A 144,179-nucleotide genomic window follows, 5' to 3' on the forward strand; every position below is an offset into this window, starting at 1 on the left:
TCTCAGTCCAGGTGATCCCAGCCCATGTTTGATCCCAGTCTGTGTGGTTCTGCACACACTGCCAGGGTCTGAAATTCCAGTCACCAGCCAGGAAAACATGTTCCTGCCCTTGAATGTCCTTGCTGTCCTCTCAAGGAGTTATAATAAAACTAAAAATCAATAAATTTGAATTTAAATAAAATAGAATAAAAATGAAATTTAAAAATTTCAACTCTTACAACCCTCCTAGGGCTCCGCTGCCGGAATCAGCAGGAGTGGTGTTGGCCTCTTCAGGGGAGTTAGAGTGGGACCCGACCAGAGCGGGGGCCCTTAAACCCCAAAAATCCACCCTGGGGGGCAAAACATCCCCTACAGCGGCTTGGAATGAGTCCCCCAGAAAAATGTCACTTAAAGCTGTCATGATCACCCCTGAAAAGGGGCTTGTGGGGCTGTGGCCCCACAAACACCTGAAAATGGGGAGGAAAAAACACCCTTGGAGGGGTGAGGTCCCCCCAAACATCCCTAAAAAGAGAAAAACTCCTCTTCAGAGGGGCCTGAAGACCCTTCAGGGCACTCGAGGAGGGACAAGATCCCCTCCTCTGCTGGGGCCTCTCCGAGCCGGGAGCTCTCCCGTTGGCGGCTGCCCTCGGGGGAGCCCCGAACGACGGCGGCTCCTGGGCTGAGCCCCCCTCAGCCGGGGCTGTGGAGGGAACTGGGGGGGCTGGGACGGGGCCTGGGGGTCCTGGGGTGACCTGGGGGAGCCTCAGTGGGTCCCACCTCCCCCTGTGCCCCCTCTCCCACCCCCTTCCCAATATTGCCCCCAAACAAAAGCTTGTGGCTGTGCCAGCGCCCCCACCGACCTCCAGCCCTGGGAACCTGGAGCAAGCGGAAACCACAACTTTGCAAATGCTACCTGTGCCTGAAGCAAATGGAAAGAGAACTGGGGTGTGAAAAATAAAGCTTGTTTATTTTCAGAAAAACAGCAAAGAAAACACAGAACACATTTACATTGTAAGAATATTTGTAACAACAACTATCTATGGAACGTATATACCTAAGAACATATCTAACAAAAGTCTATGAAACGTATTTACAGAAGACAAAAAGAAGCCCTGAAACCTATAGCCTAAAGACAACAACAAACTCTACAACGTATGTACAAAAGGGTGGCATCTCTGTCCGGGATCTCCATCGGTCCTTGAGGAAAAGCAAGAGGCACGGTCACTCCAATCAGGCAGAGAGGGCTCTTCCATGTGCCCCCAGGCTGGCCCAGCAAGCGCAGCACAGGCTGGGGATGGCCACCAGAACCCAATGCACCGGGTCCCACATCCCTGAGCAGGGACCACCCAGCCCAGTCCCAGCCTGGCAGCAGGGGACCCGCTCTGCCTGTGGGGACCACATGCCTGTCCTGCTGCTGGTATTGCTCTTCATCCCAAGATCATGGCCTCTTCCTCATCTTTCTCATCAATGTCCATGTCCTCAAGGTACTCTTCCATTTCCACGTCCATCTCCTCTTCCCCATCTACCTCCATCTCTTCTTCACCAGTCTCTTCTCCATCCACTTCCATCTCCTCCTCTGGATCCATCTGCATGTCCACCTCCATCTCTTCCTCTCCAGTCTCTTCTCCATCCACTTCCATCTTCTCCTCTGTATCAATCTCCATGTCCACCTCCATCTCTTCCTCTCCACTCTCTTCTCCATCCACTTCCATCTCCTCCTCTGTATCCATCTGCATGTCCACCTCCATCTCTTCCTCTCCACTCTCTTCTCCATCCACTTCCATCTCCTCCTCTGTATCAATCTCCATGTCCACCTCCATCGCATTGTCTCCACTCTCTTCTCCATCCACTTCCATGTCCTCCTCTCTATCAGCCTGCATGTCCACCTCCATCTCGTCCTCTCTCTCGGTGACAGCCTGCAGAGGTAGCAACACCTCAGAGTGGGGTCCCTGTCCCACCCCATCCCCACAGAACTCCAGCCCAGCCGGGCAGCTGGGGGGTGTCCACCTCCATGGAATGGCACTGTACCTTCCTCAGGACAAATGTGAGCATCCTGCAGGGACGGATGACAAAATCCAGGCAACAGAGAGCTTTCAGGACTGATGGGAGTATCAGGGCGCAGGTGACGAGAAGAGTGACAGGGAACATGGTGAAGGGTGAGCTGGCACGAGGGCTGGCACAGGGTGGGCTGACACAAGGGCCAGTGGTTGTGTTGTGCTCTTTGCTGGACGCTGGAAGTTCCTGCTGGAACATCGCATCTGTGACATCACAGTGGATCTAAAGAGCATCTTGTTCCGAGCTGAGCAATCTTCCCCAGCCCATGCTGCTCACAGCCCTGTTGCCAAGGATGGGGCATCCACAGCCTGGGCCAGTGCCTCAGCAGCCTCCGTGTAAAAGAGCAGCTCCCTCAGATCCAACTTCAATCAGCCTCCTGCAGTTGAAAGCCATCCCCCCTTGTCCTGTTGCCACGGGCCCGGCTGAACACTGTCCCCTCTTTCCTGTGGGACCCTTCCAGTCCTGCAGAGCTGCAGTGAGGCCTCCCCAGTGTCTCCTGTTTCCAGGCTGAGCATCCCCAGCCCCACTTGGACGGCAGTCAGGTAGATCAGGGGGAGTCAAGGCTGAAGTCAAACAGCATCAGGAACTGAGAGGTGGAAGCTTTAGGCCCAGGTTTGCCTCTGTAATAACAGTGGAGGGGAAGATGGTGGGACACTGGCTCTGTTCTAACCGGTGAATATTTTCTTTTTTTTTTTTTTTTCCCTTCTTTTCTGTCATGCTGATGCAGGTGTTGCTGTTTGCAAGGAAGCTTGGCACATTATCCATTGTCTTCTCCATTTGTGAAACACCGAGCAGAGTCTGGGCAGGCTGATGATGCAGAGCAAAACCTGCAAATACACCGGTGATCCTGAGCCTGGAGGATGCAGCTAAACCCGGCCAAAAATAATTTCTGGAAAGTCAAGCCTGGTTTACATTTTCTTGAGTTTGGCTATTCCTGAACCGGGGGAGAGGGCATTCGGGGGAGGGGGTACCACAGGGGTTCCCCCCCCCCATTTTTGGGAGGTTTCCCATGGTGCCCCCTCCCCAAAAAGCACCGCGGGCCCCCTGAGGCGGCTCCTGTTCCACCGGCCGGTGCCCCCTGATCCAGGACTGCCCCCGGTGAGTCTGGGGCGCTCTGGGGGGATTTTGGGGAGATTTTGGCGGCATGTATGGGCTTTGGGGGATTTTGTTGGGAGATTAGGGGGAATTATTGGATTTTGGAGAGAATTACAGGGTTTGTGGGGTTATGGGGGTTTTGTGGGTTTTGAGGATTTTGGATTTTAGGGTTTTTTTAGGGTTTTGGGGTGGTTATTTTTTGGGGGGTTTATTGAAATTTTTGGGCGTTTTTTTGTTTTTTTTTTTTTTCTTTTTTTTTTTTTAAATTTTGGTGGGTTCCATTGGGATTTTGTGGGATTCTTTGGTGTTTAGGAGTTTTTAATTGGGATTTTTGGGGGATTTTGGGGGGTTTCAGTGGAATTTTGGGGGGCTTTGGAGTTGTCCCAGGGTGTGGGGAAGGGCTGAGAGGCACCAAAGTCTCCTTTAAACCCCTGAAAGTCCCAATAAACCCCATGAAATCGCAATTAAATTTCACAAATTCCCATTAGAACACCCTCGAATCCCAATAAAAGCCCACAAAATCCCAATTAAACCCCACAAATCCTCCCGAAAATGTCTCCAAAACCACAACAAGCCCCACAAAATACTCACGAGTCCAAAGAAATCTTGACAACAACCTAGAAAAAACCTACAAAACCCCCCCTAATCCCCACTAAAATTCCTAACAAACCCAAATCCCCAAAGAATCCCACTAAATGCCCCCACAATTCCAATAAATTGCCTCCAAATCCCCTAAAAATCCCAATAAAACCCAGAAATAATTCCAGAGGATCCCACAAAATCCCCACAAAATCCCAGTAAAACCTTCCAAAATTCTAAAGAAAACACAAAAAATTTCAATTAACCCCCAAATACCCCCAGGAAAACAACTTCCCCCTCAAAGCACCAAGAAAACCCCTCAAAACCAAACTCCCCAAAATCCCCCAACTGCCTCCAAACCCAATAATTCTCCCCAAAAACCCCAACAATTCCCCATAAACTCCCAACACAATTCCCCAAAGCCCAAAAAAGCCCCAAATGCCCAAACCCCTCCCGAGCCCTCCCTGGTCCCTCCCGGTCCCGCCCAGGCCCGTCCGGGGCCGCGGCCAAAACTGCCCGGAGCGAACGCGGAGGTCCCGGAGCCACCCCGGAGCCGATCCCGGGCTCGGCCTCGGGCTCGGCCCCTTTGGGGGATTTTGGGCCACACTGGGCAGGTTTAGGGTGGGCTTCAGATCCCTTGCGGGGATCCCGAGCCTTTTCGGGTGGATTTTCAGCCCCTGTGGCTGATTTGAGGCCGAATCTGGTGGGGTTTAGGGGGGATTTCAGACCCCTTTGGATGATTTTAGGCCCATGTGGGTGGGGCTGGGGCCCATTTGGGTGAGTTTAGGAAAAACTGGGCCCATATGGGTGAATCCTAATCCTGTGTGGGTGATTTTAGGTCCCTTTTTTGTGTATTTTGGGTGCATTTAAGTAGGGTTTTTTGCTGCTTTGGGCAATTTTAGGTTGAACCGAGCCTTTTTAGGGTGATTTTAGGTCTTCTTGTGTTGGTGTCAGGGACATTTTGGTGATTTTAGATACCTTTGGATGATTTTAGGCTGGACCAGATACTTTCAGGGTGGATTTTAGTCACATTTGAAAGATTTACGGGTGATCTTAAGCCATTTCTTGAGGGCTATAAAACACTTGGGGCAGTTTTAAGCCCCTTTGGTTGGATTTTAGAGCCCTCTGGATACTTTTAATCCCATTTGGTTGGTGTCAGGCCGAACCATGTGGATGTAGGCTGCATTTGATGCCCTTTTGGGTGATTTTGGGTCAAACCGGGCTTTTTTAGGACAGCGCGTCCCCCTTGGCCCCGCTCCTTTCCCCTCACGGTTCTGCCCTTTCCTCGCTCCTTTCCCCTCACGGTTCTGCCCTTTCCTCGCTCCTTTCCCCTCACGGTTCAGGATCCCGGAGCGGGGCAGGAGGAGGAGGGAGGGAGGAAGAGGCGCAGCGGCAGCAGGGAGCAGCCGGAGGAGAGGAGAGAAGGAATCGCGTGGCCCTGGCGCTGCCTGAGCTCGCAGCACCCCGGGAGCATCGCCCCCATCCCGCAGGTGCCCAGGGAGGGGGAGCTCGGCCCAAATATCCTGGGGGGTGCCTGGGTTCGGGTTCTTTGGGAGGGATGTTTGGAGCTGGCAGGGCTCCAAAGCCGAGCCGCAGCTGGCCCTCGGGGGGACATCGGGGGGTCCCCGAGAGGTGTTTTTGGGGGATCCCAGTGTGGGTGGCGGCAGAGCCCCGTCGGGGGGACACCGGTTTTGGGGAGCCCCGGGAGAGCCGCGGCTGCCCTGAGCGGGAGCCCCGAGAGAGGAGAGCCCCAGAAGCCCCAGCGGGGAACCCGAGAGGGGGGGACCCCTGGCAGTGCCGGCACCCCGGCAATGGGGGGTGCTGGGGCTGGAGGGGCGGCATGGCCGGGAAAGGGGTGCGGGGCTCCCGGGGCCGCCAGGGGCTGCTCCCAGCAGGAGCCCAGTTGCTGACAGTCATTCCCCGTTATGATACAATTTGCCCCCAGCACTGTTCCCGTTGTTCCCAGTGCCATCCAGTGTTTTCCCAGTTCTCCCACTTGCCCCCAGAATAGTCCCAGTCACTCCCAGTAAGATCCCAGTATGAGTCCAGTATGATCCCAGTCTCTCCCAGCAGGGCCCCAGTCACTCACCCTTGTCCCCAGTTGCCCCCAGCGTGGTCCCAGTTGCCCCCAGCACATTCCCAGTGGCTCCATATGTGTCCCAGTCCTAGTGCAATGATGGGGAATACCAAATGCACTTGAGGCATCACGTACGGTTAACACCAAAGCTGTGGCTATGTTTGTGATGGGGTCATAGGTAAAGTTCACTAGGTTCCACCGGGATTGGAATTCCTTTTCAAAATCAGCGGCACTGTCCCAAACTATTTTCCCAATCTCAGTAGGAAAAGTGCCTTCTTCACCTTCTCTTATAATCGAGGCAGCAACCGACTGCATCCCTAATTGAGCCTGGATACAGCTGAGAGCTAAAGAAACGTTCTTTTGTGTGGCACCGAGTGCATCAATTACCAATTTGTGATCATTTACGCTTGCTTCCTCCCAACTTGGTAATATGTTTGATAGCAAGCGCTGATGTCTTCCCAAGGCCAAGAAGGACGACTGCAGTGGTTGTTGGAATTTGGTCAAATCTAGTGGTGGCAGCCAATGTGTTCATTAATACTTCTGAATCAATGCTATTTAGAATTCCCAATCCTGTTCCCACAGCACCGGTTATGTCTCTTAGCATCCGTCTTTTAGAAGGGTTCCGCTGTCGCAACCAGGTCGTCCAACCCTGAAAAGAAGTTTTTTTTCCATCAGCAAAATCAGGGGTATTTAACCCCATCGTTTGGGAATTGGGGAGTGTTTGACACCCCAGGATCTGGGATTTGGAGGGTTTGATCCTAATATTTGGGGTTCGGGGCTGGGGGGGGGGGGTAGGGCTTGACATCCCAGAGTTTGGGTTTGAGGGTGTTTGACCCCCCCAGTGTTTGAACCCCCAGGATTTGGGGTCGGGGGGAGTTGACCCCAGGATCTGGGGTGTTTGACCCGCTGGGTTTGGGGTCGGGGTTGAGAGCAGAGCCATTTCCTGGAAACAGGGGCGGGACCGGGACTGGGAACAGGATCGGGATTGGGAATGGGAGTGGGATCGGGGTCGGGAATGAGATCGGGAACGGGAACAGAAATGGGAATGGGATTGGGATCGGGAACAGGATCAGGAACGGGATTGGGCTCGGGAAGGGGAGAGGCCCTGGCCCAATAATGGACCCCTCCCCCAGGGAGCGACCCTGCCCCAATCCCGAGATGGAGCAATCCCCTCAATCCCAGACCCCTCCCCAATTCCCAAACCCTCCCCAATGCCAGCCCCTGACCCAGTCCCAGACCCCTGCCCAGTCGCTGAACGGACCCTCCCTCAATCCCAGCCCGCCCCGATCCGGATTGGAGCCATCCCCGGAGCCTCCCCCATTCCCGGACCGGACCCTTCAATCCCTTTTTGGGGCGGCTCCTGCCGCTTCCAGCCCATTTTTGGGGGATCCAAAGGGCTCCGGGGACCCTCCCCACTTTGGGGGTGTTGGGGTGGCCCCAGGGCCGCCCCGAGGGCCGAGGGGGGATGGAAACCCCCAAAGCCGGGGGGCTCCTGGGGGTCCCCAGTTCCCCCCGTCCCCACCCCAAAACAGCTCCTGGCCAATCAGAGCGCGCGGCGCTGCTGACAACTCAGTTGCCGGGCCGGCGATTTTCAGGCAATCAGCGCCTGCGATAGCGCTGCTCATCGGTTGCCAGGCAGATCAAAACGCTTCTCAATGCGCTAGCCAATCAGAGACTGCGCGGGGCCATTTCTAGCCAATCAGAGCGCTTGTTCTCGATGACTCCTCAGTCGCCAGGCGGACCCGCAGCGCCCAGCGCTCCCCGGGAGCGGAATTTGGGGAGGGGGGAGGTGACCCTGGGGATGGGGATGGGGCGTGCGGGGGCAGCTGGGGCCGGACTGGTGGCACTGGTGGTGCTGAGAGCCCCCCCGGCCGCGGGGGTCGCGGTGAGAAGGGGTTGGGGGCCCCAAATTAAACCAAAGAGGGATCGGGACCCCCCCACGGAGCAGGAGGGGCCTGGAACCCCCAAAACCAAACACGGGGGAGGGGAGCGGGGATTGGGGGAACGATGGGGAAGGCGGGGGAAAGAGGGGGATGGGACACCCAAAAAGGATCAAGACAACTTGAGGTGGCCACCTTTCTATGTGGATGGTAGCCAATGGTAGCCAATGCTTTTTCCCAGTCCATGGGATCCCAGTCTGTGCAATCCCAGTCCATGTGGTCCCAGTCCATATAATCTCAACCCAGTTTAACCCAGTGTGTACCGTCCTGATCCCTATGGTCCCATTCCATATGGTCCCAGTCCATAGGATCTCAGTCCAGGTGATCCCAGCCCATGTTTGATCCCAGTCTGTGTGGTTCTGCACACACTGCCAGGGTCTGAAATTCCAGTCACCAGCCAGGAAAAAATGTTCCTGCCCTTGAATGTCCTTGCTGTCCTCTCAAGGAGTTATAATAAAACTAAAAATCAATAAATTTGAATTTAAATAAAATAGAATAAAAATGAAATTTAAAAATTTCAACTCTTACAACCCTCCTAGGGCTCCGCTGCCGGAATCAGCAGGAGTGGTGTTGGCCTCTTCAGGGGAGTTAGAGTGGGACCCGACCAGAGCGGGGGCCCTTAAACCCCAAAAATCCAGCCTGGGGGGCAAAACATCCCCTACAGCGGCTTGGAGTGAGTCCCCCAGAAAAATGTCACTTAAAGCTGTCATGATCACCCCTGAAAAGGGGCTTGTGGGGCTGTGGCCCCACAAACACCTGAAAATGGGGAGGAAAAAACACCCTTGGAGGGGTGAGGTCCCCCCAAACATCCCTAAAAAGAGAAAAACTCCTCTTCAGAGGGGCCTGAAGACCCTTCAGGGCACTCGAGGAGGGACAAGATCCCCTCCTCTGCTGGGGCCTCTCCGAGCCGGGAGCTCTCCCGTTGGCGGCTGCCCTCGGGGGAGCCCCGAACGACGGCGGCTCCTGGGCTGAGCCCCCCTCAGCCGGGGCTGTGGAGGGAACTGGGGGGGCTGGGACGGGGCCTGGGGGTCCTGGGGTGACCTGGGGGAGCCTCAGTGGGTCCCACCTCCCCCTGTGCCCCCTCTCCCACCCCCTTCCCAATATTGCCCCCAAACAAAAGCTTGTGGCTGTGCCAGCGCCCCCACCGACCTCCAGCCCTGGGAACCTGGAGCAAGCGGAAACCACAACTTTGCAAATGCTACCTGTGCCTGAAGCAAATGGAAAGAGAACTGGGGTGTGAAAAATAAAGCTTGTTTATTTTCAGAAAAACAGCAAAGAAAACACAGAACACATTTACATTGTAAGAATATTTGTAACAACAACTATCTATGGAACGTATATACCTAAGAACATATCTAACAAAAGTCTATGAAACGTATTTACAGAAGACAAAAAGAAGCCCTGAAACCTATAGCCTAAAGACAACAACAAACTCTACAACGTATGTACAAAAGGGTGGCATCTCTGTCCGGGATCTCCATCGGTCCTTGAGGAAAAGCAAGAGGCACGGTCACTCCAATCAGGCAGAGAGGGCTCTTCCATGTGCCCCCAGGCTGGCCCAGCAAGCGCAGCACAGGCTGGGGATGGCCACCAGAACCCAATGCACCGGGTCCCACATCCCTGAGCAGGGACCACCCAGCCCAGTCCCAGCCTGGCAGCAGGGGACCCGCTCTGCCTGTGGGGACCACATGCCTGTCCTGCTGCTGGTATTGCTCTTCATCCCAAGATCATGGCCTCTTCCTCATCTTTCTCATCAATGTCCATGTCCTCAAGGTACTCTTCCATTTCCACGTCCATCTCCTCTTCCCCATCTACCTCCATCTCTTCTTCACCAGTCTCTTCTCCATCCACTTCCATCTCCTCCTCTGGATCCATCTGCATGTCCACCTCCATCTCTTCCTCTCCAGTCTCTTCTCCATCCACTTCCATCTCCTCCTCTGTATCCATCTGCATGTCCACCTCCATCTCTTCCTCTCCAGTCTCTTCTCCATCCACTTCCATCTCCTCCTCTGTATCCATCTGCATGTCCACCTCCATCTCTTCCTCTCCACTCTCTTCTCCATCCACTTCCATCTCCTCCTCTGTATCAATCTCCATGTCCACCTCCATCGCATTGTCTCCACTCTCTTCGCCATCCACTTCCATGTCCTCCTCTCTATCAGCCTGCATGTCCACCTCCATCTCGTCCTCTCTCTCGGTGACAGCCTGCAGAGGTAGCAACACCTCAGAGTGGGGTCCCTGTCCCACCCCATCCCCACAGAACTCCAGCCCAGCCGGGCAGCTGGGGGGTGTCCTCCTCCATGGAATGGCACTGTACCTTCCTCAGGACAAATGTGAGCATCCTGCAGGGACGGATGACAAAATCCAGGCAACAGAGAACTTTCAGGACTGATGGGAGTATCAGGGCGTAGGTGACGAGAAGAGTGACAGGGAGCATAGTGAAGGGTGAGCTGGCACGAGGGCTGGCACAGGGTGGGCTGACACAAGGGCCAGTGGTTGTGTTGTGCTCTTTGCTGGACGCTGGAAGTTCCTGCTGGAACATAACATCTGTGACATCACAGTGGATCTAAAGAGCATCTTGTTCTGAGCTGAGCAATCTTCCCCAGCCCATGCTGCTCACAGCCCTGTTGCCAAGGATGGGGCATCCACAGCCTGGGCCAGTGCCTCAGCAGCCTCCGTGTAAAAGAGCAGCTCCCTCAGATCCAACTTCAATCAGCCTCCTGCAGTTGAAGGCCACCCCCCCTTGTCCTGTTGCCACGGGCCCGGCTGAACACTGTCCCCTCTTTCCTGTGGGACCCTTCCAGTCCTGCAGAGCTGCACTGAGGCCTCCCCAGTGTCTCCTGTTTCCAGGCTGAGCATCCCCAGCCCCACTTGGACGGCAGTCAGGTAGATCAGGGGGAGTCAAGGCTGAAGTCAAACAGCATCAGGAACTGAGAGGTGGAAGCTTTAGGCCCAGGTTTGCCTCTATAATAACAGTGGAGGGGAAGATGGTGGGACACTGGCTCTGTTCTAACCGCTGATTATTTTCTTTTTTTTTTTTTTTTCCTTCTTTTCTGTCATGCTGATGCAGGTGTTGCTGTTTGCAAGGAAGCTTGGCACATTATCCATTGTCTTCTCCATTTGTGAAACACCGAGCAGAGTCTGGGCAGGCTGATGATGCAGAGCAAAACCTGCAAATACACCGGTGATCCTGAGCCTGGAGGGTGCAGCTAAACCCGGCCAAAAAATAATTTCTGGAAAGTCAAGCCTGGTTTACATTTTCTTGAGTTTGGCTATTCCTGAACTGGGGGAGAGGGCATTCGGGGGAGGGGGTACCACAGGGGTTCCCCTCCCCCGTTTTTGGGGGGTCTCCCATGGTGCCCCCTCCCCAAAAATCTCCGCGGGCCCCCTGAAGCGGCTTCTGTTCCACCGGCCGGTGCCCCCTGATCCAGGACTGCCCCCGGTGAGTCTGGGGCGCTCTGGGGGGATTTTGGGGGGATTTTGGCGGCATTTATGGGCTTTGGGGGATTTTGTTGGGGGATTAGGGGGAATTATTAGATTTTGGAGAGAATTACTGGGTTTGTGGGGTTATTGGGTCTTTGTGGGATTTGAGGATTTTGGATTTTGGGGATTTTTTAGGGTTTTGGGGTGGTTATTTTTTGGGGGGTTTATTGAAATTTTTGGGCTTTTTTTTTTGTTTGTTTATTTTTTTTTAATTTTGGTGGGTTCCACTGGGATTTTGTGGGATTCTTTGGTGTTTAGGAGTTTTTAATTGGGATTTTTGGGGGATTTTGGGGGGTTTCAGTGGAATTTTGGGGGGCTTTGGAGTTGTCCCAGGGTGTGGGGAAGGGCTGAGAGGCACCAACATCTGGTTTAAACCCCTGAAAGTCCCAATAAACCCCATGAAATCGCCATTAAATTTCACAAATTCCCATTAGAATACCCTCGAATCCCAAAAAAAGCTCACAAAATCCCAATTAAACCCCACAAATCCCCCCAAAAATGTCTCCAAAACCACAACAAGCCCCACGAAATCCTCACGAGACCCAAAGAAATCTTGGCAACACCCAAAAAAACCCACAAGCCCCCCCAAATCCCCACTAAAATAACTAAAAAACCCAAATCCCCAAAGAATCCCACTAAATGTCCCAACAATTCCAATAAAATGCCTCCAAATCCCCTAAAAATCCCAATAAAACCCAGAAATAATTCCAGAGGATCCCACAAAATCCCCACAAAATCCCAGTAAAACCTTCCAAAATTCAAAAGAAAACACAAAAAAAAAATCAAATAACCCCCAAATACCCCCAGGAAAAAAACTTCCCACTCAAAGCACCAAGAAAACCCCTCAAAATCCAAACTCCCAAAATTCCCAAACACCCCCACACCCAATAATTCTCCCCAAAAACCCCAACAAATCCCTGTAAACTCCCAACACAATTCCCCAAAGCCCAAAAAAGCCCCAGATGCCCAAACCCCTCCCGAGCCCTCCCTGGTCCCTCCCGGTCCCGCCCAGGCCCGTCCGGGGCCGCGGCCAAAACTGCCCGGAGCGAACGCGGAGGTCCCGGAGCGACCCCGGAGCCGATCCCGGGCTCGGCCTCGGGCTCGGCCCCTTTGGGGGATTTTGGGCCGAACCGGGCAGGTTTAGGGTGGGCTTCAGATCCCTTGCGGGGATCCCGAGCCTTTTTGGGTGGATTTTCAGCCCCTGTGGCTGATTTGAGGCCGAATCTGGTGGGGTTTAGGGGGGATTTCAGACCCCTTTGGATGATTTTAGGCCCATGTGGGTGGGGCTGGGGCCCATTTGGGTGAGTTTAGGAAAAACTGGGCCCATATGGGTGAATCCTAATCCTGTGTGGGTGATTTTAGGTCCCTTTTTTGTGTATTTTGGGTGCATTTAAGTAGGGTTTTTTGCTGCTTTGGGCAATTTTAGGTTGAACCAAGCCTTTTTAGGGTGATTTTAGGTCTTCTTGTGTTGGTGTCAGGGACATTTTGGTGATTTTAGATACCTTTGGATGATTTTAGGCTGGACCAGATACTTTCAGGCTGGATTTTAGTCACATTTGAAAGATTTACGGGTGATCTTAAGCCATTTCTTGAGGGCTATAAAACACTTGGGGCAGTTTTAAGCCCCTTGGGTTGGATTTTAGAGCCCTCTGGATACTTTTAATCCCATTTGGTTGGTGTCAGGCCGAACCATGTGGATGTAGGCTGCATTTGATGCCCTTTTGGGTGATTTTGGGTCAAACCGGGCTTTTTTAGGACAGCGCGTCCCCTTGGCCCCGCTCCTTTCCCCTCACGGTTCTGCCCTTTCCTCGCTCCTTTCCCCTCACGGTTCTGCCCTTTCCTCGCTCCTTTCCCCTCATGGTTCAGGATCCCGGAGCGGGGCAGGAGGAGGAGGGAGGGAGGAAGAGGCGCAGCGGCAGCAGGGAGCAGCCGGAGGAGAGGAGAGAAGGAATCGCGTGGCCCTGGCGCTGCCTGAGCTCGCAGCACCCCGGGAGCATCGCCCCCATCCCGCAGGTGCCCAGGGAGGGGGAGCTCGGCCCAAATATCCTGGGGGGTGCCTGGGTTCGGGTTCTTTGGGAGGGATGTTTGGAGCTGGCAGGGCTCCAAAGCCGAGCCGCAGCTGGCCCTCGGGGGGACATCGGGGGGTCCCCAAGAGGTGTTTTTGGGGGATCCCAGTGTGGGTGGCGGCAGAGCCCCGTCGGGGGGACACCGGTTTTGGGGAGCCCCGGGAGAGCCGCGGCTGCCCTGAGCGGGAGTCCCGAGAAAGGAGAATCCCCAGGAGAATCCCCCCTGGCGGCTCCCCAGAAGCCCCAGCGGGGAACCCGAGAGGGGGGGACCCCTGGCAGTGCCGGCACCCCGGCAATGGGGGGTGCTGGGGCTGGAGGGGCGGCATGGCCGGGAAAGGGGTGCGGGGCTCCCGGGGCCGCCAGGGGCTGCTCCCAGCAGTAGCCCAGTTGCTGCCAGTCACTCCCCATTATGATACAATTTGCCCCCAGCACTGTTCCCGTTGTTCCCAGTGCCATCCAGTGTTTTCCCAGTTCTCCCACTTGCCCCCAGAATAGTCCCAGTCACTCCCAGTAAGATCCCAGTATGAGTCCAGTATGATCCCAGTCTCTGCCAGCAGGGCCCCAGTCACTCACCCTTGTCCCCAGTTGCCCCCAGCGTGGTCCCAGTTGCCCCCAGCACATTCCCAGTGGCTCCATATGTGTCCCAGTCCTAGTGCAATGATGGGGAATACCAAATGCACTTGAGGCATCACGTACGGTTAACACCAAAGCTGTGGCTATGTTTGTGATGGGGTCATAGGTAAAGTTCACTAGGTTCCACCGGGATTGGAATTCCTTTTCAAAATCAGCGGCACTGTCCCAAACTATTTTCCCAATCTCAGTAGGAAAAGTGCCTTCTTCACCTTCTCTTATAATCGAGGCAGCAACCGACTGCATCCCTAATTGAGCCTGGATACAGCTGAGAGCTAAAGAAACGTTCTTTTGTGTGGCACCGAGTGCATCAATTACCAATTTGTGATCATTTACGCTTGCTTCCTCCCAACTTGGTAATATGTTTGATAGCAAGCGCTGATGTCTTCCCAAGGCCAAGAAGGACGACTGCAGTGGTTGTTGGAATTTGGTCAAATCTAGTGGTGGCAGCCAATGTGTTCATTAATACTTCTGAATCAATGCTATTTAGCATTAGCTGTTCCCACAGCACCGGTTATGTCTCTTAGCATCCGTCTTTTAGAAGGGTTCCGCTGTCGCAACCAGGTCGTCCAACCCTGAAAAGAAGTTTACAAAAAAGGTGAACAAGCTGGCTGAATTTCTGAGACATTTTTTTGCATCAGCAAAATCAGGGGTATTTAACCCCATCGTTTGGGAATTGGGGAATGTTTGACACCCCAGGATCTGGGATTTGGAGGGTTTGATCCTAAAATTTGGGGTTCGGGGCTGGGGGGGGGGGTAGGGCTTGACATCCCAGAGTTTGGGTTTGAGGGTGTTTGACCCCCCCAGTGTTTGAACCCCCAGGATTTGGGGTCGGGGGGAGTTGACCCCAGGATCTGGGGTGTTTGACCCGCTGGGTTTGGGGTTGTGGTTGAGAGCAGAGCCATTTCCTGGAAACAGCGGCGGGACCGGGACTGGGAACAGGATTGGGATCGGGAATGGGAGTGGGATCGGGGTCGGGAATGAGATCGGGAACGGGAACAGAAATGGGAATGGGATTGGGATTGGGAACAGGATCAGGAACGGGATTGGGATCGGGAACAGGGTCAGGAACGGGATTGGGCTCGGGAAGGGGAGAGGCCCTGGCCCAATAATGGACCCCTCCCCCAGGGAGCGACCCTGCCCCAATCCCGGGATGGAGCAATCCCCTCAATCCCAGACCCTTCCCCAATTCCCAAACCCTCCCCAATGCCAGCCCCTGACCCAGTCCCAGACCCCTCCCCAGTCGCTGAACGGACCCTCCCTCAATCCCAGCCCGCCCCGATCCGGATTGGAGCCATCCCCGAAGCCTCCCCCATTCCCGGACCGGAGCCTTCAATCCCTTTTTGGGGCGGCTCCTGCCGCTTCCAGCCCATTTTTGGGGGATCCAAACGGCTCCGGGGACCCTCCCCACTTTGGGGGTGTTGGGGTGGCCCCAGGGCCGCCCCGAGGGCCGAGGGGGGATGGAAACCCCCAAAGCCGGGGGGCTCCTGGGGGTCCCCAGTTCCCCCCGTCCCCACCCCAAAACAGCTCCTGGCCAATCAGAGCGCGCGGCGCTGCTGACAACTCAGTTGCCGGGCCGGCGATTTTCAGGCAATCAGCGCCTGCGATAGCGCTGCTCCTCGGTTGCCAGGCAGATCAAAACGCTTCTCAATGCGCTAGCCAATCAGAGACTGCGCGGGGCCATTTCTAGCCAATCAGATCGCTTGTTCTCGATGACTCCTCAGTCGCCAGGCGGACCCGCAGCGCCCAGCGCTCCCCGGGAGCGGAATTTGGGGAGGGGGGAGGTGACCCTGGGGATGGGGATGGGGCGTGCGGGGGCAGCTGGGGCCGGACTGGTGGCACTGGTGGTGCTGAGAGCCCCCCCGGCCGCGGGGGTCGCGGTGAGAAGGGGTTGGGGGCCCCAAATTAAACCAAAGAGGGATCGGGACCCCCCCACGGAGCAGGAGGGGCCTGGAACCCCCAAAACCAAACACGGGGGAGGGGAGCGGGGATTGGGGGAACGATGGGGAAGGCGGGGGAAAGAGGGGGATGGGACACCCAAAAAGGATCAAGACAACTTGAGGTGGCCACCTTTCTATGTGGATGGTAGCCAATGGTAGCCAATGCTTTTTCCCAGTCCATGGGATCCCAGTCTGTGCAATCCCAGTCCATGTGGTCCCAGTCCATATAATCTCAACCCATTTTATCCCAGTGTGTACCGTCCTGATCCCTATGGTCCCATTCCATATGGTCCCAGTCCATAGGATCTCAGTCCAGGTGATCCCAGCCCATGTTTGATCCCAGTCTGTGTGGTTCTGCACACACTGCCAGGGTCTGAAATTCCAGTCACCAGCCAGGAAAAAATGCTCCTGCCCTTGAATGTCCTTGCTGTCCTCTCAACGAGTTATAATAAAACTAAAAATCAATAAATTTGAATTTAAATAAAATAGAATAAAAATGAAATTAAAAAATTTCAACTCTTACTTACAGTACTCCAATAATGATTTAAACCAAAACCACCTTTTGCTGGGAATGGAGACACTGGGGACCCTTGGAGTCCCCTTTCCTGACGATAGTGACACAATTAAGCTCGCCCAAACTCCTCCTGGATCTCCCCTAAGCCCCCAGTGGGCATTCCTGGGAGTTCCCCTGTGTTCCCCCTTTCCCAGGACTTTGGGGGTCCCCCCGACCTGTCCGTGCACCCCTAGATTTCTTCCACAGCCCCCTGTGATGGTGAGGGGTGGGGGCCGAGTGCTGGTGCCCCCCTGCCTGCAGTAGATCCAGCGGTGAGGGGAGTTTGGGGGGGTCCCTTAGCATTTGGGGTCCCCTGGGTTTTGGGGTGACCCCCGGGCCCCCCAGGATCTCCCTAAACACGCTGACACTGCCCGTGCATAGTGAGAAGGTTCATACCCGGCACGGGGTCCCAGCTCTGTCACCAGCATCGCCCAGGAACCCCCAAACTCTCCCGGGAACCCCCAAACCCCAATACCCCGACCTCCCCGGGACCCCAAAACCATTTCTGGGCCCTCCAGAAACTCCCCTAGACTGCAAAAACCCCACACAGATACCCCCCAAACCCTCCCAGGACATCAAAATTCCCACAAGAGCTCCCAGCACCCCCCAGACCCCCCTGAGAAGGTTCATACCACTCAGGGGGTCCCCATCTCTGTCACTGGCAGGTACCCCAAACCAGCCTTGGGTTCGCCCTGGGATTGCCCAATCCCCCCCTTTGGGAATCCTGAAAACCCCCCTGGGATCCCCCGAAAAATCCACCGGGACCCCAAAAACTATGGATATAGACAAAACCCCCCCAGGAATTCATCATGAAATTTATACCCAACACGGGGTCCCCATCACCATCATCGGCATCACCTGGGTACCCCCAGATCCTCTCGGGACTCCCAAACCCTCCTGGGACCCCCAAACCCTCCCAGGTATCCCTACATCTTCCCAGGACTCCCAACCCTCCCCGGGCTCCGCTGCCAGAATCAGCAGGAGTGGTGTTGGCCTCTTCAGGGGAGTTAGAGTGGGACCCGACCAGAGCGGGGGACCTTAAACCCCAAAAATCCACCCTGGGGGGCAAAACATCCCCTACAGCGGCTTGGAGTGAGTCCCCCAGAAAAATGTCACTTAAAGCCGTCATGATCACCCCTGAAAAGGGGCTTGTGGGGCTGTGGCCCCACAAACACCTGAAAATGGGGAGGAAAAAACACCCTTGGAGGGGTGAGGTCCCCCCAAACATCCCTAAAAAGAGAAAAACTCCTCTTCAGAGGGGCCTGAAGACCCTTCAGGGCACTCGAGGAGGGACAAGATCCCCTCCTCTGCTGGGGCCTCTCCGAGCCGGGAGCTCTCCCGTTGGCGGCTGCCCTCGGGGGAGCCCCGAACGACGGCGGCTCCTGGGCTGAGCCCCCCTCAGCCGGGGCTGTGGAGGGAACTGGGGGGACTGGGACGGGGCCTGGGGGTCCTGGGGTGACCTGGGGGAGCCTCAGTGGGTCCCACCTCCCCCTGTGCCCCCTCTCCCACCCCCTTCCCAATATTGCCCCCAAACAAAAGCTTGTGGCTGTGCCAGCGCCCCCACTGACCTCCAGCCCTGGGAACCTGGAGCAAGCGGAAACCACAACTTTGCAAATGCTACCTGTGCCTGAAGCAAATGGAAAGAGAACTGGGGTGTGAAAAATAAAGCTTGTTTATTTTCAGAAAAACAGCAAAGAAAACACAGAACACATTTACATTGTAAGAATATTTGTAACAACAACTATCTATGGAACGTATATACCCAAGAACATATCTAACAAAAGTCTATGAAACGTATTTACAGAAGACAAAAAGAAGCCCTAAAACCTATAGCCTAAAGACAACAACAAACTCTACAACGTATGTACAAAAGGGTGGCATCTCTGTCCGGGATCTCCATCGGTCCTTGAGGAAAAGCAAGAGGCACAGTCACTCCAATCAGGCAGAGAGGGCTCTTCCATGTGCCCCCAGGCTGGCCCAGCAAGCGCAGCACAGGCTGGGGATGGCCACCAGAACCCAATGCACCGGGTCCCACATCCCTGAGCAGGGACCACCCAGCCCAGTCCCAGCCTGGCAGCAGGGGACCCGCTCTGCCTGTGGGGACCACATGCCTGTCCTGCTGCTGGTATTGGTCTTCATCCCAAGATCATGGCCTCTTCCTCATCTTTCTCATCAATGTCCATGTCCTCAAGGTACTCTTCCATTTCCACGTCCATCTCCTCTTCCCCATCTACCTCCATCTCTTCTTCACCAGTCTCTTCTCCATCCACTTCCATCTCCTCCTCTGTACCCATCTGCATGTCCACCTCCATCTCTTCCTCTCTAGTCTCTTCTCCATCCACTTCCATCTCCTCCTCTGTATCCATCTGCATGTCCACCTCCATCTCTTCCTCTCCATTCTCTTCTCCATCCACTTCCATCTCCTCCTCTGTATCCATCTGCATGTCCACCTCCATCTCTTCCTCTCCACTCTCTTCTCCATCCACTTCCATCTTCTCCTCTGTATCAATCTCCATGTCCACCTCCATCGCATTGTCTCCACTCTCTTCTCCATCCACTTCCATGTCCTCCTCTCTATCAGCCTGCATGTCCACCTCCATCTCGTCCTCTCTCTCGGTGACAGCCTGCAGAGGTAGCAACACCTCAGAGTGGGGTCCCTGTCCCACCCCATCCCCACAGAACTCCAGCCCAGCCGGGCAGCTGGGGGGTGTCCACCTCCATGGAATGGCACCGTACCTTCCTCAGGACAAATGTGAGCATCCTGCAGGGACGGATGACAAAATCCAGGCAACAGAGAGCTTTCAGGACTGATGGGAGTATCAGGGCGCAGGTGACGAGAAGAGTGACAGGGAGCATGGTGAAGGGTGAGCTGGCACGAGGGCTGGCACAGGGTGGGCTGACACAAGGGCCAGTGGTTGTGTTGTGCTCTTTGCTGGACGCTGGAAGTTCCTGCTGGAACATCACATCTGTGACATCACAGTGGATCTAAAGAGCATCTTGTTCCGAGCTGAGCAATCTTCCCCAGCCCATGCTGCTCACAGCCCTGTTGCCAAGGATGGGGCATCCACAGCCTGGGCCAGTGCCTCAGCAGCCTCCGTGTAAAAGAGCAGCTCCCTCAGATCCAACTTCAATCAGCCTCCTGCAGTTGAAAGCCATCCCCCCTTGTCCTGTTGCCACGGGCCCGGCTGAACACTGTCCCCGTCTTTCCTGTGGGACCCTTCCAGTCCTGCAGAGCTGCAGGGAGGCCTCCCCAGTGTCTCCTCTTTCCAGGCTGAGCATCCCCAGCCCCACTTGGACGGCAGTCAGGTAGATCAGGGGGAGTCAAGGCTGAAGTCAAACAGCATCAGGAACTGAGAGGTGGAAGCTTTAGGCCCAGGTTTGCCTCTGTAATAACAGTGGAGGGGAAGATGGTGGGACACTGGCTCTGTTCTAACCGGTGAATATTTTCTTTTTTTTTTTTTTTCCCTTCTTTTCTGTCATGCTGATGCAGGTGTTGCTGTTTGCAAGGAAGCTTGGCACAATATCCATTGTCTTCTCCATTTGTGAAACACCGACCAGAGTCTGGGCAGGCTGATGATGCAGAGCAAAACCTGCAAATACACCGGTGATCCTGAGCCTGGAGGATGCAGCTAAACCCGGCCAAAAAAAATTTCTGGAAAGTCAAGCCTGGTTTACATTTTCTTGAGTTTGGCTATTCCTGAACCGGGGGAGAGGGCATTCGGGGAGGGGGTACCACAGGGGTTCCCCTCCCCCGTTTTTGGGGGGTCTCCCATGGTGCCCCCTCCCCAAAAATCTCCGCGGGCCCCCTGAAGCGGCTTCTGTTCCACCGGCCGGTGCCCCCTGATCCAGGACTGCCCCCGGTGAGTCTGGGGCGCTCTGGGGGGATTTTGGGGGGATTTTGGCGGCATGTATGGGCTTTGGGGGATTTTGTTGGGAGATTAGGGGGAATTATTGGATTTTGGAGAGAATTACTGGGTTTGTGGGGTTATGGGGGTTTTGTGGGATTTGAGGATTTTGGATTTTGGGGATCTTTTAGGGTTTTGGGGTGGTTATTTTTTGGGGGGTTTATTGAAATTTTTGGGAGTTTTTTTTTTTTTTTTTAATTTTGGTGGGTTCCACTGGGATTTTGTGGGATTCTTTGGTGTTTAGGAGTTTTTAATTGGGATTTTTGGGGGATTTTGGGGGGTTTTAGTGGAATTTTGGGGGGCTTTGGAGTTGTCCCAGGGTGTGGGGAAGGGCTGAGAGGCACCAAAGTCTCCTTTAAACCCCTGAAAGTCCCAATAAACCCCATGAAATTGCAATTAAATTTCACAAATTCCCATTAGAATACCCTCGAATCCCAAAAATAGCTCACAAAATCCCAATTAAACCCCACAAATCCCCCCAGAAATGTCTCCAAAACCACAACAAGCTCCACAAAATCCTCACGAGTCCAAAGAAATCTTGACAACAACCTAGAAAAAACCTACAAAACCCCCCCTAATCCCCACTAAAATTCCTAACAAACCCAAATCCCCAAAGAATCCCACTAAATGCCCCCACAATTCCAATAAATTGCCTCCAAATCCCCTAAAAATCCCAATAAAACCCAGAAATAATTCCAGAGGATCCCACAAAATCCCCACAAAATCCCAGTAAAACCTTCCAAAATTCTAAAGAAAACACAAAAAATTTCAATTAACCCCCAAATACCCCCAGGAAAACAACTTCCCCCTCAAAGCACCAATAAAACCCCTCAAAACCAAACTCCCCAAAATCCCCCAACTGCCTCCAAACCCAATAATTCTCCCCAAAAACCCCAACAATTCCCCATAAACTCCCAACACAATTCCCCAAAGCCCAAAAAAGCCCCAGATGCCCAAACCCCTCCCGAGCCCTCCCTGGTCCCTCACGGTCCCGCCCAGGCCCGTCCGGGGCCGCGGCCAAAACTGCCCGGAGCGGACGCGGAGGTCCCGGAGTGACCCCGGAGCCGATCCCGGGCTCGGCCTCGGGCTCGGCCCCTTTGGGGGATTTTGGGCCGAACCGGGCAGGTTTAGGGTGGGCTTCAGATCCCTTGCGGGGATCCCGAGCCTTTTTGGGTGGATTTTCAGCCCCTGTGGCTGATTTGAGGCCGAATCTGGTGGGGTTTAGGGGGGATTTCAGACCCCTTTGGATGATTTTAGGCCCATGTGGGTGGGGCTGGGGCCCATTTGGGTAAGTTTAGGAAAAACTGGGCCCATATGGGTGAATCCTAATCCTGTGTGGGTGATTTTAGGTCCCTTTTTTGTGTATTTTGGGTGCATTTAAGTAGGGTTTTTTGCTGCTTTGGGCAATTTTAGGTTGAACCAAGCCTTTTTAGGGTGATTTTAGGTCTTCTTGTGTTGGTGTCAGGGACATTTTGGTGATTTTAGATACCTTTGGATGATTTTAGGCTGGACCAGATACTTTCAGGGTGGATTTTAGTCACATTTGAAAGATTTACGGGTGATCTTAAGCCATTTCTTGAGGGCTATAAAACACTTGGGGCAGTTTTAAGCCCCTTTGGTTGGATTTTAGAGCCCTCTGGATACTTTTAATCCCATTTGGTTGGTGTCAGGCCGAACCATGTGGATGTAGGCTGCATTTGATGCCCTTTTGGGTGATTTTGGGTCAAACCGGGCTTTTTTAGGACAGCGCGTCCCCTTGGACCTGCTCCTTTCCCCTCACGGTTCCGCCCTTTCCTCGCTCCTTTCCCCTCACGGTTCTGCCCTTTCCTCGCTCCTTTCCCCTCATGGTTCAGGATCCCGGAGCGGGGGAGGAGGAGGAGGGAGGGAGGAAGAGGCGCAGCGGCAGCAGGGAGCAGCCGGAGGAGAGGAGAGAAGGAATCGCGTGGCCCTGGCGCTGCCTGAGCTCGCAGCACCCCGGGAGCATCGCCCCCATCCCGCAGGTGCCCGGGGAGGGGGAGCTCGGCCCAAATATCCTGGGGGGTGCCTGGGTTCGGGTTCTTTGGGAGGGATGTTTGGAGCTGGCAGGGCTCCAAAGCCGAGCCGCAGCTGGCCCTCGGGGGGACATCGGGGGGTCCCCGAGAGGTGTTTTTGGGGGATCCCAGTGTGGGTGGCGGCAGAGCCCCGTCGGGGGGACACCGGTTTTGGGGAGCCCCGGGAGAGCCGCGGCTGCCCTGAGCGGGAGCCCCGAGAGAGGAGAGCCCCAGAAGCCCCAGCGGGGAACCCGAGAGGGGGGGACCCCTGGCAGTGCCGGCACCCCGGCAATGGGGGGTGCTGGGGCTGGAGGGGCGGCATGGCCGGGAAAGGGGTGCGGGGCTCCCGGGGCCGCCAGGGGCTGCTCCCAGCAGGAGCCCAGTTGCTGACAGTCATTCCCCGTTATGATACAATTTGCCCCCAGCACTGTTCCCGTTGTTCCCAGTGCCATCCAGTGTTTTCCCAGTTCTCCCACTTGCCCCCAGAATAGTCCCAGTCACTCCCAGTAAGATCCCAGTATGAGTCCAGTATGATCCCAGTCTCTGCCAGCAGGGCCCCAGTCACTCACCCTTGTCCCCAGTTGCCCCCAGCGTGGTCCCAGTTGCCCCCAGCACATTCCCAGTGGCTCCATATGTGTCCCAGTCCTAGTGCAATGATGGGGAATACCAAATGCACTTGAGGCATCACGTACGGTTAACACCAAAGCTGTGGCTATGTTTGTGATGGGGTCATAGGTAAAGTTCACTAGGTTCCACCGGGATTGGAATTCCTTTTCAAAATCAGCGGCACTGTCCCAAACTATTTTCCCAATCTCAGTAGGAAAAGTGCCTTCTTCACCTTCTCTTATAATCGAGGCAGCAACCGACTGCATCCCTAATTGAGCCTGGATACAGCTGAGAGCTAAAGAAACGTTCTTTTGTGTGGCACCGAGTGCATCAATTACCAATTTGTGATCATTTACGCTTGCTTTCTCCCAACTTGGTAATATGTTTGATAGCAAGCGCTGATGTCTTCCCAAGGCCAATAAGGACGGCTGCAGTGGTTGTTGGAATTTGGTCAAATCTAGTGGTGGCAGCCAATGTGTTCATTAATACTTCTGAATCAATGCTATTTAGAATTCCCAATCCTGTTCCCACAGCACCGGTTATGTCTCTTAGCATCCGTCTTTTAGAAGGGTTCCGCTGTCGCAACCAGGTCGTCCAACCCTGAAAAGAAGTTGACAAAAAAGGTGAACAAGCTGGCTGAATTTCTGAGACATTTTTTTGCATCAGCAAAATCAGGGGTATTTAACCCCATCGTTTGGGAATTGGGGAGTGTTTGACACCCCAGGATCTGGGATTTGGAGGGTTTGATCCTAAAATTTGGGGTTCGGGGCTGGGGGGGGGGGTAGGGCTTGACATCCCAGAGTTTGGGTTTGAGGGTGTTTGACCCCCCCAGTGTTTGAACCCCCAGGATTTGGGGTCGGGGGGAGTTGACCCCAGGATCTGGGGTGTTTGACCCGCTGGGTTTGGGGTCGGGGTTGAGAGCAGAGCCATTTCCTGGAAACAGCGGCGGGACCGGGACTGGGAACAGGATCGGGATCGGGAATGGGAGTTGGATCGGGGTCGGGAATGAGATCGGGAACGGGAACAGAAATGGGAATGGGATTGGGATCGGGAACAGGATCAGGAACGGGATTGGGCTCGGGAAGGGGAGAGGCCCTGGCCCAATAATGGACCCCTCCCCCAGGGAGCGACCCTGCCCCAATCCCGGGATGGAGCAATCCCCTCAATCCCAGACCCCTCCCCAATTCCCAAACCCTCCCCAATGCCAGCCCCTGACCCAGTGCCAGACCCCTGCCCAGTCGCTGAACGGACCCTCCCTCAATCCCAGCCCGCCCCGATCCGGATCGGAGCCATCCCCGGAGCCTCCCCCATTCCCGGACCGGACCCTTCAATCCCTTTTTGGGGTGGCTCCTGCCGCTTCCAGCCCATTTTTGGGGGATCCAAAGGGCTCCGGGGACCCTCCCCACTTTGGGGGTGTTGGGGTGGCCCCAGGGCCGCCCCGAGGGCCGAGGGGGGATGGAAACCCCCAAAGCCGGGGGGCTCCTGGGGGTCCCCAGTTCCCCCCGTCCCCACCCCAAAACAGCTCCTGGCCAATCAGAGCGCGCGGCGCTGCTGACAACTCAGTTGCCGGGCCGGCGATTTTCAGGCAATCAGCGCCTGCGATAGCGCTGCTCATCGGTTGCCAGGCAGATCACAGCGCTTCTCAATGCGCTAGCCAATCAGAGACTGCGCGGGGCCATTTCTAGACAATCAGAGCGCTTGTTCTCGATGACTCCTCAGTCGCCAGGCGGAGCCGCAGCGCCCAGCGCTCCCCGGGAGCGGAATTTGGGGAGGGGGGAGGTGACCCTGGGGATGGGGATGGGGCGTGCGGGGGCAGCTGGGGCCGGACTGGTGGCACTGGTGGTGCTGAGAGCCCCCCCGGCCGCGGGGGGTCGCGGTGAGAAGGGGTTGGGGGCCCCAAATTAAACCAAAGAGGGATCGGGACCCCCCCACGGAGCAGGAGGGGCCTGGAACCCCCAAAACCAAACACGGGGGAGGGGAGCGGGGATTGGGGGAACGATGGGGAAGGCGGGGGAAAGAGGGGGATGGGACACCCAAAAAGGATCAAGACAACTTGAGGTGGCCACCTTTCTATGTGGATGGTAGCCAATGGTAGCCAATGCTTTTTCCCAGTCCATGGGATCCCAGTCTGTGCAATCCCAGTCGATGTGGTCCCAGTCCATAGAATCTCAACCCAGTTTATCCCAGTGTGTACCGTCCTGATCCCTATGGTCCCATTCCATATGGTCCCAGTCCATAGGATCTCAGTCCAGGTGATCCCAGCCCATGTTTGATCCCAGTCTGTGTGGTTCTGCACACACTGCCAGGGTCTGAAATTCCAGTCACCAGCCAGGAAAAAATGTTCCTGCCCTTGAATGTCCTTGCTGTCCTCTCAACGAGTTAGAATAAAACTAAAAATCAATAAATTTGAATTTAAATAAAATAGAATAAAAATGAAATTTAAAAATTTCAACTCTTACAACCCTCCTAGGGCTCCGCTGCCGGAATCAGCAGGAGTGGTGTTGGCCTCTTCAGGGGAGTTAGAGTGGGACCCGACCAGAGCGGGGGCCCTTAAACCCCAAAAATCCACCCTGGGGGGCAAAACATCCCCTACAGCGGCTTGGAGTGAGTCCCCCAGAAAAATGTCACTTAAAGCCGTCATGATCACCCCTGAAAAGGGGCTTGTGGGGCTGTGGCCCCACAAACACCTGAAAATGGGGAGGAAAAAAACACCCTTGGAGGGGTGAGGTCCCCCCAAACATCCCTAAAAAGAGAAAAACTCCTCTTCAGAGGGGCCTGAAGACCCTTCAGGGCCCTCGAGGAGGGACAAGATCCCCTCCTCTGCTGGGGCCTCTCCGAGCCGGGAGCTCTCCCGTTGGCGGCTGCCCTCGGGGGAGCCCCGAACGACGGCGGCTCCTGGGCTGAGCTCACCTCAGCCGGGGCTGTGGAGGGAACTGGGGGGGCTGGGACGGGGCCTGGGGGTCCTGGGGTGACCTGGGGGAGCCTCAGTGGGTCCCACCTCCCCCTGTGCCCCCTCTCCCACCCCCTTCCCATTGTTCCTCCCAAACCTCTGCTCCCCGCCGCTGGGTTTGGGGATGCTGCTACAAACACTCTGACCCACAGGGTGTCAGGTCGTGTTCTGACTCTGTCAGCAGTTTGGTTTTTTTGTTTGTTTGTATTATTGCAGTTATCTTTTGAATTTTCCTAGTAAAGAACTGTTATCCCTATTCCCATATCTTTGCCTGAGAGCCTTTTGATTTCAAAATTATAATAATTTGGAGGGAGGGGGTTTACATTTTCCATTTCCAGGAAGGCTCCTGCCTTCCTTAGCAGACACCTGTCTTTTCAAACCAAGACAGATTTTGGTGCCCAACCTGCAGCACGAGGGCATCGAGAGGAAAAGGGAATAACAGTTCTTGAGTAATCTAATTTTTGTGTGCTGCTCTGGAAACCTCGTTAAGCGACACCATGTGGTCCAGCTTACCCTGGTTTGGGTAGCAGCACATGGTTGTGGCTGTGCCAGCTCCCCCACTGACCTCCAGCCCTGGGAACTTGGAGCAAGCGGAAACCACAACTTTGCAAATGCTACCTGTGCCTGAAGCAAATGGAAAGAGAACTGGGGTGTGAAAAATAAAGCTTGTTTATTTTCAGAAAAACAGCAATGAAAACACAGAACACATTTACATTGTAAGAATATTTGTAACAACAACTATCTATGGAACGTATATACCTAAGAACATATCCAACAAAAGTCTATGAAACGTATTTACAGAAGACAAAAAGAAGCCCTAAAACCTATAGCCTAAAGACAACAACAAACTCTACAACGTATGTACAAAAGGGTGGCATCTCTGTCTGGGATCTCCATCATCCCTGAGGGAAAGCAAGAGGCACGGTCACTCCAATCAGGCAGAGAGGGCTCTTCCATGTGCCCCCAGGCTGGCCCAGCAAGCGCAGCACAGGCTGGGGATGGCCACCAGAACCCAATGCACCGGGTCCCACATCCCTGAGCAGGGACCACCCAGCCCAGTCCCAGCCTGGCAGCAGGGGACCCGCTCTGCCTGTGGGGATCACATGCCTGTCCTGCTGCTGGTATTGCTCTTCATCCCAAGATCATGGCCTCTTCCTCATCTTTCTCATCAGTGTCCATGTCCTCAAGGTACTCTTCCATTTCCACGTCCATCTCCTCTTCCACATCTACCTCCATCTCTTCTTCACCAGTCTCTTCTCCATCCACTTCCATCTCCTCCTCTGGATCCATCTGCATGTCCACCTCCATCTCTTCCTCTCCAGTCTCTTCTCCATCCACTTCCATCTCCTCCTCTGTATCCATCTGCATGTCCACCTCCATCTCTTCCTCTCCACTCTCTTCTCCATCCACTTCCATCTCCTCCTCTGTATCCATCTGCATGTCCACCTCCATCTCTTCCTCTCCACTCTCTTCTCCATCCACTTCCATCGCCTCCTCTGTATCAATCTCCATGTCCACCTCCATCGCATTGTCTCCACTCTCTTCTCCATCCACTTCCATGTCCTCCTCTCTATCAGCCTGCATGTCCACCTCCATCTCGTCCTCTCTCTCGGTGACAGCCTGCAGAGGTAGCAACACCTCAGAGTGGGGTCCCTGTCCCACCCCATCCCCACAGAACTCCAGCCCAGCCGGGCAGCTGGGGGGTGTCCACCTCCATGGAATGGCACTGTACCTTCCTCAGGACAAATGTGAGCATCCTGCAGGGACGGATGACAAAATCCAGGCAACAGAGAGCTTTCAGGACTGATGGGAGTATCAGGGCGCAGGTGACGAGAAGAGTGACAGGGAACATGGTGAAGGGTGAGCTGGCACGAGGGCTGGCACAGGGTGGGCTGACACAAGGGCCAGTGGTTGTGTTGTGCTCTTTGCTGGACGCTGGAAGTTCCTGCTGGAACATCACATCTGTGACATCACAGTGGATCTAAAGAGCATCTTGTTCCGAGCTGAGCAATCTTCCCCAGCCCATGCTGCTCACAGCCCTGTTGCCAAGGATGGGGCATCCACAGCCTGGGCCAGTGCCTCAGCAGCCTCCGTGTAAAAGAGCAGCTCCCTCAGATCCAACTTCAATCAGCCTCCTGCAGTTGAAAGCCATCCCCCCTTGTCCTGTTGCCACGGGCCCGGCTGAACACTGTCCCCGTCTTTCCTGTGGGACCCTTCCAGTCCTGCAGAGCTGCAGGGAGGCCTCCCCAGTGTCTCCTGTTTCCAGGCTGAGCATCCCCAGCCCCACTTGGACGGCAGTCAGGTAGATCAGGGGGAGTCAAGGCTGAAGTCAAACAGCATCAGGAACTGAGAGGTGGAAGCTTTAGGCCCAGGTTTGCCTCTGTAATAACAGTGGAGGGGAAGATGGTGGGACACTGGCTCTGTTCTAACCGGTGAATATTTTCTTTTTTTTTTTTTTTCCCTTCTTTTCTGTCATGCTGATGCAGGTGTTGCTGTTTGCAAGGAAGCTTGGCACAATATCCATTGTCTTCTCCATTTGTGAAACACCGAGCAGAGTCTGGGCAGGCTGATGATGCAGAGCAAAACCTGCAAATACACCGGTGATCCTGAGCCTGGAGGGTGCAGCTAAACCCGGCCAAAAATAATTTCTGGAAAGTCAAGCCTGGTTTACATTTTCTTGAGTTTGGCTATTCCTGAACCGGGGGAGAGGGCATTCGGGGGAGGGCGTACCACAGGGGTTCCCCTCCCCCGTTTTTGGGGGGTCTCCCATGGTGCCCCCTCCCCAAAAAGCTCCGCGGGCCCCCTGAAGCGGCTTCTGTTCCACCGGCCGGTGCCCCCTGATCCAGGACTGCCTCCGGTGAGTCTGGGGCGCTCTGGGGGGATTTTGGGGGGATTTTGGCGGCATGTATGGGCTTTGGGGGATTTTGTTGGGAGATTAGGGGGAATTATTGGATTTTGGAGAGAATTACTGGGTTTGTGGGGTTATGGGGGTTTTGTGGGATTTGAGGATTTTGGATTTTGGGGATTTTTTAGGGTTTTGGGGTGGTTATTTTTTGGGGGGTTTATTGAAATTTTTGGGAGGTTTTTTTTTTTTAATTTTGGTGTGTTCCACTGGGATTTTGTGGGATTCTTTGGTGTTTAGGAGTTTTTAATTGGGATTTTTGGGGGATTTTGGGGGGTTTCAGTGGAATTTTGGGGGGCTTTGGAGTTGTCCCAGGGTGTGGGGAAGGGCTGAGAGGCACCAACATCTGGTTTAAACCCCTGAAAGTCCCAATAAACCCCATGAAATCGCAATTAAATTTCACAAATTCTCATTAGAATACCCTCGAATCCCAAAAAAAGCTCACAAAATCCCAATTAAACCCCACAAATCCCCCCAAAAATGTCTCCAAATCCACAACAAGCCCCACAAAATCCTCACGAGACCCAAAGAAATCTTGGCAACACCCAAAAACACCCACAAGCCCCCCCAAATCCCCACTAAAATAACTAACAAACCCAAATCCCCAAAGAATCCCACTAAATGCCCCAACAATTCCAATAAATTGCCTCCAAATCCCCTAAAAATCCCAATAAAACCCAGAAATAATTCCAGAGGATCCCACAAAATCCCCACAAAATCCCAGTAAAACCTTCCAAAATTCAAAAGAAAACACAAAAAAAAAATCAATTAACCCCCAAATACCCCCAGGAAAAAAACTTCCCACTCAAAGCACCAAGAAAACCCCTCAAAATCCAAACTCCCAAAATTCCCAAACACCCCCACACCCAGTAATTCTCCCCAAAAACCCCAACAATTCCCTGTAAACTCCCAACACAATTCCCAAAAGCCCAAAAAAGCCCCAGATGCCCAAACCCCTCCCGAGCCCTCCCTGGTCCCTCCCGGTCCCGCCCAGGCCCGTCCGGGGCCGCGGCCAAAACTGCCCGGAGCGGACGCGGAGGTCCCGGAGCGACCCCGGAGCCGACCCCGGGCTCGGCCTCGGGCTCGGCCCCTTTGGGGGATTTTGGGCCAAACCGGGCAGGTTTAGGGTGGGCTTCAGATCCCTTGCGGGGATCCCGAGCCTTTTCGGGTGGATTTTCAGCCCCTGTGGCTGATTTGAGGCCGAATCTGGTGGGGTTTAGGGGGGATTTCAGACCCCTTTGGATGATTTTAGGCCCATGTGGGTGGGGCTGGGGCCCATTTGGGTGAGTTTAGGAAAAACTGGGCCCATATGGGTGAATCCTAATCCTGTGTGGGTGATTTTAGGTCCCTTTTTTGTGTATTTTGGGTGCATTTAAGTAGGGTTTTTTGCTGCTTTGGGCAATTTTAGGTTGAACCAAGCCTTTTTAGGGTGATTTTAGGTCTTCTTGTGTTGGTGTCAGGGACATTTTGGTGATTTTAGATACCTTTGGATGATTTTAGGCTGGACCAGATACTTTCAGGGTGGATTTTAGTCACATTTGAAAGATTTACGGGTGATCTTAAGCCATTTCTTGAGGGCTATAAAACACTTGGGGCAGTTTTAAGCCCCTTTGGTTGGATTTTAGAGCCCTCTGGATACTTTTAATCCCATTTGGTTGGTGTCAGGCCGAACCATGTGGATGTAGGCTGCATTTGATGCCCTTTTGGGTGATTTTGGGTCAAACCGGGCTTATTTAGGACAGCGCGTCCCCCTGGCCCCGCTCCTTTCCCCTCACGGTTCCGCCCTTTCCTCGCTCCTTTCCCCTCATGGTTCTGCCCTTTCCTCGCTCCTTTCCCCTCATGGTTCAGGATCCCGGAGCGGGGGAGGAGGAGGAGGGAGGGAGGAAGAGGCGCAGCGGCAGCAGGGAGCAGCCAGAGGAGAGGAGAGAAGGAATCGCGTGGCCCTGGCGCTGCCTGAGCTCGCAGCACCCCGGGAGCATCGCCCCCATCCCGCAGGTGCCCAGGGAGGGGGAGCTCGGCCCAAATATCCTGGGGGGTGCCTGGGTTCGGGTTCTTTGGGAGGGATGTTTGGAGCTGGCAGGGCTCCAAAGCCGAGCCGCAGCTGGCCCTCGGGGGGACATCGGGGGGTCCCCGAGAGGTGTTTTTGGGGGATCCCAGTGTGGGTGGCGGCAGAGCCCCGTCGGGGGGACACCGGTTTTGGGGAGCCCCGGGAGAGCCGCGGCTGCCCTGAGCGGGAGCCCCGAGAGAGGAGAGCCCCAGAAGCCCCAGCGGGGAACCCGAGAGGGGGGGACCCCTGGCAGTGCCGGCACCCCGGCAATGGGGGGTGCTGGGGCTGGAGGGGCGGCATGGCCGGGAAAGGGGTGCGGGGCTCCCGGGGCCGCCAGGGGCTGCTCCCAGCAGGAGCCCAGTTGCTGACAGTCATTCCCCGTTATGATACAATTTGCCCCCAGCACTGTTCCCGTTGTTCCCAGTGCCATCCAGTGTTTTCCCAGTTCTCCCACTTGCCCCCAGAATAGTCCCAGTCACTCCCAGTAAGATCCCAGTATGAGTCCAGTATGATCCCAGTCTCTGCCAGCAGGGCCCCAGTCACTCACCCTTGTCCCCAGTTGCCCCCAGCGTGGTCCCAGTTGCCCCCAGCACATTCCCAGTGGCTCCATATGTGTCCCAGTCCTAGTGCAATGATGGGGAATACCAAACGCACTTGAGGCATCACGTACGGTTAACACCAAAGCTGTGGCTATGTTTGTGATGGGGTCATAGGTAAAGTTCACTAGGTTCCACCGGGATTGGAATTCCTTTTCAAAATCAGCGGCACTGTCCCAAACTATTTTCCGAATCTCAGTAGGAAAAGTGCCTTCTTCACCTTCTCTTATAATCGAGGCAGCAACCGACTGCATCCCTAATTGAGCCTGGATACAGCTGAGAGCTAAAGAAACGTTCTTTTGTGTGGCACCGAGTGCATCAATTACCAATTTGTGATCATTTACGCTTGCTTCCTCCCAACTTGGTAATATGTTTGATAGCAAGCACTGATGTCTTCCCAAGGCCAATAAGGACGACTGCAGTGGTTGTTGGAATTTGGTCAAATCTAGTGGTGGCAGCCAATGTGTTCATTAATACTTCTGAATCAATGCTATTTAGAATTCCCAATCCTGTTCCCACAGCACCGGTTATGTCTCTTAGCATCCGTCTTTTAGAAGGGTTCCGCTGTCGCAACCAGGTCGTCCAACCCTGAAAAGAAGTTGACAAAAAAGGTGAACAAGCTGGCTGAATTTCGGAGACATTTTTTTGCATCAGCAAAATCAGGGGTATTTAACCCCATCGTTTGGGAATTGGGGAGTGTTTGACACCCCAGGATCTGGGATTTGGAGGGTTTGATCCTAAAATTTGGGGTTCGGGGCTGGGGGGGGGGGGGTAGGGCTTGACATCCCAGAGTTTGGGTTTGATGGTGTTTGACCCCCCCAGTGTTTGAACCCCCAGGATTTGGGGTCGGGGGGAGTTGACCCCAGGATCTGGGGTGTTTGACCCGCTGGGTTTGGGGTCGGGGTTGAGAGCAGAGCCATTTCCTGGAAACAGCGGCGGGACCGGGACTGGGAACAGGATCGGGATCGGGAATGGGAGTGGGATCGGGGTCGGGAATGAGATCGGGAACGGGAACAGAAATAGGAATGGGATTGGGATCGGGAACAGGATCAGGAACGGGATTGGGCTCGGGAAGGGGAGGGGCCCTGGCCCAATAATGGACCCCTCCCCCAGGGAGCGACCCTGCCCCAATCCCGAGATGGAGCAATCCCCTCAATCCCAGACCCCTCCCCAATTCCCAAACCCTCCCCAATGCCAGCCCCTGACCCAGTCCCAGACCCCTGCCCAGTCGCTGAACGGACCCTCCCTCAATCCCAGCCCGCCCCGATCCGGATCGGAGCCATCCCCGGAGCCTCCCCCATTCCCGGACCGGACCCTTCAATCCCTTTTTGGGGCGGCTCCTGCCGCTTCCAGCCCATTTTTGGGGGATCCAAACGGCTCCGGGGACCCTCCCCACTTTGGGGGTGTTGGGGTGGCCCCAGGGCCGCCCCGAGGGCCGAGGGGGGATGGAAACCCCCAAAGCCGGGGGGCTCCTGGGGGTCCCCAGTTCCCCCCGTCCCCACCCCAAAACAGCTCCTGGCCAATCAGAGCGCGCGGCGCTGCTGACAACTCAGTTGCCGGGCCGGCGATTTTCAGGCAATCAGCGCCTGCGATAGCGCTGCTCATCGGTTGCCAAGCAGATCAAAACGCTTCTCAATGCGCTAGCCAATCAGAGACTGCGCGGGGCCATTTCTAGCCAATCAGAGCGCTTGTTCTCGATGACTCCTCAGTCGCCAGGCGGACCCGCAGCGCCCAGCGCTCCCCGGGAGCGGAATTTGGGGAGGGGGGAGGTGACCCTGGGGATGGGGATGGGGCGTGCGGGGGCAGCTGGGGCCGGACTGGTGGCACTGGTGGTGCTGAGAGCCCCCCCGGCCGCGGGGGTCGCGGTGAGAAGGGGTTGGGGGCCCCAAATTAAACCAAAGAGGGATCGGGACCCCCCCACGGAGCAGGAGGGGCCTGGAACCCCCAAAACCAAAGACGGGGGAGGGGAGCGGGGACTGGGGGAACGATGGGGAAGGCGGGGGAAAGAGGGGGATGGGACACCCAAAAAGGATCAAGACAACTTGAGGTGGCCACCTTTATATGTGGATGGTAGCCAATGGTAGCCAATGCTTTTTCCCAGTCCATGGGATCCCAGTCTGTGCAATCCCAGTCGATGTGGTCCCAGTCCATATAATCTCAACCCAGTTTATCCCAGTGTGTACCGTCCTGATCCCTATGGTCCCATTCCATATGGTCCCAGTCCATAGGATCTCAGTCCAGGTGATCCCAGCCCATGTTTGATCCCAGTCTGTGTGGTTCTGCACACACTGCCAGGGTCTGAAATTCCAGTCACCAGCCAGGAAAAAATGTTCCTGCCCTTGAATGTCCTTGCTGTCCTCTCAACGAGTTAGAATAAAACTAAAAATCAATAAATTTGAATTTAAATAAAATAGAATAAAAATGAAATTTAAAAATTTCAACTCTTACAACCCTCCTAGGGCTCCGCTGCCGGAATCAGCAGGAGTGGTGTTGGCCTCTTCAGGGGAGTTAGAGTGGGACCCGACCAGAGCGGGGGCCCTTAAACCCCAAAAATCCAGCCTGGGGGGCAAAACATCCCCTACAGCGGCTTGGAGTGAGTCCCCCAGAAAAATGTCACTTAAAGCTGTCATGATCACCCCTGAAAAGGGGCTTGTGGGGCTGTGGCCCCACAAACACCTGAAAATGGGGAGGAAAAAACACCCTTGGAGGGGTGAGGTCCCCCCAAACATCCCTAAAAAGAGAAAAACTCCTCTTCAGAGGGGCCTGAAGACCCTTCAGGGCACTCGAGGAGGGACAAGATCCCCTCCTCTGCTGGGGCCTCTCCGAGCCGGGAGCTCTCCTGTTGGCGGCTGCCCTCGGGGGAGCCCCGAACGACGGCGGCTCCTGGGCTGAGCCCCCCTCAGCCGGGGCTGTGGAGGGAACTGGGGGGGCTGGGACGGGGCCTGGGGGTCCTGGGGTGACCTGGGGGAGCCTCAGTGGGTCCCACCTCCCCCTGTGCCCCCTCTCCCACCCCCTTCTCAATATTGCCCCCAAACAAAAGCTTGTGGCTGTGCCAGCGCCCCCACTGACCTCCAGCCCTGGGAACCTGGAGCAAGCGGAAACCACAACTTTGCAAATGCTACCTGTGCCTGAAGCAAATGGAAAGAGAACTGGGGTGTGAAAAATAAAGCTTGTTTATTTTCAGAAAAACAGCAAAGAAAACACAGAACACATTTACATTGTAAGAATATTTGTAACAACAACTATCTATGGAACGTATATACCTAAGAACATATCTAACAAAAGTCTATGAAACGTATTTACAGAAGACAAAAAGAAGCCCTAAAACCTATAGCCTAAAGACAACAACAAACTCTACAACGTATGTACAAAAGGGTGGCATCTCTATCCGGGATCTCCATCGGTCCTTGAGGAAAAGCAAGAGGCACGGTCACTCCAATCAGGCAGAGAGGGCTCTTCCATGTGCCCCCAGGCTGGCCCAGCAAGCGCAGCACAGGCTGGGGATGGCCACCAGAACCCAATGCACCGGGTCCCACATCCCTGAGCAGGGACCACCCAGCCCAGTCCCAGCCTGGCAGCAGGGGACCCGCTCTGCCTGTGGGGACCACATGCCTGTCCTGCTGCTGGTATTGCTCTTCATCCCAAGATCATGGCCTCTTCCTCATCTTTCTCATCAATGTCCATGTCCTCAAGGTACTCTTCCATTTCCACGTCCATCTCCTCTTCCACATCTACCTCCATCTCTTCCTCTCCAGTCTCTTCTCCATCCACTTCCATCTCCTCCTCTGGATCCATCTGCATGTCCACCTCCATCTCTTCCTCTCCAGTCTCTTCTCCATCCACTTCCATCTTCTCCTCTGTATCAATCTCCATGTCCACCTCCATCTCTTCCTCTCCACTCTCTTCTCCATCCACTTCCATCTCCTCCTCTGTATCCATCTGCATGTCCACCTCCATCTCTTCCTCTCCACTCTCTTCTCCATCCACTTCCATCTCCTCCTCTGTATCAATCTCCATGTCCACCTCCATCGCATTGTCTCCACTCTCTTCTCCATCCACTTCCATGTCCTCCTCTCTATCAGCCTGCATGTCCACCTCCATCTCGTCCTCTCTCTCGGTGACAGCCTGCAGAGGTAGCAACACCTCAGAGTGGGGTCCCTGTCCCACCCCATCCCCACAGAACTCCAGCCCAGCCGGGCAGCTGGGGGGTGTCCACCTCCATGGAATGGCACTGTACCTTCCTCAGGACAAATGTGAGCATCCTGCAGGGACGGATGACAAAATCCAGGCAACAGAGAGCTTTCAGGACTGATGGGAGTATCAGGGCGCAGGTGACGAGAAGAGTGACAGGGAACATGGTGAAGGGTGAGCTGGCACGAGGGCTGGCACAGGGTGGGCTGACACAAGGGCCAGTGGTTGTGTTGTGCTCTTTGCTGGACGCTGGAAGTTCCTGCTGGAACATCACATCTGTGACATCACAGTGGATCTAAAGAGCATCTTGTTCCGAGCTGAGCAATCTTCCCCAGCCCATGCTGCTCACAGCCCTGTTGCCAAGGATGGGGCATCCACAGCCTGGGCCAGTGCCTCAGCAGCCTCCGTGTAAAAGAGCAGCTCCCTCAGATCCAACTTCAATCAGCCTCCTGCAGTTGAAAGCCATCCCCCCTTGTCCTGTTGCCACGGGCCCGGCTGAACACTGTCCCCGTCTTTCCTGTGGGACCCTTCCAGTCCTGCAGAGCTGCAGGGAGGCCTCCCCAGTGTCTCCTGTTTCCAGGCTGAGCATCCCCAGCCCCACTTGGACGGCAGTCAGGTCGATCAGGGGGAGTCAAGGCTGAAGTCAAACAGCATCAGGAACTGAGAGGTGGAAGCTTTAGGCCCAGGTTTGCCTCTATAATAACAGTGGAGGGGAAGATGGTGGGACACTGGCTCTGTTCTAACCGCTGATTATTTTCTTTTTTTTTTTTTTTCCCTTCTTTTCTGTCATGCTGATGCAGGTGTTGCTGTTTGCAAGGAAGCTTGGCACAATATCCATTGTCTTCTCCATTTGTGAAACACCGAGCAGATTCTGGGCAGGCTGATGATGCAGAGCAAAACCTGCAAATACACCGGTGATCCTGAGCCTGGAGGGTGCAGCTAAACCCGGCCAAAAATAATTTCTGGAAAGTCAAGCCTGGTTTAAATTTTCTTGAATTTGGCTATTCCTGAACCGGGGGAGAGGGCTTTCTGGGGAGGGGGTGCCACAGGGTTCCCCCCCCCCCCCCATTTTTGGGAGGTTTCCCATGGTGCCCCCTCCCCAAAAAGCACCGCGGGCCCCCTGAGGTGGCTCCTGTTCCACCGGCCGGTGCCCCCTGATCCAGGACTGCCCCCGGTGAGTCTGGGGCGCTCTGGGGGGATTTTGGGGAGATTTTGGCGGCATGTATGGGCTTTGGGGGATTTTGTTGGGAGATTAGGGGGAATTATTGGATTTTGGAGAGAATTACTGGGTTTGTGGGGTTATGGGGGTTTTGTGGGTTTTGAGGATTTTGGATTTTGGGGATTTTTTAGGGTTTTGGGGTGGTTATTTTTTGGGGGGTTTATTGAAATTTTTGGGCGGTTTTTTTTGTTTGTTTTTGTTTTTTTTTTTTTTTTTTTTAATTTTGGTGGTTTACATTGGGATTTTGTGGGATTCTTTGGTTATTAGGAGTTTTTAATTGGGATTTTTGGGGAATTTTGGGGGGTTTTAGTGGAATTTTGGGGGGCTTTGGAGTTGTCCCAGGGTGTGGGGAAGGGCTGAGAGGCACCAACATCTGGTTTAAACCCCTGAAAGTCCCAATAAACCCCATGAAATCGCAATTAAATTTCACAAATTCCCATTAGAACACCCTCGAATCCCAATAAAAGCTCACAAAATCCCAATTAAACCCCACAAATCCCCGCCAAAAATGTCTCCAAAACCACAAGAAGCCCCACAAAATACTCACGAGACCCAAAGAAATCTTGGCAACACCCAAAAACACCCACAAGCCCCCCCAAATCCCCACTAAAATAACTAACAAACCCAAATCCCCAAAGAATCCCACTAAATGCCCCAACAATTCCAATAAAATGCCTCCAAATCCCCTAAAAATCCCAATAAAACCCAGAAATAATTCCAGAGGATCCCACAAAATCCCCACAAAATCCCAGTAAAACCTTCCAAAAGTCAAAAGAAAACACAAAAAAAAAATCAATTAACCCCCAAATACCCCCAGGAAAACAACTTCCTCCTCAAAGCACCAATAAAACCCCTCAAAATCCAAACTCCCCAAAATCCCCCAACTGCCTCCAAACCCAATAACTCTCCCCAAAAACCCCAACAATTCCCCATAAACTCCCAACACAATTCCCCAAAGCCCAAAAAAGCCCCAAATGCCCAAACCCCTCCCGAGCCCTCCCTGGTCCCTCCCGGTCCCGCCCAGGCCCGTCCGGGGCCGCGGCCAAAACTGCCCGGAGCGGACGCGGAGGTCCCGGAGCGACCCCGGAGCCGATCCCGGGCTCGGCCTCGGGCTCGGCCCCTTTGGGGAATTTTGGGCCGAACCGGGCAGGTTTAGGGTGGGCTTCAGATCCCTTGCGGGGATCCCGAGCCTTTTCGGGTGGATTTTCAGCCCCTGTGGCTGATTTGAGGCCGAATCTGGTGGGGTTTAGGGGGGATTTCAGACCCCTTTGGATGATTTTAGGCCCATGTGGGTGGGGCTGGGGCCATTTGGGTGAGTTTAGGAAAAACTGGGCCCATATGGGTGAATCCTAATCCTGTGTGGGTGATTTTAGGTCCCTTTTTTGTGTATTTTGGGTGCATTTAAGTAGGGTTTTTTGCTGCTTTGGGCAATTTTAGGTTGAACCAAGCCTTTTTAGGGTGATTTTAGGTCTTCTTGTGTTGGTGTCAGGGACATTTTGGTGATTTTAGATACCTTTGGATGATTTTAGGCTGGACCAGATACTTTCAGGCTGGATTTTAGTCACATTTGAAAGATTTACGGGTGATCTTAAGCCATTTCTTGAGGGCTATAAAACACTTGGGGCAGTTTTAGGCCCCTTTGGTTGGATTTTAGAGTCCATTGGATACTTTTAATCCCATTTGGTTGATGTCAGGCTGAACCATGTGGATGTAGGCTGCATTTGATGCCCTTTTGGGTGATTTTGGGTCAAACCGGGCTTTTTTAGGACAGCGCGTCCCCCTGGCCCTGCTCCTTTCCCCTCACGGTTCCGCCCTTTCCTCGCCCCCTTTCCCCTCACGGTTCAGGATCCCGGAGCGGGGGAGGAGGAGGAGGGAGGGAGGAAGAGGCGCAGCGGCAGCAGGGAGCAGCCGGAGGAGAGGAGAGAAGGAATCGCGTGGCCCTGGCGCTGCCTGAGCTCGCAGCACCCCGGGAGCATCGCCCCCATCCCGCAGGTGCCCGGGGAGGGGGACCTCGGCCCAAATATCCCGGGGCTCCCTCGGTTTGGGGTTTTTTTTGGGTGGGATGTTTGGAGCTGGCAGGGCTCCAAAGCCGAGCCGCAGCTGGCCCTCGGGGGGACATCGGTGGATCCCCGGGAGGTGTTTTCCGGGGGTCCCGGTGGGCGGTGAGGGCAGCAGAGCCCCGGCGGGGGGACACCGGTTTTGGAGAGCCCTGGGAGAGCCGCGGCTGCCCTGAGCGGGAGCCCCGAGAGAGGAGAGCCCCAGAAGCCCCAGCGGGGAACCCGAGAGGGGGGGACCCCTGGCAGTGCCGGCACCCCGGCAATGGGGGGTGCTGGGGCTGGAGGGGCGGCATGGCCGGGAAAGGGGTGCGGGGCTCCCGGGGCCGCCAGGTGCTGCTCCCAGCAGGAGCCCAGTTGCTGCCAGTCACTCCCCGTTATGATACAATTTGCCCCCAGCACTGTTCCCTGTTGCTCCCACTTTCATCCAGTGTGTTCCCAGTTGCTCCCAGTCACACCCAGTATGGGGGATGATGTGCCTGGTGTGTTCCCAGTCACTCTCAGACACTCCCAGTATTAGTCCAGTCCTTCCCAGTATGGTCCAGAGATGAGCCCAGTGTGCTCCCAGTCACTGCCAGTATGAACCAGTTGTGCCCCACATGGTTCCAGTTGCTCCCTTTCACCCTCACTTTTGTTCCAGTCACTCCCAGTCTCTCCCAGTGTACCCCAGTTCCTTCCAGCATACTCCCAGTCACTCCCAGTTCCTTCCAGCATGATCCCATTTGTTCACAACCACTCCCAGTCAGCCTCAGTGTAGTTGCACTCACTGCCAATATGATCCCTGTCACCTCCAGCATGATCCCAGTTGATCCCAGTAGAAGCCCAGTTGTTTCCAGTCACCCCCAGCATGCACCCAGTGACTCCCAGTTCCTCCCACTTGCTCATAGCATGATCCCAGTTGCTCACAGTTGCTCCCAGTCAAACTCAGAATGATCCCAGTCATTCCCAGTGTATCCTATTTGCGCCAGCATGGTCTCAATTGCCCGCTGCAGGCTCCTACTCTGTCCCAGTGTGATCCCAGTATGATCCCAATATGATCCCAGTCTCCCTCGGTGTGACCGCAGTCTGCCCCAGCATGGGCCCAGCTGCTCCCAGTATGATCCCAGTACGATCCCAGTGTAACAAAGTGACTCCCAGTGCTGCCATTCCTGGGATCCCCCAGCCCTCTCTGCGTTCCCCCCTCCCGGATCTCCCGAGAGGAGCCCCAAGGGCTGGCAGTCCCCTGGCAGGGTCCCCAGCAAGGCCCAGTTTGGATGTGCAGCCCCCAGTTTTCCCAGTTTGCCTCTCCTTTTGCCTGGGCCGGGTTCCCCCCGCCCCCAGCGGGTGGGAGCAGCCGAGAGCCCCGCGCTGCCCATCCCGACCTGTCCCGGCTCCATCCCCGCTCCTGCCGCGGGCTGCCAGGGCTACGGGAACGGGGCACCAAGGGTGTCGCTTCTCCTGGGGAAGGAGGAGGAGGGAGGGAAGAGGAGGCATGGGACGAAGAGGAAGAGGAGGGACAAAGGAGGATCAGGAAAAGAAAAAGGAACCATGAGCTGGAGCCCTCCCTGAATTCGCAGCCCCTCTGGGACCATCACCCCCTCATCCCATGGGTGACCGGGGATGGGGAGCTCAGCCCAGATATCCTGGGGGGGTCCCTGGGTTGGGTTTTTGGGGGGATGTTTGGAGAATGAAGAATTGCAAAGCTGAGTGGAAAAGGCCCCTTGGGGGGACACTGCGGGGTCCCGGTGGCAGCTGACAGCAGAGGCAGCCTGGAGGAGCAGAGCCCTGTGTCCCCCAGGAGCCCAAAGTGGGGAGCCCAGAGAGGGGGGAGCGCCGTCATTGGCGGGACCCTCAACAGCCTGGAGAGGGGCAGGGGGGACTCCTTGGAGCCCCTGCAGCCCAAAGCAGAGAAGGAGGGGAGAAGGGACCCCGGGAGCCCAAAAAGCCCTGGCATCCTGTGCCAGGAAGGTGGACAGAGCTTCAGCCAGAGCTCGGAGCTGGTGGGCCATGAGCAGGTTCACCATGGGGAGAAGCCCTACAAGTGCTTGGAGTGTGGGAAGAGCTTCAGGCAGAGCTCCTACCTGATCCAGCACCAGATGATCCACACCGGGGAATGGCCCTAGGAGTGTGGGGAGTGTGGGAAGGGCTTCAGCTGCAGCTCCCACCTCGTCACACACCAAGGCATGCACACTGGGGAGAGGCCCTACAAGTGTCCCGAGTGTCAGAAGAGGTTTCAGACCAGCTGCAGCCTCCTCAGGCACCAGTGGATTCACACGGAGGAGAGGCCTTTCCGCTGCCCTAACTGTGGGAAGGGCTTCAAAGAAAAGTCCCACCTTGTCACCCACCAGCGCGTCCACACTGGGGAGAGGCCCTACGAGTGTCCCCAGTGTGGGAAGAGCTTCTCCAGGAGCTCTACCTTGACCCAACACCAACAGAGGCACCGGTAAGGGAAATCCTGCAAATGTCTCAGCTGTGGGAAGAGCTTCGTGCCCTGCTCCAACTCCATCCCCCATGGGAGGACCCATATTGGTCAGAGCCCTGGTGACCCACATTCCCAGTGATCCCTGCTGAGAAGACACCTGGAAGGTGGTCTCCACGTCCTCCTGGATCCCCATAGGCACCTGGATGAACACAGGGGCAGGAACATCCATCAGGACTCTGATCTAAACTGGAAATTCACTGGCAGAAAGTGATTTGTTGACTTTACACCCCAAAGAAATTTCACCCGCTCCTTACAGTTATTTCTTCTGGTGGCATCAAGCAGTGCTGCATGATCTTGGAGGTCTTTTCCATTTCAATAATTTCTTTCCTCACCCTGTCTAGACAACCAAAACTGGGGTGAAAATAAAGAAATTGAGCAAAGAGATCTAAAGCTGCACCATTTACCTGGATTTGGGGGTGAATTCGGGGTTGGTTCAATAGAACATTTGGGAGGATTTGGGTGTTCTGAAGCTATCAAAGGCAGGGGACATGTCCACAATCTCATAGGTGTGCCGGCAAAAGGTGTCCACCTGAGCCCGCCTGTTCTCCAAGAATTCTAATTGTCTGTCCCAGTCCCTGGCCTGGGTCTCCCTATCCGGGATGTTCCCCCAAAGTGCCCAAATCACTGCTGAAGCGCCCGAGCTGATCCTGGCTGTAAATGTTCCTGTCCACCAACCTCTCCTGGTCAGTGCCATGGGAGGTGGGAGTTTAGGGGCCCCTGGGGGGATTGGGAAGGGCTTCTGTCAATCCTGTGGGCATTTGTGGTGCTGGGAGGGGGCCTGACAGGGTCTATGAGGGAGATTTGGGTCCCTGACAGGGCTGTGTGGCTTGCCGAGAATTTGGGTGGGTCCTGGGGGAGATGGAAACGGGTTTTGGTGGTTCTTGGGGTCATTTATCTTGCAGGGAGTAGTTGGGGGGGGGGGTCCTGGCTGGGAGCTGTGGGGTGGTTGGAGGAGTCTGGGAGTGGCTGTGGGGCTGGGAGGGCGTTTTTGGGTGGTTGTGACTCCCCCAGACTCCCAAAGCTGCCACCAGACCCCACCCCCCACGATACTGCCAGAGGTCAGTGGCTCCATGTTGGGGTTCATCGTCCTGGCTCTGCAGAAGATATGGGGGGGTCCCCGGGGCCGTGTGTGTCCCCCCAGAGCGTGTGTGACACCCCCCATCCCATTGTCACCCCCTTGTCCCTCCCCACAGGGCTCCAGCCCCAGCTCCTGCTCCCCCAGAGGGAATTTGGGGAGGGGGCAGGGGGGTGTGCAGCCCCCGCCGGGGGATGGCCCCGGCCCAGCCCCTTTGTTCAGCACCAAGCTGGGCTCGGGGCCGCAGGAGGAAGAGGCCGGTGGGAAGCAGATCCTGCAGCTGGGACAGTGCTGGGGGTCAGGGCAAGGGCCTGCCCTGCACACCTGGCTCAGGTGTGACCCTGCCCCGGCAAGGGAGCGGGACATTCCCATCCCCAGGGATCAGGGCTGGGAGCAGCACTTGGGGCACGGACATGGAAATACTGGGAGCGACTGGGAGCACACTGAGGGCGTGAATTATTCCCCTGCCTCCACCTTCTCCGGCCGCCCTGCCAGCTGAGAAATGCTCGCTGGGCCTCGGCCTTGGCCAACAGCCCCTGGGCTCAGCTCCTTGGAGCTCATCACAAACACTGTCTGCTCCAGGCACTGCTGCTGCCCTGCCAGCTCCTGGCTGCTTTAGGAGCAGCCCCGGGAAGTGTTTTTGTTCCCTCGGTGGCACAACAGCCCTGTTCTCACCCTGCCAAAGAAAGCTGTGGATGCCAAGTGCGGCCAGGATGAAACATTGCTGGCACTGAAGCCCCTCTCTTGGGGCCCTACAGACAGCGCTCCAAAAGGAGCCCCTTGGAGCTCTCCTGGGCCAGCGACTCCCTCGGAGTGGGGCCTCTCCGAGCCGGGAACTCTCCCGTTTGCTGCACTCGGGGATCCCCAACAACGAGGGAGCCTGGGCCGATCCCCCCACTCCTCCAGGCTCAACCCTTCCCCCGCTGGGGAGATGCCAAAGCATGGGCAGGGAGCATTTCCCTGCCCTCAGGGGAATTTCTCACAGGTGCCTTGCACTGACTCTTTGTGTCTGTGTGCACACAGGAGTGCCTGTGCTCGGGAAATGTGGCAGAAATGCTGCTCTCTGAGGGGTCTGAGTGCCTTGGATAGCTGAGCCAGTCAGGCCTGTCAGTAGGGTTAAATCACAAGGTCTAAGCTAAGTTAATTTGTGCTAAGAGTTGTTCTTTGCTAAGTTGTTAGGTTTAAAATATAAGCCAAGTTGAATATTGTTACATGTTATTTCTCAGTTAAATTGCAAAGTCATAGGTTATAAGTTCGGTTAAATACTGTAAAGTGCTGCTCTTTTGCTAAATTGTGAAGTTGAAGGTGGAAGTTAAGGTTAAGGTATAAGTTAAGCCCTGTTAAGTTTGAGCTCTGTAAGCTCTTGGGCCTGTATCCCTTTTATCCTTGCCCTCATTTCCTTGTGTCTCACACTCACACAGGGACAGTTCTTGGTTCATTTCTGGTTTGATTGCCTGGATTCTGTTTGGTTTTGTTGTTGCTTTGTTTCCTTGGTGTGCCTGAAGTGTCCAGTCAGGAGCAGAGTGACTCTTGCCAAGGAACTTTGTGGTGCTGTTGCTCAATATTAAATCTGGTTTTTGCTGCTCCCTTGCTGGGGATTTTTTCAGCGCTCTCAAGCCCTCGTTGGCAACAGGGTGAAGGAGCCCTGGGCCAGGCTCTGGCCCTGGGGAATACGAGCACGCTGCCGGGGGTCCCTGTCCCCTGTCCCGCCCCCCATGGCCCTGTGTCAGGCTCTGGGCTTGATCTCGTGGAACATCCTCTGGGGGAGGCTGCGGCGCCTGGGGCGGGGGGACCCGGGGGGACAGGGGACCCCGCTGTGCACGAGCAGCGTTGGACTTCTCTGGGGGAACTGGGAGGGGGGGCTGGGGCAGAGTCACCTCCCCAGTGACCTCACACAGCCCCTGTGATGTCACACAGCCCCTGCGATGTCATACAACCTCCTGTGATGTCACACAGCCCCTGTGATGTCACAGAGACGACTCTGAGATGTCACCCTGTGATGTCAGACAGCTGCTCTGTGCTGTCACAGAAGACTCTGAGATGTCACCCTGCAATCTCACTGTTTGTTCTTTGATGTGTTGGTGCAAAGGCAAAGAGAATAAATACTTCCAAACTACCATGAATCTCTACTATGTATGGCAAGAAGTAAATCATATTTTGTTTAGCTGCATCTGACCATGGATAAAGCTGTGCATGGAAAGTGGCTCTCACTGCTAGACAATATAATATAGGCCTGGTGGAAAAGGTTATATTAATAGACCAGCAGGGCCTCTCCGAAAGGACACAGATAACCAGGAATAGAGAAAAACAGAAAAATGACTTTCTACTGTCACAATTTTGTGCCAAAACCTTGGTTATGAGAAGACAAAAAAAAGATGTATAAACCACATGTTTTGCAGTTAGGGACTTCTCTGACTTCAACTCTTAGGACTGAATTGTTCCCCAGGAGCGTATAAAAGTGACTGTGTGAAGAAAACTTTTCCAAATATTCCTAAAAATTCAGGAGTACTCTGCTGCAAAATTTCAGGCACTTCAGGGCATTTTCACTTCAAGCTTCAAGCGTTTCTATGGAAATGCTTGAGAGACAGCATACTTCATATATCCAACATCTCTGTTTGCAACAAGTTTTTATTTCAGATAGGGGTATAGGAAGGACATTCTCTAAATACAGAGGGTTAAATTCAAAGAATGACCCATTTCAGGCAATTTGAGAAACTTATTTTCTTTTATTAATTTCTCAAACATAGATATTCAAGTATTATTTAAAAGCAGACAAGCAACTACAGTAGGGTATTTCTCTACACTAAGGGTAACTTTGCAGAATAGTTATACACTGACAAGACTAAAGGGCATCTGGAGGGAATGCTAAGAAACAAGTCTAATTAAAGCTACAGCTCATTAAATGAATACATTAAGTCCCTAACAGACTAGGTTGCTGTCTTCGAGATATTTCAAGCAACCTCCATCAACTTCACTGTTCTTCTGTGAGGATGTGCAGGTGGAGCCAGTTTCTGCCTCATAGACTTAGGCAACAGCACCGTCGTAACGGGAAGGTGAAGGGCAAGGCCACTCAGAGATGTGTCTGCACAATGAATCCATGTGCTGCAGCATCTTCCTTCCACAGGAGCAGGAAAGCAGCTTCAGGATTGCCAGTGACAAATGCAACAATTATGCAGCGTTCACGTGGCTGCCATCGGGTGTGACCCCCCCAGCACAGCTCTGTGCAGGGAACTCCTCTCAGTGGCTGGAGAGCAGCGTCCGGAGGCGAAGTCGCAGCCGACCATAAGCTTTCAGCGCCTCTAGGTGGGCAGCAGGATCTCGGGCCAGATGCTCAAAGATATTCCTTCACCTTCACATCATCATTGCCTTCAATGGCATCATCATTGTCTCCTTCACCTACAGCCACAGGACTGCCTTCTCTGTCATTTTCAGTGCTGCTCTCATCTGCCTCCACAGTCACATCAGTGTTTTCTCCACCTTCCTCTGGATCAGTGCTGTCTTCTTTCTGCTCTGTTCCTCTCATCTCCCAAAGTCTTGCAGGAGCTCTGGTCCTTGCTGCTGCTGCTGGTGTCACAGCTCCTTCTCCTGCAGCTAAACCACAGGCCCAAGAAGAGCAGGACGCCAGCAAGAACCCAGAACGGCCACTGCTGCAGGGCACCAAAGAGCACGGCTCCCCAGCCCTCGTCCTGCTGCTCCAGGGGCCCCCGCTCCAGCTCCTGCAGCAGCTGAGCCATCTCACGGTCCAGCAGCTCCTGACGCTCCTTCATTCGCTGGTGCGTGGCCTCATCCAGCCCATCCCCAGCCGGCTGGGGGTACTGGATCAGGCTTTGCACGAGCATGAAGAGCAGTGACAGTAAAGCCATGGTCTGCAGGAGGACACACAGAAGGGGTACAGTGGGGCCGGAATGGAGACGGACAATGAGGGGCAGGAGCAGCAGGGATGTGGCGGCAGGAAGGAGAGGGCCCCCGGCAGCTGGCAAGGCCTGCACCGCTGCCCCAGCAAGCAGCGCGCCCTCAGCGAGGCGCTCCCGCCGGGGCTGGGCCCTGGATGCGGGGGCAGCCCCAGGTACCGGCGCTTCTCCCCCAGCCCTCCTCCAGCCCCCAGCCCCGTCTCCTCACTGCTGTGCACTCACCGCTTGCCCAGGCTCTACTGGGGCAGCGGCACCCGCTGGGGCCTTTTCTAGCTGCCCCCATTGTGACACGGCGCCTGCGATGTCCCAGAACCCAGAGCGCGGCACAGGCCAGCCCCGCCCGCCGTCCCCAGCCCGGTCAGGGAACTCATCGTGGCCCTGGGCACCCCGAGCCCCAACAGACACCAAGTGCAGATCCATCACTCGGGAACCTGGGAACACCAGAGCTTCCCTTGACAGAGCAGGCACAAGCACCCTCACACACAACCCTTGTCAAATTCAAATCTGGGTGACATGACCCAGGGATGTTCTCAGTGTACAAGTGCAGGCTTTTATTTAATACTGGTGGGGGACATTTTTTATTAGTAGTATTTATACTTATTACTTTGGGGTAGGATGTCATGTAAGCTAATGCTCTGTTACAGATTTAGTGAGATTTCTTTCTTTCTGAAAGAAATCCAGGTTGCTTGGATGATGCACAGGAAGAGTTAATACCATCCTAAAAAGGCCAAATATTTTAATTACAAAATTTTGATGCCTTCAATAACCTCTTAGCTCTCAAACTCTGTGGTTCAACACCGTGCAAAATTCTGGTATAGCCAGGATTTTGTTCAGAAAGTAGAATGCCTGTCTTTTCAAATTTGTGCCAAGATGTACCTCTGTCACTCCCACCATCTTCAAAATCGTCTCCCTTAAACAATGTTAGCCAATCTCTTTGACTGATAAAGGAACTTCTGTCTCTTTCTGCCATCTCTTTGTGTATTTATCTCCAAAGGACTGTGAGTACAGGAGAGATTATACTCCTCGACCTTTCTTTGGGGAACTCATCTCTAAATGGAACTGCAGAAATGGGGAGGGAGGAAAGGGAAGCAGGATGTGACTTGAGTACCTGCATCGTGACCACAGATGGCCACTGCTAGACAGACACTGACGTCAGGCTGATCACGCTCGCCCATTGGTGTGTAGCAGAATAATGTTGGGATTGCTAAAACTGCTCTGAATTGGATTTGCTTAACAGATGTCATTAGCAAAAGTATTCCAATAAAGAGTTTTAAACTCTCTTCCGAGCTGATGCCACTTATCATGTATCTTCCCCGCATTCTTCTAGGGAAGCTGTTTTTGATGTTGTCCCTTCCTTCTTTTTACAAGGGAGCAAAAATTATTTGCCAAGTATCACTCTTCCAGATTTGTTTCCTCTCATTTTCCAAGATTTAATAAAGTGAACACTCAGCAGAATAGTTCTGTGTTTTTTGAATACAATTCTTCCTTTACCCAATTGAGGCCCTTCTGTGACCATGAAAACACAAAAACTGTTGTGAGCTACAGTTTACACTTAAGAGGTTGATATGGGTCAGTTCTCCCAGGTTACTCTTAGTTCATCTGCTATGTAAACTGTTGATGTCAGTGACTGAAAGCTGCTCTCCGGGACATTATATATATATGATAATTATATGACAGAAAATGCAACATATAGTTGGATCTAACCTTCAAGTTCACTAGCTTAAAAAAAGAAAAAAAAAGTCTGTAAGAAATTCGCTGTTTTTTCTATTTATAAATGCCTTCACATTTATATTTAGTTTATGCACATACAAGAGCCTTTCCTTGCATGGACAGCAGTGCCCATCCATCATCAATCTCGGGTATATTATAAGTCTCAATGATTACTGCCTCCAGAAAGCATTTTTGAGACAAAACAGGCAAATTCTTTTGCATAACTATACGATCTTCCAGTAGTAGGATCTTCACTCTCACATAAACACTTCATGCTTTTCCGCAAAGGAATCTGCGATAGATTTTTCTGAGAAATAACAAACCACCAAAAATTAATTAAATAACAAACAAGAGGAAAACACCATTTCTTCACTCAACACACTTTCCTTGTTTTTCATAAGCATTCAGATTTACAGCTGCTGATACTACCACAGGAGCAGGGCTTTGTCTGGTTTTGCTTCCTCTTCCAGCAGAGCAAGCACAGCTGCAAAATGCAAACTCATTTCTAGGCTCTCTTCTACATCACCAGTTTAGCACATTCCAACCAGTCATAGTTGTGCAACACCCTGTCAGGGAACTGGGATTACTGCAGTGTCACAGACAGTTTAAGTGAGGCTCAAGGAGCTGTACATAATTTTAACTATGTTTCGTATGGATAATTAAATGATGCGTGACATGGAGATAAGCCAGCTGTACTGAAACTGAACAAACTAACTGCTCTGATGCAACAGTCAAGCATCTCATCAGTTATAAAATGAAACAGGTTTAAAGCAAAAACAATAGAGAACAGAATGCATGACATTGTAAAGTAGCACGTTCAAAGGACCATTTCTGAACCTTAGGCAAGTACTCATCCAGTCAAATTTTCAAAAGAATTCCCGGCACCAAAATGTTCTCTGTTTGCTTTTTCACCATGGTAAAAGAATGGATCACTCTTAGGGGAAAGAAAAATCCTGTGTGCAAAACACTGCATGAAACTAAACAATGCTTTAAACGTGGCTAATTTCCATGTGGAGCTGATGATTTAGCACTGTCATCCTTTAGCAGTGGAGAAAGAACTGCCTATCTTCAGTTTACTTATGCAAGATGAAGAAAGAAAGTGAGGAGTGTGAATTTGATCTTGCTTCAATTTACTTCAGTGGCCAAACACTTGCCATGACTTCAGTGGGAGTGAGACTGCATCTTAGCTCATTCAATGTGGAGAAAAACAAATCAGCTGAGAATAATGCTCTTGTTGATTAGATTGATATTACTACCATAGTTGTTTTTAACAGTGCTAAGTAAATCCTCTTTTAAAAGCCAAAGGTTACCTTCAGTTGTGCTTTTTCCTATGTACTGTGTCACAATGGAGGATTCCTGGTTCTGTGACCAAGTCACCACTGCTCACAGCAAGCATGGCTTGCTCTGGGGCGTGGCCACATTCCCACATGGGAATGATATATGTTTGTGGATGTCACTGGGGACAACATCCAAATCTGGGCTGGGGCATCTCCCTCAGCCAAAAAACCAGGGTGCACACTTCTGTAAAAAAACTGCATTCACTGAGAAAAAAAGACTACACTAACTAAGATGTCCATGAAAATCAGCAAAGTAAATCAAATCAATAGGGTTACATTTGCAGTTAGGAATCTGCATTTCTGCAGGGAAATTTTAGGATAGCCACAAAGTGGAAAATATTTAATTTTTGGGTTTTTTTCCTGAGACGGCAATCAATCTTCTCGTTTGGCTATAGTCTACTTTTCCCTATAAAGTAGAACCTAGAGATACACTCAGAAAATATGTATGGAAGTACCTCTCAATTAATTAAAAAATATTATTACTCAGAAGATAGAGACACGACTGTCTACACTGTATGAATTAAACATACATGAATTAGGATACAGACTCTTCCATTCTTTATTAACAAAACTGATGCTGTCCTGAAAATGACATTAATGAATGAGACTGGTATATGAAAACCTTCTGCATCTGCTCTAGAAGTTGGAATGAGCATGTTAAATGATGCAGCAGACAAGGAGGATGCACTTCTTAGGGAAGCTGAATGTCACTTCTGTGCTTAAGGAGTTCTGCAGTTTGGATGAAGGTCACAGGCTATGTCCAGGTGCACGAAAATGAATGATAAATACACACAGTTTCTCTTAGACTGAAAGCAGAGCTAGACAAAGAGTATGAAAATCAGGAATAATTCATCCCCTGGTTTTCTAAAGATGTCAATCTTCTACTAGAAGACAGTTTGTGAGCTCCTCCGCATATTAAACCTATAACATAATAATAGAAGCACCTCAAACTTGTAGAAGTATCTAAGATGCATAGATTAAGTAAGGTCTATGCAGAGCGAGCACCCTAAAAACATCACAAGAGCAAGCAGTGACAATTTCTGGGATAGTAATGACATGAATCAGTATCTAAAAGTTAAGTATAAGTGAAGAAGAGAATTTTTCAACTAATGGATCAGGGAAAATGTGGGAATAAAGGATATGTGATTAAAGATCATAGTGTATTATATTAACAGAGGTGGAGAATATATGACTTTGATTCTGTATTACAACACATTTCAGTTGAGTTGTGTGTAGCTTTAGTTTTATACATGCACAATTTTTTAGAACACATTTTTAGAGTAGGGCATGCAATAAAGGAAATGCATTGTATTGCATTGATCCCCACATGACTCGCTGGAATATCTTAACATTTCCAGCACAGATTCCCACTTCTGAAGATGAAAACCCAGAGAAGATGAAAACCTGTAACTGCCATTAAGAGAAGGTCTAAAATTTTAATTGCTGTCTGAACACAAAGGAGCTGTGACATGCTGTGGTTTCTTGAAGCACTCCTGCAGTTACAGACACATCTTTAACTACCCCACCCTCTCCCTCTTCCCCATCCATCATTGACTGATGCAGCTGGGAGATTCAGTAACTGTGGAGCAAAATCTTGCTTACTTTCAGCTCTCCTGCCCCAGCAAATGCTCAGCTCCTCTGGGAAGATGGATCTATGCCATAAACACACTGCACCTGGAAGAGAATGAAAACTTCCCTTCAAACACACACATGTGACCAGCTTTCTGGAACTGCCTGATATTGCCAGTTTTCGTCTGTTTCCCACAAAGAAGGGAAAGAACTTTGTATTCTCCTCCTCATGATATTTCGAGTCTTAATTCCAAAGAACAGAGATGCCAGGACTTGTCAGTGACATGACTAACCATCTTATGAGAACTGGCAAGACAGCTCATTTCTCCTACATCTTACAGAAACCTTGGAATTATTTTGTCTGAAACACTTGGGGGAAGCAAGATGGACTTAATTCTGACAACTTTATTGAATATTCAGTACATCTGACATCCTGATATCAACAACAAAAATATGGTTTAATTATGATAAGCCATACTGGTATCATTTACAATACCTAAGTGTGAAAAACTGCAATGAATTTTTTCTTGATCCATGTGGAAAAATACACACCTTCCACCCCCCCAAGAAAAGTAAGACAAGGCACAATAAATTCTCGTAATTCTCTTTCTTCTGGCTTTTCAGTTCCATCACAGCTCTCCAAATTAAGATTTATGTGCTATTTTGCATCTGTATCTGTTGTTGATTTGCCCCCCCACAGGGATAGAGGTGGATAAGTTTGGACAGGAAACGGTATCCCTCAAGCCAAACTGAAAGGTTTATAAAGTTGCTAATAAAAGTTTGGGTCAGGGCCTAAATATTAATCATCTGCTCATTGTCTTTTTGAACGAGCTCAGGCATTTTCCCAACCACTCCCAGCAGGTCTCTGCCACTATTCTAAACTAAGATTTCAGACATTTCTTTTTTTCCTGTGTTGACCGCAACAATTTTTTTTCTCCCCCTCTCTACCTGCCAAATGCATCCATCAGGATTTTGCCAAAGGCTATCTGCTTTTGAAGTTGAGAGGAATTCACTAATCGTGAGTGTCAAATCCACAATAAATGCCATTGCCATATGGTATGTGCTGCTTTTGGGAATTATCTCAAAAGGCCTAGCTGTGAGAAGGCTGGCTGTATGTTAGGAGGGTTTTACTGCTAACTTTCATAACGCATGTCAGGTTTTCAGTTTCTGTATTCATTGGCTTCAGTGAGTGCAACTGTTTCCTGAATTTATAAAAATGTTGTCAAGATCCCTTGATCTTGCTTCCTCCGTCTCTCTCACACAAACACATCCAAACACATCTCTACACAGTGGAATAGCATGCACAGTGGCATGCAAATCTAGCAAAAGAGAAGCTTGTAAATAAATAGCATGTCATTCTGCTTACTCAATAAATTCATCTGAGTGCTAAACTCATGACAAACGTATCATAAGCCCCGATGAAGGGTTAACAGCCTGTCCCATCACACCATCCTGAGTGCAATTCTGCAATGCATAGGAAGACATAAGTTTGAAAAACAGAGCAGAAATAGCTCCCGTAAGGGCAAGGTGCTGACATAGATGAAACATAACTAACTGGAGAGCATTTGTTTTAGCTAAAGAAGACAGCATCAGTGTCACATCTCTGTGCCTGTGGAGGTGTAATCTACATTCAAAGCAACATGAAATCTATCTCCTTTAAAAAATTGTCCATTAATACATAAATGTGTCTGTGTTGAAACTCCTCAGATACCATTCCCAACTAGAACTACACACAAGACTAAGAAATTCCACAGAGAAACACGATTTGGTGATCCAAAGAGGCAAGGAGAAAGAAAACCACATATGTGGAGTTTAACATACCAACGTAGTGATAGAAAAAGAATTACAAAAATAAATGTCAGGCCCCTTGAAACACTTGAGGCAGCTCTCTCAACTTTCTCTGATGATCTAGGAAGACGTGAATGTCCTCCATGTCTCACATCATCCCCACCAGCCACATGGAAATATCTCCAATGCAGCTCTGAGTGTTTCAAGTATAACTCCCCTCTAATTTATGTAGTCTGTTAACATCCTCTTGGAGCAAAAAGAAATAATAGTTTAAAAAGACAGCTCTATTTCAGAAACATGTGCCTCTACATGACAAAAAAAAAAAGACCAGAATTTAATACCGTCCCTAGGCAGAATTTATCCATCTTTAAGGCTTCTATTTTGTATGTCTGATTTGTTTTCCTGGTAAGTAATACAAATGAACTGCTGGCAACATCACATCAAAACAAAAGCAGCAGAATCAGAAAAAAACACTGAAAAGTTTACCTTTATAGGAAAGCTTCAGTCTTAGGATATTTTGTTTTGACATTCCAGTGACTGGAAGGAACAGCATCACTAAAGACAGCAGGCTGCAGGCATGTGGCACTTGCAAAGTTCTCATTCTGCTCTCTTCTTCTGCATCTTCTTTTGCACTATCTCCCCACTTTTCAAACAACCCAAGTTTTATCTGGAAGAAAAAAAGGAAAACATCTGTAGACCTGCATTACTGCATAAATAATAATTCTGTAAGCAAGCCAGACCTACCTTTAAAGAGCAGCTCATTTAATTTCTTTGCTACAAAAGGATTTTTTTTCTCCAGTACAAGTAAAAATGTTTTGTTTCTTTAATACTAAATTTACACATTTTGACATTGGAAAAATATGTAAACTTTTCAACACCAGTGTCTAGCATAGCTAAAGTTCAAGCACAAATTAAATTAATACAGTATCCACACAAAGAATATTTGCCATTCAAAAGTGACCACGCAACTTGTTAGTTCATACCAGTTGACTGGATATCCTAATGTTTTATAACTTTTTATCTCAGTACAAAAGCTATTTTATGTTTATGCTATGACTGGAATGAACTGTAAGGTCTCAGATGCCATGGGGGTACAAGCAGCATTAACAATGAGTACATACCCATCAAAACTTTCATAAATAAACTAAGAAAATTGGGTAGAACAAGCAGTTGTGTTTAGTTTTAATAGAAAAAAAAGTCAGTGCAGATGATGGATTTAAAAGTGCTTTCAGTATGATATTTCCAGCAGAATAACTGCAACTCATCCACCAAAACGTCCTACAAACTTTAATGAGTGTTTCAGGCTGGGGTCAATAGGCTGATATGAGATTTTGTTAGCACAGTGTGCAACTAAGCCAGCTTTGCAGCACTTTTCACTTAATAAGTGTCATTCATAGTCCATAAATCTTGAAGTGTTTTACAAATGAAAGCAATTATCCCTGTCCTTATTTTCCCTATGCAAAAACAGAACCATAAAGCTGCAGTGAACCTATTTCCTCAAGGTCACACAGCACAGTAGTTGAAAAGAAAACAGCAACAACAATCCTGGTGTCCTTTGCACCCAGCTGTCAAGGATCTCTTTTGCCCAATAACTCCACTTTTGCACAAGAAATTATTTTAAATGGTGTCTTGAGTTCTGAAGGCAAAACTTGATGGTTAATAAATCACAGAGATCAGAGTATGAAAATACTTGTAAGACCAGATCCTTCCTCCTGCAAGTGCATGATGCTAGAGGTCAAGGGAGACAGCTGGTGAAATTAAAAATATCAGTGTTTGAGTAATGCTGTAAAACCAAGGAGTAAAGAAATGTTATGCTTAGTCGAGAGATTAATGGCTCATGACTTGCCATGAAAATTATTTTCTGAAAGGTACTGGAACTGCCTGATTAAAAGAGCAATCCTAGCGCCCACGTCAGCCAGCGCTTGCACAGACATCGAAGGAGAGGCTCCTTACAAGCCCATGAGGGATGCAGCACAGCTCGTGGCCCCTGGTCTAGCATTCGAGCTCCTGCAGCCCGGGGTCAGGCAACTCTGAGCTACAGCAGCACCCAGAACCATGGCATGAAAGCATGGAAACAGTTTTCTCCAACAGAAATCTCTCTCAGATGAAACTTGGGCTTTCTGAGCCTCCAGAACTTCTGTTAATAGTAAAAGACAAAGAAGTGTGCAAGAAGAGCACGATGGTGAAAGAGAAAGAGGGAAATAATTTGTAAAATGCCCAAAGCGTAGCTCCTATTGCGGAACACTGAGCTTCATTCTTCTCAGTCCCCTCTTCAACACTGACATTCAGTGTCTGAATGTATTACTCTTGGCCAAGGGGAGTGCATGTTCATGAGATGACATGGCGAGAAAACAGACAAACATGAAATGCCTGTTTCATCTTTCCCTTCCCTTTATTACAGAATGAGATCTGAAGAGAAGGCCCTTACTTCTTCTGTGCCAACACATCTATTTGAGGGTGCACCACAAAAGACTGATGTGGATTGGACTATCGTAGGGTTAAACTGCCTTTAAAAAATCTATTTAGGGGGAAGAAGGGGAACAGAGGGGGAGGGGAGGAGGGGGAAGAATATATGAAGGTGAGACACCAGCCCTGTCCATCTTCAGCAGGATGATAGTGACAAACCACACTTCAAAAAGAAGCAATTAAGTGGGAGCCAGTCTCACTGCAAGCATGTTGAGACGTCATGGCCTGAAGGTCTGGGCCTCAGTCAACAGGGAATTCACCAACGGATTTGGGGTTCATTTTCTTGAGGCAAATTACTGTGAAGAATCAAGACTAAATTTGACTAAAAAACCAGTTTTGTCGATGCACTGTCATTTGCTGAATTGATTGAGAATCAGCACCAAACTCAGGCCTTTGGCCATAGCTCACAACCTCACTTTTTCATTTAGGCATTTTTTGCTAATGGGAACCTTCAGGGTTTTTTGGTTGTTTTGTTTTTTTTTTTTCCTCTTTTCCCTTTTATTTGAATAATGTCTCTGAAAAACCATTTGCCTTCACAAGGCGGTTGGTTAGTTTACACTGGAGGCAGCTGCTCTGTGGGCTCGAGCCAACCCTGTCTTTAGATTCATTGCAATCTGGCCAGATTGTCACATATATTTTTAGTTTATGATGATCCTCTAATACAATTCCAGCTTCCACACAGAGTCCTTCCAACAGTCTAGCTCAGGTTAATGAACTTCAGGCCAACTAACTTGCCATTAATCTTCAGGAAATATCCTTCCTCTCTCTAACATAAGCAATGTCCATCATCGTCCTGTGCTGAAAAGACCCACAGTCACACTGATCAGAAGCAAACAGTCCCATGAGCAGAAATAAAACATAAATCCTAAAAGCAAATTCTACTACCCCGTTCTTTCCTCCCCTCAAAAGTAAGAAGGATTTGGTCAGAGAAGGAAAAATTACTGGTTTGTTCAGTTCTTTGATACTTGAGCTAAGGACCAACACCTTCTAAAACTTCCTCACCATGAACAGATCCAAAATAAAAGAGGAAAGAGAGTCTGAAAAGAAAAATGCCGAGGCTAAAGCTGCTTCCCCACCTTGGCTTCAGCTAGGAAATAGCACTGCACTGTGTTAATTATCACCTGCAAGATCGACCAGGGAAGGAAGCCATGCACACACCTCGCTGAAAAGGGGGCATTTCCAGCGGAATAAAGGAGCTTTTATTTGCCCCATGTAGGGGCGGGAGGCACAAGGCTGAGAGGGGCTGAGCAGCCTGGCTCCATCCTGCTTGGACCTCCCAGCGGGGCCCATAAATTGGGACCGGGCTGTGGGTAACGCTGCCAGAAGACAGAAAGTGGAGCTGCGGGTGGGTTGCCATCCTGACAGAGAGAGGGGCCAGACCTGACTGGCACATGTGCCATGGCACGTCCCGAAACGAGGTGTCACCTCCCCGCAATTGGTCACATCTAGTGGAGCCTATAAAACAGATTGCTCCGAAGCTACTGTCTGAAACAAGAAAACCTGGGGCCAATTTACTAAACATAATTTATTCCAGGCCCTTTGTGGCAATAAACAGAGCTCTTCAGCCTTCTCAAACACACAGACAGTAAGGAGCTCTGTGCTTATGGGAGCTTTTTCAGATCGTTCAGCCCAAACCTATCTAAATGCAAAATCTTGCATTCACAAATACTGTGTAGTTTCCGACTTCTCCTGGCATCAAGACGTCCAGAGCTGAAACGACTGTGACCCATCTGCAAACACACACTTTTTAAACTGTATTCAGGAAACTCTCGGTTAATTCTGTGAAAAAAGCCTTTATGGAATTGGCGGATAATTTAAAACCTGTTTCCAGCGGTATTTTTCCAAGGTCATTTTAAAATTCAGAATTTTATTTTCCAATAAAGAGTTGTGGCTCAGTTTTAGTGACTCTAATAGCAATGCTGCAAAATGTGACAACTGAAAATCTAGAGCTACAAGCTCTAGATAAAATCTAGTCACTCCAAGCTTATAAATCTAGCCACTATAGCTTATAAAATCTAGTCACTATAAGCTTATAAGTTAATTATAAACCTAATAAGTAAGTTGCCTAAGCCACGTAGCTTCAATGCGTAATTTTCTATCACTGATGCAAGAGTTTTTCTTTCTTCTCCTCATCTATCCTTGTTTGACATCTTGTGGTTTTATTTTATTTTGGTCAATGGAGTCAGAAGAGAGCAAAAAATGTCCCTTCCAGACATCAGCAAAATAGCATGAGTGGCCTTTCAGACAAATATATTGCTTTAAAAGATTTAAAACTAACCAGCTACAATAGAAACAAAAATTACCCCACCTACGATTCATATTTATTAAAAGGTACATTATCCCTTTATCATCTCTTTATTAAGAGATCAATATCTGTTTATTTAGATAGAATATTTTCTACTATTACAAGTAGAAAATCTATATGCACACAAATTTAAAGCACGTTATTTTAACTACAAGTATACAGATATGTGTGTCCAATGCATTATGCAGATATCTCACCTTGAAATTATCATACAAATTCCAAAAGAAAAATTACTGTGGTTGTCTACTGTGTGGTTCAAAACTGTACTATAATCATGAACTGGATATTGAATTGCCTTTGTTAGTAAGAGGGAAAACTGTAAGCATACATGGCTTAGATTAGTAACTTAGAAAGTCAAATAGACTAAAAATAAAATTACACCTTCAGACTTACTTAACAATCTTAACTTAGTTCTGCAATAACAAAGATGACATTGATCCAGAGCATAATGAAACTATGTTCTTGTAGCCCTTAGATAGATGGTCTGTTTATTATTTGGCAGAAAATGCTTTTCTCTTCATTGTGAAATCTCAGTTAAAGCTAACTCCATCCAAGAACTGGTAAGCAGTATTATTCATCACTATTCTCCTACTTATTAAGTAGGTTTTGTGCTGTTTATAGTCCAGAAAATGTTCCCTTTCAGGATTCAGAAAAATACTGCTTTTTACACAAACCCCAGATCAGCATTACCTCACTTCCTAACACCAGGAGAAATTGATGAATAAAAATACAACGGTACAATCAAAAAGCATTATGTGAGCCTGCAGTAAGTGATTTTTTTTTTCATTTTATGTTGCATAAATCACTGGGTTTAGTCTACCTGGTTTAGATGAGGCTTTGCCATGCAGCAGTCTTCACTATTGTTAAATACCCAAACAATTAGCAGAGACTCCTAAGAAGCATAACCCAGCTTACATTGAGTTTTGCAATACTATAAAGGCTTTAACTTTTACTGAGCTCCTCACAGGATTTACACACCATCCATTCAACACCAATAACTTGGCAAGAAAAATCACCGCTGTGATTCCCACTTGAGAAAAACCAAATCGAGCAAAGAAAAATGAAGGGTCTGAGAGACAATGAGGACACAACTGAGGGAAACAGAGTCAGCAAAAAAATCTTCTTGCAGAGAACCATCTGATAATAAATAAAGCTCTCCAATAGAGAGAGAAAATACATTTGAGGATTACACTGGATTTTTTGTTGAGATGAACTCAAGCTCAAGTAAAAAATGGTGACTAAGGAAGTGAAATGAGAGAAGAAGGAGGAAGGAACTCCCTTACTTTGTTTACTTTTTCATACTTTTCAGCATCTTTCTGAAGGGAATCTGCTGGTGGAATCATTTCTAACAGGCATGTAGTCTGTTTGGAGATAAACACTGGTTGAAATGGTAGAAACCTTACAGAATGGTCTGTGTCACATTGCTCTGAAGAGCTCATCTGACCATGAAATTTACTGTTGGGCACCTAAAATTATACACATAGGAAACGAGCGCTACATCCTCAAAAGATATCAGGATCTTTTTCAGGTCAATGTCAGTGAGGTCAGGATTGCACTCAAAAATTTCACACAGACACAGAAGTAATCTTTTCAGAAAGTGACAGATAGACAGCCATGCACACAGACATGTTATGTATCATTACAAACGGTGATTCCGAGAAATTTTTTCTGTGGCATTCTATATTTTGGACATGTAACACATAAATCCAAGACTGATGATAAAGCAAATGCTATTCTCTAACCCTAATTATTTGTATATTGTGTCTCCTCAAAAAAAAAAAAAAAAAAAAAAACCAAACAAACAAAAAAAAAACAAACCCAAAAAAACAACCCAAAAAAAACACCCAAAAAACCCCCCAAAAAACAACCAGACTCACTGCTTTCTACATTCTATAGGCTGTTTCTCAAACACAGTATCTATTGTTCAAGAAAAAGGATAGGATGGAAAGCAATTTGTCATCTGAAAATTGTATTTCCAAGAGGAGGTAGGGACATAAATAAAATGTCCCACCAGTCAGATGTGAAGCTGGGATCTTTGCACAGAAATATCAACATGCCTTTCACTCTACAGTTAGATGCATATGTATCTCTTATGGATTCTTTTTCCTCATTTCCTCTTGTTTCCTTTGGGGAAGGAACTATGACTTCAGGTATTACGTCCATCATAACACCTTTCTATAGGCTCTTTATTTAGAAAGACATGAGAATGCCCTACAAGTCTGATCATTAAAAAAAAAAAAAAACCCAAAAAAAACCAAAAAAAAAACCCACCAAAAAAACCCCAAACAACAAAACCCAAACACAAGCCAAAGAAGAAGGCAGTGTAAGGCACGATTTAGCAACACATAAGAATCAAAAGGAGCCCTAAGCCAAACCTGTGTTACATTATTTTAAGTACAGCATGTTTCCCCAGCAGACCAAAAAAAACCACTAACGTTATGAAAAGTGATTCTAAGATGAGTTTTGTAATTCTGGTATCCAAGAAAAGAAAAAAGCAGTAGTATGAAAATTCCTAGAGACATTAATGAAAATGTAGACTAGATGGAAAACCACGTACTGTGACGTCTGAAGGGTTTCAAAGAGAGACAGAGAATTTTCCTCTGAAATGTCTGTCACCACCTGCAGCACTTGGGGTGGTTTGGCTCAGCTCTGAGTGAAGGAGACAACACTTGCAGGAAGCTCTGCCTGTGGAACAGCCTTGGCCTGCTCTTGAGAAAATACTGGAAAGCCAGAAAAATGTCACAATGGCCATCAGAGAAAACAAATGCTCATTTTGGGGAGATCTGCCTGAGCATTTAAACTCTAGCAGATGGCATTTCTCCTGCTGCAGCCTGAATTACCCTCAGGCAGCACTGTCAAGCCACCTAAACCACTGACCCTGCAACCACCATTCTTCTGCTGGAAGAAACATAAACCTACCTTGGCCAACACAAAGGAAGGATTACAGTCTCATTTTCGCCTCCAGGAGTTCTTGCCAGTGTTTTGCTATGGAAAAACCGTTCTCTGCTATTTCCTTTCATAGGAGACCTTCCAAAATATGCAGGAGTGAAGCATCGGTCCTCTAGCAGGGACCAGAAGTCTGAACTGGCTGATATTTTTGGGCATTACCAGTAACTAGTGGCAATGGGGTATTCTACAGATTAGTTACTTGAACTTGCCCTATCATGACTTTTGTACATTTGTGAAAAACCCAGCTTGAAGGGACAGTAGTGCAGCACTCTGGTGAAATCTGTGATATATCAAATCCAGACTTACAGCTCTGCAGGACACAGCAGGAAGGTGGATAGCAGTGCATACTCTGAAAGGGAACAGCCTGTGAGTTTCTGCATGGATACATCTACAGATGCAAGTAGGTGGGGCTCTCCTGTCCTTGATCCAAGCAATCCAGACCTCAGCCAGATCCTAGTGCTGTATGGCTCCATTAATTGCACACTATACAGCAACAGATTACACATTTCAGCCATACACACATCTGAGGCACCACCAGACAGCCAACTCTGTGTGCAGGCACAACCTGCAGATCATGCACACAGTCACAACTCAGCAGACTCTACTAAATCAAAAACTCAACCAAAACAACCCTAAAACAAACCCTCCCCAAAGCAGAAAGAAATAAAGGAACAAAGATTTACATTTACATAAATATTTAAAAGGTAAATTTCATTTCGCAGCTAATGCTTTATTGTACTAAAATTTGTAGCTATATTATCTCATGTAAGCATTAATGTATTGCCCAACAGTTTGTAATTTTGTGTAAATGCTTGCAGGCACTCACAGCTGTATCTAAAGTCTGTGAGACTCTCCGATAAAAACAGAATGTTACAAATGTTAAGTAGAGGCAACTGCATGTTGTAGTTGGCATCTTAATATAATAAAATATTTTTTTTATTTTTTCTATTTTACAAATCCTGAAAGCATGTTTCCTTAACTGCCAGTACTATTTAGTTTATTGTCAGCTGTGTAGAAGTCAAATCATAACTTTCAAAATAATTCAGGCTAATGCAGTTTAGTAATGGTTAAAAAAATGTGTACTTCATATGGCAGCTGGGCTTTGATCAAGTCTGTTTGCTGTATATCCAATGGCATATTTTACTAAAATTCCTTTCATCAACGTATGGCCTCATTATTTGATGCACTGTAAGTGAACTCTGTGCAGCACAGTCTGCAGGATTTCATATATAAACTACACTATAGGGAAAGACATGCCAGAAGGATTTTAATTTCCACTTTCAACAAATTGATTTAAAAATTCATTACTATACTATTGAAGTCTACTGGAGAAGGTTTTTTTTTAATGCATTGTCCACCTAATTTTGGATCAACATTTTGTGCAGCTAAAATGTAAAGTGATACACATATGAACGTGTACACTGCACAGCAGTGATCATCTGTTGGCCCAATAACCCAGTTATTTTATTGTTAGACTGAACACATTTGCTTTCTTTCTGTTTTTTTTTAACATTTGATTTCATTTAAATTTGGAGTATATGTGACAGAGAATCAGCAGAGCCTCTATAAAAAATCCCACTTGTGAGCTTACACAAGTCATTGACTCAGTGGGGACCTGCTCCTCTTGATGGGTTTCCCTCAGGTACTCATCATCACAGCATCTGAGCACTTTAAAAGCTTTAATGTCTCCATTCTCTACCCTCTATCCTTGTTAGAGGTAGCTGGATTTCTTTTAATGCTGCCATAGGAGATGACATCCCTTGGATAACATCACACTAGCCGTCAGGACCAGTACCCACATCCCCCTAGTCACACAGCCAACCTTCTCCAAAGGGACAACAGACTTGGAACTCCTGCAGGGAGATCCATGACTCACATACCACTTTTTACAGTGTTTTATTTGTGATTTAAGTGCTTGTGCAAACTGCAGAAAATTACAAGCAATCACAGTTTCATTTTCTATAAAGAACTTCACAGAGCTGTGTAAGGAAAAACACACTGCCAGTATGGGTTCAGACAGCAGGTCATCAAAGCTTTAACAGTCCTGTGTCCTCTGATCATCAATTTTACCATTTTCAAGGGTTACAACATGCTGCTATCTATTCAGAGCTTCAAAAACCTTTCTGTTTGTGACACAGCAGGAATCACTTTATATTTGGTGCAATAGTTGTTTTGCTATTTTTAAGCTGCTTTATGAGGGGTGCTATCATGACAGTTCCTGGAATCTGAAACAGCCCTACTGAAAAAGAAACCAAGAATTCATGCATCACCTCCTCCATTCAACACAGAAATACTTCCACTTTAGTTTAAAATCACAATAACTTTCCTGTGTCTTGTGAGGACACAGTGTGCAAGGATGAATCAGTATTTCACTGAAAAAAAGGAAAAATTTAGATGGTTAACCAGTTAGTTTCCATAACCAGAAGTCCAATATTAAAAAGGCAGGATGTAAAACACTTCTCATTTCCTTTTCCCCTAAGTCATTTGTCCCCTAAGATGATGAGGCAATCTCAGTCTTGAGGGACTTCTGAGGTTTCATTCCTCAAGGAATGAAAGGATTGTCAACACTGGAACAGGAGCTCAGAGAAATTGTGGATTCTCCATCTTTGCAGACATTTGAAGCTTGACTGGACATAGCTCTAAGATATCTAATCCAAAGCTGAAGTTATCCATCCTTCGAAATACAAATAAAATCATATGACTTCCTCATGTCTCCTTCAATCCTAATTTTTCTGCTATTTCCTTTAGCAGTTAATGGACAAATTAATAACTGAACTGAATCACACACTGAAGGTCTTGCTCAACATCCAACACCCTTCCACTTAAACTTGGATGTCTGACAGCCATCAAATGACTTTTTCTACTCTCTAGTGACCTTATCTTCCCAAGGACTCTTCTGATAAGGGCAATGTCTACCTGAGCTGCTTACGAATTAACTACTTCACTATTAAAATCTGACTGAAAACAGGATCACTTTTCTTTTATAACACTGTCCAAAAGCTGAAGCAATTCAAGAACTGATCCATAGGCAGATAATCAACCCCTGTACCAAGAATAGCAATGTGTGCATAGGACAAGTGGAGTACACACAGCATAGGTACAGGCACTGCATTAGCTGTATCACTTAATTCAGTATCTCACAGCTTCCACGTACAGTTCACCCACATGGTCCTGGTTTGCCCATCCCGTGAAAACTAAGCCCACAGCTGAGTGTCAAAGTTATTAACATGGTATGTGAAATAAGGCTTTTGCCTGCACGGAGACAAGAGGGGGATTTATTCCAAGATTTCCCCACTGGAGTCTGAAGAAGTTGGGTGAAAAATGCCACTGGATGAATTATTGACACCCAAACCACGCCAATGACTTCTGCTCGCCCAGCACACAAGACCATCTGTGTGTTCCCTCCTGACCTCTCTTTTCTATCCAGATCAGCAGCTCTTTCCTGCCAGTCTATTATGTCCCAGTGACACCAAGAAGTGGAAGCCATTGTAGTTACCACATTAAATATTTCTCAACATTGCAGGGGAAAAAAAAACTACTAGAAAGGAATTGGGCTGCATGCTGGCTTAGCTAGAAAAAGAAATGTGGTGGAGAAGATTAAGCTGTGTTTCTATAGCCACAGCTGAGCAGGTGGCAAAGACCCATCACTGGTGCTTGTTCATAGAGGATTCCACTCCCTGGCAAAACAGCTACTCCTCAAAGAAACCAGGGCTTGAAGATATCCAGGACTCTGCCTGTCAGATGAGCCTTGTGTAAGTTTATGAAGACTTGGGGTCACTATGATTAACTACCTTCCTTAAGCTGTTCCCCACCAGGCTTTAGTGCTTTTAAACCACTGACCCCTTGAATTAAAGAGGGAGATTTCTCTTTTCACAGTTGTGACTCAACACAGGAAGGAATTCAGAGACATCTGAAAACAAAGCCAGGCAGAATTTGAAACAAAATCCTTTAATGACAGATCTAGCAAGTGATGGGCACAGCTGGAGCTTACAAATACAACTAAGCAAATGAGCATGCATTATACAACAACCTTACATAGACAGATCCTATGAAGGGCAATTTCCTCACAAGGAATTGCAAAAACCTAACTGCTATGAATAAATCATCAGAAAAACTAGATATTGGCTGTTCAAAAGGAATCTGAGTCTTCGGATCCTTTACCAAACTAAATGGTAACCACCCATAAATGAGATATGTGACAACCAATTAAGAAACTAAAGCCTTCATTTTTAGTTATTGTCTATTTAAATCACAATACAAAATCAAAATTCCTGTGCCTAGAGAAGAATAAAACACTATTAAGGTAGTTTTCAAAACTTATATAATACCTTTCGTACATTCAACTTAAAATATAACAGTAACTAGTACATACATCATTGAGTCATTGTAAAGAAAATGTGTGCCTACTATTTCTGCTGGGGAAACTGATGCTAAATGTACTCACTAGATATTCTAGGAGGAATTGAAGTGAAAAAAAGAAGTGGAATTAGATAGTAACAGCTAATTATCAGTGTCACTATCTTAAACATGACATGCTTCTTTCTACCCAGTCAAATGGGCTACATGACACAGCAGACTACTTATAAGGAGCAAGCACAAGTTTGCCGATGAACTTTATAAAGTGCAACAAATATCTTGAAGATAATCACGCATGAGGAGTTGACCACCTCCACACAGTACTGCAAAGCAAAACAACAATGACTACTGAAAATTCTATTTCCCTTATCTGCCTAGCTGGGGTATGTGACTTGCATTAATGGCACGGGGAATAATGTACTTGCACTCAGACCCTGGACTGACTGATGTCAAATGAAGTTCAACCATTCATATTAATGGGGATCAGCATTTGTCCGAGGGAATGGAAGCCTCTCGGACCTCAGGGTCATGAATTGACAAGCTATCGAACATTTTCTCTGTAGTGCTGACCATCCTCCATCCCCACTGAGCTCAGCTGTCTGGACTCTTAGTCCCGCTCCAGCTGCTTTGTGCTCCTCCTGAGGCACAGAAAGAGCTCATTACAGATTCTTTCTGTGTAATGTGCAATGAGGGCTGAGGTCTCACAACTCCCTTTCTAGGAAATGCAGAATAGTCACATTTCTCCGGACCCCAAGAAAAACAGAGACATACATGCAAACTGTGAGTTTTGTTATTCTGGAGATCTGTAATTGACTAAGCCAGATGGTGACAGAAGTGCCATTAATGCCAAAAAAAAAAAAAAAAAAAAAAAAAAACCAAACCCAAACCACTGAAAATATCTCCTCAAAAGAACAAAGATGACTAATAACTTGTACCAAGAAAATGACTGTATAATTGCTATTGTCTCACACCACTAATACACTGGCAGGATGCAAAAAGCAATTTTTCTTACAGATAGATTTTCTGGAAAAATACCTTCTCGCAGAACTTATTCTTGAATGGTTTCAGGATATCTATAAACTCATGGGTTGTAGTCATGCTAATGATCAGCAAGCAGTAACTTCAGATAGCTGATAAAAGTCTGTAGCTGATATTACCCATTAAAACATTAAAACAGGCAAAAGAAGCCACTGCAGCAGAGTTTTGGCCTTCTTAATATCAAGTAGAGCAATTCTGGGAGTAAGGACAGTTATAATTTTCACCATCATCATTAATCCTAATAAAATTAAGAAGGGCAATAGTAACAATGATAACCGTAACTTTTTTCCTAAACTTTTTTGGCAACAAAAAGTCTGCCAGATGCAAATTTAAATTTTATGGATGATAAGAAAGTCAGCTGTTTCTAGTGACTTTTACAAGTTATAACCCAGCTCTGGTAGTCAGGACATGCAGAGTGAGTGAATTCAAAAAGCCCACTCAAGCCCTGGCATCTCTGTTTCTTTAGAGGCACCTCAACCACACTCTTGTTTTTCAGAGGAGTTTGTGCAGACATTAAAAACCATAAAGCAATAAAAAGAAAAGAATTCAGCATGCAAGGCCAACCCCAATGAAGGATGAGACAAATGAAAAAAAACAAGATTAAAGTAAGTGCATAAAAAATTTCAGTATCATGAGACACTAAACTGACCCATGAACTATAACTTGACCATGTCTCCTTTAATTGTTCCACATAAGGATCTGCTTTCTGAAAAAGAAGAATATCTTTAGCAGACATAGTGCTACAGCCGTTTTTTCCTTTATCAATAGTATATGCGTACTGTAGTGCAAGTTACGGAACTTAAGTTCTACCACAGAAAGAAGCATGTAGGATGTAGGAGACAGACAGCTAGACCAGAAAATGCCTTCTATATGTACCTGGTGAACTACCAGTAGAAGTCACCACAAAACAATGAAGATCTATTCCTGACGGTAATATAAGGTGAAATATAAAAGCTAAAAAGGCAAGACTGCAAACTTAGGCAGTCAGTAACTGAGAAAGTATTCACATTTGATATTCTTTCAGTATTAAAGTTGTCTCTCTTTTTCTTTCCTTAGCAATATGGATCACAAAAGATATTACTAATTTTCTACATTTAAGCAGTTCTGGGTTTTCTCCACCTTCAACATTAATTTCCTGTTCCAGAAAAATCCTCTCACACAACAACTTGTTACTTAAATAAGAATATAAAAATGTTTGTAATGGCAAAACTGAAGGCTCATCCAGTCTAGTGGTCTCTTTTCAACAGCAAGAAGAATATAGAACATTTATATACAATATTTCCCTACCCTTAGTGCCCCCCCTCCTCTCCATCTATTTTCAGCTCAGGAGATTTCCTGAGCCTATTGTGGCCTGTCTATTTTGCAACCCCCAAGTAGATATCACTTTCAAGTACTTGTCCAGCATCCCTCTGAGCCCTTGTAAAATTCTTGCATCTCAACACCATCTGGCAAACAAGTTTATATGTCTGCTACCCAGTGTGTGAAGAACCACTTCCAATACCAATAGTGCAATGTGATAATGTATTAATTTCCCCTCATACACCACCACCTTCATAACATTAGCCAGAAAGTAGCTCCCATTGGGCAATAAAAAAAGGAAAATTCGGATTTAGTTTGATGCTCATCCAACTGTTTCAACATTAGCTGCATGACACATGCTACCTCATTATTTATTTTGTATAATTGTCTCACGGAGTGAGTGGGAAATTAAGTGAAAATTGGTCAAGAGAAAGTTAAGAAGGTGATAGTAGTCATCAGTTCTAATGAGTGTTTGCTGCCAAAGAGAAATATCTTGCTATGGTCACTGCACAAGACGAGATATTTCACAACTAAATCTTTGGTGAGAATCCAGGATCAGCTTTGAACAAACTAAGTTCAATTCAACAGAGTAAGCATTTGCCAAGGCTGGCAAACATGGGGCAAAATCAGAGCTGAGATCAGTGAAAGACAAACCCTTCAGTTTCACAGCCATCAGTGGCTCAGGATTGGTAGCAGAAGGGTTCCCACACATGAACTGGTGAGTACCTGCAGGCAGGTAGGATGGAAAAGGCATCCCAGCACCCAGCAACTGGGGAGATCTGTCACATCTCTCCTTGACAAGGCCCTTTGCCTCTCTCACGCTGCAGTAAAATTCACTTTTAGTTTACTGAAATGACCAGGATTTCTCATATTCACAACTTTTACTCTAATAAAGGCAGCATGGAGGTGAAGCGTTTTACTTTTGCACCAGTTGATAATGTATCTTCAAAATCTGCTTTCAAAATTACTGAATAATTTAAGAAATGTGCTTTAAGATTTATGTTATAAACTGACTATGAGGAAGTAAGAGTTATAAGCTCTCTTAATCTTCAGGTTTCAAGGTGTGAGTGATGTAAGAAACATCATCTTGCAATACAGAACAGTAAAATTGTGAAGATTTATGCCTTCCGTTGAAACATCTGGTCTTACCTGCCCTTGGTGCCAGAATGGCAGACTGGATGAGCTGCTTGTTTATTCCAGACAGGCATTTCCCTGACTCCTGGACTTTATGTTAAGGCATGATGAACATCTTACTCCCACTGGAGAATTTTTACTCTCATGAAGTTAATAGGTCAGAACTTTTGAAATTTACAGCTCGTGAAAGGGATTCCTCCTTTGAGTTTGTTAGATTCTAGTGCATCAGTAGACAAATATAAATACTTAAAACAATTGTACTTTATGTACTCCATACTTGTGCTTCATACAGGCATAGGCATTAATTTAAAGGCCTGTCAGAATACAGCTTCATTAGCAACAGAGTGAATCATGAGGGGTAGGAAATATCCAAAAGGATTACATCTCACAGAACTACAACAGTAAGCCCTATCAAAAAGTTCCTTTTGTTTTACAACCACAATAAACTTTTCAATTCAGTATTATAAACTGTAATTATCCTGGAGGATCAAACTAGTTGTATTTACTTACTTAGAATTCAGAATAATTTCATTCTTTTTACTACATCTATCAAAAGTCAAATTTTGAGTTAGCAGTGGATCACGATAATGTAATGGCATTTCTGTTACTGCCTAATGAGTTTCAGAATTGTTTCAAAAAATACACACATTCAAAAGTTCCATAACTTCATCAAAAACTCACATTGAAGCAATGATGAAATACTTTCCATTTTCCAAAAAAAAGTCTCCACTAGGTTTTAAAACAGAAAAGTTATACTGCCTTTTCCAATTACAGCTACTTGTAAGATTTTCCAGAGGTAGCTACAGTTTGGCTTTGACCCTACTATTGCAAAGTGCCAGAAATACCAAATTATAGCAGGGAAAATGTTGTGTCTGCACATGTATGTGTTTGTCTACAGTCTGCATGAGCAACTGAAAAACATCCAACACACACACACAGCAAATCGCATAATTAAAACTTACTGTTATGCAGAAGAAAATGATCATTTAAGTAGAAAATAATGGAAGGACAGCAGAGATTTCTCAGTACTAAACCATAATGCTTCATTTAATGAGTAATCCCTGGAGCATATGGATGTTTACCTCGCTCTGGGCAAGCTCAAGTGCATAGACAGACAATTACAATGCTTCAGCTGATGTATGATACCTTGTTAGGCTGCTGTAATGCAGTGACATTCTTTCATGGCCTTACAGAGTGCATTTCTGTATTTGCTTCCATGCCAATACAACCTTTGTCTTTGCAAGATTAAATGGCTGCATGTTCAAAGTTAGAATGCCTGAATCTGAATACACAAAGCCCTGGAAACTTATAAACTGGAAACTCTGTCTGCAATCTCTCTGACTTTGGCAGGTACATTGTCTGCATCCACTCTGCCTTCAGAAAAATAAAATATTAGAAATTTTTTTTAAAAGGACAAGATTTTGCAATAGGAAAATCACAATACAATTTGGTTGCATTGCATCTTACATGAATAATTGCTGGACAGCAGACTTATTTACATGATCCATTGAATACAATTTTTAAAAAATTAATATGTAGATACAGGCTGGAGATTAAGAGTAAATGCTGGCCAATGGCTTCAGAAAGACTCCAGGTTTTGCCTTGGGAGAATGGCAAAAGGAGAAAATATATTGCTAAAGCCTCTCTTCCCACCTCTTTTATACTGCTGCCTCTTGTCAGAATGTAGGGTGCAAAGTTCTGAGACTGGTATTTGGCAAAAGCACAGCTTAAATTAGTTAAAAAAAAAAAAAAGAGGGAAAAGAAAATCTAATGAAACTGCTTTGGTCAATCACACAGAGCTATTGAACACCTCTTTAATGTTGTTAGTCTTCACTTCTCCATGAATTTTGTGAAAGCTGAAGGCAGTACTTCAAACTATTAATCTTCTATGCTTTTAGACTCTATATACAAATCTTATTTTTCTAGTCCATATTACCGGACAAGGAAAGTTAAAATACAGAGATTATAAACTCTACTGCTTGGTCATATGGGGAACTCTAGAACCTCAGAAATGCCCACACTTCTGTATTTCTTTCTATGTATTTGATCCAAAATTCTGGCTATCAATGTGAAAGGAATTTTAAAGTTCTTCTATTAATAACAATCTAAAGATAGAAAAGATTCACGATTCACAAAAAAGTAACCCACGCACACTCAGATACACACACAGTATAGATGGCTGTGCTTTGTTCCACAAGAAACTCTTGTGATTCACAGCACCTGAGTATGAGTTTCCAGGTTTCCATGAACTTACTTCTTAAATATTAAAAACATAATGCATTTAAGAAATTTCTTCCTTTTTTTTCTTTTTCTTTTTTTTTTTTTTTTTTAATGAAGCCAAATGTAGCAATCAATGGTCATCTATGTTCTGGTTGGCATATTTCACACAAGAGACCCTTGATAATAAACCATGGCTGAAATATCAAAATTCCTTCAAATACTTACCTCTGTTAATGGTAACTACAGCTGCACTCAAAATCTGCTGCCCTTGATATCACTTACATTCCCACAGGAATATAAATCTCCATGTTTCAAAAAAGGTATTCATCTCAGGGCTCTGGAGAAACACACAGCTTTTTTGTTTGATGCTGCCTGATAGTATTATTGGGTTAACATGATGAAATAGACTCTTTTTTTTCCATGAAGCTTATCTAGTCTCACATTATTAATCTGAAAACAGGCCAAAAGAAAAAACAGGAAGAGAGATGCAACAAATTCAGAGCTCAAATATGGTTATTTGGGCCACTGCAGATCTTCAATAGAAGCAATTTAGGATGAGACATGGGAATACAGAAAAAGAAACACAATGAAGAGAGACTACTGAAGGCTGTTTCCTATCTGTTAGAAATCAAAGAGGATCAGAGCAAAAATGAAATTGTCTTGTAGCTGAGGTAATAATGTACCTAATGATCTTGAAATGAAATGTTTAAAAAGCTATATTTCTACCTTTCATTTTAAAAGATGTGCATTTTAATCCCATGAGTAATCCAACAATGATAATTGCAAAACTGTAACATATAATTAAATTCAAACCCAAGATCTATTCCACCCTTGAATCGAAATTATTCCTTTCATCATAGTAAAGGCCTGTTGTTTTTAAAACCTAGTGTCTATATTTATTTCATTTAATTCATAAGCCCCTAGTTATTACTGTAATTTTACTCATACGCCGGTTATCTAATGTGTAATGCTATAGCTGTTTGAAGTGTATTTTCCAAAACCAGAACAGAACTAAGACCCAGAGACACATCACTACCTCTTGCAGAAATGTCACTCATGTTATGAATAAAGCATAAGCTTAGAAAAACATCATTACCCACCAAACAAATAGCATTTACTCAACCAAACCCATGTGTCTGGAGCTGCGCTCCCGAGCTAATTGGAGGCAGATTCTTGTGCCATGCCACAGGACGCAACAGCTGCGAAACCTCTCGAGCTGGTCATGGAGAGCTCAGCACGCTGTGCAAGGGGAATTGCCAAACTCTGGGACAGGAGGCAGGGCCAGAAATCCCAGAAAGCAGGGTGTGGATATTCTCAGTTCAGTCAGAGAGAAAAAGAGAAGGTTTTCTAACCAGGCGAGAGCCTGGGAGACAGTTGGGAAAGAATGTAAATAATTCTCTAATCTATCTTGTTGTTCACATTGTTTATAGATGGGTTCTGCCACCGTGTGTCATTCACTGCACACCAGTGGTGTGAGATGTTTTTACTCTAAGACCAATGAAATCAGTCCGCACGATGTTCTCTATAAATGGAGCGGTGCATTTGAAATAGATCGGAGTTCCTTCTCTTTGCCTTTGATTTGGAGTCATTTTCGTTCCCGTCCTGCTCTACAGTGACAAGTGAGCAGATGCAAAGATAACCTTTGGTTGGAAGGTTCATCCAGAGGCCACCTTTGGCTCAGGGCCTCACTCAGGGCTGTTGTCCAGGCCTTGGCACTTCAGGGACGTGGTTTAGTGCTGGGCTCGACACTGCTGGGTGACCGGCTGGACTGGATGAGCTCAGAGGTCTTTTCCAACAGAAAGGATTCTGTGATTCCATGATTCCATCTGCTGCATTCAGCCAGGTCCATGTTAGCAGCATTCATTTGCTCACAAAGTCTCCTCAGGCCCAGCTCTTGAGGCCTGAGGCTTCAGCTCCTTCAGCTCCTGGTGCTCAGCTGCTCGTGCTGAACGAGACACTCGGAGAGAAGAGCACAGTCCATCCAATTCCTTCTGGGACACGGAGAGGGGAGGCTGTGGAAACAGGAGCAGTGTTTGGTGTGGCCTCCTCTCTGCCCTGCACGCCTTTCAGTGCTTTGAAGCAGCCAAGAGCTTTCTCCAGGAGTGGAATGGAGCAGCTGTTCCTGCTGCCGGGTCTGGCTCTCTCCAGTCTCTGACCTTGCCTGCTTTTGTCCCTCTTGCTGTGCCCTCTGCTCCCCGAGGGCTCGGTGGCTGCTGCCCAGGACTGTGGGACTGGCACAGATCCCGTGGTGGAGACCCTCCTTTCTGTGCCCTTGGAGCTGCCTGGGCACAGCAGCCTTTTCCATCTGGAAGCTCCCCATGGACAGGGAGTCCCCAGCTCCGCTCCTTGCACAAGCTCCAGGAGCCCAGGGCTGCCATCTCAAGTCCCTGCTGGCCCTGGGGGCTCCCAGGTGGGCACAAGTGGGGCAGCACAGCCAGCAGGGAGCCTGTGAGTCTCTTCCAGCCCTGTCTGCTCTGAGTTTGGGCCTTGGAGCCTCAGGTGGCCAAAGGCAGCTGCTGCTGGTCCCTGTGTGTGCCCGTGTTCAGCGGTGCTGCTCCATCACTCTGTGCCCAGCCACGGGGAAAAGCCTCAGCCCTGCAGGGCCAGGAGCTGCCGGGCTCTGCCTGAGCAGCTCAGCCAGAGGGAAGGGAGCTGCTCCCCACGGGAACCAGGAGCAAAGGGCTGGAGCACCTCGCTCTGGGGCAGAGCCCAACTTCTGTGAGGGAGTAACAGAGTTATTCACGTGCACTGGTGTGTCAGCACTGCAGGTGCTGTGCCTGCAAACACATTCGGGATGTGCAAAAGAATTCTGCAACTCTTGGCTGGATCAGGATGTCAGCAGTGCTGAACTCCAGCTTAGTCCAAAGCAAACACTTGACACCTCTTCTCATATCTGCTAGATTTTTTACCGCAGGGTATCCAGAGAAAAGTAAACAGAGGAGTAAATATTTTCATTGTTTATCAGAAATGTATCTTATTTTGCTGTAAATCTTATTTTTGCTGAAAAATCTTATTTTTGCTGAAAAATCTTACCTATTTTACATGATGTGTTATCTACTTAAAAAGAAATAGAAAAAAATTTTAAAAATGAGAAAAATATGAAAGAGAAAACAAAAAGAAACAAATGTGTAATGAAATCTTCTGTAACTTTGGATTTAAGAGGTAACTGATCTTTTTAAAAGGAGAACTCATTTACTTTGTGCCTGTTCTGATGGCCTGGATCCATCTTACTGACTGACCCCAGCATTCTTTTTTTAAAGACATTGGGTTTTGTTTCCAATATTAAGATTTATTTTTTTTTAATTGGTGTTGAAGCAATAGGAGGATGAGAGATGGATTGTGCACGACTGTGTCTTGAGAACAAAAACATTGCAGTTTGAAACTTGGACCTAAAGTAATTAAAATGAAACTTAGAAATCCCAGTGCATTGTGTGACAGCAGCTTTTCCTATAGGATGTGCAGCATCACAAAGACTTCATCAGTGGGGTTGGGAGTGCTTGGAGCTTTGTCCTGTGCCACTCTGGGATGCCATGAACCAGGACTTCACCTGCCACCAGCCCAGGTCACCCTCTGCCACCGCAGCTCCTTGGACCTTGTGTCCCCAAAGCAGACACAAAGTGTTTCTGCTGCTCCCCCTTTGCACAAACCCACAGAGAGCTGGGATTTTTCCAAGTCTCGTCTCTCCATTGGGCCATATTCCCAAAGAACCAGCAGCACATCCTGATGAATACGGCAAGTTACGTGGATGGTTGTCAGCTCCACTTCCTGCCTAGAAATCCTGAAACTGCTTCTAAATGCTGCTGCTTCAGCTCCTGGACACCTTCTCACACAGAGCTGGGAAAAAAAATCCCCTGGCCACCAGCTAAAAGGTGAGTTATGCCAAAGTTAGAGTACTGTGGGAAATCTCTGTCCCTCCCTGTCCTTTTAATGTATCTGTACATGGGGGTGTGCCTGGATGTGTCTTGTGCACAAAGGAAGGAGCGTGCAAGCAACGGGACTGACACTTTCAGTGTCCATGCTATTCCATACCCATGGGTACAGAGACATTATGGAAACCCTGGCACAGACAGGGCCTTCTGTCCATGGGTAGAGACATCCTAGAGCCCCTGGCACACACAGAGCCTTCTGTCCACGGGTACAGAGACATCCAAGAGCCCCTGGCACACACAGAGCCTTCTGTCCATGGGTACAGAGACATCCAAGAGCCCCTGGCACACACAGGCCTGGCAGCACAGGCTGCTTTCCCCACAGGCTGCAGGAGATGAGAACACAACAATTGCCAACACTGACTGAAAGCCACAGCTCCGGGTGCTCCCCGTGAACCCCAGCTCTGGGACCACTGTCTGCCCCAAGCTTCAGGGGCTGCAGTGGGAGCCCGGCTGGGCTCTGCCCTGGGGCCATCCTGCAAGGACAGCTGCAAACAGGGAGCATTCCCTTGCCACAAAGAGCCAAGCCATGGCTGCAGGGCAGCTGCTCCAGCCCGGAGTGCACTGCTGAGTGCTGTGCTCTGGGGCTGGGGCTCCCCGCACAGGGGACTGGACTGGTGTGCCACAGGAGACAGAGAAGCTGCAGCTTCAGCATAACTGAGGTGGATGCGTGGGCTGGGAAGAGTGGGGAGGCTCAAGGGGATTCACAGAGCTCATCCTGCTGCAAGGACGAGGAAAAGGGAGTGGGAACTCAGCAGTGAGGACAGCTGAGGGCTGGAAAGCAGCTCTGAATGACACTAAAATCCCACTGGACCTCTGAGACATTGCTGCTCCTCAACCAGTGATAGGATGAGTCCCTAAGCCTGGGGCTCGGCCTTCCTCATGGTGAGGGGCACCAAGGAAGGCAACAGTGTGATGGAGACTGCCATGGGCTGGGAACTCACTGGGGGACAAGAGGGAGCAGTTGGGAAGTAAAAGGCAGGTGGGGGAGAGAACAGTTCAGAGAAGGGCTGAGCTACAGCTTGAGCAAGCTGCAAAATGTCATTTGGGGTCATCCCAGATTGATTTCATTTCAGAAGCTATTGAACAAGTTTAATTTTTGGGTGGTGTCATGTTTGCCCTTGGAGGTGTACACTCTGCAAACTTGAGCTGTGTTGCTGAAATGCTCAAGCAGGTCTGTGCTGCAGGTCACCCCATTTCTTCTTTGGCTGATTGCGGCCCGGTGCTGAGCTCCAGCAGAGCCCTGGCACAGCCCAGAGCAGCCTCAGCACCTGCAGAGCCCGGCTGCAAGGAGAGAAACCAGAAAGCGCCCGTCAGCTGAAGGCTCCTGTCCCCTTGTCCCAGCCGCCCGCAGTGCCCAGGCCATGCTGGCCGTGCCCAGAGCTGTGCCCAGAGCTGCCCATCCCTGCTGCCTTTGGGAGCAGAGCAGGAGGGCAGGACATGTGCCCAGCCTGCAGCCAGCCACGGCACATCCAGCCCTCAGCAGCTGCCCAGAGCAGGATGCTCCTGTGCTCGCTGCCATCTCCCCAAAGCTCTGATCCCACCATGCCAAGCAGACCGGACCCACCTCACGCCATCCCCCGCTGGAAGAAAAGCTGGTCCCAAACGATGTCCTCAGCCTTCTCCAAGGGCACGGCCCATCCACGCCACAGCTGCTCCCAAGCATTTCCCCATCCAAACTGGACCCCACCTGGAACGCTTCCTCTAGAAAAACACACAACAAATTATTGAAAATAGATTACAGACAAAAAGGGGAACAAGAAAAAAGGTCAAAAATCTTATCTCTGTCAGGGGATTAAGGAAGGCCCAACCCCTGCATGCCCGGGAAAAACCCACCCACAGGTGAGGGAAGCCCAGGCTGTCTCCCTTCCCCCCTGCACTGCCCCCCAAAATAACGGTGATCCCAAAGCACACAGGGGCAGTGGAGCAGCCCAAGCCCTTCCTTGCCTGCAAAGCAAAGCAGCCCCTGCACAGGTTCTGGAGTCCCCCCTCTGCTCCCACCATGGGGGTGTCTTTGTGTCGGGCTGGCTGCCCCAGCCCCAGCCCGGGGCACGGTGGGTGCTGGGGCTGTTGGCAGGGCCAGGAGCCCACTCCCATTTCATCAGCACCCCAGCCCATCCCCCCAGCCTTGCCAAAAGCAGCCTGGCAGCCGACTGAAGGATCAGCTGCATCCTCCCCAGCAAAGGGGGAACCTTTGGTTCCCGGCCAGGCTGTGCAATGCCCAAATCTGGGAGCATCCCCCTGCGTGTGGACTCACCTGCAAATTCCCTGTGGAGCCTGGCTTTGGAGAAGGCGCCAGAATCAAAGTCCATCATCTTCAGCTGCCGGTGACCAGGTGGAGGAAGAGGTTGTCATTTTTGATGTCGTCCTCACTGTCCCCAGCAGCAGCAGCCCCACCTGGTACAGCTTCTCCAGGGCCGCCTCCTCCTTCCCTGAGGTGAGCCCAGGCTGTCAAGGTTCTGCCCAGGGCCCCAGCTGTCAGGGAACCAGGACAAGCAAAACCAGCTCAGATGGTGGCCACCAGTGCTGGGCAGAGCAGCTCAGCTCCAGCACAAGGGCTGCGTGTTCCCATCTGATGACCCCTGGGCAGTGACACAGGCAGGACAAAACCAGTCTGGTTGGCTTTGCCACTGATTGCCAGGACAAGTGTGGAGCTGTTACCTGCCAGGCCCCTGGATCCAACTGTGCACGTTGATCTCTCCCATCTTCTAGGGCAGAAGACCACCCTGCACCCATGGATCACGGAAAAGCTCTTCTAAGGACGGCCTGTCCAAGGGCTGCATGGACAAACACCTCTTAATGAGATCCTGGCACTCTGGGGAAACAAACCAGAAATCACCAGTCAGTTGGAGAAGTTGCCCCCCTGTTCCCATGCCCAGGCCATGCTGGGTGTGCCCAGAGCTGGGCCTAAACTTCCCCATGGATTCTGTGTTTGGAGGAGAGCAGGAGAGCAGGACATGTGCCACCTCCTCAGCAGCTGCCAGAGAGGGATGCTCATGAGCTGCTGCTGTCTCCCAGCACTGGTATTGCCCCCATGGCCAGAGATGAGGACCCACCATGAGAGAGCCGTCGTGGGAACAAGATCCGCCCCCAGATGATCTCCTGGCCCCTCCTGAACGGGTGCTTCCCCATGACCAGGTGGTACAGCAGGAGGCCCAGGGACCAGATCGTCGCTGCCTCGCCGTGGTAGCGTTGGTGCTGGATCCACTCTGGTGGGCTGTAGGACAGGGTTCCTGTGGAACACAGACAGAGTTCATCAGGGGGACGCTGCTGCTCCCAGAGCCTGGCCCCAGCACCCCATGGCATGTGGGGGCTGCCCCAGTGGCACACAGGGTGACTGCTGCCCTCTCACCAGCACCTGGGACTTGTGTACAGACTTGGGGCTGGAAAAGAAGCCACTGGTGTTGGAAGAGGGCAGCAGAAATCCTGGGAAGGCCCAACCATGACACACAAAAGCAAAACTCATCCAGTGGTGGAGAAAGCCCGCTCTACTCCCCGCCTGCACGGCCCCCCAAAAATGTTAACCAGTCAATGCAAACAATGGGAGCAGAGCAGTCCAAGCCCTTCTCGCCTGCACACCAAACCATCCAGGGCACAGGGTCAGACCCCCCTCTCTGCTACCCCCACTGGGGTTTTTGTCAGGCTGGCTGCCCCAGCTCCAGCCTTAGCCCAGGCCACAGTGGGTGCTGAAGGCTGTCGGCAGGGCTGGAGCTGGCCCCCCTCACACCCCCACCCAAATCAGCTTGGCTCCAGCATTAATCCCATCCTGGCTGCAATAGGGGGAGCCCTGGGGCTGCACCCCGGCTGGGCCATGAGATGCCCAGGAGCATCCCCCGGCAGAGCTCACCTGCAAACTGGGTGTAGGCTGTGTCTTGGAGGAAGGCGCCACAGCCAAAGTCAATCAGTTTCAGCTGCCCGGTGGCCAGGTCGAGCAGGATGTTCTCAGGCTTGATGTCCCTGTGCAGGACCCCGCAGCTGGTGCAGTGCCGCACGGCCTCCAGCACCTGGCGGAACAGCCCCCGCGCCTCCTCCTCCGGCAGGAACCTCCGCTCCGCCAGGAAACCCGACAGCTCCTGGCACCGCTCCGGACGCTCCAGCACCAGCACGACGCTGTCAGGGAGCTCAAGCCACTCCAGGAGCTGAATGACACCAGTGCAGCCAGAGGACACCTTGTCCAGCAGCACGACCTCCAGGGGTGCGCTGGTGCCGTCGGGCTGCGGGAGGAGCGCGATGCCGTCAGTGGGGCTGAGGCCGTGCCAGGGCTGGGGAACCCCTCAGCCAGCCCGGGATGCTCTGCATGCCCCGCTCAGCCCATGCCCGCTCTCCCTGCAGGGCTCCCGGCGGCTCCCACCCTGCCGGGCCCCGGCTCCTCGCCACCCGGCACGGCCCGGCTTCTGCCGCTGGCCCCGCTCACTCACCAGCTCGCCCCAGTGCCGGACGCGGTTCCGTGGCACCCTTTTGATGGCCACCTGCAAGCAAGGGAGAGCAGTGGGTTGAGCGCGCCGCCCGCCCCGCCGGGCCCCATCCTCCTCCTCCTCCGCCCCCTCCACCTCCTCCTCCTCCTCCTGCTAATCCTCCTCCTCCTCCGCCCCCTTCTCCTGCGCCCGCCGCCGGCCCCGCCGCTCACCGGGGCGCCGTCCGAGACCCGCGTGGCCGCGAAGACGCTGCCGAAGCCGCCGCTGCCCAGCAGCGAACCCAGCCGGTACCGCTCCTGCAGGGCCTCCTCCTGCGCCTTCCCTGCGGGCGGGACGGGGCTGTCAGCGCTCGGCCCGGGGCCAGGAGCGGCCCCCGAGCGCCCCCCGAGCGCCCCGGGCCGGCCCTCCCCAGGCGTTCTGTCCCTGGAACGGGACAGCGGCGGCTCGGGGCCGACGGCCGCGCTGCCGAGCGGCGGAGCTCGGGCCGGGGAAGCCGCAGCGGGGGCGGCGGGAGCGGCCGCGCCGCGTGTGTCCTCCGCGGGGCCCGGGAGGAGCCGGGGCCGGGGCCGGGACTGGAGCCCACGTCGGGGCCGGGGCCGGGCTCGGGCCAGGCGGAGCCAGAGGGCGGCGGTGCCGCCCGAGCTCCAGGCACTGATGCCCGCCCAGCAGCGCCACCGCCAGCACGCCCAGAGCCGGGCGGAGGCGAGACCCCGGCGGGACGGCCGGGGACGGGGACGGGGATGAGGACGGGGCAGCCCCGCCGGGGGCGGGGGGCGGGCTGGGGACATGGCCCGGCAGGGGGAGAGGGAGACTGGGAGAGGAGGGGACAACGGGAAAGGGAGAGCGGGAGAGGGTGCGGGACAGCAGGAGAGGGAGAGGAGATGCGAGAGGGACTCAATAGAGTATGTGCTTTAGCTGCCACTGCTGCTGCCGCTGCTGCCGCTGCTGCCGCTGCCGCCGCTGCCGCTGCCGCTGCAACTGAAGCTCCGGGGCCGTTTGTCCCCGTGTCCGTTTTTCCGTTGCCCGCTCGCCCCCGCGCCCAGCCCCCCGCTCCCCGGGGGCAGCCCCTGAGCCTGTCCAAACACGGGAACTTTGCCCTGTTCAGCCCAGACCCAGAGTCTGGACTCCTACACAGGGGAACAGGAATCCCCTCGGTCGCTGCCATGCATTGTCCCCGCTGAGGATCAAACCCTATCGGGGCACATTCCCTGAGTGCAGAATTTGTACCTGACCCAAGCACTGCACTTACCTCTCCAGCAATGATTAAAAAATAAAAATCTAAAGTCTGTGAGACTCTCCGATAAAAACAGAATGTTACAAATGTTGAGTAGAGGCAACTGCACGTTGTAGTTGGCATCTTAATATAATAAAATTTTTTTTTATTTTTTCTATTTTACAAATCCTGAAAGCATGTTTCCTTAACTGCCAGTACTATTTAGTTTATTGTCAGCTGTGTAGAAGTCAAATCATAACTTTCAAAATAATTCAGGCTAATGCAGTTTAGTAATGGTTAAAAAAATGTGTACTTCATACGGCAGCTGGGCTTTGATCAAATCTGTTTGCTGTATATCCAATGGCATATTTTACTAAAATTCCTTTCATCAACGTATGGCCTCATTATTTGATGCACTGTCAGTGAACTCTGTGCAGCACAGTCTGCAGGATTTCATATATAAACTACACTATAGGGAAAGACATGCCGGAAGGATTTTAATTTCCACTTTCAACAAATTGATTTAAAAAATCATTACTATATTCTTGAAGTCTACTGGAGACGGGTTTTTTTAATGCATTGTCCACCTAATTTTGGATCAACATTTTGTGCAGCTAAAATGTAAAGTGATACACATATGAACGTGTACACTGCACAGCAGTGATCATCTGTTGGCCCAATAACCCAGTTATTTTATTGTTAGACTGAACACATTTGCTTTCTTCCTGGTTTTTTTAAACACTTGATTTCATTTAAATTTGGAGTATATGTGACAGAGAATCAGCAGAGTCTCTATAAAAAATCCCACTTGTGAGCTTACACAAGTCATTGACTCAATGGGGACCTGCTCCTCTTGATGGGTTTCCCTCAGGTACTCATCATCACAGCATCTGAGCACTTTAAAAGCTTTAATGTCTCCATTCTCTACCCTCTATCCTTGTTAGAGGTAGCTGGATTTCTTTTAATGCTGCCATCGGAGATGACATCCCTTGGATAACATCACACTAGCCGTCAGGACCAGTACCCACATCCCCCTAGTCACACAGCCAACCTTCTCCACAGGGACAACAGACTTGGAACTCCTGCAGGGAGATCCATGACTCACATGCCACTTTTTACAGTGTTTTATTTGTGATTTAAGTGCTTGTGCAAACTGCAGAAAATTACAAGCAATCACAGTTTCATTTTCTATAAAGAACTTCACAGAGCTGTGTAAGGAAAAACACACTGCCAGTATGGGTTCAGACAGCAGGTCATCAAACCTTTAACAGCCCTGTGTCCTCTGATCATCAGTTTTACCATTTTCAAGGGTTACAACATGCTGCTATCTATTCGGAGCTTCAAAAACCTTTCTGTTTGTGACACAGCAGGAATCACTTTATATTTGGTGCAATAGTTGTTTTGCTATTTTTAAGCTGCTTTATGAGGGGTGCTATCATGACAGTTCCTGGAATCTGAAACAGCCATACTGAAAAAGAAACCAAGAATTCATGCATCACCTCCTCCATTCAACACAGAAATACTTCCACTTTAGTTTAAAATCACAATAACTTTCCTGTGTCTTGTGAGGACACAGTGTGCAAGGATGAATCAGTATTTCACTGAAAAAAAGGAAAAATTTAGATGGTTAACCAGTTAGTTTCCATAACCAGAAGTCCAACATTAAAAAGGCAGGATGTAAAACACTTCTCATTTCCTTTTCCCCTAAGTCATTTGTCCCCTAAGATGATGAGGCAATCTCAATCTTGAGGGACTTCTGAGGTTTCATTCCTCAGGGAATGAAAGGATTGTCAACACTGGAACAGGAGCTCAGAGAAATTGTGGATTCTCCATCTTTGCAGACATTTGAAGCTTGACTGGACATAGCTCTAAGCAATCTAATCCAAAGCTGAAGTTATCCATCCTTCGAAATACAAATAAAATCATATGACTTCCTCATGTCTCCTTCAATCCTAATTTTTCTACTATTTCCTTTAGCAGTTAATGGACAAATTAATAACTGAACTGAATCACACACTGAAGGTCTTGCTCAACATCCAACACCCTTCCACTTAAACTTGGATGTCTGACAGCCATCAAATGACTTTTTCTACTCTCTAGTGACCTTATCTTCCCAAGGACTCTTCTGATAAGGGCAATGTCTACCTGAGCTGCTTACGAATTAACTACTTCACTATTAAAATCTGACTGAAAACAGGATCACTTTTCTTTTATAACACTGTCCAAAAGCTGAAGCAATTCAAGAACTGATCCATAGGCAGATAATCAACCCCTGTACCAAGAACAGCAATGTGTGCATAGGACAAGTGGAGTACACACAGCATAGGTACAGGCACTGCATTAGCTGTATCACTTAATTCAGTATCTCACAGCTTCCACGTACAGTTCACCCACATGGTCCTGGTTTGCCCATCCCGTGAAAACTAAGCCCACAGCTGAGTGTCACAGTTATTAACATGGTATGTGAAATAAGGCTTTTGCCTGCACGGAGACAAGAGGGGGATTTATTCCAAGATTTCCCCACTGGAGTCTGAAGAAGTTGGGTGAAAAATGCCACTGAATGAATTATTGACACCCAAACCACGCCAATGACTTCTGCTCGCCCAGCACACAAGACCATCTGTGTGTTCCCTCCTGACCTCTCTTTTCTATCCAGATCAGCAGCTCTTTCCTGCCAGTCTATTATGTCCCAGTGACACCAGGAAGTGGAAGCCATTGTAGTTACCACATTAAATATTTCTCAACATTGCAGGGAAAAAAAACTACTAGAAAGGAATTGGGCTGCATGCTGGCTTAGCTAGAAAAAGAAATGTGGTGGAGAAGATTAAGCTGTGTTTCTATAGCCACAGCTGAGCAGGTGGCAAAGACCCATCACTGGTGCTTGTTCCATAGAGGATTCCACTCCCTGGCAAAACAGTTACTCCTCAAAGAAACCAGGGCTTGAAGATATCCAGGACTCTGCCTGTCAGATGAGCCTTGTGTAAGTTTATGAAGTCTTGGGGTCACTATGATTAACTACCTTCCTTAAGCTGTTCCCCACCAGGCTTTAGTGCTTTTAAACCACTGACCCCTTGAATTAAAGAGGGAGATTTCTCTTTTCACAGCTGTGACTCAACACAGGAAGGAATTCAGAGACATCTGAAAACAAAGCCAGGCAGAATTAAAAACAAAATCCTTTAATGACAGATTTAGCAAGTGATGGGCACAGCTGGAGCTTACAAATACAACTAAGCAAATGAGCATGCATTATACAACAACCTTACATAGACAGATCCTGTGAAGGGCAATTTCCTCACAAGGAATTGCAAAAACCTAACTGCTATGAATAAATCATCAGAAAAACTAGATATTGGCTGTTCAAAAGGAATCTGAGTCTTCAGATCCTTTACCAAACTAAATGGTAACCACCCCTACAATATGTGACAACCAATTAAGAAACTAAAGCCTTCACTTTTAGTTATTGTCTATTTAAATCACAATACAAAATCAAAATTCCTGTGCCTAGAGAAGAATAAAACACTATTAAGGTAGTTTTCAAAACTTATATAATACCTTTCGTACATTCAACTTAAAATATAACAGTAACTAGTACATACATCATGGAGTCATTGTAAAGAAAATGTGTGCCTACTATTTCTGCTGGGGAAACTGATGCTAAATGTACTCACTAGATATTCTAGGAGGAATTGAAGTGAAAAAAAGAAGTGGAATTAGATAGTAACAGCTAATTATCAGTGTCACTATCTTAAACATGACATGCTTCTTTCTACCCAGTCAAATGGGCTACATGACACAGCAGACTACTTTTAAGGAGCAAGCACAAGTTTGCTGATGAACTTTATAAAGTGCAACAAATATCTTGAAGATAATCAAGCATGAGGAGTTGACCACCTCCACACAGTACTGCAAAGCAAAACAACAATGACTACTGAAAATTCTATTTCCCTTATCTGCCTAGCTGGGGTGACTTGCATTAATGACACGGGGAATAATGTACTTGCACTCAGACCCTGGACTGACTGATGTCAAATGAAGTTCAACCATTCATATTAATGGGGATCAGCATTTGTCCGAGGGAATGGAAGCCTCTCGGACCTCAGGGTCATGAATTGACAAGCTATCGAACATTTTCTCTGTAGTGCTGACCATCCTCCATCCCCACTGAGCTCAGCTGTCTGGACTCTTAGTCCCGCTCCAGCTGCTTTGTGCTCCTCCTGAGGCACAGAAAGAGCTCATTACAGATTTTTTCTGTGTAATGTGCAATGAGGGCTGAGGTCTCACAACTCCCTTTCTAGGAAATGCAGAATAGTCACATTTCTCCGGACCCCAAGATAAACAGAGACATACATGCAAACTGTGAGTTTTGTTATTCTGGAGATCTGTAATTGACTAAGCCAGATAGTGACAGAAGTGCCATTAATGCCAAAAAAAAAAAAAAACAAACCAAAAAAAAACCCAAACCCAAACCACTGAAAATATCTCCTCAAAAGAACAAAGATGACTAATAACTTGTACCAAGAAAATGACTGTTGAATTGCTATTGTCTCACACCACTAATACACTGGCAGGATGCAAAAAGCCGTTTTCCTTACAGATAGATTTTCTGGAAAAATACCTTCTCGCAGAACTTATTCTTGAATGGTCTCAGGATATCTATAAACTCATGGGTTGTAGTCATGCTAATGATCAGCAAGCAGTAACTTCAGACAGCTGATAAAAGTCTGTAGCTGATATTACCCAGTAAAACATGCAAAAGAAACCACTGCAGCAGAGTTTTGGTCTTCTTAATATCAAGTAGAGCAATTCTGGGAGTAAGGACAGTTATAATTTTCACCATCATCATTAATCCTAATAAAATTAAGAAGGGCAATAGTAACAATGATAACCGTAACTTTTTTCCTAAACTTTTTTGGCAACAAAAAGTCTGCCAGATGCAAATTTAAATTTTATGGATGATAAGAAAGTCAGCTGTTTCTAGTGACTTTTACAAGTTATAACCCAGCTCTGGTAGTCAGGACATGCAGAGTGAGTGAATTCAAAAAGCCCACTCAAGCCCTGGCATCTCTGTTTCTTTAGAGGCACCTCAACCACACTCTTGTTTTTCAGAGGAGTTTGTGCAGACATTAAAAACCATAAAGCAATAAAAAGAAAAGAATTCAGCATGCAAGGCCAACCCCAATGAAGGATGAGACAAATGAAAAAAACAGGATTAAAGTAAGTGCATAAAAAATTTCAGTATCATGAGTCACTAAACTGACCCATGAACTATAACTTGACCATGTCTCCTTTAATTGTTCCACATAAGGATCTGCTTTCTGAAAAAGAAGAATATCTTTAGCAGACATAGTGCTACAGCCGTTTTTTCCTTTATCAATAGTATATGCGTACTGTAGTGCAAGTTACGGAACTTAAGTTCTACCACAGAAAGAAGCATGTAGGATGAAGGAGACAGACAGCTAGACCAGAAAATGCCTTCTATATGTGAAGGCATATATATGTACCTGGTGAACTACCAGTAGAAGTCACCACAAAACAATGACGATCTATTCCTGACGGTAATATAAGGTGAAATATAAAAGCTAAAAAGGCAAGACTGCAAACTTAGGCAGTCAGTAACTGAGAAAGTATTCACATTTGATATTCTTTCAGCATTAAAGTGGTCTCTCATTTTTCTTTCCTTAGCAATATGGATCACAAAAGATATTACTAATTTTCTACATTTAAGCAGTTCTGGGTTTTCTCCACCTTCAACATTAATTTCCTGTTCCAGAAAAATCCTCTCACACAACAACTTGTTACTTAAATAAGAATACAAAAATGTTTGTAATGGCAAAACTGAAGGCTCATCCAGTCTAGTGGTCTCTTTTCAACAGCAAGAAGAAAAAATATAGAACATTTATATACGATATTTCCCTACCCTTAGTGCCCCCCCTCCTCTCCATCTATTTTCAGCTCAGGAGATTTCCTGAGCCTATTGTGGCCTGTCTATTTTGCAACCCCCAAGTAGATATCACTTTCAAGTACTTGTCCAGCATCCCTCTGAGCCCTTGTAAAATTCTTGCATCTGCAACACCATCTGGCAAACAAGTTTATATGTCTGCTACCCAGGGTGTGAAGAACCACTTCCAATACCAATAGTGCAATGTGATAATGTATTAATTTCCCCTCATACACCACCACCTTCATAACATTAGCCAGAAAGTAGCTCCCATTGGGCAATAAAAAAAGGAAAATTCGGATTTAGTTTGATGCTCATCCAACTGTTTCAACATTAGCTGCATTACACATGCTACCTCATTATTTATTTTGTATAATTGTCTCACGGAGTGAGTGGGAAATTAAGTGAAAATTGGTCAAGAGAAAGTTAAGAAGGTGATAGTAGTCATCAGTTCTAATGAGTGTTTGCTGCCAAAGAGAAATATCTTGCTATGGTCACTGCACAAGACGAGATATTTCACAACTAAATCTTTGGTGAGAATCCAGGATCAGCTTTGAACAAACTAAGTTCAATTCAACAGAGTAAGCATTTGCCAAGGCTGGCAAACATGGGGCAAAATCAGAGCTGAGATCAGTGAAAGACAAACCCTTCAGTTTCACAGCCATCAGTGGCTCAGGATTGGTAGCAGAAGGGTTCCCACACATGAATTGGTGAGTACCTGCAGGCAGGTAGGATGGAAAAGGCATCCCAGCACCCAGCAGCTGGGGAGATCTGTCACATCTCTCCTTGACAAGGCCCTTTGCCTCTCTCACGCTGCAGTAAAATTCACTTTTAGTTTACTGAAATGACCAGGATTTCTCATATTCACAACTTTTACTCTAATAAAGGCAGCATGGAGGTGAAGCGTTTTACTTTTGCACCAGTTGATAATGTATCTTCAAAATCTGCTTTCAAAATTACTGAATAATTTAAGAAATGTGCTTTAAGATTTATGTTATAAACTGACTATGAGGAAGTAAGAGTTATAAGCTCTCTTAATCTTCAGGTTTCAAGGTGTGAGTGATGTAAGAAACATCATCTTGCAATACAGAACAGTAAAATTGTGAAGATTTATGCCTTCCGTTGAAACATCTGGTCTTACCCGCCCTTGGTGCCAGAATGGCAGACTGGATGAGCTGCTTGTTTATTCCAGACAGGCATTTCCCTGACTCCTGGACTTTATGTTAAGGCATGATGAACATCTTACTCCCACTGGAGAATTTTTGCTCTCATGAAGTCAATAGGTCAGAACTTTTGAAATTTACAGCTCGTGAAAGGGATTCCTCCTTTGAGTTTGTTAGATTCTAGTGCATCAGTAGACAAATATAAATACTTAAAACAATTGTACTTTATGTACTCCATACTTGTGCTTCATACAGGCATAGGCATTAATTTAAAGGCCTGTCAGAATACAGCTTCATTAGCAACAGAGTGAATCATGAGGGGTAGGAAATATCCAAAAGGATTGCATCTCACAGAACTACAACAGTAAGCCCTATCAAAAAGTTCCTTTTGTTTTACAACCACAATAAACTTTTCAATTCAGTATTATAAACTGTAATTATCCTGGAGGATCAAACTAGTTGTATTTACTTACTTAGAATTCAGAATAATTTCATTCTTTTTACTACATCTATCAAAAGTCAAATTTTGAGTTAGCAGTGGATCGCGATAATGTAAAGGCATTTCTGTTACTGCCTAATGAGTTTCAGAATTGTTTCAAAAAATACACACATTCAAAAGTTCCATGACTTCATCAAAAACTCACATTGAAGCAATGATGAAAAGCATTCAATTTTCCAAAAAAAAGTCTCCACTAGGTTTTAAAACAGAAAAGTTATACTGCCTTTTTCAATTACAGCTACTTGTAAGATTTTCCAGAGGTAGCTACAGTTTGGCTTTGACCCTACTATTGCAAAGTGCCAGAAATACCAAATTATAGCAGGGAAAATGTTGTGTCTGCACACATGTATGTGCTTGTCTACAGTCTGCATGAGCAACTGAAAAACATCCAACATACACACATAGCAAATCGCGTAATTAAAACTTACTGTTATGCAGAAGAAAATGATCATTTAAGTAGAAAATAATGGAAGGACAGCAGAGATTTCTCAGTACTAAACCATAATGCTTCATTTAATGAGTAATCCCTGGAGCATATGGATGTTTACCTCGCTCTGGGCAAGCTCAAGTGCATAGACAGACAATTACAATGCTTCAGCTGATGTATGATACCTTGTTAGGCTGCTGTAATGCAGTGACATTCTTTCATGGCCTTACAGAGTGCATTTCTGTATTTGCTTCCATGCCAATACAACCTTTGTCTTTGCAAGATTAAATGGCTGCATGTTCAAAGTTAGAATGCCTGAATCTGAATACACAAAGCCCTGGAAACTTATAAACTGGAAACTCTGTCTGCAATCTCTCTGACTTTGGCAGGTACATTGTCTGCATCCACTCTGCCTTCAGAAAAATAAAATATTAGAAATTTTTTTTAAAAGGACAAGATTTTGCAATAGGAAAATCACAATACAATTTGGTTGCATTGCATCTTACATGAATAATTGCTGGACAGCAGACTTATTTACATGATCCATTGAATACAATTTTTAAAAAATTAATATGTAGATACAGGCTGGAGATTAAGAGTAAATGCTGGCCAATGGCTTCAGAAAGACTCCAGGTTTTGCCTTGGGAGAATGGCAAAAGGAGAAAATATATTGCTAAAGCCTCTCTTCCCACCTCTTTTATACTGCTGCCTCTTGTCAGAATGTAGGGTGCAAAGTTCTGAGACTGGTATTTGGCAAAAGCACAGCTTAAATTAGTTAAAAAAAAAAAAAAGAGGGAAAAGAAAATCTAATGAAACTGCTTTGGTCAATCACACAGAGCTATTGAACACCTCTTTAATGTTGTTAGTCTTCACTTCTCCATGAATTTTGTGAAAGCTGAAGGCAGTACTTCAAACTATTAATCTTCTATGCTTTTAGACTCTATATACAAATCTTATTTTTCTAGTCCATATTACCGGACAAGGAAAGTTAAAATACAGAGATTATAAACTCTACTGCTTGGTCATATGGGGAACTCTAGAACCTCAGAAATGCCCACACTTCTGTATTTCTTTCTATGTATTTGATCCAAAATTCTGGCTATCAATGTGAAAGGAATTTTAAAGTTCTTCTATTAATAACAATCTAAAGATAGAAAAGATTCACGATTCACAAAAAAGTAACCCACGCACACTCAGATACACACACAGTATAGATGGCTGTGCTTTGTTCCACAAGAAACTCTTGTGATTCACAGCACCTGAGTATGAGTTTCCAGGTTTCCATGAACTTACTTCTTAAATATTAAAAACATAATGCATTTAAGAAATTTCTTCCTTTTTTTTCTTTTTCTTTTTTTTTTTTTTTTTAATGAAGCCAAATGTAGCAATCAATGGTCATCTATGTTCTGGTTGGTATATTTCACACAAGAGACCCTTGATAATAAACCATGGCTGAAATATCAAAATTCCTTCAAATACTTACCTCTGTTAATGGTAACTACAGCTGCACTCAAAATCTGCTGCCCTTGATATCACTTACATTCCCACAGGAATATAAATCTCCATGTTTCAAAAAAGGTATTCATCTCAGGGCTCTGGAGAAACACACAGCTTTTTTGTTTGATGCTGCCTGATAGTATTATTGGGTTAACATGATGAAATAGACTCTTTTTTTTCCATGAAGCTTATCTAGTCTCACATTATTAATCTGAAAACAGGCCAAAAGAAAAAACAGGAAGAGAGATACAACAAATTCAGAGCTCAAATATGGTCATTTGGGCCACTGCAGATCTTCAATAGAAGCAATTTAGTCCAAGACATGGGAATACAGAAAAAGAAACACTATGAAGAGAGACTACTGAAGGCTGTTTCCTATCTGTTAGAAATCAAAGAGGATCAGAGCAAAAATGAAATTGTCTTGTAGCTGAGGTAATAATGTACCTAATGATCTTGAAATGAAATGTTTAAAAAGCTATATTTCTACCTTTCATTTTAAAAGATGTGCATTTTAATCCCATGAGTAATCCAACAATGATAATTGCAAAACTGTAACATATAATTAAATTCAAACCCAAGATCTATTCCACCCTTGAATCGAAATTATTCCTTTCATCATAGTAAAGGCCTGTTGTTTTTAAAACCTAGTGTCTATATTTATTTCATTTAATTCATAAGCCCCTAGTTATTACTGTAATTTTACTCATACGCCGGTTATCTAATGTGTAATGCTATAGCTGTTTGAAGTGTATTTTCCAAAACCAGAACAGAACTAAGACCCAGAGACACATCACTACCTCTTGCAGAAATGTCACTCATGCTATGAATAAAGCATAAGCTTAGAAAAACATCATTACCCACCAAACAAATAGCATTTACTCAACCAAACCCATGTGTCTGGAGCTGCGCTCCCGAGCTAATTGGAGGCAGATTCTTGTGCCATGCCACAGGACGCAACAGCTGAGAAACCTCTCGAGCTGGTCATGGAGAGCTCAGCACGCTGTGCAAGGGGAATTGCCAAACTCTGGGACAGGAGGCAGGGCCAGAAATCCCAGAAAGCAGGGTGTGGATATTCTCAGTTCAGTCAGAGAGAAAAAGAGAAGGTTTTCTAACCAGGCGAGAGCCTGGGAGACAGTTGGGAAAGAATGTAAATAATTCTCTAATCTATCTTGTTGTTCACATTGTTTATAGATGGGTTCTGCCACCGTGTGTCATTCACTGCACACCAGTGGTGTGAGATGTTTTTACTCTAAGACCAATGAAATCAGTCCGCACGATGTTCTCTATAAATGGAGCGGTGCATTTGAAATAGATCGGAGTTCCTTCTCTTTGCCTTTGATTTGGAGTCATTTTCGTTCCCGTCCTGCTCTACAGTGACAAGTGAGCAGATGCAAAGATAACCTTTGGTTGGAAGGTTCATCCAGAGGCCACCTTTGGCTCAGGGCCTCACTCAGGGCTGTTGTCCAGGCCTTGGCACTTCAGGGACGTGGTTTAGTGCTGGGCTCGACACTGCTGGGTGACCGGCTGGACTGGATGAGCTCAGAGGTCTTTTCCAACAGAAAGGATTCTGTGATTCCATGATTCCATCTGCTGCATTCAGCCAGGTCCATGTTAGCAGCATTCATTTGCTCACAAAGTCTCCTCAGGCCCAGCTCTTGAGGCCTGAGGCTTCAGCTCCTTCAGCTCCTGGTGCTCAGCTGCTCGTGCTGAACGAGACACTCGGAGAGAAGAGCACAGTCCATCCAATTCCTTCTGGGACACGGAGAGGGGAGGCTGTGGAAACAGGAGCAGTGTTTGGTGTGGCCTCCTCTCTGCCCTGCACGCCTTTCAGTGCTTTGAAGCAGCCAAGAGCTTTCTCCAAGAGTGCAATGGAGCAGCTGTTCCTGCTGCCGGGTCTGGCTCTCTCCAGTCTCTGACCTTGCCTGCTTTTGTCCCTCTTGCTGTGCCCTCTGCTCCCGAGGGCTCGGTGGCTGCTGCCCAGGACTGTGGGACTGGCACAGATCCCGTGGTGGAGACCCTCCTTTCTGTGCCCTTGGAGCTGCCTGGGCACAGCAGCCTTTTCCATCTGGAAGCTCCCCATGGACAGGGAGTCCCCAGCCCCGCTCCTTGCACAAGCTCCAGGAGCCCAGGGCTGCCATCTCAAGTCCCTGCTGGCCCTGGGGGCTCCCAGGTGGGCACAAGTGGGGCAGCACAGCCAGCAGGGAGCCTGTGAGTCTCTTCCAGCCCTGTCTGCTCTGAGTTTGGGCCTTGGAGCCTCAGGTGGCCAAAGGCAGCTGCTGCTGGTCCCTGTGTGTGCCCGTGTTCAGCGGTGCTGCTCCATCAGTCTGTGCCCAGCCACGGGGAAAAGCCTCAGCCCTGCAGGGCCAGGAGCTGCCGGGCTCTGCCTGAGCAGCTCAGCCAGAGGGAAGGGAGCTGCTCCCCACGGGAACCAGGAGCAAAGGGCTGGAGCACCTCGCTCTGGGGCAGAGCCCAACTTCTGTGAGGGAGTAACAGAGTTATTCACGTGCACTGGTGTGTCAGCACTGCAGGTGCTGTGCCTGCAAACACATTCGGGATGTGCAAAAGAATTCTGCAACTCTTGGCTGGATCAGGATGTCAGCAGTGCTGAACTCCAGCTTAGTCCAAAGCAAACACTTGACACCTCTTCTCATATCTGCTAGATTTTTTACCGCAGGGTATCCAGAGAAAATTAAACAGAGGAGTAAATATTTTCATTGTTTATCAGAAATGTATCTTATTTTGCTGTAAATCTTATTTTTGCTGAAAAATCTTATTTTTGCTGAAAAATCTTACCTATTTTACATGATGTGTTATCTACTTAAAAAGAAATAGAAAAAAATTTTAAAAATGAGAAAAATATGAAAGAGAAAACAAAAAGAAACAAATGTGTAATGAAATCTTCTGTAACTTTGGATTTAAGAGGTAACTGATCTTTTTAAAAGGAGAACTCATTTACTTTGTGCCTGTTCTGATGGCCTGGATCCATCTTACTGACTGACCCCAGCATTCTTTTTTTAAAGACATTGGGTTTTGTTTCCAATATTAAGATTTTTTTTTTTTAATTGGTGTTGAAGCAATAGGAGGATGAGAGATGGATTGTGCACGACTGTGTCTTGAGAACAAAAACATTGCAGTTTGAAACTTGGACCTAAAGTAATTAAAATGAAACTTAGAAATCCCAGTGCATTGTGTGACAGCAGCTTTTCCTATAGGATGTGCAGCATCACAAAGACTTCATCAGTGGGGTTGGGAGTGCTTGGAGCTTTGTCCTGTGCCACTCTGGGATGCCATGAACCAGGACTTCACCTGCCACCAGCCCAGGTCACCCTCTGCCACCGCAGCTCCTTGGACCTTGTGTCCCCAAAGCAGACACAAAGTGTTTCTGCTGCTCCCCCGTTGCACAAACCCACAGAGAGCTGGGATTTTTCCAAGTCTCGTCTCTCCATTGGGCCATATTCCCAAAGAACCAGCAGCACATCCTGATGAATACGGCAAGTTACGTGGATGGTTGTCAGCTCCACTTCCTGCCTAGAAATCCTGAAACTGCTTCTAAATGCTGCTGCTTCAGCTCCTGGACACCTTCTCACACAGAGCTGGGAAAAAAAATCCCCTGGCCACCAGCTAAAAGGTGAGTTATGCCAAAGTTGGAGTACTGTGGGAAATCTCTGTCCCTCCCTGTCCTTTTAATGTATCTGTACATGGGGGTGTGCCTGGATGTGTCTTGTGCACAAAGGAAGGAGCGTGCAAGCAACGGGACTGACACTTTCAGTGTCCATGCTATTCCATACCCATAGGTACAGAGACATTATGGAAACCCTGGCACAGACAGGGCCTTCTGTCCATGGGTAGAGACATCCTAGAGCCCCTGGCACACACAGAGCCTTCTGTCCATGGATACAGAGACATCCAAGAGCCCCTGGCACACACAGAGCCTTCTGTCCATGGGTACAGAGACATCCAAGAGCCCCTGGCACACACAGAGCCTTCTGTCCATGGCTACAGAGACATCCAAGAGCCCCTGGCACACACAGGCCTGGCAGCACAGGCTGCTTTCCCCACATGCTGCAGGAGATGAGAACACAACATTTGCCAACACTGACTGAAAGCCACAGCTCCGGGTGCTCCCCGTGAACCCCAGCTCTGGGACCACTGTCTGCCCCATGCTTCAGGGGCTGCAGTGGGAGCCCGGCTGGGCTCTGCCCTGGGGCCATCCTGCAGGGACAGCTGCAAACAGGGAGCATTCCCTTGCCACAAAGAGCCAAGCCATGGCTGCAGGGCAGCTGCTCCAGCCCGGAGTGCACTGCTGAGTGCTGTGCTCTGGGGCTGGGGCTCCCCGCACAGGGGACTGGACTGGTGTGCCACAGGAGACAGAGAAGCTGCAGCTTCAGCATAACTGAGGTGGGTGCGTGGGCTGGGAAGAGTGGGGAGGCTCAAGGGGATTCACAGAGCTCATCCTGCTGCAAGGACGAGGAAAAGGGAGTGGGAACTCAGCAGTGAGGACAGCTGAGGGCTGGAAAGCAGCTCTGAATGACACTAAAATCCCACTGGACCTCTGAGACATTGCTGCTCCTCAGCAAGTGACAGGATGAGTCCCTAAGCCTGGGGCTCGGCCTTCCTCATGGTGAGGGGCACCAAGGAAGGCAACAGTGTGATGGAGACTGCCATGGGCTGGGAACTCCCTGGGGGACAAGAGGGAGCAGTTGGGAAGTAAAAGGCAGGTGGGGGAGAGAACAGTTCAGAGAAGGGCTGAGCTACAGCTTGAGCAAGCTGCAAAATGTCATTTGGGGTCATCCCAGATTGATTTCATTTCAGAAGCTATTGAACAAGTTTAATTTTTGGGTGGTGTCATGTTTGCCCTTGGAGGTGTACACTCTGCAAACTTGAGCTGTGTTGCTGAAATGCTCAAGCAGGTCTGTGCTGCAGGTCACCCCATTTCTTCTTTGGCTGATTGCGGCCCGGTGCTGAGCTCCAGCAGAGCCCTGGCAGAGCCCAGAGCAGCCTCAGCACCCGCAGAGCCCGGCTGCAAGGAGAGAAACCAGAAAGCGCCCGTCAGCTGAAGGCTCCTGTCCCCTTGTCCCAGCCGCCCGCAGTGCCCAGGCCATGCTGGCCGTGCCCAGAGCTGTGCCCAGAGCTGCCCATCCCTGCTGCCTGTGGGAGCAGAGCAGGAGGGCAGGACATGTGCCCAGCCTGCAGCCGGCCACGGCACATCCAGCCTTCAGCAGCTGCCCAGAGCAGGATGCTCCTGTGCTCGCTGCCATCTCCCCAAAGCTCTGATCCCACCATGCCAAGCAGACCGGACCCACCTCACGCCATCCTCCGCTGGAAGAAAAGCTGGTCCCAAACGATGTCCTCAGCCTTCTCCAAGGGCACGGCCCATCCACGCCACAGCTGCTCCCAAGCATTTCCCCATCCAAACTGGACCCCACCTGGAACGCTTCCTCTAGAAAAACACACAACAAATTATTGAAAATAGATTACAGACAAAAAGGGGAAAAAGAAAAAAGGTCAAAAATCTTATCTCTGTCAGGGGATTAAGGAAGGCCCAACCCCTGCATGCCCGGGAAAAACCCACCCACAGGTGAGGGAAGCCCAGGCTTGCTCCCTTCCCCCTGCACTGCCCTCCAAAATAACGGTGATCCCAAAGCAAACAGGGGCAGTGGAGCAGCCCAAGCCCTTCCTTGCCTGCAAAGCAAAGCAGCCCCTGCACAGGTTCTGGAGTCCCACCTCTGCTCCCACCATGGGGGTTTCTTTGTGTCGGGCTGGCTGCCCCAGCCCCAGCCCCAGCCCGGGGCACGGTGGGTGCTGGGGCTGTTGGCAGGGCCAGGAGCCCACTCCCATTTCATCAGCACCCCAGCCCATCCCCCCAGCCTTCCCAACAGCAGCCTGGCAGCCGACTGAAGGATCAGCTGCATCCTCCCCAGCAAAGGGGGAACCTTTGGTTCCCGGCCAGGCTGTGCAATGCCCAAATCTGGGAGCATCCCCCTGCATGTGGACTCACCTGCAAATTCCCTGTGGAGCCTGGCTTTGGAGAAGGCGCCAGAATCAAAGTCCATCATCTTCAGCTGCCAGTGACCAGGTGGAGGAAGAGGTTGTCATTTTTGATGTCGTCCTCACTGTCCCCAGCAGCAGCAGCCCCACCTGGTACAGCTTCTCCAGGGCCGCCTCCTCCTTCCCTGAGGTGAGCCCAGGCTGTCAAGGTTCTGCCCAGGGCCCCAGCTGTCAGGGAACCAGGACAAGCAAAACCAGCTCAGATGGTGGCCACCAGTGCTGGGCAGAGCAGCTCAGCTCCAGCACAAGGGCTGCGTGTTCCCATCTGATGACCCCTGGGCAGTGACACAGGCAGGACAAAACCAGTCTGGTTGGCTTTGCCACTGATTGCCAGGACAAGTGTGGAGCTGTTACCTGCCAGGCCCCTGGATCCAACTGTGCACGTGGATCTCTCCCATCTTCTAGGGCAGAAGACCACCCTGCACCCATGGATCACGGAAAAGCTCTTCTAAGGATGGCCTGTCCAAGGGCTGCATGGACAAACACCTCTTAATGAGATCCTGGCACTCTGGGGAAACAAACCAGAAATCACCAGTCAGTTGGAGAAGTTGCCCCCCTGTTCCCATGCCCAGGCCATGCTGGGTGTGCCCAGAGCTGGGCCTAAACTTCCCCATGGATTCTGTGTTTGGAGGAGAGCAGGAGAGCAGGACATGTGCCACCTCCTCAGCAGCTGCCAGAGAGGGATGCTCATGAGCTGCTGCTGTCTCCCAGCACTGGTATTGCCCCCATGGCCAGAGATGAGGACCCACCATGAGAGAGCCGTCGTGGGAACAAGATCCGCCCCCAGATGATCTCCTGGCCCCTCCTGAACGGGTGCTTCCCCATGACCAGGTGGTACAGCAGGAGGCCCAGGGACCAGATCGTCGCTGCCTCGCCGTGGTAGCGTTGGTGCTGGATCCACTCTGGTGGGCTGTAGGACAGGGTTCCTGTGGAACACAGACAGAGTTCATCAGGGGGACGCTGCTGCTCCCAGAGCCTGGCCCCAGCACCCCATGGCCTGTGGGGGCTGCCCCAGTGGCACACAGGGTGACTGCTGCCCTCTCACCAGCACCTGGGACTTGTGTACAGACTTGGGGCTGGAAAAGAAGCCACTGGTGTTGGAAGAGGGCAGCAGAAATCCTGGGAAGGCCCAACCATGACACACAAAAGCAAAACTCATCCAGTGGTGGAGAAAGCCCGCTCTACTCCCCGCCTGCACGGCCCCCCAAAAATGTTAACCAGTCAATGCAAACAATGGGAGCAGAGCAGTCCAAGCCCTTCTCGCCTGCACACCAAACCATCCAGGGCACAGGGTCAGACGCCCCTCTCTGCTACCCCCACTGGGGTTTTTGTCAGGCTGGCTGCCCCAGCTCCAGCCTTAGCCCAGGCCACAGTGGGTGCTGAAGGCTGTCGGCAGGGCTGGAGCTGGCCCCCCTCCCACCCCCACCCAAATCAGCTTGGCTCCAGCATTAATCCCATCCTGGCTGCAATAGGGGGAGCCCTGGGGCTGCACCCCGGCTGGGCCATGAGATGCCCAGGAGCATCCCCCGGCAGAGCTCACCTGCAAACTGGGTGTAGGCTGTGTCTTGGAGGAAGGCGCCACAGCCAAAGTCAATCAGTTTCAGCTGCCCGGTGGCCAGGTCGAGCAGGATGTTCTCAGGCTTGATGTCCCTGTGCAGGACCCCGCAGCTGGTGCAGTGCCGCACGGCCTCCAGCACCTGGCGGAACAGCCCCCGCGCCTCCTCCTCCGGCAGGAACCTCCGCTCCGCCAGGAAACCCGACAGCTCCTGGCACCGCTCCGGACGCTCCAGCACCAGCACGACGCTGTCAGGGAGCTCAAGCCACTCCAGGAGCTGAATGACACCAGTGCAGCCAGAGGACACCTTGTCCAGCAGCACGACCTCCAGGGGTGCGCTGGTGCCGTCGGGCTGCGGGAGGAGCGCGATGCCGTCAGTGGGGCTGAGGCCGTGCCAGGGCTGGGGAACCCCTCAGCCAGCCCGGGATGCTCTGCATGCCCCGCTCAGCCCATGCGCGCTCTCCCTGCAGGGCTCCCGGCGGCTCCCACCCTGCCGGGCCCCGGCTCCTCGCCACCCGGCACGGCCCGGCTTCTGCTGCTGGCCCCGCTCACTCACCAGCTCGCCCCAGTGCCGGACGCGGTTCCGTGGCACCCTTTTGATGGCCACCTGCGAGCAAGGGAGAGCAGTGGGTTGAGCGCACCACCCGCCCCGTCGAGCCCCATCCTCCTCCTCCTCCGCCCCCTCCACCTCCTCCTCCTTCCCCCTCCTCCTCCTCCTCCTCCTCCTCCTCCTCCGCCCCCTTCTCCTGCGCCCGCCGCCGGCCCCGCCGCTCACCGGGGCGCCGTCCGAGACCCGCGTGGCTGCGAAGACGCTGCCGAAGCCGCCGCTGCCCAGCAGCGAACCCAGCCGGTACCGCTCCTGCAGGGCCTCCTCCTGCGCCTTCCCTGCGGGCGGGACGGGGCTGTCAGCGCTCGGCCCGGGGCCAGGAGCGGCCCCCGAGCGCCCCCCGAGCGCCCCGGGCTGGCCCTCCCCAGGCGTTCTGTCCCTGGAACGGGACAGCGGCGGCTCGGGGCCGACGGCCGCGCTGCCGAGCGGCGGAGCTCGGGCCGGGGAAGCCGCAGCGGGGGCGGCGGGAGCGGCCGCGCCGCGTGTGTCCTCCGCGGGGCCCGGGAGGAGCCGGGGCCGGGGCCGGGACTGGAGCCCACGTCGGGGCCGGGGCCGGGCTCGGGCCAGGCGGAGCCAGAGGGCGGCGGTGCCGCCCGAGCTCCAGGCACTGATGCCCGCCCAGCAGCGCCACCGCCAGCACGACCAGAGCCGGGCGGAGGCGAGACCCCGGCGGGACGGCCGGGGACGGGGACGGGGATGAGGACGGGGCAGCCCCGCCGGGGGCCGGGGGCGGGCTGGGGACATGGCCCGGCAGGGGGAGAGGGAGACTGGGAGAGGAGGGGACAACGGGAAAGGGAGAGCGGGAGAGGGTGCGGGACAGCAGGAGAGGGAGAGGAGATGCGAGAGGGACTCAATAGAGTATGTGCTTTAGCTGCCACTGCTGCTGCCGCTGCTGCCGCTGCTGCCGCTGCCGCCGCTGCCGCTGCCGCTGCAACTGAAGCTCCGGGGCCGTTTGTCCCCGTGTCCGTTTTTCCGTTGCCCGCTCGCTCCCGCGCCCAGCCCCCCGCTCCCCGGGGGCAGCCCCTGAGCCTGTCCAAACACGGGAACTTTGCCCTGGTCAGCCCAGACCCAGAGTCTGGACTCCTACACAGGGGAACAGGAATCCCCTCGGTCGCTGCCATGCATTGTCCCCGCTGAGGATCAAACCCTATCGGGGCACATTCCCTGAGTGCAGAATTTGTACCTGACCCAAGCACTGCACTTACCTCTCCAGCAATGATTAAAAAATAAAAATCTAAAGTCTGTGAGACTCTCCGATAAAAACAGAATGTTACAAATGTTGAGTAGAGGCAACTGCACGTTGTAGTTGGCATCTTAATATAATAAAATTTTTTTTTATTTTTTCTATTTTACAAATCCTGAAAGCATGTTTCCTTAACTGCCAGTACTATTTAGTTTATTGTCAGCTGTGTAGAAGTCAAATCATAACTTTCAAAATAATTCAGGCTAATGCAGTTTAGTAATGGTTAAAAAAATGTGTACTTCATACGGCAGCTGGGCTTTGATCAAATCTGTTTGCTGTATATCCAATGGCATATTTTACTAAAATTCCTTTCATCCTTTCATCAACGTATGGCCTCATTATTTGATGCACTGTCAGTGAACTCTGTGCAGCACAGTCTGCAGGATTTCATATATAAACTACACTATAGGGAAAGACATGCCGGAAGGATTTTAATTTCCACTTTCAACAAATTGATTTTAAAAATCATTACTATATTCTTGAAGTCTACTGGAGACGAGTTTTTTTAATGCATTGTCCACCTAATTTTGGATCAACATTTTGTGCAGCTAAAATGTAAAGTGATACACATATGAACGTGTACACTGCACAGCAGTGATCATCTGTTGGCCCAATAACCCAGTTATTTTATTGTTAGACTGAACACATTTGCTTTCTTCCTGGTTTTTTTAAACACTTGATTTCATTTAAATTTGGAGTATATGTGACAGAGAATCAGCAGAGTCTCTATAAAAAATCCCACTTGTGAGCTTACACAAGTCATTGACTCAATGGGGACCTGCTCCTCTTGATGGGTTTCCCTCAGGTACTCATCATCACAGCATCTGAGCACTTTAAAAGCTTTAATGTCTCCATTCTCTACCCTCTATCCCTGTTAGAGCTAGCTGGATTTCTTTTAATGCTGCCATCGGAGATGACATCCCTTGGATAACATCACACTAGCCGTCAGGACCAGTACCCACATCCCCCTAGTCACACAGCCAACCTTCTCCACAGGGACAACAGACTTGGAACTCCTGCAGGGAGATCCATGACTCACATGCCACTTTTTACAGTGTTTTATTTGTGATTTAAGTGCTTGTGCAAACTGCAGAAAATTACAAGCAATCACAGTTTCATTTTCTATAAAGAACTTCACAGAGCTGTGTAAGGAAAAACACACTGCCAGTATGGGTTCAGACAGCAGGTCATCAAACCTTTAACAGCCCTGTGTCCTCTGATCATCAATTTTACCATTTTCAAGGGTTACAACATGCTGCTATCTATTCAGAGCTTCAAAAACCTTTCTGTTTGTGACACAGCAGGAATCACTTTATATTTGGTGCAATAGTTGTTTTGCTATTTTTAAGCTGCTTTATGAGGGGTGCTATCATGACAGTTCCTGGAATCTGAAACAGCCCTACTGAAAAAGAAACCAAGAATTCATGCATCACCTCCTCCATTCAACACAGAAATACTTCCACTTTAGTTTAAAATCACAATAACTTTCCTGTGTCTTGTGAGGACACAGTGTGCAAGGATGAATCAGTATTTCACTGAAAAAAAGGAAAAATTTAGATGGTTAACCAGTTAGTTTCCATAACCAGAAGTCCAATATTAAAAAGGCAGGATGTAAAACACTTCTCATTTCCTTTTCCCCTAAGTCATTTGTCCCCTAAGATGATGAGGCAATCTCAATCTTGAGGGACTTCTGAGGTTTCATTCCTCAGGGAATGAAAGGATTGTCAACACTGGAACAGGAGCTCAGAGAAATTGTGGATTCTCCATCTTTGCAGACATTTGAAGCTTGACTGGACATAGCTCTAAGCAATCTAATCCAAAGCTGAAGTTATCCATCCTTCGAAATACAAATAAAATCATATGACTTCCTCATGTCTCCTTCAATCCTAATTTTTCTACTATTTCCTTTAGCAGTTAATGGACAAATTAATAACTGAACTGAATCACACACTGAAGGTCTTGCTCAACATCCAACACCCTTCCACTTAAACTTGGATGTCTGACAGCCATCAAATGACTTTTTCTACTCTCTAGTGACCTTATCTTCCCAAGGACTCTTCTGATAAGGGCAATGTCTACCTGAGCTGCTTACGAATTAACTACTTCACTATTAAAATCTGACTGAAAACAGGATCACTTTTCTTTTATAACACTGTCCAAAAGCTGAAGCAATTCAAGAACTGATCCATAGGCAGATAATCAACCCCTGTACCAAGAACAGCAATGTGTGCATAGGACAAGTGGAGTACACACAGCATAGGTACAGGCACTGCATTAGCTGTATCACTTAATTCAGTATCTCACAGCTTCCACGTACAGTTCACCCACATGGTCCTGGTTTGCCCATCCCGTGAAAACTAAGCCCACAGCTGAGTGTCAAAGTTATTAACATGGTATGTGAAATAAGGCTTTTGCCTGCACGGAGACAAGAGGGGGATTTATTCCAAGATTTCCCCACTGGAGTCTGAAGAAGTTGGGTGAAAAATGCCACTGAATGAATTATTGACACCCAAACCACGCCAATGACTTCTGCTCGCCCAGCACACAAGACCATCTGTGTGTTCCCTCCTGACCTCTCTTTTCTATCCAGATCAGCAGCTCTTTCCTGCCAGTCTATTATGTCCCAGTGACACCAGGAAGTGGAAGCCATTGTAGTTACCACATTAAATATTTCTCAACATTGCAGGGAAAAAAAACTACTAGAAAGGAATTGGGCTGCATGCTGGCTTAGCTAGAAAAAGAAATGTGGTGGAGAAGATTAAAGGGAAAAAAAACTACTAGAAAGGAATTGGGCTGCATGCTGGCTTAGCTAGAAAAAGAAATGTGGTGGAGAAGATTAAGCTGTGTTTCTATAGCCACAGCTGAGCAGGTGGCAAAGACCCATCACTGGTGCTTGTTCCATAGAGGATTCCACTCCCTGGCAAAACAGTTACTCCTCAAAGAAACCAGGGCTTGAAGATATCCAGGACTCTGCCTGTCAGATGAGCCTTGTGTAAGTTTATGAAGTCTTGGGGTCACTATGATTAACTACCTTCCTTAAGCTGTTCCCCACCAGGCTTTAGTGCTTTTAAACCACTGACCCCTTGAATTAAAGAGGAAGATTTCTCTTTTCACAGCTGTGACTCAACACAGGAAGGAATTCAGAGACATCTGAAAACAAAGCCAGGCAGAATTAAAAACAAAATCCTTTAATGACAGATTTAGCAAGTGATGGGCACAGCTGGAGCTTACAAATACAACTAAGCAAATGAGCATGCATTATACAACAACCTTACATAGACAGATCCTATGAAGGGCAATTTCCTCACAAGGAATTGCAAAAACCTAACTGCTATGAATAAATCATCAGAAAAAATAGATATTGGCTGTTCAAAAGGAATCTGAGTCTTCGGATCCTTTACCAAACTAAATGGTAACCACCCCTAAAATATGTGACAACCAATTAAGAAACTAAAGCCTTCATTTTTAGTTATTGTCTATTTAAATCACAATACAAAATCAAAATTCCTGTGCCTAGAGAAGAATAAAACACTATTAAGGTAGTTTTCAAAACTTATATAATACCTTTCGTACATTCAACTTAAAATATAACAGTAACTAGTACATACATCATTGAGTCATTGTAAAGAAAATGTGTGCCTACTATTTCTGCTGGGGAAACTGATGCTAAATGTACTCACTAGATATTCTAGGAGGAATTGAAGTGAAAAAAAGAAGTGGAATTAGATACTAACAGCTAATTATCAGTGTCACTATCTTAAACATGACATGCTTCTTTCTACCCAGTCAAATGGGCTACATGACACAGCAGACTACTTTTAAGAAGCAAGCACAAGTTTGCCGATGAACTTTATAAAGTGCAACAAATATCTTGAAGATAATCAAGCATGAGGAGTTGACCACCTCCACACAGTACTGCAAAGCAAAACAACAATGACTACTGAAAATTCTATTTCCCTTATCTGCCTAGCTGGGGTGACTTGCATTAATGGCACGGGGAATAATGTACTTGCACTCAGACCCTGGACTGACTGATGTCAAATGAAGTTCAACCATTCATATTAATGGGGATCAGCATTTGTCCGAGGGAATGGAAGCCTCTCGGACCTCAGGGTCATGAATTGACAAGCTATCGAACATTTTCTCTCTAGTGCTGACTATCCTCCATCCCCACTGAGCTCAGCTGTCTGGACTCTTAGTCCCGCTCCAGCTGCTTTGTGCTCCTCCTGAGGCACAGAAAGAGCTCATTACAGATTCTTTCTGTGTAATGTGCAATGAGGGCTGAGGTCTCACAACTCCCTTTCTAGGAAATGCAGAATAGTCACATTTCTCCGGACCCCAAGATAAACAGAGACATACATGCAAACTGTGAGTTTTGTTATTCTGGAGATCTGTAATTGACTAAGCCAGATGGTGACAGAAGTGCCATTAATGCCAAAAAAAAAAAAACAAAAAAAAAAACAAACCCAAACCACTGAAAATATCTCCTCAAAAGAACAAAGATGACTAATAACTTGTACCAAGAAAATGACTGTTAAATTGCTATTGTCTCACACCACTAATACACTTGCAGGATGCAAAAAGCCGTTTTCCTTACAGATAGATTTTCTGGAAAAATACCTTCTCGCAGAACTTATTCTTGAATGGTCTCAGGATATCTATAAACTCATGGGTTGTAGTCATGCTAATGATCAGCAAGCAGTAACTTCAGACAGCTGATAAAAGTCTGTAGCTGATATTACCCATTAAAACATTAAAACAGGCAAAAGAAACCACTGCAGCAGAGTTTTGGCCTTCTTAATATCAAGTAGAGAAATTCTGGGAGTAAGGACAGTTATAATTTTCACCATCATCATTAATCCTAATAAAATTAAGAAGGGCAATAGTAACAATGATAACCGTAACTTTTTTCCTAAACTTTTTTGGCAACAAAAAGTCTGCCAGATGCAAATTTAAATTTTATGGATGATAAGAAAGTCAGCTGTTTCTAGTGACTTTTACAAGTTATAACCCAGCTCTGGTAGTCAGGACATGCAGAGTGAGTGAATTCAAAAAGCCCACTCAAGCCCTGGCATCTCTGTTTCTTTAGAGGCACCTCAACCACACTCTTGTTTTTCAGAGGAGTTTGTGCAGACATTAAAAACCATAAAGCAATAAAAAGAAAAGAATTCAGCATGCAAGGCCAACGCCAATGAAGGATGAGACAAATGAAAAAAACAGGATTAAAGTAAGTGCATAAAAAATTTCAGTATCATGAGTCACTAAACTGACCCATGAACTATAACTTGACCATGTCTCCTTTAATTGTTCCACATAAGGATCTGCTTTCTGAAAAAGAAGAATATCTTTAGCAGACATAGTGCTACAGCCGTTTTTTCCTTTATCAATAGTATATGCGTACTGTAGTGCAAGTTACGGAACTTAAGTTCTACCACAGAAAGAAGCATGTAGGATGTAGGAGACAGACAGCTAGACCAGAAAATGCCTTCTATATGTACCTGGTGAACTACCAGTAGAAGTCACCACAAAACAATGAAGATCTATTCCTGACGGTAATATAAGGTGAAATATAAAAGCTAAAAAGGCAAGACTGCAAACTTAGGCAGTCAGTAACTGAGAAAGTATTCACATTTGATATTCTTTCAGCATTAAAGTGGTCTCTCATTTTTCTTTCCTTAGCAATATGGATCACAAAACATATTACTGATTTTCTACATTTAAGCAGTTCTGGGTTTTCTCCACCTTCAACATTAATTTCCTGTTCCAGAAAAATCCTCTCACACAACAACTTGTTACTTAAATAAGAATATAAAAATGTTTGTAATGGCAAAACTGAAGGCTCATCCAGTCTAGTGGTCTCTTTTCAACAGCAAGAAGAATAAATATAGAACATTTATATATGATATTTCCCTACCCTTAGTGCCCCCCCTCCTCTCCATCTATTTTCAGCTCAGGAGATTTCCTGAGCCTATTGTGGCCTGTCTATTTTGCAACCCCCAAGTAGATATCACTTTCAAGTACTTGTCCAGCATCCCTCTGAGACCTTGTAAAATTCTTGCATCTGCAACACCATCTGGCAAACAAGTTTATATGTCTGCTACCCAGGGTGTGAAGAACCACTTCCAATACCAATAGTGCAATGTGATAATGTATTAATTTCCCCTCATACACCACCACCTTCATAACATTAGCCAGAAAGTAGCTCCCATTGGGCAATAAAAAAAGGAAAATTCGGATTTAGTTTGATGCTCATCCAACTGTTTCAACAGTAGCTGCATTACACATGCTACCTCATCATTTATTTTGTATAATTGTCTCACGGAGTGAGTGGGAAATTAAGTGAAAATTGGTCAAGAGAAAGTTAAGAAGGTGATAGTAGTCATCAGTTCTAATGAGTGTTTGCTGCCAAAGAGAAATATCTTGCTATGGTCACTGCCCAAGATGAGATATTTCACAACTAAATCTTTGGTGAGAATCCAGGATCAGCTTTGAACAAACTAAGTTCAATTCAACAGAGTAAGCATTTGCCAAGGCTGGCAAACATGGGGCAAAATCAGAGCTGAGATCAGTGAAAGACAAACCCTTCAGTTTCACAGCCATCAGTGGCTCAGGATTGGTAGCAGAAGGGTTCCCACACATGAACTGGTGAGTACCTGCAGGCAGGTAGGATGGAAAAGGCATCCCAGCACCCAGCAGCTGGGGAGATCTGTCACATCTCTCCTTGACAAGGCCCTTTGCCTCTCTCACGCTGCAGTAAAATTCACTTTTAGTTTACTGAAATGACCAGGATTTCTCATATTCACAACTTTTACTCTAATAAAGGCAGCATGGAGGTGAAGCGTTTTACTTTTGCACCAGTTGATAATGTATCTTTAAAATCTGCTTTCAAAATTACTGAATAATTTAAGAAATGTGCTTTAAGATTTATGTTATAAACTGACTATGAGGAAGTAAGAGTTATAAGCTCTCTTAATCTTCAGGTTTCAAGGTGTGAGTGATGTAAGAAACATCATCTTGCAATACAGAACAGTAAAATTGTGAAGATTTATGCCTTCCGTTGAAACATCTGGTCTTACCCACCCTTGGTGCCAGAATGGCAGACTGGATGAGCTGCTTGTTTATTCCAGCCAGGCATTTCCCTGACTCCTGGACTTTATGTTAAGGCATGATGAACATCTTACTCCCACTGGAGAATTTTTGCTCTCATGAAGTCAATAGGTCAGAACTTTTGAAATTTACAGCTCGTGAAAGGGATTCCTCCTTTGAGTTTGTTAGATTCTAGTGCATCAGTAGACAAATATAAATACTTAAAACAATTGTACTTTATGTACTCCATACTTGTGCTTCATACAGGCATAGGCATTAATTTAAAGGCCTGTCAGAATACAGCTTCATTAGCAACAGAGTGAATCATGAGGGGTAGGAAATATCCAAAAGGATTACATCTCACAGAACTACAACAGTAAGCCCTATCAAAAAGTTCCTTTTGTTTTACAACCACAATAAACTTTTCAATTCAGTATTATAAACTGTAATTATCCTGGAGGATCAAACTAGTTGTATTTACTTACTTAGAATTCAGAATAATTTCATTCTTTTTACTACATCTATCAAAAGTCAAATTTTGAGTTAGCAGTGGATCGCGATAATGTAAAGGCATTTCTGTTACTGCCTAATGAGTTTCAGAATTGTTTCAAAAAATACACACATTCAAAAGTTCCATGACTTCATCAAAAACTCACATTGAAGCAATGATGAAAAGCATTCAATTTTCCAAAAAAAAGTCTCCACTAGGTTTTAAAACAGAAAAGTTATACTGCCTTTTTCAATTACAGCTACTTTTAAGATTTTTCCAGAGGTAGCTACAGTTTGGCTTTGACCCTACTATTGCAAAGTGCCAGAAATACCAAATTATAGCAGGGAAAATGTTGTGTCTGCACACATGTATGTGTTTGTCTACAGTCTGCATGAGCAACTGAAAAACATCCAACATACACACACAGCAAATCGCGTAATTAAAACTTACTGTTATGCAGAAGAAAATGATCATTTAAGTAGAAAATAATGGAAGGACAGCAGAGATTTCTCAGTACTAAACCATAATGCTTCATTTAATGAGTAATCCCTGGAGCATATGGATGTTTACCTCGCTCTGGGCAAGCTCAAGTGCATAGACAGACAATTACAATGCTTCAGCTGATGTATGATACCTTGTTAGGCTGCTGTAATGCAGTGACATTCTTTCATGGCCTTACAGAGTGCATTTCTGTATTTGCTTCCATGCCAATACAACCTTTGTCTTTGCAAGATTAAATGGCTGCATGTTCAAAGTTAGAATGCCTGAATCTGAATACACAAAGCCCTGGAAACTTATAAACTGGAAACTCTGTCTGCAATCTCTCTGACTTTGGCAGGTACATTGTCTGCATCCACTCTGCCTTCAGAAAAATAAAATATTAGTAAATTTTTTAAAAAGGACAAGATTTTGCAATAGGAAAATCACAATACAATTTGGTTGCATTGCATCTTACATGAATAATTGCTGGACAGAAGACTTATTTACATGATCCATTGAATACAATTTTTAAAATTAATATGTAGATACAGGCTGGAGATTAAGAGTAAATGCTGGCCAATGGCTTCAGAAAGACTCCAGGTTTTGCCTTGGGAGAATGGCAAAAGGAGAAAATATATTGCTAAAGCCTCTCTTCCCACCTCTTTTATACTGCTGCCTCTTGTCAGAATGTAGGGTGCAAAGTTCTGAGACTGGTATTTGGCAAAAGCACAGCTTAAATTAGTTAAAAAAAAAAAAAAGAGGGAAAAGAAAATCTAATGAAACTGCTTTGGTCAATCACACAGAGCTATTGAACACCTCCTTAATGTTGTTAGTCTTCACTTCTCCATGAATTTTGTGAAAGCTGAAGGCAGTACTTCAAACTATTAATCTTCTATGCTTTTAGACTCTATATACAAATCTTATTTTTCTAGTCCATATTACCGGACAAGGAAAGTTAAAATACAGAGATTATAAACTCTACTGCTTGGTCATATGGGGAACTCTAGAACCTCAGAAATGCCCACACTTCTGTATTTCTTTCTATGTTTTTGATCCAAAATTCTGGCTATCAATGTGAAAGGAATTTTAAAGTTCTTCTATTAAAAACAATCTAAAGATAGAAAAGATTCACGATTCTCAAAAAAGTAACCCATGCACACTCAGATACACACACAGTATAGATGGCTGTGCTTTGTTCCACAAGAAACTCTTGTGATTCACAGCACCTGAGTATGAGTTTCCAGGTTTCCATGAACTTACTTCTTAAATGTTAAAAACATAATGCATTTAAGAAATTTCTTCCTTTTTTTTCTTTTTCTTTTTTTTTTTTTTTTTTTAATGAAGCCAAATGTAGCAATCAATGGTCATCTATGTTCTGGTTGGCATATTTCACACAAGAGACCCTTGATAATAAACCATGGCTGAAATATCAAAATTCCTTCAAATACTTACCTCTGTTAATGGTAACTACAGCTGCACTCAAAATCTGCTGCCCTTGATATCACTTACATTCCCACAGGAATATAAATCTCCATGTTTCAAAAAAGGTATTCGTCTCAGGGCTCTGGAGAAACACACAGCTTGTTTGTTTGATGCTGCCTGATAGTATTATTGGGTTAACATGATGAAATAGACTCTTTTTTTTTTTGTGAAGCTTATCTAGTCTCACATTATTAATCTGAAAACAGGCCAAAAGAAAAAACAGGAAGAGAGATACAACAAATTCAGAGCTCAAATATGGTAATTTGGGCCACTGCAGATCTTCAATAGAAGCAATTTAGTCCAAGACATGGGAATACAGAAAAAGAAACACAATGAAGAGAGACTACTGAAGGCTGTTTCCTGTCTGTTAGAAATCAAAGAGGATCAGAGCAAAAATGAAATTGTCTTGTAGCTGAGGTAATAATGTACCTAATGATCTTGAAATGAAATGTTTAAAAAGCTGCATTTCTACCTTTCATTTTAAAAGATGTGCATTTTAATCCCATGAGTAATCCAACAATGATAATTGCAAAACTGTAACATATAATTAAATTCAAACCCAAGATCTATTCCACCCTTGAATCGAAATTATTCCTTTCATCATAGTAAATTGTTTTTAAAACCTAGTGTCTATATTTATTTCATTTAATTCATAAGCCCCTAGTTATTACTGTAATTTTACTCATACGCCGGTTATCTAATGTGTAATGCTATAGCTGTTTGAAGTGTATTTTCCAAAACCAGAACAGAACTAAGACCCAGAGACACATCACTACCTCTTGCAGAAATGTCACTCATGCTATGAATAAAGCATAAGCTTAGAAAAACATCATTACCCACCAAACAAATAGCATTTACTCAACCAAACCCATGTGTCTGGAGCTGCGCTCCCGAGCTAATTGGAGGCAGATTCTTGTGCCGTGCCACAGGACGCCGCAGCTGAGAAACCCCTTGAGCTGGTCATGGAGAGCTCAGCACGCCGTGCAAGGGGAATTGCCAAACTCTGGGACAGGAGGCAGGGCCAGAAATCCCAGAAAGCAGGGTGCGGATATTCTCAGTTCAGTCAGAGAGAAAAAGAGAAGGTTTTCTAACCAGGCGAGAGCCTGGGAGACAGTTGGGAAAGAATGTAAATAATTCTCTAATCTATCTTGTTGCTCACATTGTTTATAGATAGGTTCTGCCACCGTGCGTCATTCACTGCACACCAGTGGTGTGAGATGTTTTTACTCTAAGACCAATGAAATCAGTCCACACGATGTTCTCTATAAATGGAGCGGTGCATTTGAAATAGATCGGAGTTCCTTCTCTTTGCCTTTGATTTGGAGTCATTTTCGTTCCCGTCCTGCTCTACAGTGACAAGTGAGCAGATGCAAAGATAACCTTTGGTTGGAAGGTTCATCCAGAGGCCACCTTTGGCTCAGGGCCTCACTCAGGGCTGTTGTCCAGGCCTTGGCACTTCAGGGACGTGGTTTAGTGCTGGGCTCGAACCTGCTGGGTGACCGGCTGGACTGGATGAGCTCAGAGGTCTTTTCCAACAGAAAGGATTCTGTGATTCCATGATTCCATCTGCTGCATTCAGCCAGGTCCATGTTAGCAGCATTCATTTGCTCACAAAGTCTCCTCAGGCCCAGCTCTTGAGGCCTGAGGCTTCAGCTCCTTCAGCTCCTGGCGCTCAGCTGCTCGTGCTGAACGAGACACTCGGAGAGAAGAGCACAGTCCATCCAATTCCTTCTGGGACACGGAGAGGGGAGGCTGTGGAAACAGGAGCAGTGTTTGGTGTGGCCTCCTCTCTGCCCTGCACGCCTTTCAGTGCTTTGAACCAGCCAAGAGCTTTCTCCAAGAGTGCAATGCAGCAGCTGTTCCTGCTGCCGGGTCTGGCTCTCTCCAGTCTCTGACCTTGCCTGCTTTTGTCCCTCTTGCTGTGCCCTCTGCTCCCGAGGGCTCGGTGGCTGCTGCCCAGGACTGTGGGACTGGCACAGATCCCGTGGTGGAGACCCTCCTTTCTGTGCCCTTGGAGCTGCCTGGGCACAGCAGCCTTTTCCATCTGGAAGCTCCCCATGGACAGGGAGTCCCCAGCCCCGCTCCTTGCACAAGCTCCAGGAGCCCAGGGCTGCCATCTCAAGTCCCTGCTGGCCCTGGGGGCTCCCAGGTGGGCACAAGTGGGGCAGCACAGCCAGCAGGGAGCCTGTGAGTCTCTTCCAGCCCTGTCTGCTCTGAGTTTGGGCCTTGGAGCCTCAGGTGGCCAAAGGCAGCTGCTGCTGGTCCCTGTGTGTGCCCGTGTTCAGCAGTGCTGCTCCATCAGTCTGTGCCCAGCCACGGGGAAAAGCCTCAGCCCTGCAGGGCCAGGAGCTGCCGGGCTCTGCCTGAGCAGCTCAGCCAGAGGGAAGGGAGCTGCTCCCCACGGGAACCAGGAGCAAAGGGCTGGAGCACCTCGCTCTGGGGCAGAGCCCAACTTCTGTGAGGGAGTAACAGAGTTATTCACGTGCACTGGTGTGTCAGCACTGCAGGTGCTGTGCCTGCAAACACATTCGGGATGTGCAAAAGAATTCTGCAACTCTTGGCTGGATCAGGATGTCAGCAGTGCTGAACTCCAGCTTAGTCCAAAGCAAACACTTGACACCTCTTCTCATATCTGCTAGATTTTTTACCGCAGGGTATCCAGAGAAAAGTAAACAGAGGAGTAAATATTTTCATTGTTTATCAGAAATGTATCTTATTTTGCTGTAAATCTTATTTTTGCTGAAAAATCTTATTTTTGCTGAAAAATCTTACCTATTTTACATGATGTGTTATCTACTTAAAAAGAAATAGAAAAAAATTTTAAAAATGAGAAAAATATGAAAGAGAAAACAAAAAGAAACAAATGTGTAATGAAATCTTCTGTAACTTTGGATTTAAGAGGTAACTGATCTTTTTAAAAGGAGAACTCATTTACTTTGTGCCTGTTCTGATGGCCTGGATCCATCTTACTGACTGACCCCAGCATTCTTTTTTTAAAGACATTGGGTTTTGTTTCCAATATTAAGATTTTTTTTTTTTAATTGGTGTTGAAGCAATAGGAGGATGAGAGATGGATTGTGCACGACTGTGTCTTGAGAACAAAAACATTGCAGTTTGAAACTTGGACCTAAAGTAATTAAAATGAAACTTAGAAATCCCAGTGCATTGTGTGACAGCAGCTTTTCCTATAGGATGTGCAGCATCACAAAGACTTCATCAGTGGGGTTGGGAGTGCTTGGAGCTTTGTCCTGTGCCACTCTGGGATGCCATGAACCAGGACTTCACCTGCCACCAGCCCAGGTCACCCTCTGCCACCGCAGCTCCTTGGACCTTGTGTCCCCAAAGCAGACACAAAGTGTTTCTGCTGCTCCCCCTTTGCACAAACCCACAGAGAGCTGGGATTTTTCCAAGTCTCTTCTCTCCATTGGGCCATATTCCCAAAGAACCAGCAGCACATCCTGATGAATACGGCAAGTTACGTGGATGGTTGTCAGCTCCACTTCCTGCCTAGAAATCCTGAAACTGCTTCTAAATGCTGCTGCTTCAGCTCCTGGACACCTTCTCACACAGAGCTGGGAAAAAAAATCCCCTGGCCACCAGCTAAAAGGTGAGTTATGCCAAAGTTAGAGTACTGTGGGAAATCTCTGTCCCTCCCTGTCCTTTAAATGTATCTGTACATGGGGGTGTGCCTGGATGTGTCTTGTGCACAAAGGAAGGAGCGTGCAAGCAACGGGACTGACACTTTCAGTGTCCATGCTATTCCATACCCATGGGTACAGAGACATTATGGAAACCCTGGCACAGACAGGGCCTTCTGTCCATGGGTAGAGACATCCTAGAGCCCCTGGCACACACAGAGCCTTCTGTCCATGGATACAGAGACATCCAAGAGCCCCTGGCACACACAGAGCCTTCTGTCCATGGCTACAGAGACATCCAAGAGCCCCTGGCACACACAGGCCTGGCAGCACAGGCTGCTTTCCCCACAGGCTGCAGGAGATGAGAACACAACATTTGCCAACACTGACTGAAAGCCACAGCTCCGGGTGCTCCCCGTGAACCCCAGCTCTGGGACCACTGTCTGCCCCATGCTTCAGGGGCTGCAGTGGGAGCCCGGCTGGGCTCTGCCCTGGGGCCATCCTGCAGGGACAGCTGCAAACAGGGAGCATTCCCTTGCCACAAAGAGCCAAGCCATGGCTGCAGGGCAGCTGCTCCAGCCCGGAGTGCACTGCTGAGTGCTGTGCTCTGGGGCTGGGGCTCCCCGCACAGGGGACTGGACTGGTGTGCCACAGGAGACAGAGAAGCTGCAGCTTCAGCATAACTGAGGTGGGTGCGTGGGCTGGGCAGAGTGGGGAGGCTCAAGGGGATTCACAGAGCTCATCCTGCTGCAAGGACGAGGAAAAGGGAGTGGGAACTCAGCAGTGAGGACAGCTGAGGGCAGAAGAGGAGCTCTGAATGACACTAAAATCCCACTGGAGCTCTGAGACATTGCTGCTCCTCAGCCAGTGACAGGATGAGTCCCTAAGCCTGGGGCTCGGCCTTCCTCATGGTGAGGGGCACCAAGGAAGGCAACAGTGTGATGGAGACTGCCATGGGCTGGGAACTCACTGGGGGACAAGAGGGAGCAGTTGGGAAGTAAAAGGCAGGTGGGGGAGAGAACAGTTCAGAGAAGGGCTGAGCTACAGCTTGAGCAAGCTGCAAAATGTCATTTGGGGTCATCCCAGATTGATTTCATTTCAGAAGCTATTGAACAAGTTTAATTTTTGGGTGGTGTCATGTTTGCCCTTGGAGGTGTACACTCTGCAAACTTGAGCTGTGATGCTGAAATGATCAAGCAGGTCTGTGCTGCAGGTCACCCCATTTCTTCTTTGGCTGATTGCGGCCCGGTGCTGAGCTCCAGCAGAGCCCTGGCAGAGCCCAGAGCAGCCTCAGCACCTGCAGAGCCCGGCTGCAAGGAGAGAAACCAGAAAGCGCCCATCAGCTGAAGGCTCCTGTCCCCTTGTCCCAGCCGCCCGCGGTGCCCAGGCCATGCTGGCCGTGCCCAGAGCTGTGCCCAGAGCTGCCCATCCCTGCTGCCTTTGGGAGCAGAGCAGGAGGGCAGGACATGTGCCCAGCCTGCAGCCGGCCACGGCACATCCAGCCCTCAGCAGCTGCCCAGAGCAGGATGCTCCTGTGCTCGCTGCCATCTCCCCAAAGCTCTGATCCCACCATGCCAAGCAGACCGGACCCACCTCACGCCATCCCCCGCTGGAAGAAAAGCTGGTCCCAAACGATGTCCTCATCCTTCTCCAAGGGCACGGCCCATCCACGCCACAGCTGCTCCCAAGCACTTCCCCATTCAGACTGGACCCCACCTGGAACGCTTCCTCTAGAAAAACACACAACAAATTATTGAAAATAGATTACAGACAAAAAGGGGAACAAGAAAAAAGGTCAAAAATCTTATCTCTGTCAGGGGCTTAAGGAAGGCCCAACCCCTGCATGCCAGGGAAAAAACCCACCCACAGGTGAGGGAAGCCCAGGCTGTCTCCCTTCCCCCCTGCACTGCCCCCCAAAATAACGGTGATCCCAAAGCAAACAGGGGCAGTGGAGCAGCCCAAGCCCTTCCTTGCCTGCAAAGCAAAGCAGCCCCTGCACAGGTTCTGGAGTCCCACCTCTGCTCCCACCATGGGGGTTTCTTTGTGTCGGGCTGGCTGCCCCAGCCCCAGCCCCAGCCCGGGGCACGGTGGGTGCTGGGGCTGTTGGCAGGGCCAGGAGCCCACTCCCATTTCATCAGCACCCCAGCCCATCCCCCCAGCCCTGCCAAAAGCAGCCTGGCAGCCGACTGAAGGATCAGCTGCATCTGCCCCAGCAAAGTGGGAACCTTTGGTTCCCGGCCAGGCTGTGCAATGCCCAAATCTGGGAGCATCCCCCTGTGTGTGGACTCACCTGCAAATTCCCTGTGGAGCCTGGCTTTGGAGAAGGTGCCAGAATCAAAGTCCATCATCCTCAGCTGCCGGTGACCAGGTGGAGGAAGAGGTTGTCATCCTTGATGTCGTCCTCACTGTCCCCAGCAGCAACAGCCCCACCTGGTACAGCTTCTCCGGGCTCTGCGGGTGCTGAGGCTGCTCTGGGCTCTGCCAGCTTCTCTCCTTCCCTGGGGAGAGCCCAGGCTGTCAGGGTTCTGCCCAGGGCCCCAGCTGTCAGGGAACCAGGACAAGCAAAACCAGCTCGGATGGTGGCCACCAGTGCTGGGCAGAGCAGCTCAGCTCCAGCACAAGGGCTGCATGTTCCCATCTGATGCCCCCTGGGCTGTGACACAGGCTGGACAAAATGTCCGGGTTCCTTTGCTTCTGATTGCCAAGGCATGTGTGGAGCTGTAACTTACCAGGGCCTTGCATCAAAGTGTGCCTGTGGCTCTCTCCCTTCTTCTAGGGCAGATCAATATCCTGCAGCCAGGGATCACGGAACAGCTCTTCTAATGAGGGCCTGTCCGAGTGCAGCATGGATAAACACCGCCTGATCAGATCTTGGCACTCTGGACAGAGAAACCAGAAACCACCGGTCAGTTGGAGAAGGCTCCTGTTGGCTTTGCCCCACTATTCCCGTGCCCAGGCCATGCTGGATGTGCTCAGAGCTGGGCCTAAACTTCCCCATCAATTCCCTGTTTTGGAGGAGAGCAGGAGAGCAGGACATGTGCCACCTCCTCAGCAGCTGCCAGAGAGGGATGCTCACGAGCTGCTGCTGTCTCCCAGCACTGGTATTGCCCCCGTGGCCAGAGATGAGGATCCACCTTGAGAGAGCCGTCTTGGCAGCGAGAGCTCATGGTCACAGCTGATGTTCCAGCCCCTCCTGAAAGGGTGCTCCCCGCAGACCATCTGGTGCAGCAGGATGCCCAGGGACCAGATGGTAGCTGGCTTGCCGTAGTACCAGCCAAACTGGGTCCATTCCGGGGGGCTGTATGACCGTGTTCCTATGGAATACAGATGGGGTTCATCAGGGGGACGCTGCTGCTCCCTGAGCCTGGCTCCAGCATCCCCGGGTGTGTGGGGGCCGCCCCAGTGGCACACGGGGTGACCGCTGCCCTCTCGCCAGCACCTGGGACTTGTGTACAGGTGTACAGACTCGGGGATGGAAAAGAAGCCACTGGGGTTGGAAGAGAGCAGTGGAAGCCCTGGCAAGGCCCGACCATGAGGAGGAAAATCCCACTCAGTGCTTGGGAAAACCATGCCCTCATCCTCCCTGCCTGCACTGCCCCAAAAACCATTATGAAGCCAAAAGAAACCAGGTGAGTGGAGCAGTCCAAGCCCTTTCTCACCTGCACCCCAAACCGGCTGGGACACAGGTTCTGGCCACCCCTTTCTGCTACCCCACCCATGGGTGTTTTTGTTGGGCTGGCTGCCCAGCCCTAGCCTCAGTCCTGCCCAGAGTGGTGGGCAAAGGCTGCCAGCAGGGCTGGAAGCTGGCTCCCCACCCAGCCCTGCTCAAAAGCAGCTCAGCTGAAATCTCAGTGCCATGAAGGGCAGCAAAAGGGAGAATCCCCGCTGCCACACCCAGCTTGGGCTGTGTGGTGTTGGGCCATGAGATGCCGGGACTGAGAGCACACCCCTGCGTGGGCTCACCTGCAAAGCGAGTGTAGGCTGTGTCCTGCAGGTAGGTGCCGCAGCCAAAGTCAATCAATTTGGCCTGCCCGGTGGCCAGGTCAACCAGGATGTTCTTGGGCTTGATGTCCCTGTGCAGGACCCCGCAGCTGGTGCAGTGCCGCACGGCCTCCAGCACCTGGCGGAACAGATCCCGCGCCAACTCCTCGGACAGGACCACCCGTTCCCGAATGAAATGGTGCAGGTCCTGAGAGTGCTCTGGGCGTTCCAGCACCATCACGATGTCGTTGGGGAGCTCAAGCCATTCCAGCAGCTGGACGACACCGGGAAAGCCAGTGGAGACCTTGTCCAGCAGCACGACCTCCAGGGGTGCGCTGGTGCCGTCGGGCTGCGGGAGGAGCGCGATGCCATCAGTGGGGCTGATGCCGTGCCGGGGGTCGGGAACCCCTCACCCAGCCCGGGATGCTCTGCGCCCTGCGCTGGCCCTACGCCCGCTCTCCCTCGAGGTGTCCTGGTGGCTTCCACCCTGCCGGGCCTCGGCTCATCCCTGCCCAGCTTCTGCCGCTGGCCCCGCTCACTCACCAGCTCGCCCCAGTGCTGTACGCGGTTCCTTGGCACCCTTTTGATGGCCACCTGCGAGCAAGGGAGAGCAGCGAGTTGAGCTCGCCCGCCTGCCCTGCGCAGCCCCATCCCCCTCCTCCTCCTCCACCTCCTCCTCCTCCTCCACCTCCGCCCCCTCCTCCTACGCCCGCCGCCTGCCCCGCCGCTCACCGGGGCGCCGTCCGAGAGCCGCGTGGCTGCGAAGACGCTGCCGAAGCCGCCGCTGCCCAGCAGCGAACCCAGCCGGTACCGCTCCTGCAGGGCCTCCTCCTGCGCCTTCCCTGCGGGCGGGACGCGGCTGTCAGCGCTCGGCCCGGGGCCAGGAGCGGCCCCCGAGCGCTCCCCGAGCGCCCCGGGCCAGCCCTCCCCAGGCGTTCTGTCCCTGGAACGGGACAGCGGCGGCTCGGGGCCGACGGCCGCGCTGCCGAGCGGCGGAGCTCGGGCCGGGGAAGCCGCAGCGGGGGCGGCGGGAGCGGCCGCGCCGCGTGTGTCCTCCGCGGGGCCCGGGAGGAGCCGGGGCCGGGGCCGGGACTGGAGCCCACGTCGGGGCCGGGGCCGGGCTCGGGCCAGGCGGAGCCAAAGGGCGGCGGTGCCGCCCCAGCCCCAGGCACTGATGCCCGCCCAGCAGCGCCACCGCCAGCACGACCAGAGCCGGGCGGAGGCGAGACCCCGGCGGGACGGCCGGGGACGGGACGGGGCCGGGGCCGGGAACCGGGACGGGGACGGGGCCGGGGATGGGGACGGGGCCGGGAACCGGGGCGGGGACGGGGACGGGGACGGGGACGGGGACGGGGCCGGGGCCGGGGACGGGGACGGGGCCGGGAACCGGGGCGGGGACGGGGCCGCCCCGCCCGGGGCTGGCGGCGGGCTGGGGACATGGCCCGGCAAGGGGAGAGGGGGAAACTGGGAGAGGAGGGGACACCGGGAAAGGGAGAGCGGGAGAGGGTGCGGGACAGCTGGCGAGGGAGTCCTCAAAGTGACTGGTTTTGCTGCTTTCGCTGCTGCTTTCGCTGCTGCTGCTGCTGCTGCGACTGCCGCCGCCGCTGCTGCCGCTGCAACTGAAGCTCCGGGGCCGTTTGTCCCCGTGTCCGTTTTTCCGTTGCCTGCTCGCCCCCGCGCCCAGCCCCCCGCTCCCCGGGGGCAGCCCCTGAGCCTGTCCAAACACGGGAACTTTGCCCTGGTCAGCCCAGACCCAGAGTCTGGACTCCTACACAGGGGAACAGGAATCCCCTCGGTCGCTGCCATGCATTGTCCCCGCTGAGGATCAAACCCTATCGGGGCACATTCCCTGAATGCAGAATTTGTACCTGACCCAGGCACTGCATTTACATCTCCAGCAATGGTTAAAAAAAAAAAAAAACACAAAAAAACCCAAAAAAACAAACGGGGAAGGCAAACTGTGTGTAGCTCATGGTATTTTAGAGTGTCTAAAATTCGCCAAGTCATGGATCTTAGAGATGAGATCTATTTGGATTAAGGGGATGGAGCAGTAGTGCAAGATGGAAAAGAGGAGCATAAAAATAAACAGAGAAAAACATCTTCAGTTGTTTCTTTCCATTTTCATTTCATTTCTTAAAAGCTGTTTCAGTTTTCCCAGAATCTTCTCCACACTCCTGTTTGCTCTTTCCAGGAACCTTTCCTGGAGAACGAGGTGCAGCTTCTTTCACAAGATGTGGCACCAGCTGCAGCTTCTCTAGGCTTTCCACACCTTGTGTGCAGCTCAACTCTTGCAGCACAGCAGGACAAATGTTTGAAGAACTTGACAGCTTGTTCTTTCTTTTCCTTGTGGGCTGGGCAGTTGTGCCATTGGTAAGGTTTTCATTGTTACTGTTCTGCCCTAAGAAACCATGACGGGCTACCAGGAATTGTCAGGGAATGCAAGCCTGACTGAATGCAGAGAAAGAATCTGCAGAGCCTGCATCCAGAAATGGAGAGCTGTGTGATAATCATTGCAACATCGCCATGGGCATCTTGAAAGTGATCTAGAAGATGAAAATGCTCTGACAGAGGGCGTTTGTTTCTGAGTTCAGTGTGGAGGATTCCACATCTAGTGCATTGGTTCATAAATCAAGAGTTCAATCAGTTCATGGAAAGCACCAGAACAAGCTGGACCTCTCAGCCTTAAACACTTCAGTTGTTCAGGGACCCAAAAATGTTCCATAGAAAGAGCATTAGAAGGAGAGGAAAGAGACAGAGAGACAGAGAGACAGAAGCTCCACAGAAAGACACACATGTGGCTCCCAGCTCCTGGGGTTCCAGTGTGGGTGAGACACAAGCCCCAGGAGAAGGCAGAGTCCATAGCAGGGGCTGACCTTGTGCTCCTTGGTTTTAAGCCCCTGGGCCTTCGTGGGCCTCCCCCCAGCTGGGACTTGTGATTGCTCGGGCGTTCAGAGCCGGGTTAGCGCTGTCCCAGCTGTGGGACTGATTGACAGCTCAACCCAAGGTGTGTCGGGACACTGATCTCATCCAGCCTCTGACAGTGACCATGGTGACACTGGGGAACCTCATGGAACCGTGGGTCAGTGTGACAATGCAGGTCCAAGGACACCATGGTGATATCCAGGTTTGCTCAGCACCAGAGACACCTTTGCCTTGTTTGTCCCCAGCTGTCATCACTGCCTCCAGTGTTCTGCTCTAACTGGAACCCGGGGACACTTTCACATGAGTTGTGTCCCTCAGTGGGACCCATTAAAAGTTAAAGAAAGTCTGGACTTTGAATCTGACTTTGAGTTCTTGAGAAGTTCTTTGAGCACACTCTGAGGTCTGGGTCCGATGCAAAGAGCACCAAAGCCCCAGAGGGTCATTAACGTCCTGGTGCTGTGTCTGTGCTGCTGAGCTGGGCCAGGCTCCTGGCCCAGAGGCAGCTCCTGGCAAGGGCAGCGCTGCAGAGAGACAGCTGTGGCCAGGAGCAGCTCCTGTGCACAGCCCAGCAGGGCTGGGGCACTGCCAGGGCATCGCAGGGACACGAGCAGGGCGCAGACAGAGCTCACAGGGGCTCAGCACTGGCAGGGGCTGTGGGGTGTCCCAGAGGGGGCTGTGTCACAGCAGCGCCTCTGTGGCTGTGTCACGGAGGCACAGAGCAGCTGTGATGTCAGAGGGGGGCTGTGTGACAGCACAGCGTGGGTTGTGTGAGGTCACAGATTGGGCTATGACATCACAGAGCGTGTTGTGTGAGGTCATCAAGCAGCTATGGCATGATAGAGGGGACAGTGTGACATCAGAGAGCAGGCTGTGACATCATGGCATGGCTGTATGACATCATAGAGCAGGCAGTGAGGTCAAAGTGTGTGCTGTGACATTACAGAGTGGCAGTATGACATCACAGGGAGGGTTTTGTGACATCACTGAGGGGCTTGTGACATAGCACAGCAGGGTGTGACATCATAGTGTGAGGCCATAGGGCAGACTCTGCCGTCATGTAGAGAGTGGCTCTGTGACATCAGAGTGTGGGTTGTGACATCACCGAGTTGGCTGTGTGACATCATAGAGCAGGCTATGACATCATGGAACAGACTGTGATGTCACAGGATGACTTTGTGTCGTCATAGTACAGGGTGAATTTCTGACATCACAGAATCTTCTGTAACAGCACAGCTTTGTGACATCACAGAGTGACATCGCAGAGTTGGGCCTATGACATCACAAGGGAGCTATGTGGCATGCAAGGGTGGGTTGTGACACCCCAGGGGCTGTGTGACATCACAGGGGCTGTGTGAGGTCACTGGGGAGGTGACTCTGCCCCAGCCCCCCCTCCCATTTCCCCCAGAGAAGTCCAACGCTGCTCGTGCACAGCGGGGTCCCCTGTCCCCCCGGGTCCCCCCGCCTCCGGCGCCGCAGCCTCCCCCAGAGGATGTTCCACGAGATCGACCCCCGAGCCTGACACAGGGCCATGGGGGGCGGGACAGGGGACAGGGACCCCCCGGCAGCGTCCCCGTGTCCCCCAGGGCCAGAGCCTGGCCCAGGGCTCCTTCACCCTGTTGCCAACGAGGGCTTGAGAGCGCTGAAAAAATCCCCAGCAAGGGAGCAGCAAAAACCAGATTTAATATTGAGCAACAGCACCACAAAGTTTCTTGGCAAGAGTCACTCTGCTCTTGACTGGACACTTCAGGCACAAAACAGGAAACAAAGCAACAACAAAACCAAATAAATTCCAGGCAATTAAATCAGAAATAAACCGAGAACTGGGGCTTTCATTCCTATGGAAAAGAACTGTCCTTCTTCCTGCAGATGCCCGTGGCCACAACTGGGATTTCACCTCCAAAACTGCCTGTTGTGACAGACTGGAGGAGATTGTGGGCTGGAAACATTTTGTGTGTGGGGGAGGAAGGGGCAGGTCCAGCCTTGCCCTGCCCTGGAACCCCAGCCCTGCCCTGCCCTGGAACCCCAATCCCCCCAGAGCCTCTATCCCAGCCCAGCAGTGTCTGCCAGTCCCTGGCACAGCACAGGCAATGCTCCACAGCCACCTCTGGAGCCCCCAGCCCAGCTCCTGAGTGACCAAATGACCCCAAGTCCCACCTGGGGGAAGGGCCCAGGAAGACCAAGGGGTATTTAAGGCTGAGCACAAGGCGAGCACACATCTTGACCCTACCTCCTCTTGGAATTCCGATCTGAACAGTGCTGGAATCCAGGAGTTGGTAGCTCTGTGTGTGCTTCTCCAAATCTTTTTCATCATTCTCTATTTCTGTCTCTCGTTCTTTTATTTCTGACTTCTTGAAAATGTTGAGCAACTTAAAACTCAGATGGCTTAGAGTTTGTGAAGTTGAATGGACCAATATACAGCTTTGAGAAGTGTTTTGTGTTCATTGAATGTCTTATTAAACTTTTTGCCAAAGTTTCAGCTCCTTGGCTCCAACTCCCACCTGCTTTCCTTGGAGAAGGAGCTGCCCCAGACCTAGAGGGATGTTCATTTCTTGTCAGTCAGCAAAGCCAAGGGAAGGCACAGCTCCATCAAATGCAAAACTCATTCCTGTGCTGGATATTAAATCCACTTTGCACAGCAGACAGTCTCAGAGCAATGGAAAACACCTTCTGTGCCCAGCACAGGTCCCAAGGTCCCCCCAAACCCTCCCTGCCCCAATTCTGCCCAGATTTGCTCTTTGCACACACGAGTCACACACTGAAGGCACGAGCTCCTTCCATGCCCAGAGGGAGGAAAAGCGGGAAAGTGGATGAAGAGCTCTCCTGGGCAGAGCCAAGGTCCAAGGGCCCCTGCAGGGAACCACAACTCATCAGGTTTGTGTCCTTTGGGCTCAGGGACTGGTGACACTCAGAAGCACAGAAAGGTTTCTTGCCAACAAACACAAGTTGAACATTTGAACAGTTTAATAACCATCACAGCTCTTCCCTCAGCTCTCTGTGATGTCCCAGCAGCATCTGACATGTCCCCCATCCCCAAGGGATTTCCATACAGGAACAGTTTTAGACAGAGACATAAGAAAAGGCAATACTGTGACAGATATTAATATAAGTAAGGTGTTGATTAATGTGATATTTATTTTTGAACTTCTTAAAGACTGGGCAACTCCCTGAAGCTCAAAGCATGTAACCAGTCAGTTGAGAGGCCCTTGTGTGACCAGAGAGCATCTGGAGGAGGAAATCTGGGAGTAACAGGAAGGACATAGATCCAGCTGGTCTAGTGAAGAGATGTCCTTAGACATGGCCATTTCAACAGAAGAGGTGGAAATACCTGAAGGAAGAGAGAGATGATGTAGTAAACAATATTGGTGACTCAAGTAAAGGGGAAGATCAGTATTTCTTCTCCTTCTCCCATCAATACACTTCCAGGAAATTCCTGTTCCTGGAGGGAAGACTTTGGTATTTCTTAAAAGTACTCAAGTGACCCAGATAATAAAAATGTCCTTGTATATTATGAAATGTACAAGAATTTAAACCTGTGCCCCTTTCCAGGCAGATATCAGTTGTGTGCCCATGGACAGGCAGTGCCACTTGTGCCCTGAGGTGCCAAACTGGGATTGGATCTCTCAGAGTGGAGCTGAGGGAGAGCAGAGCACCTTGCAAGCTGCAGGTCCCTGCCAGCCCCGCAGGGCTCCTGTGCCATCAACATCTGCTCTGCTCCAGTCTGAAACAGGGCCCAGCATGGTGCCGGGATCATCAGAGAGCTGAGGTGTGTGCTGGAATTCAATGCCCTCCCCATGGCGCAGCAGCCCTGCATTTCCCTGCTCCAGCCTTGGTCTCCAGCACAGCCATGGAGGCTCTTTGGGCTCCTGAGTGTTCCTGCAGCCACCAAGGGCAGCTGAGCTCTGCCTTTGGCACAGTCAGCCCTGGCCAGTGCAGGCCATGCTCAGCAATTCCTTGTCTGTGCCCGGCCTTGCTGCCAGCCTCGGCAGCGGCTGCGTGGCCCCTTTGTGACCCTGTGCTGGCCCGGCCATGGTGCCACAGCCCCTGTGCAGGCCCAGCCCAGCACAGGAGCATTGCGGCTGGGAACGGCCCCTGTGCCGTGGTGCCCACAGCAGCCTTGGGGCTCTGTGCCCCATGGCCTCCCTGCTGGGCAGCCTCTGCCAGCTCCTGCAGAGCCCGTGGCACCTGTGGGGCTGCACAGACAGCCCTGCCCCGGGCTCTGCCGGCCTCTGGGCCAGCAGAGAGGCCGGCCAGGGCTGGCCATGGCCGGGAACAGGCCCTGAGCCCCGCAGGAGGATGGAGCTGGGCCACAGCCAAACTCAGCCCAGGGCAAAGCTGGGCTCAGCAGCCAGGGCTGCCAAGGGCTGGGGACAGAGGCGGGCGGAGACAAATGTCCTGGGCCCCCTCCCTGCTGTGTCCATGCCCCCAAGGGCACAGAGCAGCCTCCTCTCTCAGACACTTGCCTGTTTTCCATGCCTTGCACAGGCGCTGGCCCTGCCCCACAAGGCCTGGGCTGAGTCCTGCCCTGCACGCTCAGCCAGGCTGGGATGGACACTGATGGTTCCTGTGCCAGGCTCTCTGAGCCCAGCCCAGCTCCCTGCAAGCTCTGCCAGCTGCCCTGAACTCTGTGCAGCACCAAGGGCCTCTCCCCAGCACAGCCCAGCCGGCTCTGGCCCCACAGCTCTGCTCAGCCCAGGCTGCTCTGGCCACTGGCCCCACGGCCTCAGCCCCTGGCCAGGGCACAGCAGCAGCTGCAGCTCAGCCAGGACTCAGCCCCAGCCATGGGGGAAGGGGCTTGGCCAAGGCCAAAGGAGGCTCCCTGGGTGCCCTGCTCCCCTCGGGCTGAGGTGCTGAGAGCTCTGCAGCCCCTGCTGCCATCCCATCTGCCCAGGCCAGCACAAGAGCCCCGGCCCTGGGGCCCTCCAGAGCTGCTCCTGCTCCAGGCCCAGGGCCCATCCCAAAGCCGGGGCAGCCACAAAGCTGTCTTAGGGTGAAGAGCCTGGCTCTGTGTTCTCCATCCCCTCCTTGCTGGCGCTGCCAGGCTGGGATGAGGAGCCCCTCAGCCTTCCCTGCTCTGGGCTGGACAAGCCCAGCTCCCTCAGCCTCTGCTCACAGCCCAAGGGCTCCAGCCCTACTTTGGAGGCCCTTCCCTAACCCTGCTCCAGCTGCCAGACATCTTTCCTGCCCTGGGGAACCCAACCCAGGCCACAGGGACCTGGATAATCCACGTCCTTGATGTCCTGGTCACACAGCCCTGGCCCCTTTTCCTCATGTCAGGCTCTGGGGGGGATCCTGTGGAATGTCCTTTGGTGGGGGCTGTGGCTCCAGGTGGACCGGGGGGATACCAGGGGATAAGGGACCCCGCTGGGCATGAACAGCATTGGACTTGTTGGGAGAAACTGTGAGGGGGAGCTGGGGCGGAGTGACCACCCCAGTGACGTCACAGAGCCCTCCTGGGATGTCACACAGCCCCTCTGTGATGTCACAGCCTGCTCTGGGATATCAGACCTCTGCCCTATGATGTCACAGCAGGCTCTGGGATGTCACAGAGGCAGTCTATGATGCTGTAGCTGCTCGATGACCTCACATAACTCTGTGACCTCATGTTACCAGATGATAAATTATCTACACCAGGTGAGTTAACACCGGAGCTTGTTCTCCAAAACCCCAGGCCTATGGAAACCACACAATGCTCATTGTGTCAGAAGGGGAACTGGAAGTTCACCAGCCTCAGTGTCCTGCCAGCTCAGCCAGGCCCACTGGAACACTGGGGTCCACGACCACCAGGGACCACCAGAGAGACCCCCAGAACAGAAGAGAGCATCCAAAAGGGGAGGGGAAATACGTTAATGATTCTGGGGGAATGATTATCAGATGTGTGTTTAGTCCAGGACAATCAATGAATATGTGTGCAAAATACAGAATATGAACAGAAACTTTCCTGTACTCAGCACGCTCGGCTTTGGGAGGAGCTATCCCCCATGCATCCGGCTGAATAAAGAATGCTGCTTCTTAATGCTGCATTGGGGTTAAGGAGTTTTCTGTTTTACTGAATTTTTGGAAACACTCCACTCCCAAGGAAAGCTCTGTCTCCTGCTGCTCACAAACAGAGAAGCGCTGGTGGCAGATGTGGGGGTCGGAGGCTGCCTGGGGCACAGTGACCATGAAATAATCAAGATTTCAATGTTTTGTGAAAGAAGGAGGGGTAGCAACAAAACTTCCACATTGAAATTAGGAAGGGCAGAGTTTGGCCTATTTAGGATGCAGATTTGGGGAGTACCGAATCAGGTACTGATTTTTTTAAGGGAAACAGCCCTTTAAAACAAAGGCGTCCTGGGAGGATGGACACATTTCAAGGAAGTAATCTTACAGGGGAAGGAGCAGCCTGTGCCAGTGTAGCAAAAGATGAGCTGGTGAGGAAAATGACTGCCCTGACTGCCCATGGATCTTCTGTGGGAACTCAAAGGAAAAATAGAGGGTGCATTAACTTTGGACAGAATGTCAGGCAACTTTGGAAGTGTTAAAGGATGTTATTAGGTCATGGAGAAAGAAAAGTTGAGAGGTGAAACTCAACTACTGCTTAAGTTGGCCACTTCTGTGAAAAAAAATTGAAAAGGTTTCTGTAAATAAATTAATAGCACAATCTGGGATAAGGAGAACATCTTTATTGGATGCAGTGGAGAATATAGTAAGTAAAGACAAAGAAAAGACTGAGTAACTTAACACCTTGTTTGTATCAATTTTCAATATTAGGATAGGTTGTCCTCAGGACAAGAAATCTCCTGAGCTAGTAGATAGGCACAGGGAGCAGAACAGCCCCCTGTAGTCCAGGAGGGAGCGGTTGGGGACCTGCTGAGACACTCAGATGCTCACAGGTGTATGGGATCAGATGGGATCCATCCTAGGGGGATGAGGGAGCTGGTGGATGAACTCGCCAAGCTGCTCTCCATCATTTACCATCAGTCCCTGGCTCAGCAGGGAGGTCCCAGAGCACTGGAGGAGCCAGTGTGAGCCCATCCCCAAGAAAAACTGGAAGGAGGATCTGGGGAACTCCAGGCCTGTCAGCCTGACCTTGGTGCCTGGCAAGGTTATGGAACAGATCACCCTGAGTGCCATCACAGGGCACCCACAGGATGGCCGAGGGGTCCGAGCCAGCCAGCTTGGATTTAAATGTCTGCATTCATGATCTGGATGAGGGGACTGAGTCCACCATCAGGAAATTTGCAGATGACAAGCTGCCTGTGAGTGTTGATCTGCTGGAGGGGAGGAGGGCTCTGCACAGGGACCTGGATAGGCTGGATCCAGGGCCCAAATCCAGCAAGGTGAGGTTTAACAAGTCCAAGTGCCAGGACACGGCACTCGAGGTGCTGCCCAACGAGTGCCGAGCACAGGGGAAGAATCACTGCCCTGGTCCTGCTGGCCACACCGTTCCTGATCCAGGCCAGGAGCCAATGGCCTTCTTGGCCACCTGGGCACGCTGCTGGCTCATGTCCAGCCTGCTGTCCATCAGTCCCTGCAGGTCCCTTTCTGCCTGGCTGCTGTCCAGACACTCTGTCCCCCGCTCTGCACACAGACATTGCTGCTGCAGCTCCAGAGAAGGCAACAAAAGGGCATCTCTGCTGAAAATTCTGCTGGCAGACCCTTTAGTTCCTTTAAATCCACCAAGAGCACAGCCCCTCATTGACACAGTCTGTGGCCACAGGGAAGGTGGAGAGAAACAAAATGAGAAATGGCACAAACAAGGACATTTCTTTGTGGACAACATTAAAATGTAAAACAAAGAAAAAGAACCTCCAAAATGAAACCAACAAGAAGCATCAAAGATAACTTTTATTACAAGTGATTTGCAGAAATTGGCCAGCAGTTTAATGTTCCTGAAAGCATCCAGTCATCAGTCTCCTCACTGCAAACTTGAGCTCCTGGTTCCTCAGGCTGTAGATGAGGGGGTTCAGGGCTGGAGGCACCACCGAGTACAGAACTGACAAGGCCAGATCTAGGGATGATGAGGAGATGGAGGGGGGCTTCAGGTGAGCAAATGTGGCAGTCGTGAGGAACAGGGAGACCACAGCCAGGTGAGGGAGGCAGGTGGAAAAAGCTTTGTGCCGTCCCTGCTCAGAGGGGATCCTCAGCACGGCCCTTAAGATCTGCACATAGGAGAAAACAATGAACACAAAACAGCCAAAAGCTAAACAGCCACTAACTACAATGAGCCAAAGTTCCCTGAAGTAGGATTTGGAGCAGGAGAGCTTGAGGATCTGGGGGATTTCACAGAAGACCTGGCCCAGGGCAGTGCCATGGCACAGGGGCAGGGAAAATGTATTGGCCGTGTGCAGCAGCGAATTGAGAAAGGCACTGGCCCAGGCAGCTGCTGCCATGTGGGCACAAGCTCTGCTGCCCAGGAGGGTCCCGTAGTGCAGGAGTTTGCAGATGGACACATAGTGGTCATAGCACATGATGGTCAGGAGGGAAAACTCTGTCCCAAGGAAGAAGATAATCAGAAAAAGCTGTGCAGCACATGCCATGTAGGAGATGGTGCTGGTGTCCCAGAGGGAATTGTGCATGGCTTTGGGGACAGTGGTGCAGATGGAGCCCAGGTCGCTGAGGGCCAGGTTGAGCAGGAAGAAGAACATGGGCGAGTGCAGGTGGTGGCCGCAGGCTACGGCGCTGATGATGAGGCCGTTGCCCAGGAGGGCAGCCAGGGAGAGGCCCAGGAAGAGGCAGAAATGCAGGAGCTGCAGCTGCCGCGCGTCTGCCTGTGCCAGCAGGAGGAAGTGGCTGTTGGAGCTGCTGTTGGACATTGGCTGTGGCTGCACATGGGGTTCTGTAATAAAAGTAATCATGGAATAGTTGGGTTTGGAGAGGACTTTAAATATCCCAGCACAGCTTGGGGGTACTTCCCCCCCCTGCCTGCCCAGGGCTCTGCTGCCTGGAGCTGTCCCTGCCAGCAGCTGCTCCCCTGTGCCCAGGGCTGGGCCCTGCCAGTGCTGCCAGAGCCCAGCCCAGCCCTGGGGGCTCAGCTCTGCCCTGCAGACCCCTCCCAGCTCAGGCACTGCCCAGGGGCAGCTCTGGCTCTGCAGGCTCTGATGGCAATGTCAGAGCAACCCTGAGGAGGCTGGAAAAGCAACACTGATGCTGCCTCTAAGGGGCCCTGTGCTCATTTCTGTCACTGCCTGGTTTATTCAGATCTGAGACAATTTTTTTATATTTCTCATGGTGAACTGAGAAATGAATATCTATGTGCAATTTCCCATACAGGCAACACAGATCAGTACACTAAAAATGCAGGATTTTCCCATTTTGTAGCCCATGACTGGCTGTGCTCCCTGTTTAATATGCTTGGAAATGTTCTGGAGGTAAATGTCATGCTGGGAGCAATCCTGAGCAATACAGAATCCTCACCACACAAGAAGAACACTTTCCAGCCTTTCCAGCTGTCTCCTTCCACCCACATTTTGTCCCCCAGCGCTGGGAGCAGCTCCCCGGGCCGGCTGAGAGCTGTCCCTGGCAGGCAGCAGAGTCCCTGGCCCAGCACAGCGCCCTGAGCTGCAGGACCCTGCTCTGCAGGACAGCCCTGGGCACCCCTGGCTGCTCTGCACAAGAGATGATCAGAGAATGTACTCACAGGGTCTGTGGGCATTGGGATGTTCCAGCTGTAGGAGATCACTCCAGGAGCTGCAGCTGCATTGTCCTGCAGCCAGAGGTTCCTGTGCCAAGGGCTGGCACTGATTCTGCCCCAGGCACTTCTCAGCACCTTCCCAGCCCTGACTGATGGAAGCTCTCTGTGCCTCTGTGCTGTGCCCGGGCTGGCTGCAGGCAGTGCCCCAGCCCTGCTGGGCTGGGAGAAGAGCTGCTCATCCAGAGAAATGTGCTTTTGAAGCTCTCCTTGGTTACCAGGATCACCCTCTGTGCCAGGAGCCCGGCCCAGCTCAGCAGCACAGACACAGCACAAGGACTTTAATGACCCTCTGGGGCTTTGTGCTCAGGCCCTGAACATCAGGCCCTGAGAGGGAGCTGCAGAAACCTCTCCAGAACTCCAAGACAGAATCCAACTCCAAAGTTTCTTTGACTTTTAATGGGTTCCACTGAGGGACACGACTGAGAAAGTGTCCCCAGGCCCCAGGCAGAGCAGAGAACTGGAGGCACTGATGACAGGTGGGGACAAAGAGAAGCCAAGTGTTGGTGCCCTGGGGCACAGCAGCATCTGTGCCACCAAGGGCCGTGAGGAGACACCTTGTCCTGAGGCACTGGGGCCTCCTGGCACAGCCCCAGCCAGGCTGGGCACTGTCACCCCCTTTTCCTGCCCTCAGCATCCCCCCCTAGCCCACATCCCAGTGGCCTCAAGGATCTGCTGGAAGGAGTCCCTGGGGAGCCTTGCTCAGGAATGGCCCTGGGGGCTCCTTCATGCTCCCAGGGACTGCAGGTTTTTCAAAGCACTTTGGCTTTGGCTTTTGCCTTGGAGTCTCTGAGAGCTTTGTGCAATCATGGCCTCCAATTATCTGCTGTAATTAGTCCCTGGAGAGGCTTTGTCAGGAACAACACTCAGTGGGGCTCATTAATGCTTCAAGGTACTTCAGTTCTTTTAAGGTACTTGGTGTTTCCCTTTTGATCCAGACTCTGTGAGAGGTTTGTGCAATCATGGCCCCAATTATCTGCTTTAACGTGTCCCTTGAGAGCTTTGTACTGACACTCAGTGGGGCTCATTGATGTTTTGAGATACTCAAGGAGTTTAAGGTACTTTGGATTTTCCTTTCCACACTGAGTTTCTGAGACTTTTTTTTTTACCATCCTGGCCTCCAGTTCTCTCCTCCAAGGAGTCCATGAGGAGCCTGTGTTTGGGATGGACCTCAGTGGCACCCATTAATGCTTTGAGACATTTTGGGTTTTTCCTCTGACTTTGACTCCTGGAAAGGTTTGTGCAATCTCCTCTCAGGCCTTGAGGTTCCAGGGCTCAGCTCCAAATGCACCACAGGGCTCATTAGGATCAAGCAACTTCTGACAAACCATGGCTCTGCCTTGATTTCCCTCTGCTCTAATGTAGTTCATTAAGAAGGTTTCCTTATACAGTTATGGAGAAATATTTCAAAGAGCTTCTAAGAAATATGTATTCCTATTTTAAAGAGTGTCTTTTATTACTGTTCTCATTAGAGAAGAGGTGATTGCAGCATTCTGTGATTGATATTGATGTAGGGCCGCTCCTAAAGAGGTCTGGCCAGGTCAGAGAAGTTTAACTTGAGGTCTGACCCAGTGTGGACACCTTGCCCCACATTCCCTAACCCCATGTGAGAAACTATTTTCACTTTCACAAATGTAAATGGTTTATTACGACCTTATCAAAATACAACAGAAGAGTGAATAAAGAATAAATACAGTGCCAGAAGCAAAGCATTCAGTCACCCTGTGCTCATCTACAAAATGGATGCTCTATCTTTTATACCTCTAGCCCCTCCCAAAGTCTTGTCAATCCACTTCTTCTTCACTGTCCAGTGGTGGAGATCACTTTCTTACAGCTTGATTGGAGGTCAGGCGCTGCCATAGCAACAAGCCGACCCTCCCAAATGCCTTGACTACTGAGGGCATCCCGTGATAACAATGCAAGAGGGAGGGGAAAGATAACTATACACCTACACAACTTCTCTTAACATATACTTAATATTCACCCCTTAATTGTGAGAGTCAACAATAGGATTACCCATCTATAACAAACCCCCTTTTCTTTTTCTATAAGTCATTTTGCTTGAACAATTACATTAAAAAAATTCTCTCTCTCTTGAATGAGTCATACTAGCAGCTGTTGATGTGGGCAAGGACAGTGGGAACAGGAGAAAAATCTCAGGTTTTCCTTAGACACACTTATTTGGAATGGACAAAAGGGCCTTACAGAGGTCCAGTATGGCTCTGACTCCCATCTACCGTGCCTATGTGGTTGCGATCCATAGTCATTGTATCTTAGGGGTCCAGAGGCCAGCTCGGTCTCGCCCTCCAGTCCCTTTTGTATTCAAAGACAGTTGGGGAATTACAGAGGTCCAATATGGCCTTTTGTCCCTACCTTACCATGCCTACGGGGTTGCTACCCACAGCAGGGCTATGGGGTCTTCTTGGTAGTGAACAAAGGGGTCTTGCCCTGCTTCCTTTGTCTTATTTTCTTAAAGAAGCTGTCCCATCACCTTTTACAGACCCTTGTGTACTTCCCATCAACAGATGCTGATAATTCTCACCCATTAACACAGGAAGACAGTCCTCAAACTGGTTGGTGGAAGCTTGACTTTGGGCATCTTGGTGTCTTTCTGGTTGTCTTTCAGTCTCTGCTTAAGAGTCAATCTCGTTTCACCCAGTCTGGATGTTGTAGTTCACTCTTTGGGTTCTTCTACCGGGCCTTTAACTGTTGGCATGAGTCCATCTGTTGGCATGAGTCCATCCCCACTCTGCAGTTCACACGGCTGATTCGGTGATGAACAGTGCCTGAAAGGGACCTTCCCACTGAGGAGTTAGAGGTTGATCTCTCCATGACTTGATCATTACTTGATCCAATCCCCAGAATTAACATTATGGATTCTGAAATCCAGGGTGTTAGTTTGAGGAATTGCTCCTTTATGTTATAGCCCTTGTAAGGTTTCTCCTATAGACATAACATATTTCTTGGCATTGGCTTCCCCTTCCTCATAGATGGCAATGCTCTGGGGTGAGGTCAAAAAGGGTAACCAAATGTCATTTCATAGGGTGACACCCCCAGATCTGACCGGGGTTGGTTTCTAATTTTTAATAAGGACAAAGGGAGACATTTTATCTATGACGTGGGTTTCAGTCATCAGCTCAACTAGAGCTCTTTTAAGAGTTTGATTCATCCTCTCAGTGTGACCAGAACTCTGTGGATGCCATGGAGTATGTAATTCCCATTTACTCCCAGGGTTTGAACAACTTTTTGCAATATTTTAGAGGTGAAATGAGTTCCTTGGTCTGAATCAATCCTGTTCACCATCCCATATTGGGGAATGATTGATTCTAGAAGTGTTTTACTCACAACATTGGCATTGGCTTTAACCGTGGGTACCGCCTCTACCCAGTGAGTCAAGTTGCCTACTATCACTAGTAAAAACTTCCACCATTGTACATGGGGAAGCTCGGTAAAGTCTACTTGGATGTTTTGACAGGGTCTTAAGGCTAGTTCTTGCCCTCCTCTGGGTGTTTTCCTCATGATTTTCTGACTCACTTGTTGGCATATCACACACCTTTCAGTTACTTGCTTAGCTATCCCAAAAAAATTCCAATGCAGCCCCAGTCCCTTAGAAATTGATCACTTAGCGCTTGTGTACCCCAATGTGTTGTTCCATGTATGCCTTCTAACATTTTCCTGGCAAGGAGTTTATTCAACATTTGTCTCCCATCTGCTAATCTCCACTTCCCTTTGTTATCATTCTTAGCTCCTATTCTAAGGAATTCTTTCTCTTCTGTCTCACTGAATACGGGAACTTCTTCTATTTCTCCCATAGGGGTTAATGCTGTCATTAGTTTTTCTGACCCTGATTTGGCTGAATTCTTAGCGTCTAAATCTGCTAAATGGTTCCACTGTTCTTCTTGAGTCACCCCTTTTTTATGTCCTTTAACATATACTACTGCCACTTCTTCTGGTATTTGTAAGGTTTCTATCACTTCTAAAATAAGTTTTTAGTTCCTTTCCCCATTGAATTTAATAGCCCACACTCTTCCCAGATTTTCCCATAGGTATGCACTACTCCAAAAGCATATTTTGAGTCTGTATATATTGTTCCTCTTTTCTGTGCTAATATTTCCAGAGTTTGCTTTAGGGCATACAACTCACATGCTTGGGCTGACCAGTTGGAAGGTAACTTTCCTTTTTCTAGGGCCACTAACTCTTCATCTACTATAATGTATCCTGATACCCATTGTCCCCGGATTACCTGTGGAAATCCATCAATGTACAATCATTTCCCTCCTTGGAATGGTTGATGTGTTAGGTCCTCTCTTACTTTAGTTTGATAATTTATAACCTCTAGGCAATTATATATTAATTCCTCACCTGGATTTCCATCTAAAAACTGGGCAGGGTTCAGTTGGTTACTCACAATTAACTCTAATTATCCATTGTCTATTAGGATGGCTTCATATTTTAGCACTTGGGAATCAGTGAGCCATTTCTCAGCCTTTTAGCTGAGGATACTCCTTACTGAGTGAGTGGTATATATTTTCAATTTTCCCCCAGAGGTTAATTTTTTGCTTTCTTCTACGAGTAGGGCGCTCGCTGCCACCGCCTGAATGCAGGTTGGCCACCCACAGCTGGCAGGGTCTTGCAGTTTTGATAAACAGGCCACTGGTTTCCTGGATCCTCCCCGGTCCTGGGCTAACACTCCATGTGCTGCCCCTTTTTCTATATCCACAAACAGATAGAAGGGTTTGTCTAAGGCAGGAAGACTCAGTGCTGCTGCACTGACTAATTTTTTCTTTAAAGCTTCAAAATTTGCTTGTCGTCTTCTTCCCACCTTATCTCTTCTTCTATTAACTTTTCAAACAAGAACCTGATGGCCTGCATGTATCCTTCAATCCATAGCCTACACTATCCCAACAGGCCTAAAAGCCCTCTGACTTCTCTCTTAGATTTTGGCCGTGGGAGTGAGGCAATCCCTGCAATTCTCTGAGGGTTCAGCCACTGGCTCCCTTGACAAATCACACGTCCTAGGCATTTTACTTCCCTCTCTACAAATTGGAGTTTCCCTTTTGATACTCAAAGTCCTTGGCTCCCCAGAAAACTTAACAATGCTATGGTGGATTCTCGAACTTTGTTTTCTTCCCGTCCTGAGAGAAGCAAATCGTCTCCATACTGGATGATCTTTATCTCAGGTTTGATGGAGAATTGTTTGGTTTGGGGATTTGGAAAACCCTTGTGGTAACCTAGTCCACCGAAGCTGTTGCTTTCTCCCTGAATCGGGGTCCTCCCATTCAGAGGCAAACATATCCCTACTTTCTCCTGCCAGTGGACATGCCCAAAAGGCATCTTTTAGGTCTGTCACACTAAACCACTGGTGTGCTGGGGGGATATTACTCAGTAGTGTATAGGGCTTAGGCACTACTGGGTACTGATTCACTGTTCTTTTGTTAACTTCTCTTAAATCTTGGACAAGCTTGTAAGTCCCATCAGACTTCTTTACTGGTAAAACAGGTGTATTATGGGGGACATACATGGTTCTAAGGCACCCTACTCAAGTAGGTCCTGGGTGGCCAGCTGCAGTCCTTGTCTCCCTTCCAGGGAGAGTGGGTATTGTCATACCTGAACTGGATGGTTCTCATCAACTGTTTTTATTACTACAGGTTTCATGTTCAATTTACCTTGATTTTTTGGTTTTGCCCGCACCATCTCATGAATTTTGTCCTCATTCTCTTCTGTTAATTGGAGAAGTTTAACCACCATTTTTCCTTCCTCTGGCAGTACTCCAATGTCTAACTGCACCTGTAAATCCCACCCTAATAGATTTCACCCTGCTTCTGGAACTAATAGAACATCCCCTGTTGAGGATTTTTTGCAGGACAATGGACACATTCAGCAGATGCACAGTCCAGCCTTCTGGTAACAAAGGAACCAGTTCTAGAAACGGGGTCAGTGAATCCTTGACGACAGGAAAAGAAGAAGTCAGAGGAATCCGCAAAGTTGTCAGCAAAATAAAAAAGAGAACTCAGGGTGGGCCAGACAACCAAAGCAAGACGCATGAAGAATCGGGTGATCCAACCAGCATTTAATTTTAGACGCATAAACAGCTAGGATTAACCAATCATGTATTAGCTAGAGACTCTTGCACAGCAGAACTGATTCTAAATACAGGCCTCTGTACAATAAAATTGGCTTCACTTGATCATATTGATCATGGCGAGATGTCCCATTTGTGATTCTCCGCACCACAATTCCTATCTCAGACCCCAGGTCTAATGATGCATGGCGATGCATAGAATCCCTTAGACACTCTAGAAACTCAGATGGAGTCTCGGAAGGCCCCTGCTTAATAGAATACAGGACAGACCATTTTTTGGTGTTTGGGATAGCTCTCTCCACTCCCAGTGCTATCCAATCTTGATAATCTGCTAATTTCTGAAACTCTGCCGATATATTTGGATCCCATTTAGGGTCCCTTGGAGAGGGAAAAATTCTCTTACATCCAATCACTGGCTTTTACGGTGATCCTCTGCCAAAGCCCCTGCTGTTCTCAGGATCAGCTGCTTTTCTGTTTCAGTGAAAGTATCCAGTAATACCTGGGTGTCTCTCCAATCTGGGTTGTGTTGTTTGATAACATATTGTAAATGCTTCGCTATAAGTGTCGAGTTGCTGTGGTAATTTTTAGCAATCCTTTCCCACGCCTCTAGATCAGGGGTGGAGAATGGTACTTTAACCATGTCTCCCTCCTTCTGGTCCCACTGCCTCTCGCAGAGCGGCCTGTAACACTGCTTGTCTCCTGGTTCTGGACAAAACCAGACTGCCAGGAGGGGAGTGGGTTTGAGTAGATGTCCCTTCCAAGCCTGCATCCTCTTTTTTTGGAAAGTCCACCTCATCCTCATCCTCATCCTCATCCTCATCCTCATCCTCATCCTCATCCTCATCCTCATCCTCCCGTCTCCTAGGAGGCACTTTCAGCAAATCTATTGCATCTTGTTCTTGAGCTGCAGCACGGTAGACCTTATCTGATTTGGTACATGGCTGTCCTATGCTGCACGCTGAGCAACATTGCTTAATTTGCCCTCTATTTCCTTTGTTTTCCTTCTCAAGGGCTAACACCAGTGGGTCTGAGGGAGCGCTGAGCCCACAGTGCCTCTCCCATTCCAGATGATTTCGTAAGGCAAGAAACATATCAGCATAAGAGACCTCATCCTACTTCCTTCCTGTCTTAAAAACCGCATTAACTGCAACAAGGTATTACAATCTAAAGTTCCTGCCGGTGGCCACTTGGCTCAATCTTCCAGCCTGTATAATGGCCACCACCGCATGCAGTGTTGGATTAAATCTTGTTCTCCAATCCCCCCCTACTGGTGACTTCTTTCCAGTGGGTTAAGATACACCCTAAAGAGCTAGCTCGGGGTAACTTCTTTGCTCTGGTGCGTTCCCATTATCTCCTTCTCCTTCTCACTTCCACCCAAAACTCTCTTCACAAAGCCTCACAGTCCTTTCCCAATTCTCCTCCCACGTGCAACCCCAGGTTACAGGTACCAGATGTGATTTTCCACACACAAGCTTTAAAATCTGAGGTTCAAAATGGGCTCAATTAGGAAACATCCATCCACACTCAGAGCATATGCCCCGCCGCCTGCTGAACAGCAATACCAACGCTTCTCACAAACTCCGCACTGCAATAGTGCCCATGGAGGGTGCCAGTCTCTCGAGGTGCCCAAGGCTCCCAAGAATTGCCCACAAAGGCAGGCTATTCCACTTACTCCTTCGTGAATTTCTAAATTCTCCACAGTGGGTTGCTTCCAATCTAGAGAAACGATGTAAATTACCTTTATGTTACCATTAGCTGAGGTCCAATAAAGTCCCTCTAAATAAACCCATTCATCCCCTTCATCTATCCAGTGATTCACTGGATTTACAAACTCCCAGGGGTCAAACCCGAACCACTGAGGCAGTGGAATCCTCTCAGTTCATCTAGCCACAGTTAAAACATGCACAATCTACACAAACACATTCAAACATGCCACGTGTCCTCACCCACACTTCTTTGCTTGCTCTGCTTCTCCCCAGCTGCCTCCCCGCAGGACGCTATCTGCCCACACAGCCTCCCAGCCGGCACCCTGGGCCTCACTTGGCCGCCTCACTAGTGGGCAGAGCCTCCCCGCCCCGCACCATGGGTACACTCACTCACTCGCCCCCTCCTTCGTATAACTGAGCCCACAAAGGCACTCACTCACACAATCACAAAAACCCACCTACATTAACCACAATGTCCAGACACCATAAGCGCACAATAGCAGTAAGTAGAATCACAGCATTAAGGTCCAGATTCACTTGACCCACCCCCAGGATCACTAGTGGTCACAGAATTGAACAGTAAATATCCCTTCCTCCTGCCGCTCTATTGGCAAATGGACCCTTCCCCCTCCCTCCGGCCATGCTTGGTTGGCGACTGCTTGCAAGCCCCAAACCTTTACTCACACAGGGACTGAGCTGTGCACCAGATGTCTCTGAGCAGCTTACCAGCAGCCCTTTTGGTCAAGGCCCCTTTTAAGCTTGATACACACTGTTTATCTCTGCACAGAGTGCCTGGAGCACGGTCAGGCAGTGCCGGGATCCCGGGTGTGGTTCTGGTCCCCACAACTGAGCAATGGCAGCCCCAGGCTCAGAGCCAGTCAGAAAGCCAACCAAGTGAGACCAGAGGGAGGGCACCCTTCCAGTTTCTCTTGGGCATGGCCGCAAAACAACCCCTGCTACTTCTTCCTCCACCAGTGTTTGGGCTGTGCTGGTGGCAGAGCCAGCCAGGTTGTGCTCTGCCTTCCAAAGCCTGTTGGGAGCGGGCATGAAAAGCTCTGCATGCACAGCGGAGAGTCCTGGAAGGTGCTGGCAACAGCTTCCTGCGGGAACAGGGCTCTGGGCTCTGGCTGGAACAGCCTGGTTTTGGTGCCGTGACCGCAGGCAGGAGTTGAGGCAGGTGAAGAGGCAGCAGGCAGCTTGTGTTTGTAGAGGGCCTGGGGCTGCCCCTCTGAACCTCCACCTGGAAACACACTTGGGAGAATATGAGCTACAGCTGGAGTGCCTGTCCTGAAAGGACCTGAAGTCATTAAGCCTTTCCAGCTTTTCTTAAGAGTGTGTTGGTGTTGCCCAAGAAAGCTTCATTTGGGGAAATGCCTTTGGAGGAAAAGGGCTTGCTTCTCAAGGAAAGTGCTTCCCAGGGAGCTCCCAGTGAGGTAGGTGCAAGGGTCCCCCTTTGGCTCTCTGTGGCAGAGTGGCAAGGGAAGGGAGAAGGCTGTGAAGAGCGGGTTTGGCATCTGCCTGGACCTGCAGAGACCAACCCAAGCACCTGCAGCAGGGTGTGTTCCCCCTTTGGACAGAGGCATGAGCAGGAGCATCTCTGTCCAGCCGTGAGCCCCAGAGCTCTCTCTGAGAGCTGTGAATTAAAAGGCCTTTACACACACACTTTTCACCTCTTCCCTGTCTGCTGTGTTTCAACTCTTGGCAATGTGCATTTGCCTCTTGCTTAGTGGAAGCTGCTGTGGCCCAGGGCCAGCACAGAGCTGGGCTGTGTGGGCCAGGCAGCGTGGAGAGTCTTGGCTGATCTTGGTGTGTCCCTGGCCTCAGAAAAGGCTGGGAAGGTTTGCCTCCCAAGGCGTCCTGCTCATTGGCTCTCCCTGTACATCCTGGAGAGAACAAGGTAGGCATTTCTGGCAGCTGGGCATCAGCAGGCCTGAGAGTGGGGGCATGTTGTGGAGCCAGCCCAGCTGAGATACCCTGAGAGGAGCCCAGTGCTCCTTGCTCCCCTCTGCTGACAAGTGAGTGTTTGTCTGGTTTTGGGATGGCCCTGGCTGTGTGAGGGGTGCTGCGTGGACACGAGACAGCCGGTCCTGTCCCGCTGGGTCCCAGCAGTGCCTCACAGCAGTCCTGCATCCACGTCAGGATGCTGGCCAAGAGAGGTCCTGGAAGCTGAGGCAGCTGATTTTAAGCTTGTGCAGGTGCCTACAGGCCAAGGCCAATGGTGTTCCCTCAGGATACAGCAGTCCTGAGGGGTCTCCCTCGTTCAAACAAATCGGCAGCCAAATGTATGGTCTACCAAAAGCCCTTTTATTGACCTGGCGGGAGGGCAGGGGTCTGCACCCACTAAAATGTTTCTCTGCCACATATAAATTTAAGTGGGTTGATGTAGGAATGTATCAAACATACCGTCCTTCTTTACAGGCTGTGGTGATTTGATAGGCAGGGGGTTAGAAATACATTGTGTCTGATTCCCAAACTTGAAGCTGATTTCCAGGCGCTGGCCAGGAGCGGTCTCGATGCCCCAAAGCAGCACAAAGTCTTCATCACAGCTTCCCTGCACAGGGCTGATTCCACACTTGCCCTTAGTTCTTCTGGTAGACTATGTCTAAAGCTTTTTGTCAGGTCACTCTTATGTCAAGTTAGGCCACCAGGTTCTTCTTATGCTAACTGGTGCTAAGTACTTAGGTATGTCTGTGCTAATTACTTGTTTACTCATGTGCATTGCTTGTGCTTACTTATGTCAAACAAAGGCCTTGTTTCATCCCCAAAGGTGCCTGAGGCCACCCGCTCCTTGTGGCACCAGTTGCTTTCCTGTGGAATGTTCTCCCTCCCCAAGGGTAAAGAGGGAGCTGGAGAAAGAGCTTGCCCGGCTGCTCTCCATCCTTTCCCAGCACTCCTGGTGAAGTGGAGAAGTCCGAGCTGAGCGCAAAGGTGCAAATGGAACAGCCGTGCACGGGAAGGCTCGGTGGGAAGGATGATCCAGGATCCATAGGCCTGGCAGCCTGAGCGTGCTCCAGGGGAAGGCCTTGGAGCAGATCCTCCTGAGTGCCATCCCACGGCACCTGCAGGGAACCAGGGCGTTTGCTGGAGGGTGGGAAAGCTCTGCGGAGGGATGGGGACAGCTGGGGCTCCTGGCGGGGTGTTGAGGGCTTCTGTGTGGGAGTCTGGGGGGGTTGGTGTTGGGGGGGTGTTGGAGAAGGAGTTGTCTGGAAGGTGAGAGGTCTAGGCTGGAATTTGAGTCAGTTTGAAGGCAGCATCTGTGCTTTGGCACAGTTTTGGTTAGGGAGGGCAGAAAGAATATCTGTGACTTTTCCTCTTCATGGTCCTGATTCTCCTGCAGGGAACAAGAGGGGAGAGCTGTACTTTACTGGCCACTTAGAAATCTGTACCAGGGGGAGGATTAGCCCTTTTGTAATCTACTCATTTCTTTGGGCTACTTTTGTACCACTGAGTGGACTCTCATTTCTTGAGAGCTTTTATTCCTTAAGAGAATTAGGATATTATCATCCCTTCCTAGAAAACCAAAGCATGGCCCTTGTTTTTTGCCCTTTTTTTGTGTAGTGTTATGTTCTGTAAAGTGACCCTCAGTGGATGAAGTTAAGGCAAATGAGTTGCTGCTTTGAGATGGGAAGCAAAATTACAAATCTTCACCTCCTCAGGCCATCCCAATTAATTTGGGAAGTTTGCAACTTTTTGGAACTACTTGAGTCGAGCAATGGGAAGTAAAGCATTCCTGAACTGAGGATTCTTACTTGCCAGATTCTTCTGTGCCTTCGCCGCTGAGGTGGTTTTGTGCTGAAGGCAATAACTTCAATGAGAAGATAATTTCAGCATGGAGTAAGAGCTTCTGACAGAGACCCAAGTGTTGCCAGCAGTTGCTCCAGGTGCTCCTGCCAACAGCCCCTGCAGGCAGGAGTGCAGCCCCCAATGCACGTGGGCTTTGGCTCCCTCTGGCACAGAAGCCCCCCACGGGCACAGGTCTCTGGGGCAGGAGACAGGCACTGGTGCTGCCAGGGCTCGGGGGTGGCAGGTCTGCTTGGGCAGGGACCCTGCCACATCTGCTGATGTCAGCGCTCCCCGGGCGCAAGGGGTCAGAGCAGCATTCCTGCCCTGGCCCACACGTTCCTCGTCTGTGTCACACGGCCACGCTTAGGATGGCCACCAGCCAGGACGTGTCCCAAGGAGGCCGTGCCAGCTTCTGTGGAAGGCCCCATGCCCTTCCCAGCGCAGCTGCGTCGGCAGCCCTGGGGCCTCCTTCTGCTGCCCTGAGCCCGCAGAGCAGGGCAGCGTTTGCTGATGGTTTGAGCCGTTCCTAAAGATCCTGTCGGGGTGTCTTAGACACTTGGGGTGAGGGATTCCTTCCAACCTGAGCCCCTTTGGGTGGGCTGGGGGTGGTCCCAGGGCAGGGGGCAGTGTGTGCAGGGGCCCTTTGTGACATGGTGCAGCATGGTCACCGTGGCATGGAACGGGACAGCGTGTCCAAGGGCCCTTTGTGACACGGGGTGACATAGGAGCTGGTGGTGACAAGGCCACACCACAGTGCTCGGAGCACGCGACGGGACAGGACGGGACAGAGCGGTGCCGTGAGGAGCCCCCGCACAGCACACTTGTTCGTGTCTGACCCAGAGCTTTTCCGAGGTGCTATTCCTGCAGCTGACCTCGAGGCCAGACCACAGGACTTGGTGACCCGTGGCCTTCCCAAGGCTTCTCTTCTGCAGGTGTCCTCGAGGGCAGACCGTGGGACTTGGTGCCCCAGAGGCATCTCCCATCCCTGCCACCAGTGCCCTCGAGGCCAGACCACAATCCTTGACAGGAGTCTCCTGTCCTTGTGGCAAGGAGCCCTCGAGACCAGAGTGCAGGACTTGCTGTCCTGTAGCCTTCCTGAGGCTTCTCTCTTGAAGGTGCCTTCCAGGCACGACTGCAGGCCTTGCTGACTCGGAGATTTCTGAGACATCTCTCCTGTGAGTCGTCACAAATCCAGTCACTGACATGGAGCAGAGATCCCCGAGAGTGCCCAAGCTGGCCTGGGTGGAGGAAGAGGAAGAAGGCCCTGGAGCTGGCCCAGCACAGGAGACTGAAGAGGTGGTGCGGTTCAAGCCTCTGCAGGAGGGTGAGTGGCAGAGCTGGGCTGCTGGGCTGCAGGGCTGGTGGCTGCAGCCAGCTTGGCCACATCCCATCCCATTGCATCCTATTGCATCCTATTGCATCCCATTCCATCCCATCCCATCCCATCCCATCCCATCCCATCCCATCCCATCCCATCCCATCCCATCCCATCCCCTGGGGACATGCCCATGGACAGGACGGAATAGGGGCCAGGACAGACACCCCAGAGCCGTGCTCCATCCCTTGGGACATCCTGGGGCTGTTCCTACCTGGGGAGCGCAGGGCTGGGCTGTGTTCTCCGGCCTCGCCCGCAGCCCCTCAGCTCAGGCTGCGCTCGCTCTTTGCCAGATGCAGCCGTGCAGCGCACACAAGAGCAGGAACGCACCCGTGGCCTCTTCCGCAGAACAGCGCAGGTACCTGCAGCCATCCCCACCTGGGCTGGGCCTGCTGTCACTGCTCAGCCGAGCACCGCGCTTGGAGCATTCTGTGGAACATCCCTGGCTTTGAGGGCCATGGCAGTGGGGTGGCAAGGGAAGCACTTCTCTGGGGAAGCTGGGGACATTCCTCCCTCTGGCAGCTTTCCAAGTCTCCCCGTGCCTTCTCCAGGTGCCTGCCATGGTGAGGTACATCCACCAGTGGCTCATGGCCAATCAGTTTGCTGAGCACAGGCTGAACAGGGCCCTGCTGGATCTCACCAAAGAGCAGCCTGCTGACGTAGTAATGACGCTCCTGCGTGTGGCCCCATCCTGTGACAGGTATGGGGCCCACCTGCCCAGAGGGTTCAGGGCTCCCCAGCCCATCAGCCTATACAGCCTGTCCCAGGTGTCTGACCAACAGAGAGTTCCAGGGCCCTCTGGCTGCTCCCTTTGCCAGCCCTGGCACGTCAGCCCCCGAGCCTTCTGCCATGCTTCCTCGCTGGCCCTCAGGGACCTGTCCCCACAGGGCTGGGCTGTCTGGGTGCTGCTGGCGAGGGGCAGTGGGCAGAGGCAGGGCTGGCAGCCAGCTCAGCTCCCCGCTGCCGCCCAGGCCACGGTGCTGTGTCCCAGACTCCTCTGAGACAGAGCTCTGACCCCACAGAGCTGCTTTGACCATGTGGAAGAGCATCATGTGCTCGCCCAGGACTGCGGAGCCGGCGCAGCTGATACTCCTCGATGTGCTGGGGAGCTGGCCAGAGCACAGCACGTGCACCTCCGATGGGGACAAAACGGGTGTCTTTGTCCTGGCTGTGAGTTTCTGACACTGGCCTTTGCTGGCCCCAAGGCCACCTGTCCAGCAGCTCTGCATCCTCCTTCCCCCACTGCATCTCCCTGCCTCAGGCGCTGGGCTGAAACCTGGCCTCGGGGCAGCTTCAGGGCCACCAGGCCCAGTGCTCCCCCTGTGTCTCTCCGGGCCTCTCCCTCCCATGCTCGGGCCCTGCCACACGGACACCTCGGCACTGAGCACTGTCTCGGGCTGCTCTGTCCTTTGCAGGCAACTGTGGTGATGTGGAAGATCCTCCAGATGCCCTGTGTCCCACATGTAGTGACCGTGTATTTCCCCCGCCTCTTTGTGCATCTGCTCTTCCAAGTGTTCTTCAGCACGTTGGATGTGCCAGCGGAGGTCGATACCTTCTGGAAGGGATGCCAGCAGCAATACGGCCTTGCCACCAACCCCAACAGGTGCTCCATGCCAGTCCTCCTGTCCCTGCCAGGTGCCCAGGGCAGGAGCCAGTGCTCCCAGCGTGACCTGGGCTTTGCTCTGCATGCAGGTTTGCAGTGCGGACCCTGAAGTCCCTGCTCTGCCAAATGCAGCACGAGGATGTGGTGGTGGCAATAGAACGCAAGTGTGGCTGGGACACGCTGCTGTGTGCTGACACCCACCACTATGCCGTGGGTCTGCTGGCCAGGTGAGACCCCCTTCTCCCCACTGCCTCTGACATTTGTGCTCAGTGCCCAGGGTGCCCCACACAGTCCCCGTGGTCGTGGGCCAGAGGGCCTTGTCACCGAGGAACAGCCAAGCCGACTGGAAAAGGCTGGGAGAGGAGGGAGCCCACAAGGAGCCACCTCCCAAATAGCCCAGGGCCCTTACAGGATGCTGGGGAAAGGCCAGACCTCTGTGAGTCAGTCCTGGGAGAGGTTTGTCCCCCGGCCCAAAGTCTTGGTTTCTTTTTCTCCTGCCAGGGAGATGTCCTGTGTCTCCATCCCCTTGTGCTCAAGGATCGCTCGCGACCTGCTCCGGCTGCTCAGCACACAGGAGCCACGCTGGGAACTGCCCGCCCTGGCGTTCCTTGTGGAGGTGAGCCTGATGGCCAGCGCTGCCTCGCTCAGCTGCCTCCCAGCTCTCTGCCCTCTCGTAGCCGCAACTGCCTGGGACGGTGCCCGCGCCCTGCGCTGCTGCCTGGGCCCAGCCCTGTGCTGTTCCGGGCTCTTGCCGGCCAGGTCCCCTGTCACTGCCCTGTGCCTTTCAGGTTCTTGAGTGCCTGAACTTGAGTGAACGCGGTGCTAAGAGAATCCT

At 49.9% G+C, this 144,179-nt stretch overlaps 1 long non-coding RNA gene across 1 annotated transcript; it reads right to left on the reverse strand.

Annotated features, from left to right (window-relative positions):
- Positions 1 to 94,373: 94,373 nt before the first annotated feature.
- LOC137468018 (uncharacterized) lies at positions 94,374 to 95,331 on the reverse strand. Its single transcript, XR_010995698.1, has 2 exons — positions 94,897 to 95,331; positions 94,374 to 94,613 (listed from the first exon to the last, which is right to left on the reverse strand). It is a non-coding gene; the product is annotated as an uncharacterized lncRNA (long non-coding RNA).
- Between the last annotated feature and the right edge of the window lie 48,848 nt (positions 95,332 to 144,179).

Source organism: Anomalospiza imberbis, unplaced genomic scaffold (genome assembly GCF_031753505.1).
Source record: "Anomalospiza imberbis isolate Cuckoo-Finch-1a 21T00152 unplaced genomic scaffold, ASM3175350v1 scaffold_97, whole genome shotgun sequence".
NCBI lineage: Eukaryota > Metazoa > Chordata > Aves > Passeriformes > Viduidae > Anomalospiza > Anomalospiza imberbis.